A 144,179-nucleotide genomic window follows, 5' to 3' on the forward strand; every position below is an offset into this window, starting at 1 on the left:
GCAGGCAGAAATCTCCAAGTTTTTGATGCAACTTGCTCCAGAGGGTAACACAAAGTCGCACTCTCTCCAGCAACACGAGTATATCCGGGAGGACAGCAACCCTGCAGCATGGGGCCAGGCAAGTCCCCCGTGCTCCGTCTCTCCCAACAAGATACCACGCTCTTTTCTTCCTGTGTATTCTTAGTTTCACTTTCTCCCCAGCTCCTGCCTCCAAGTTCCTCCTCCTCCAATCCAAGCTGTGTCATTTGACTCAAACAAGGATCCCTGGGAATTGTAGTCCAGGGGTCCTTGGGAATTGTAGTCCACTGCAGCTCAGAGGAAAATCTGCTAATGTCTGTAGGTCCTGGTATAACAGCAGCTGCAAAGCTCTTCTTAGTGTCTGTAAATCCCAGTATACCAGTAGCTGCCCTAACAGTTCCCAGTGCAGGTGTTACATAGAAAACCCGGAATCGACGAAAAAAAAAAACGGATCCTGTTTTTCCTCATTTAATTGTATTAGCGCCAGATTGCACCGCATTGCCCACTGTTCCTTCCTTTTATTTCCGGATCCGGTGAAAATTTCCATTCCGGCATCTGTAAAAAACATCTAAAATGCGCCGGATCCGGAAAAAATCTGATCCGGTGACCTGATCCATTTTTTAAATCTGAGCATGCTTAGAACCAATTGGCTAGCCCCTAGGACACATATATAAGCAATGCCAGTGAGGCCCTCACTTATACCAGCCATCAAGAGAGCCTGCCTACCAGCAAGAGAGTCTGCCTACCATCAAGAGAGCCTACCTGCCTGACAGCAAGAGAGCCTGCCTGACAGCAAGAGAACCTGCCTGCCTGACAGTAAGAACCTCAGCCATGTCTTCTTCTGGGAGCCCTCCCCCACGTCGGCAGCGCATTGAGGTAAATAAATATTTTGTTTTATTGAATTTTTTTGCCCTGTCTATCTATCTATCAGTCCCATATCTATGTATCTGTCCCATATCTATCAGTCCCATATCTATCTATCTATCTGTCCCATATCTATCTATCTATCTATCTATCTATCTATCTATCCCATATCTATCTATTTATATACATATTTTCTTAATTAATGTATTTATCAATCTATCATTTTTGTATAACAGGAAGCTGCAGTAGAAGAGGTGCTTCCAGAAGAAGACCAAAGGGGTGGAGAGAGACCTGGAGTGGGATCGCAATTGGTAAGTTTCTGGCATGCATCGCAGAACGACAACCTCACACTACACCCAACACATAAAAACAAAAGATCATTAGCGAAAGAACACTGCACACAACACATACAAACTGATCATTACAGACATCACACAACATACAACACATACATAATGATCATTATAGACATCACACTGCAACACATAAAAAGCCAATACACAAGCACATAATTTATTATTTTTTTTTCTTACAGTCTTCTGATTCTTTTGCTCGATCCAGAGGTCCTCAGAGCGGCTCCCAGGGTTGTCGGAGTGAGAGTGCAGGCGGCCCTCATCATGTAAGCATCTCCTTATTTTTTTTTTATTTGAACTTAATGTTTTGAATGTAATGGTTTTTTTTCTTCTTTTTTATCAGGCTTCACAGCATTCTCCTGAGTCGGACAATGAGGAGGCCGGGCTAAATATCGACCTCCTCATCGATCTGATCCGAGAGAGGGAGTCGCTGTGGAACATGGGTGACCGCCGCCACGCTGATGTAATTGTGACCCGTTGGCTCGGGGAGCAAGTCTCCCAACAGCTTGTACACAACAGGGAGGGCCTCGATGTTCGGGCCCAGAATCAAGCACGTAAGTATACACAGTTCAGCTATGTTGCTGGATTTCAAGTGTTGTATACTAATCAATTTGTGCTTTCACTTTTATTCAGGTGAGAGGATTGTCAAGCTGTGGCGGTTGATCAGGGATCGCTTCAACAAGGAGTTCAACAAAGAGATGCGGGCCCCGAGGGGATCTGGAGGACGCAGGAGCAGATATAAATATGCCCAAGCCCTGTCTTTTTTGCTGTTTCAGCCAGGGCCATGCAATATCAATATATTAATTATATATTTTCTTCTCTTTTTTCCACAGCACTGTCGGCAGTACTCAGGAGCCTGCAGCAGAGTTGAACCCTTCTGGGGCGATCCCTCAGGAGTCCGCCACCGTGGGACTCTTCGACAGTCCCGTCCCCTCTGCACCTTCCCAGCCTTTCCTCACATCTGATCCCTCGGTCCCATCCACCAGCGCTGGTGCATCCTGGCCGCCTGCGTTGCATAAATCTGCTGGTGAGGTTATAGCTTTTCCTTTACCTCACACCTCTAATGCTGCCTCCTCTAGTACACCTGTGGCTTTGGGGCAGCAGCGCCGGAGGGGTCAGGTACCGAGCTCTGCGCCCGAGTTCTTGCACCTGAATGCATCCTTCCAGAATTGTCTGAAATTTTTTCGGAGCAAATGGCCCCAGGTTTCAATTTGATAAATAAAAGCATTCTTGAGTTGCATACACTTCTGCAACGGATGCATTCAGATGCAAGTCAATCACCGAACCACACTTTTTACTGGTGGGTACTCGTGCGCATGGATAAGCTATCTACTGATCAGCAGATGCAAGTAATGCAATCATGCCAGTCTGCTCTAGTGCTTGTTACCTCCCAAGCCACCACATCTTCCCCCCCTCCTGCACCTGCCCCCCCTCCAGCCACTGTCCCTTCCTCCAGCCACTACCAGCATCCTGCCTGTGCCCCGTCCCAGCATCCTGCCCCTGACCCGTAACAGCTTCCTGCCCCTGACCCGTATCAGCATCCTGCTCATGCCCTGTCCCAGCATCCTGACCCATACCAACATCCTGCCCCATACCAGTTCCCACTAACATCAGCCTCCTCTACCTGCCCGCTACAACCAGTTTCCTTCACCCATCATGTCACTATCCCAACCCTCTCCTGCCTACCAATCCATCCACTACACCCCTCCAATCTTCCAAATTCCAAATACAACTTCCAGTTTCATGTCCACCCGCCCTCTTTCTTTCTCCACCTCTTCACCGCTACCTATTGACCCTTCACCACCACCACCACATTCCTCTCTCCCCACTCCCACTGTCAGTGTCCCAATCTGACTGCCCCTCCAGCAATATCTCCTCCCCAAACTATGCCAACTTATAAAAGCTATTTATTTTTAAAAATATTGTGTTCAATAAAACTGTTTTGTTTTTTTTAATTTGTATTTTATTTATAAGGTTAAATACGTTGGGTAAAACAAGGTTTAATAATGTGGTTATAGGTGAAATACTTTGGGTACAACCCAAACAGGTACACAACTTGGGTAAAAGAAGGTAAAATACTTTGGGTACAACCCAAACAGGTACATAACTTGGGTAAAATAAGGTTAAAGGTTAAATACTTTGGGGGCAATACAAACAGGTACACAACTTGGGTAAAATAAGGCAAAATACTAAGGATTACAAGGTCCAAGACGAATTGTTCAAACTCTTTCATCCTGCCAGTCTACTCTTCCTCCAAATGAAATAAAGTATTCTGCGAATTTGTCCCTCATTTGGGAAGCTGACAGAACTTCTATACGCAATGTTATGATAATCAGCCAAGGTGGTTTCTTCTGAGTGGTCTTGAATGGAAATATGTTCTTTGCATATCACATAATTTTGCAGGACATCACACGCTTTCACCACCTCATCAACAGTGTCAGTCTTCAAGTTTATAGCTGTCAATAGAACTCGCCATTTGGCGGTCAAAATCCCAAAAGCGCACTCCACCATTCTGCATGCTCGTGTGAGGCGGTAATTAAAAATTATTTTAGTTTGCGTTAATCCACTACTGGAGTAGGGTTTCAGTAGGTGTTCCGATAGTTGGAACGCTTCATCCCCAACACAAACAAAAGGCATTGGTGGCCCAGAAGTTTGAGGCAGTGGTCTTGGGGGGGAATTGGAAGGTGTTTCCATACAGATGACGCCCCATTGCAGACAATTTGAAAACTTGGGAGTCATTGGAGCGGCCATACGCCCCAATATCCACCGCTATAAATTTATATTCCGCATCGGCGATGGCCATCAGCACAATGTAGAAGTATTTTTTATAGTTGAAATATTCTATGCCAGAACCAGCTGGTTTCATGATGCAGATATGTTTCCTGTCCAATGCACCCAAGCAATTGGGAAACTGACACACTTGCTGGAATTTCTTGGCTATTTCCAACCTACTCTCCATTGTGGGATGTGGTATAAATTCGCCGTGCAAAGAGTCTCACAATGCACGGCAGGTGTGCTTCACAATTCCAGAGATGGTGGAAATCCCAAGTCTGAACTGGAAATGGAGTGATGAAATAGATTCTCCAGTTGCAAGAAATCTGTGAATAAAAGCAAGGCAAACATTATTACAAAATACCAGCAATAACATTACAGTTATAAGTCAGTTTTAACAGTAGGAGACACAATAACAATTATTCCCAAAAAAGATCACTAAAAACTATTCTAAAAGAAATACCAGCAACAACATTAAAGTCTACTTTACAGGATGAGATACAATAAAAATTGCTTACCAAAGAGTGGCCATCAGACGCTCCGCTGGTGAAATGGAGAATCGGCAATATGTATCACTCCTTCGGATGAGATGTCCAATTCGGTGCACCAATAGATCAAAGTTCTCCACTTTCATCTGCACATAGCTGAAAAACTTCTCTGGGTCTCCTCGTAGCTCCATGTATAAAGTAGAAAAGACTCCCTGCGGCATTCTCTGTGCAGTGATAGGGTCGATCCACAAACATCGCAGAATGCACTGTCTCTCGCGCTCCATCTCCAGAAAAATTGTTTTCAAGCGATTCGCCTCCACAGTGAAATACACATTGATCTTCAGAATATTCGCAATAACGATATCCATCTTGCTCAAAACACTTGCTCCTCTACAACCTGTCACAGATGGGCTGTAGTAACACTGTATACATAGTTTTCAAAGATCCAATCACTTTTTGGAGCCTCCCAGGGGCATTTTTAAAAACCGGATCCGTCAAAAACCGGATAAAAAAATGGAAGAAACGGATGCGAACCTGATGGAACGGATCCGGTTTACCGCCGGATCAGATACCCGGATCCAGCGGTAAACCGGATCCATTCCATCAGGTTTTCACAATTTGCGCCGGATCCGGGTCTGCGGCGCAACGCCAGAATCGGCATGGCGCGAAAAGCCTGATATGTGAAAGTAGCCGTACTGGAACTTTACTTACACATCTTGAACAGCACTATCAATGCAGAGCATTATATAGTAGTTATAGAGCAACACATGTTCCTATTCGGACAACATTTATTTTAGGGAAGGCCTTGCATTTTTCAGAAAGACAGTGCTAAACCACAAACTGCTTCCAAAACAGTATGGCTTCACCAAGAAGGATTCAGGAGATGAACCGGCCACCTGTAGACCTTTGACCAATAGAAAATATTTGTTGCATTATGTGAAAATTTCATATAATTTGGCAAAAAAACTAAGAGTGCTGAGCAGCTAGAATCCTACATCAAACATAATTTAGACAACATTGCTTGCCCAAAACTACAACAATTGGTTACCTCACTTCCCCAGACTTCACAAACTCTTGTAAAAAGAAGAGGGGATGCTCCACAATGGTAGACAAGGCGTTGTTCCTCCTTTTTTGAGATGTGTTGCTGCCATCAATTTCCAAATGAGGTTTTTTGTTTTTTTCAAATGCAATGTAAATATTGTGAGGCAGTGACCGGTGTCATATGCGAGGGTCGCTATGTGTCCCCCAGGATGTGCTTAGAAGCATATTAGATCCGCTGGAGTACCCTGTGCTCACAGCAGGTTGCCTGTGAGACACAGGAAAGAATAAAAGTGAGTGTGAACTGGGTCAAGTTATTTGTCCCAGAAATTATTCAGGAAAACCCGGTATGGGCTTTTATTTTGAAACGGACTGCAGGATGGTAGTGGGGCCGGTCCGTTTCCTCCAGCCCAGATCTTATAGTGGCCCATGGCCATAGAATCTGGAGGATAGAAAAAAAAACCCTGCAAGAGAGTTTGGGTGTGTCAGTCTGGTCTGGGAGTCAGACCTAGCAGGAGGCTTGTGTAGAGCTCTTTCCGTGTGGAGAAACACGGGCCAGGCAGAGCCTGAAAAGCCTGACACCCCAGCGTACACGGGGGTGTAATACGCTCACGGCAGCGGATTGTGGACTGTTGTTATTTTTCCCGGCTGCATACCGAAGGACTTGTTTGCTTTCTTTTCCGGTTTGTGAGTATGCTGTGAAATAAACAAGACTTTGTTTGAACTTTATATGGGTCACTGCCTATTCACTGCACAGCAAGGACATCGCTACATCACAATATGTCTATGTCTGATCTGTGTTCTATGTTCTATTATGAATAAAGTATGTCTATAAAAGATTTCCAATTCATTGTATTCTTGCTTTCTTTAAATTTTACACAGCATCCCAACTTTTCTGGGAACTGGGGTTTAAAGTAAAGTCCTTGATAAAGGATTTGTCACATGCTTAAACAATGTAGTTAATGCCTTGTAAAAATCACTAAATCCTATTCTGCTGCTCTTTGCCATATTTGCAATCCAACTAGCAGGGCCGGCTCCTGGTTTTTGAGGGCCCCGGGCGAAAGAGTCTCAGTGGGCCCCCCCTTTAACACATACCATGATTCATGATCGCATATAACGCAGCCATGTAGTATATAACACAGCCACGCAGCATATAACACAGCCATGTAGTATATAAAAGCCCACTTAGCATATAACACAGTCATGTAGCATATAGCACAGCCCACGTAGCATATAACAACCCATATAGTATATAGCACAGCCACATATAATATAACACAGCCAACGTAGTATATAACACGGCCCATGTAGTATATAGAACAGCCATGTAGTATATAGCACAGCCCACGTAGCATATAACAGCCCAAGTAGTATATAACACGGCCCACGTAGTATATAACACAGCCCATGTAGTATATAACATGACCCATGTAGTATATAGAACAGCCATGTAGTATATAGCACAGCCCACGTAGCATATAACAGCCCATATAGTATATAGCACAGCCACATAGTATATAACAGGGCCCACGTAGTATATAGAACAGCCATGTAGTGTAGAGCACAGCCCACGTAGCATATAACAGCCCATATAGTATATAGCACAGCTCACGTAGTATATAACACAGCTATATAGTATATAGCACAGCTATATAGTATATAGCACAGCCATGTAGTATATAGCACAGACATGTAGTATACAGCACAGCCCCCCTCCCCCCAAGAATGTCCCCATAGTCCAGTACTCAATGTTATAGTTACAAAAAAAAACACTCCTCACCTCTCAAAGTGCCCGCGCTGCTCCCTGCTCCAGTCTCAGCGGCTGCCGCTGCACTGCCTTACACACAGCGAGTGCGCAATAACGTCATCATGCACTCGCAGTGGCAGTGTCAGAGGCTGAGTGGGGAATGATGGGAAAGGAAGCTTCAGGTGACGCTCTCTCCTCCATCATTTGCTTTGAACTTTACCGGCAGACGCTGGTATAGTTCAATGCGGCAGCGGGGGAGTTGGCGCTGGCGACAGGCAGGCCCCCCTGCCTCACAGAGGCCTCATAGCAGCTGCGTGATGTGCCGCTAGCTGAGGGCCCCTGGGGGAGCGGGGGCCCTAAGCAGCTGCCTGCCCCTAACTCCGACCCTGAATGGGCCCCCCTGTCTCACCAGGGCCCCGGCATTTGCCCAGGTATGCCGAGTGCTGACGCCGGCCCTGCCAACTAGTCATCTCTTCACCTCTTCATGGTCTTCTCCTTAGTGTGAGCTTTCATCCCTCCCTCGCAGTACACTGCGTATGAGTATGACACAACCTCAGTCTTTAGGTTACCGGTATCTGCACTCTGTCAGGGAGGAAGCCCAGTCGCAGCTATTCTCCCTTGTTGTCACTATCTTGTGCTTCACTCTCTGGCACGTTTGCTAAAAGCTGTTCTTCCTTCTGTATCTCGCCATCTAGGAGCTACCGAACTTCAGGCTGTACAGCCCCTCACTCGTCCTTCTGCCTCAGACTGCTCCAGTCTGCTGTCTGGCACCAACTGTCTAACTCTCACCAACTACCTACCAACTGCCTAGCAACTAACTCCTCCCAACCAGAGAGAGCAGCTCCCCTTAAGTCGGCTGTAGAGCTTCTCGCCTGGAGTCGGAAAAATTTTGAATGTGCTGATTACCTGTCAAAAGGAATCCTCCATCGTTTCCAAGCGTGATATCACTCTCTCCCCTTGGGGAAAGCAATGGCACTATGACAACCAGCACCCTGGGGCATTACCTCCCCACCTTTAAATCCAGTACTCCTGGACTAAGAAAAGAAAACAACAGTTACAGGTTATTAAAAGACATGCAAAATTTTGTAAATGCTGATAAACAGGTTAAACATATGTAAACTTGAGCTTCCCTTTATGGGAGGTAATTTCTTAAATGTTGCAGGAACATGTAGCAGAGAGGTTTCTTTCTTGAACGTTACAAAAAACAGGTGCAAACATTTTTCAGGTGCACAGCATTACATTAATAATATTTTTACTTCTTGTTCTAGGGCAGGTCCTCAGGCCTACAGCCTCCTGGACTGGAGGCCAGCTGGATCTTCTCCTTTGGGGGCACTTGCATGGACTGCACAATTTTGGTTAAGAGCATAGTCCAGTATACTGTCCTGCCCCCTCTGTTCACATCCAAATAATCTCATTTTTACTATTGCTGCAGTGCAAGTGTCAAAAGTGTCCTTAAGTTTGACAAATATCTGCTTAACAGTTCCTTTTTCAATATCCGGCCAGGACTTTTCTTCTCTTTGTTGGCCAGTTAGGATGCTAACTGGCCAACAAACTGGCCAGTTAGGATGCTAACTTTTTGCTGTTCCAACAGGGGGTACACCTGAAATAACCTGCAGAGTCTTTCTTTAAAGTCATTAAGGGTGTGGGACTCCCTTGAATATTGTGGCCGCTAGGCCGCTCCTGGTATATAAGACATGGATAGCGGCATTATAGGAGCTGTTATTGTGGCTTTGTTTGGCCTATTTGCAGGAGCTGCGGGCACTGCGGGGACTGGTGGCATTACGGGGGCCTGCGGCTGCGACCACCACTGGTCCTGGAACATAATGGGACCTGCGGTTGCGACCACTGCTGGGCCTGGGGGCATCATGGGACTTGCGGCTACGACCGCCGCTAATTCTGCTCCCAGGTCTGACATTTCCATTCCCCCATGCTAACTTTCAGTTTGGCTGACGTCTCTCCTCCGGAGTCTGCAGCGGTTCCTCCTGTGCCCGGTAAGTCGCTCCTTTCGATCATCCATCCAGGGCTTTGCAGCGTCATCACTTGTGGTTCTCCTGCACCGCGTCCTCACTTGCGGCTCTCACTTCAGGCTCTGCCCACAAAAGCACACCCCTCTTTTCCTGCGCTCCTCGCGGCGCTCTTTCTGGCAGCTATTTTTGGCGGTTATTTTGAAAACAAAGTGTGCGCAATTTTGGCTATGTTTTGATGGCGATGTTTTAAAAGCTAATTAAAGTCTCCGGCACACAATTTAATAAAGTCTCTCTTTTAAATACAGTCTCTTAGGTGCACAAGACTCACTTCAAAGGGTCAGTCCATCCTGTTCGTGATGCCAAAATGAGTCACTTGTCAGAGCAGTGGGGTACTCGGTACCGTGTCCGTTACTTAAAGGGATGTGTCACGGCGGCGGCAACCCGGTCCGTGGCCCTGGGCGCCCATCTTGAAGGGATAGTCTTTAATGAGATTTGTAAAATAATAAATGTGTGTGATGCCACCTGTGGTATTCGGTCAGGGATGACCAACACTGCCCAAAGGGATGCTCTGGGGTAATTTTATGGCAGCCAGATTGTATAACTTCCCACAGGTGAAGTAGATCCCCAGGGCTCTCTGTTAATAAATGGAAGATGGTGAGTGGTGCAGTAAAGAATGAAGGACGCAGTTGTGCAGTCTTTTTACCTTGTTTACTGATGGTAGCAGGCACCCACAGTCCAAGGCACCAGGTCACAGGTACAGGGAGGGACTGGCTGGCTTGGAAGCGAGTTCAAAGTCCAGCTTTACCAGGTGGAGTTGAAAGCCTTTCTCTTAGCGCGGTGGTATTACAGTCCCTTACTGCCTTTGGCTTCTTAGCCAGGTCCTCTCAGTTATCGCTGTCATTTATTGAAGTTGTACACAAACCCGTATGACAGGTGGTTCAAGCCTTTTTTACAGGATCTCTATCATGACCCAGGCTCTATGTGTTACTTTGTCTCCTGGGTGCTAGGGAGGACAGGTTAGTCTAGCTGTCCGACCGGTTTCTGCTATGCCTCCTAGAGTATGACACAACCTCATTCTTCCGGTAACCAGTATCTGCACTCTATCAGGGAGGAAGCCCAGTCGCAGCTATTCTCCCTTGTTGTCCCTTCTCCTTTGCTTCACTCCCCAGCACGTTCGCTAAAAAGCTGTTCTTCCTTCTGTATCTGGCCATCTAGGAGCTACCGAACTTTAGACTGTACGGCCCCTCACTTGTCCTTCTGCCTCAGACTGCTCCAGTCTGCTGTTCTGGCACCATCTGTCTAACTCTCACCAACTGCCTAGCAACTGCCTAGCAACTAACTCCTCCCAACCAGAGAGAGCAGCTCCCCTTAAGTCGGGTGTAGAGCTCCCCCTTATGGCCTGGAGTCAAAATAGTGTTGTATGTGCTGATTACCTGTCAAAAGGAATTCTCCATCGCTTCCAAGCATGACATCACTCTCTCCGTGAGGAAAGCAATGCCACTGTGATATCCAGGACCCTGGGGCGTCACATTAGATTCTGCCAAGCTTGGTAGCATTTGTATGGGATGTGTGAAACTGCACTCCCCAGAGAAGACTCCAAAGAAGATGGTCTGCAAAGCAGAGATTTCACATAGTTCGCTCCAGAAGAACCTAATATCAATATCTCTGCAATTAAGAAAAACAGAATTAAAACAAAAAAGAGCAGCAGAATCAAGGGAGCTCAGGGATTCTTTAAAGGAATTTAACTTATTTTATTTTAGCAAGAAACAGGTCTCCCTTATTGTCAATAGTAAAGATCAGTAGATCTTTTGAAATTTGCATTTTATCCAAGAAGTATAACGGTCTGATGCCTCTCACACAGCCAAACCAGATCTCCGCTTTGCACTGACGAGGGGCAGTACCCCGAAACACAGTGTCTGCAAATTGAGATTTTGGTTTGGCTATTATCTTAAGTCATGTGACAAGGCTCGTTACAGGGTCAACATTGATTTGTAGGATTGCTACCTTCCAATACGTGGCACTAGAGTTCTAGCTCTCTTCCTCTCTGAAGAGACAATTTGTGAAATTTGAATTTGACAGCATTGCAAATTTTCTCAAAAAATTTGATTGCGGTAAGCAAATCTCAACTCTAGAAAGCGAGTAATTGCTCATAAAATACACATGGGGAGAGGAGAGAGAAAACCCTGCTGACCAGTCTACAGCAGCAGAGGGTCACTGATGACCATAGGAGCTTAGAAAGGAGAGAGTTTTATCCAGTATCTCTAGTGATGGAAAAAGACTATTTTAAACAAACTGTGCTCAATTGGGAACTGGCAACTGATCTATGATGGCTCAGGTACTGACCACCGCTATACAAGGTATGATAATCTGCTAGATGTCATAGCTGCAGGAAATGATGGGAAAGCCTGCCTGACCATGCAAAGAGACATTAGCCTGCTTCAGCTATGTGGGAAATGATACTAAGCAGGTTTTTTTTTGTTTGTTTATGAACTGCAAATTTAATCTCAGAGTGTTTGAATTCACATGAAACTGTGAATATCATAACATTTGACTCAAACTTGATCTGCTCATCTGTAGTCAATATGTCATTACAAAAACGAATTTGTCACAATAGTATGGCTTCTGTTTGATGTTAATCTTATGTAGCATAATACATTGCAACAAAAACTTTGAACATATTAAAATTATAGACTTAAGCAAAACATAATTTTATTATTAAAAAATGACATAAGTGCAGCTTGAGTTGATTGTATAGAATTATTTTTATTGTATAGAAGAATCATATCAGACAGATTTATTCCATGTTACTTAAAACTGTGTTTGACAAAAGCACTATAATTTTATAATTTGGTGACAGATTTATGGAGTTATTTTTTGTAAGACTATATACATTCATTTTACCACTTGGCCTATATGCAAAACACTATTGACTGCTTGAACTGCTATTCCCAGAGAATCAGAATTACCTTGGAAGACCTTATTATGTTTTAGTATATTGCAGATTGATGTTCAGATTTAAATGATTACATATATATTTAACATTTTTATATTTACAAACCCCAGTTAATCTAGAGATAGACAAAAGCCACAATTTAAATGGCGGAGACCCAATTCACTATAAAGTGAAGAAACATCTTTTCTGACACATGGATCAACAAGTATTCGGACACGCCCTTCCCCTATGTTTCTCCGAGTAAAATAAAAAAAAATAAGGGCTCATACTCACTTGCGAGAAACTCGGATGAGTCTTGCATGTTAATACCCGGCGCTGCTGTCGGCACTCAGATCAGAGCGTGCGGCCGCGTAGCAATACATGCAGCCGCACGCTCTGTTCCTGAGTGCGGGGTGCAATGCCGGGTATTGCCGTGCGAGACTCATCCAAGTTTCTAGCAAGTGAGTATGAGCCCTTACACTTACCTCCAGCGCTGTTCCAGCAGTGTCAGGGTCTGGGACAGCATTTACAGCTTTCAAGTGAATATCACAGTAAGAAGAGGTGGGTGAGGGATCGGTGTAGGCCTCCTTCGCTGGAAGCCCTGATACCACATGTAACACCTCTACCTGCTTTCATGCTGAGCCACACTCAGTTGGCACAAATACAGTTGTGCTCCAAAGTTTACATACCCCGGCAGAATTTTTGCTTTCTTGACCTTTTTTCAGAGAATATGAATGATAACACCAAAACTTTTTCACCACTCATGATTAGTGGTTGGGTGAAGCCGTTTATTGCCAAACTACTGTGTTTTATCTTTTTAAATCATAATGACAACCCAAAACATCCAAATGACCCTGATCAAAAGTTCACACACCCCATTTATAAATACATTGTATTGCCCCTATAACATCAATGACAACTTGAAGTCTTTTGTCGTAGGTGTGGATGAGGTTCTTTATTTTCTCAGATGGTAAAGCTGCCTACTATTCTGGCAAAAAATCTCCAGTTCCTGTAAATTCCTGGGCAGTCTAGCATGAACTGCTCGCTTGAGATCTCCCCAGAGTGGCTCAATATAATATATATATTATAGTGGCTGATATTGAGATCATGAGACTGAGATGGACACTCCAGAAACTTCATTTTGTTCTGCTGTAGCCAATGACAGGTCGACTTGGCATTGTGTTTTGGATCGCTGTCATTTTGGAGCATCCAAGTACATCTCATGCACAGCTTCAGGGCTGGTGAGTCCAAATTTTCTAGTATTTGCTGATAACATGTTGCATTCATCTTTCCTTCAACTTTGACCAAGCTTCCTGTGCCTTTGTAGCTCACACATCCCCAAAACATCAGCAATCCACCTCCATGCTTTACAGTACGAATGGTGTTCCTTTCATCATAGGCCTTGTTGACCCCTCTCCAAATGTAACATTTATGGTTGTGGCCAAAAAGTTCAACTTTGTTCTCATCACTCCAAATTACCTTGTTCCAAAAGTTTTGAGGCTTGTCTCTGTGTGGTTTTGCGTATTGTAGGCAAGATACTTTGTGACATTTGTGCAATAATGGCTTTCTTCTGGTGATTTTACCATGCAGCCCATTTTTCTTCAAGTGCCTCCATATTGTGCGTCTTGAAACAGCCACACCACTAGTTTTCAGAGAGTCCTGTGTTTGAGCTGATGCTATTTGTGGGTTTTTCTCTGCATCCCAAACAATTTTCCTGGCAGTTGTGGATGACATTTGTGTTGGTCTACCTGACCGTGGTTTTGTTTTTACAGAGCCCCTGATTTTCCATTTGTTAATCACAGTTTGAATGCAGCTGACTGGCATTATCAATTCCTGGAATATCTTTTTGGATCCCTTTTCTGTTTTATACAGTTAGACTACCTTTTCCCATAGATCCATTGACAATTATTTTGCTTTCTCTATGACTTACAATCCAGAAACGTCAGTGGCTGGATGACAGATGCAAGAGTCTGTCTGGATCCCAGAAACGCACTCCGCTTTTATGCACACAAAGTTGACACGCCCAACAGGGCCATGGGGTACTCTGAACCCGGTCGGACAGTTCTTTGAGGAAGTCACGGGGCCGTGACCCGTCTCTGTGGTCCTAGCAGTGCTGTAAAATGGGGAATATGTACCGTATTTTTTGGACTATAAGACACACCGGACCATAAGACGCACCCCAAATTTGGGGTGAAAATTGCAAAAAAAAATATTTTTTATAAGATGGGGGTCCGCCTTATTGTCCGAATTTAAGGTATCTTACCGGAGGGCTGGTGGTGGCAGAGCAGGGTCGCTCCAGGCATGGTGTCGGCAGAGGTGCGGTGATGCTGAGGCGCGGTGGGCGGTATGGTGTGCACCTGAGTAGGGTCCCTTCCTGCATAGGTGGGCAACACCATGGCCTGGTGTCCATAGGGGGTTGTGGCAGTGCTGTGGCGGTGGCAGACCTCCTCAGGTGAAGTGACACCGCGGCCCGATATCCAAGGCAAGCAGCAGAGCTATGTTAATCACCGATTTCTCAGTGACAGTGGCCATCTTCCTGAGGCCATGCAAGTGCAGATTGAGTGCTTTGCTTCCCGGGGCTTCAGGAAAATGGCCGCGGGAGATCGCACGTGTGCAGATGGAGATCACGGCATCCATTTTCCTGAAGCCGAGATCTCAATCTGCGAATTCAGCATCAGGAAAATTGCTTCCGCAATCTCCATCTGCACACGCGCGGTCTTCTGCGGCCATTTTCCTGAAGCCCGGAAGCAGAGAACTGAATCTGCGCACATGTGGCCTCAGGAAGATGGCCACCGCCGAGAAAGCCGTGATTCACCCAGCTCTGCTGCTCTCCTTGGATACCGGGCCGCGGTGTCACCTCACCTGTGGAAGGGACCCTGCTTACACCATACTGCTCACCGCGCCTCATCATCCCCGGACCTCTGCCGCCACCACACCACTGCCGGTAAGCCTGCATTCGAACTATAAGACGCACCCCCCATTTTCTTCACAATTTTTTTGGGGAAAAAGTGCATCTTATTGTCCGAAAAATATGGTATAAGGGATTTAACATGACGCCACCTGTGGTGTTCGGCAATGGATGGCTGATGCTGCTAAAGGAGACCACTGGGGCTGATGGTTATGCAGCTGGGATGTTCTGCTCCCCACAGGTGCAGTTGGGCCTCAGGTCTACCAGTTCCGTTTATGTCAGGCTTTGTCTACTTTGTGTGCAGGACTCAGGGCGAAAGAGATCACTGAATCACACAAGCACTGTAGTTTTCTTTTCCTTTACTTGATGGTTGATAGTTATGACTGGAATACTGGTAACAGATCGTAATGGAGAGTCGGGCAGCCTGGAAGCAATTTTTGGATACACCTGGCCAGGTAGGTACGGAGGCCTTCCTTCTGTGCTGTCCTCCATTTTTCCTTGCTGCCTAACAGCTCACCCTCCTGCTGCTATATGTCTCTTATTAAAAACTAACCATTGCCCACATGGCAGGCAGCTCGAACCTATCACAGGTGTCGCTCCTTTGTGTTGGCTCCAGGCTCTGGTATGCAGCTGTGCTGCCAGGCATTAGATCGGGCCAGGAGACGTGCAGCCACCTGCCCTCTGGATTTAGCTGCCGGGACATCAGTACCCACGCAACCAGGGACTCTGGTATCTGGTTCCTAGCTCTCAGCTCTGGGGCGAATTTAATCACAGCTCCACAGGTTCTGCTCTTTATCTCTCATACTGAAGCTTGGTAAAGGGACCACTCCTTGCTTCCTTATTGTGAGGGAGGCAATGCCACTATGGCAACCGGACTCCTGGGGTGCCACACACTGATTACAAGCAAACAGGTCACAGGGGAGGATGTTATCTTTAGTATCCATTCAAACCATTTGTGTCAACTTATGTGCATGTTATCAGGCCAAAATCACCAGGTTATGTGAACTTTTGATCAGGATCATTTGGATGTTTTGGGTTGTCATTATGATTTAAAAGTGAAAACACAGTAGCTTCACAATAAATGGTTTCACGCAACCAATAACCATGAGTGGAGAAAAAGTTTTGGTGCTATCATTCATATTCTCTGAAAAAAGGAAAACAAAGTAAAAATTCTGCTGAGGTATGTAAACTTTTGAGCACAACTGTATCAGTTTTGTAGACTATCATTGCCAGAGAAATGCATTGATATTAACACGGGTAGTTGAGTCCAACGAAGTGGAGGCCTGACGTCTCAGGGCATATTGCTACAGGCAACACAAATGAAGGAGACCCAACCAGGAGTCTACACATTTACAAAAATTAGTGGCAGACACTACCAAATTGGCATTCATTTCACCACAGTAGAAATAGTATAATAGGGACCAAAAAGGTCTTCCACTACACCCAATCCAGTAGATAGACACCCAACTAGGAGTGTTCACATTTAAACATATGAGGGCCTTACAGCCACAGAAGTGTTATCAATTTCACCACAGTAGAAATAGTATAATAGGGACCAACAGGTCTTCCACTACACCCAATCAAGCAGATGAACACCCAACCAGGAGTGTTCACATTTCCAAAAATTATTGGCAGACACCACCATAGTGGCATCAATTTCACCACAGTAGAAATAGTATTATAGGGACCAACAGGTCTTCCACTACTCCCAATCCAGCGGATGGACACCCAACCAGGAGTGTTCACATTTCCAAAAATTATTAGCAGACAATATCAAAGTGGCAACAATTTCACCACAGTTGAAATACTATAATAGGGTCCGACAGGTCTTCCATTACACCCAATCCAGCAGATGGATACCCAACTAGGAGTGTTCACATTTCCATAAATTACTGGCAGACACCACAAAATTGGCACAAATACACAACAGTAGAAATTGTATAATAGGGACCAACAGGTCTTCCACTGCAGCTAACCCAGCAGATGTCATCCAACCATGACTGTTCACATTTCCACAAACTTGTGTTAACATCAGCAGCAACAGCCACAGCAGGCACAGAAGCCACACTAAAGAGTGCTGTTACGTGACATTATGCATCACACTAAAAAATGCAATATATTTTAGTTTGTACAGTCTGCGATTGGGGTGAAAAAATCCTTAGAGATCCATGACTTTTTCATCTTGATGAAAGTTAGGTGGGCTAGAGTCTCAAGGGACATCCAGCTGCGCGTATCCATCAGGACACCACCAGCAGTGCTGAAGAAACGGTCTGAGAGAATGCTGGCTGCTGGGCACAATAAAACCTCCAAGGCATGTGAGGCGAGCTCAGGCCTCTCATCCATTTTGGAAGACCAAAATATGAAAGCGTCCAAACTCTTGCCTGATGGTAGAAACATGATTCCAGCTCACCCATTTCCTCTATGCTCATCCACCTGGGGCTCAGACACCAGCCTCGCCCTGGCCTCACATCTAGGAAAATAGAAAAAATTGGAGTCCGGCTCAACAGGACTGGATGTTCCTTTTCTTTTTCTTTTTCAAAAGAAAATAGAATGCATACAAAAGAAAAATTTACATGGTCGACATGACCCAGTCAACGCGTTTCAACTGCACTAGGCAGTCTTCCTCATGACTACCCCTAGTACAGTCGAAACGCGTCGACTGGGTCATATCGACCATGTAAGTTTTTCTTATGTATGCACTATATTTTCTTTTGAAAAAAGAAAAGAAAAATCCAGTTCTGTTGAGCCAGATTCCCATTTTTTCTAATTTTCCTCCCTGATGGTATTCATCACTCTTACACCATCCTCTCCATTCATTCACCAAGTATAAAACTTGGACTAGTGCACAAGCTGGTCTAATAAAGTGTCAAAGAACTCACAGAAATTGATTGTTCCACTTACACAGCTGCTGCTAATGTTTTGGCATTTACAAATTGACGTGCCAGAGGTTGGAAGTCTAGAGCTGTGATGCAAACTGTGTACTTCACTGCTGTCTTGGGGTAAAGCTCTCTTAAGGTTTTGTAAAAGCATGTTTCAATACTCCAGCATTTGCATGCCCCTTTCCAGTGCAGGAGGCATCTGGCAAAATTTGGCTTTATAACGTGGACCTAATAGAGTGGCAACCCAATGGTCAGCAGTATTCCTAATCATAAGTATACTGGGATCATGTTGCAGAGAGTGCAGCAAGAAGGCACTCAAATGTTGGGCTCTACCATGAGATCCAAGCCCGAAGTGTGATAGTGGCTGGGTAACAATGAGACTTGTTTCCTCCGTCCCCTCCCGCCAACCACGACAACAGGGATGGGAGGATTATCCTCTTCATCTGACAGTTGCTCGCCCATCACCTCTTCCTCCTCCATTTGTACCTTGGATCTTGCCCCTTCAATAGCAGTTTGTCTGTTATCACCAGCCCCCCTCGATCGTAGTAATTCACCCTCCCTTGGCATCCGCCTGTGTGACGACAGTCATCATCTTAGAGACAATGTTATCCCTTCTGCATCCTCCTCTGCTTCCTCCTCTTCTTCTGGGACCACCATCTCGCCCCACAGGCTAATCAAAATCTGCTCCAGCATATAGATGAACATTATAGGGATGCTGAGGATGGCGTTGTCAGTGCTAACCATCTTAGTAGCCATTTTGAAACAATGCAGAAGATCTGTGCCCACTCTGTAAACGTTATATGCATTTTGTCCATACTACGTTGGCCCAGGCTATACGACATTACATATTGCATCAGGGCTAGTTGCTGCTGTCACAGTCACTATAACATGTGCAGAGTGGAATTCCACCATGTTGGCACATCGCATATCAACCTGTTAACTGGCATGGACAAAGACCTCTGTATCGATGCAAGTCGATGACCTGAAAGGTGCAAACGGCGGAAATGAGCACACAGGTTACGTGCTTTCTGTAGCAGCTCACCCAGGCCAGAGGTCTGGATACACATGATGAGAGCATTATACTGCCTCTGTACAAATCCCTAGTTAGACCGCACATGGAGTACTGTGTCCAGTTTTGGGCACCGGTGCTCAGGAAGGATATAATGGAACTAGAGAGAGTACAAAGGAGGGCAACAAAATTAATAAAGGGGATGGGAGATCTACAATACCCAGATAGATTAGCGAAATTAGGATTATTTAGTCTAGAAAAAAGACGACTGAGGGGCGATGTAATAACCATGTATAAGTATATAAGGGGACAATACAAATATCTCGCTGAGGATCTGTTTATACCAAGGAAGGTGACGGGCACAAGGGGGCATTCTTTGCGTCTGGAGGAGAGAAGGTTTTTCCACCAACATAGAAGAGGATTCTTTACTGTTAGGGCAGTGAGAATCTGGAATTGCTTGCCTGAGGAGGTGGTGATGGCGAACTCAGTCGAGGGGTTCAAGAGAGGCCTGGATGTCTTCCTGGAGCAGAACAATATTGTATCATACAATTATTAGGTTCTGTAGAAGGACGTAGATCTGGGGATTTATTATGATGGAATATAGGCTAAACTGGATGGACAAATGTCTTTTTTCGGCCTTACTAACTATGTTACTATGTTACTATGTTACTATGTTACTGTGGCAGAGAATACGCTGTACCACCAGGTTGAGGACATGAGCCATGCAAGGCACGTGTGTGAGCTTGCCTTGCTGTATGGCCGCCAACAGGTTTGCACCGTTATCGGACACGGCCTTCCCTGGATGCAGGTTCAGTGGAGACAGCCATTGATCAAACTCAGCTGTCCATAGAGCTGTCCATAACTCTTAAGCTGTATGTGTCATGGTTAGGACAATGTTAATGTCCTGTTCTCTCAGGGTTAATGTTGTTAGTCTCTCTTTCAAGATGGGAGGGCTATTTATACTCCCTCCTAACCTGGTATCCTTGTCAGCTATAGGTTTTTCTGCATTCTGTGTTCTTGACCTCTGAAGTGTGTGCTGGCTTACATAGTGTCTTGCTGTCACGTGCTTTATTCATTTTCCTGGATTACTGAATTCTGGCTTGACTTCTGACTATTCCCTGACTCTCCCTGTTGGTATCTTGTAATCTTCTGGCTACGACCCCTGCTTGTTTCACTATTCTTTTATGCTTGTTCCTTCTTTGTTTCCCGGCATCTGGCTTCGCTGTTATGATGCGGTGGTTTAGGAGCAACATGGAACGAGCTCTGAAGGAAGTGGTAACTGTACTGACCGCAGTCCCTAAGCTCAACACAACAATAAAAGTAGCCGTGGGATGCTCCTAACTCTCCCTAGGCACCTCGTCACCGCCTAAGAGCTAACTACCCCTAAAGATAGAAGCAGGAAAACTATCTTGCCTCAGAGAAAATCCCCAAAGGATAGATTAGCCCCCCACAAATAATGACTGTGAGTGGAGAGGAAAAAGACATACACAGAATGAAACCAGGATGAGCACAGGAGGCCAGTCTAACTTGATAAATAGGACAGGATGGAATACTGTGCGGTCAGTATAAAACACTACAAAAATCCACGCAGAGTTTACAAAAATCTCCACACTTGACTAAAGGTGTGGAGGGTAAATCTGCTTCCCAGAGCTTCCAGCAAGACAGAATTAATTCATACTGATAACGCTGGACAAACATAGAAGCACAGAACGGATAAGTCCACAATCTGTGAACAGAAAAGAGCAAGCAAAAACTTAGCTTTGCTGAACTGGTCAGGATAACAGGGAACTTCAAAGAGATGTGAATCCAACCAGGAACCATTTACAAGTGGCACTGACTGAAGGTCAGAGCCAGGCATTAATAGCCGAGCAGAAAAGACGATCAGTGGAAGCAGCTGAAGACAGCTAACTCCAAGGAGCAGCCATACCACTTGAAACCACAAGAGGGAGCCCAAGAGCAGAACTCACAAAAGTGCCACTTACAACCACCGGAGGGAGCCCAAGAGCGGAATTCACAACACTTCGCCCCCTGACCGCCTCCCACTCTGTCACATGATCTAAGGTCCTGTTGCTTTACCTGATCACTCTGTCTCATGTGGAAGGTCTCATTTGTGATCAGGTTAGTTACCCGGTGTCTAGTCCAGCTCTGTTGCTGCTGGGTGCAATTTCCCAGCAGCATTAATACTGGGTATCGTGACAGTATGACTGCGATCTTCAATTCATATCAATTTTAATCCTGCCTCATTGCAGTGAGCCCTGGCTGCGCAGTACGGAGGTGTTGGGGATTCGCTCTGCACCGTTGGAACGCGTGTCTCATTAAGGCAGAGGTTGAGGGCGCAGATGGAGGCCCTAGAGGAGATAGAAAAGGAGGCAGAAACAGTAGAAGACATGTTACATGTAGAGGTTTGCCCTGCATACCTTGGGGATTCCAAGATTTGTGGAGCAGTGCCTGTCCCCACAGCCATCAGAGTCATCCAGTGCCCTGTCAGTGAGATGTAACATCATGCTTACTCATCCAAGTGTCTGTGGTGAAATTCACCCTGGTAGACAGAGATTCAGTCAAGGAAAGGGTGATGTTGTTTGCGACATGCTAGTGCAGCACAGACACAGCTTTCTTAGCAAAGTAATGGCTTCTGGGCAATTGGTACTGGGGGGACTGCAACAGCCATCAGCTTTCGGAAAATGTCTGTATCTACCAGGCAGAAAGGCAGCATTTCCATGGCCAACAGATTGGAGATTGTGGAGTTCAACCTCTTTGCTTTGTCATGTATTGGAGGAAACAATCTTTTACGTGACCACAACTGCGGAACCGTGGCCTGGCTGCAGTGCTGAGAGAGGTATATGGAGAAGAGTGAACCGTTCAAACTGCTGGACCAAGGTGCAGGCGACGATGTTACGGTGGATTGAGAAAGTTGTTGTGTGTTCTTTCTCTGAAATTGGTCAAAAACAGCAGGCATGTCCACTTTCATTACAGCTGAAAGCGAGCTCTCAGTCAGTGGGACTGGAGCGGATAAAAACCCCTAGGTTCTGCGATCAAGACATGTATCTCAATAGTTGGCATGGTAATAGAGGAGGAGGAAGAAGCAGCAGATGCGATTCATGGTTTGGCTAATGGTTATTGAGGTCAGTGTTTACATGCGCAATCAGCATACGTTACTGAGGGAATCCCACTGTGCAAAAATGCACAGTGGGATTCCCTCAGTAACGTATGTTGATTGTGCATGTAAAAGTTCATACATGTAATAGTCAAATTATTGCACTTTTTACCTCGACTTAGGTTTTTTTGCAAAGTTGGCAGATTATGTGAGTTGGCTCAACCTTTGCAAATTCTAAAAAGGCCCAGGCTAGGCAATCATTGCCTCTCCTGCAAGCTGCAGACCCGCGGACGCTGCTGGCCACAGTCACAGTTGTGGCTGAGAATGAATTGCTTGTCATGGCTGCATCACTATGTGTCTGCAATGTATGCCACAGCGCAACCTTCTCATTTTCCTCCTCAAATTACCTACTCAGCTGTGTCTATATTCACGCCAACTGGGATATAACACCTCATCATCATCATCCTCTGTGTTTTCACATTCCTCACCATTGGAGTCACCCTCCTCCTCTTCCTGCTCTGACAGCACAGAACAGTCCGCTTGAGTATCAGATATCTGAGTCTCATCAGGATCATCTCCCCCAGGGGTTAACATCTGATGATGAGGGTCAAGATGCTGTCCGGACCCTACTTCTTTCTGCCCTGGGTGCAAGCTAAAAAAAATTTGGGCATCGGCGAAGATTTCCTCCTCTAACTCTGTGAAGCTTGTGAGTACACTTCTGATGACCATGGCATAGAATGTGTGAACAGCTTTTCAGACTCACCCATCTGTGGTTCTGTACAGTCATTTGTACTGTTGGAGAGTTGGGTGCCACCTCTGTGGACTGTACTGGGTGTTATGTTAAGATGGGTGTGCTTAAGGGCCAGCGTTAGGGGCAGGCAGACTAGGCAGCCAGAGGTGGACATTCCGCTGGTGCCACTGCTCTGGGGCCAAGAGGTGGAGGGTGGTCTCTGCAGGTAGGCCCCGTATCATGTAGCATCGGGCCCCTCTCACTCCCTCCTGTAATCATGCTAACACCCAATGCCAGGGAGAGAGCGGCGCGCGGAGTGCAGGAGTTCAAAAGGTGGGCGTGTCATGCAGGGAGAGACACTGGCCAATGAACGCTTTCCTCACCAGACTGGGGAGAGCGCTCATTGGCTGCTGTCTCTCTGTTCTCCTGCATGGTGCATCCCAATGTAGACTGGTGAGTACTCACCTACAGTCAGGGGCCCGCCGCACAGCACACAGGGAGTCAAGGACAGCAGTGGAGGAAGAGCAGGACTTAAGTTGTATATCTGCTTCCTCCACTGTTCTGTTCCCAGCAGGCTGCAGCATCTCCTTACTGTGAAGAGATAGGGGAGGCGGCTCACTGCACGAGACAACACGGCAGCACCAGAGGGCTGATATCAGTCCTGTCTGCTCTGTGCCCCATCCCCCACAGTGAGTTCTGCAGCCCTCTCCAACTGAACTGACCTCCACCAGGGCTCATCTGATCACCTGATATACAAGATTAGTATGTGTGGATGTATATGCTTGTAGATGTATGCATGTGCATCTGTGTATGTACAGTGTGTGTATGTATCTATGTGTATGCATGTACAGCATATGTGTATGTCTGTGTGTATAATAATGTGTGTATCTGTGTATATGCATTATATTTGTATGCATATATATATGTTTATGTGCATGTATGTACAGTATATGTGTATGTATATGTGTGTACGGTCTGTGTATACTATATGTGTATGTAGAACAAAAAATGGTCCACAGGGACCAAAGAAAACGACCACAAAGTCCATATATGAGAAAATATATATAAAGAAATCTTTATTAATTTAAGAACAATATAACTGGACAATACAGAACAAAACAAATGGGACAGAGTACCACATGGTGCGCACATATGCCTCACCAGTGTGTAAAACACCACAGGCACACGGAGTCAGGGAAGGGAAGCACCTGCACATAAATATGTGACCGTTCACAGAGGATCCGAGGCAGACCGCAATGTAAATCACCATCCGGCATAATATAAGTGGCGGTGCAAATCACTAACTAAAATGAGTAGTCATAGTGACAGAGGATCCCTGCCTCACCAAATAGATACAGCCTGAATCTAGTTAGATCAAAGGCAACCAAGCCACAACGATAACAAACCAGCAGATATGCAGAGTGGATCTTACCTCAATGTAGGGAGCAGTGTTCCGACCTTCCCGGAGTCCGTGTGCCCACCCCGACGCGCGTTTTGGCCGCACACCTTCTTCAGGGGGCTTGGTGAAAGGATGTCTAGCGTGCGGTTAAATACCATCCCATCCAAGAAGTGTTTTACCGCAAACCGGAAGTAGAACTCCGTTGCCGTGGAAACTAAAATACAGCGTCCCCACCGCAATAGTGCAGCATGTCACACATAGGAGCAGCGGTGATCAGAGCCATGCCGGGGAACCGCCCCGCAATGCGCCACCCGCCGGATCATCACAGGGCCCTGTGTGACCGGACGGTGGACACGTCGCTGCACGGACACCAGTCGGATAGAAAAAAGAGGTGCAGACCCTACTAGTTAAACGCACCAAACTTTGGTGGAATCGGGCTTTCCTAGAGAAATATGTGACTCGTTCCATGATTCCGAGAGGCTTGAGGGTGAGAGTGGTCCCTGCTTATCCGGTGGAAGACAGGGCATTTATTAGTGAATGGGAGGAGGCATGTAGTGGCTGTTCAAAAATTCTGATGCAGTTACTCATTAGATTGAATACCAAGTCTATTGAAGATCTTGATAGACAAATTGATACGGCACAGGCAGACCTCCGGACAAACAGCACGGAGGAGAAAATCCAATCGTTTGAAATTAATCTGGAGAAAGTACTAGATCAGACTTTGAAAAGAATACAGGATAATCAAACCCAAAAATTTAATAGAGACTCTAAGGATTATCAGCTGAAGACCGTTTATCGTTGGGCCAAAAACTTACCTCAGCCACACCTTAGAAATCGGGCCGGCTCCTTCTCATCTATGTCATCGACTGGTGAAATCTCAGACGCTTCAGGATCTTCTATGGTGACGCGATCAGGAGTAATATACAAAAAATCCCGTAAACGCAATTATCACCCATATAGACGTCAAGGCCTCAGCTCACCAGATGAGGGGCAAGGTGGCAACAAGGTAATCAACCTTAGCGAACACCAGCTAACATCTGCTGATTTATCCTTACTCAATAGAGTTCTTTCTTTCTCTCCATCAGCAGGCCTTGACACTTTCTCTACTGTCAAGGACCTCCATCTGTTTGCTCGATCTTTACTTTTTAAAAGGTATTTCTTTTACGATAATTTGCATGTTTTGTTCCCGACAGAAGAGGAGCGGGCAGCCCTGAGGATTTTGGAGGAGTTGTCGGACGAGCACAAGTCTACAGAAGGAGGTAGGATACCCCCATCTATCAGACCACGCTCCAGGAAGTTTCCCCCTCTTTCCAATTGTAGTGCAATTGATCTATTTGTGCAGGTGGTTACGAAAGATCTTATGAAAATTCCACAGCACATCCGGGGGGACAATCTAACTAGGGAGGAGCGACAACGACTCCACCATCTACAGCGGCTCCCAGATGTGGTGCTTAAACCGGCGGACAAGGGGGGTAACATTGTTATCTGGCCCATAGCTATGTACGAGCATGAGGCATTCCACCAGTTGAAAAACTCGGTGTGCTATAGGAAACTTACGTTTAACCCCTTGTCTGCCTACAGCACACAGCTGTCTACTATATTATCTGCCGCTGTGGATGGTGGAGTCATTACAAAGGAATTGGCCACCGCTTTGGTGGTCAATGAACCCACCATCCCTACATTTTACCTCCTCCCTAAGATACATAAAAACATCAAAGTCCCCCCAGGACGCCCAATTGTGTCAGGTCGGGGAAACTTCCTGGAGAATGTCAACAAATGGATTGACTCCATCTTACAACCTCTGGTGATGGGACTACCTTCCTTCCTTAAGGACACGACTCAGCTGCTCCGGATGGTTGATGGGCTTTCCTTGGACCCTGATACCCTCCTGGTAGCGGCTGATGTCGAGTCCTTATACACCAGCATCCGTCATGGTGATGGACTCAGGGCGGTTAAGTTCTTCCTGGACTCGTCTGACTACTCCCCTGACTTCAGGGAGCTTATTCTTGTGATGTTGGAGTTTACTCTAACACATAACTTTTTTACGTTTAAGGGGTCCCTCTACCTGTAGCTCCAGGGCACTGCTATGGGGGCGGCTTTTGCCCCCTCGTATGCAAATTTGTTCCTGGGGCTGTGGGAGAGGGACCTCTTCCTGTCGGATGGGCGGCCGTCGTCGGTGGACTGCGTCCTTTCATGGACACGGTACATCGACGACGTCTTCCTTATCTGGCAGGGTACCTCCTTAGCTCTTGAGGAATTCTTTGAGGGTGTTAATCATAATGATATGAACAATCGGCTGACGGTTAAACATCATCCGGATGAAATGGAATTTCTAGATGTTGTCCTCCGGAGAGATATTGGAGACAATATCAGTACCAATATCTACCGTAAGCCTACCTCGTCCAATATGCTACTACATGCCTCCTCCTCACACCCGTCCCACATGATTTGGTCTGTGCCCGTGGGACAGTTTTTACGTTTACGGCGCATCTGTTCTTCACTGGCCCTCTTTGAGGTAGAAGCTGACAAACTCAAGCAAAGATTCATTGAGAGGGGCTATAGCCATCGAGCTATAAAAAGGGCCTATCATAGGGCGAAATGGTCCGATAGAAATACATTGCTATATCGGAAGACTACCAACACCAAAGAATCAGGAGTGGTGAGATTTATTACCAATTTTAATACATGCTCAGCATCTATACGGACCACACTTGAGAAGGCATGGCCAATTCTTATGACCGATCCAACAATAGCCAAAATCCTCCCCTCAAGCCCTGCCATCACATTTAGGCTGTTATGATTAGATAATTCAGTACCACAATGGACATAGAAGTCAGAGCACATACAGTGACCTGACAATAACCCAAAAACATAGAACGAGCTCTGAGACGTGGGAACTCTGTTGACCGCAATCCATAATCCTCTCCAACCACACTAAAGGCAGCCGTGGATTGCGCCTAACGCTCCCTATGCAACTCGGCACAGCCTGAGAAACTAACTAGCCTGAAGATAGAAAATAAGCCTACCTTGCCTCAGAGAAATACCCCAAAGGAAAAGGCAGCCCCCACATATAATGACTGTGAGTTAAGATGAAAAGACAAACATAGAGATGAAATAGATTTAGCAAAGTGAGGCCCGACTTTCAGAACAGAGCGAGGATAGGAAAGGTAACTTTGTGGTCAACACAAAACCCTAGAAACAACCACGCAAAGGGGGCAAAAAGACCCTCCGTACCGACTAACGGCACGGAGGTACACCCTCTGCATCCCAGAGCTTCCAGCAAGCAAGGAAAACCAAATAAGCAAGCTGGACAGAAAAAAACAGCAAACAAAAATAACAAAAGCGGAACTTAGCTATGCAGAGCAGCAGGCCACAGGAACGATCCAGGAGGAAGCAAGTCCAATACTAGAACATTGACTGGAGGCCAGGATCAAAGCACTAGGTGGAGTTAAATAGAGCAGCACCTAACGACTACACCACATCACCTGAGGAAGGAAACTCAGAAGCCGCAGTACCACTTTCCTCCACCAACGGAAGCTCATAGAGAAAATGAAGTACCACTTGTGACCACAGGAGGGAGCTCTGCCACAGAATTCACAACAGTACCCCCCCTTGAGGAGGGGTCACCGAACCCTCACCAGAGCCCCCAGGACGACCAGGATGAGCCATATGAAAGACACGAACAAGATCGGGAGCATGGACATCAGAGGCAAAGACCCAGGAATTATCTTCCTGAGCATAACCCTTCCACTTAACCAGATACTGGAGTTTCCGTCTTGAAACACGAGAATCCAAAATCTTCTCCACAATATACTCCAACTCCCCCTCCACCAAAACCGGAGCAGGAGGATCAACAGATGGAACCATAGGTGCCACGTATCTCCGCAACAATGACCTATGGAATACGTTATGGATGGAAAAAGAATCTGGAAGGGTCAAACGAAAAGATACAGGATTAAGAACCTCAGAAATCCTATACGGACCAATGAAACAAGGTTTAAACTTAGGAGAGGAAACCTTCATAGGAATATGACGAGAAGACAACCAAACCAAATCCCCAACACGAAGTCGGGGACCCACACAGCGTCTGCGATTAGCGAAACGTTGAGCCTTCTCCTGGGACAAGGTCAAATTGTCCACTACATGAGTCCAAATCTGCTGCAACCTGTCCACCACAGTATCCACACCAGGACAGTCCGAAGACTCAACCTGCCCTGAAGAGAAACGAGGATGGAACCCAGAGTTGCAGAAAAACGGCGAAACCAAGGTAGCCGAGCTGGCCCGATTATTAAGGGCGAACTCAGCCAAAGGCAAAAAGGACACCCAGTCATCCTGATCAGCAGAAATAAAGCATCTCAGATATGTTTCCAAGGTCTGATTGGTTCGTTCGGTCTGGCCATTTGTCTGAGGATGGAAAGCCAAGGAAAAAGACAAGTCAATGCCCATCCTTGCACAAAAAGCTCGCCAAAACCTCGAAACAAACTGGGAACCTCTGTCAGAAACGATATTCTCTGGAATGCCATGTAAACGAACCACATGCTGGAAGAACAATGGCACCAAATCAGAGGAGGAAGGTAATTTAGACAAGGGTACCAAATGGACTATCTTAGAGAAGCGATCACAAACCACCCAAATGACTGACATTTTTTGAGAGACGGGAAGATCTGAAATAAAATCCATAGAGATATGTGTCCAAGGCCTCTTCGGGACCGGCAATGGCAAAAGCAACCCACTGGCACGAGAACAGCAGGGCTTAGCCCGAGCACAAATCCCACAGGACTGCACAAAAGAACGCACATCCCGCGACAGAGATGGCCACCAAAAGGATCTAGCCACTAACTCTCTGGTACTAAAGATTCCAGGATGACCAGCCAACACCGAACAATGAACCTCAGAGATAACTTTATTCGTCCACCTATCAGGGACAAACAGTTTCTCCGCTGGGCAACGATCAGGTTTATTAGCCTGAAATTTTTGCAGCACCCGCCGCAAATCAGGGGAGATGGCAGACACAATTACTCCTTCCTTGAGGATACCCGCCGGCTCAGACAAACCCGGAGAATCGGGCACAAAACTCCTAGACAGAGCATCCGCCTTCACATTTTTAGAGCCCGGAAGGTACGAAATCACAAAGTCAAAACGGGCAAAAAACAGCGACCAACGAGCCTGTCTAGGATTCAACCGCTTAGCAGACTCAAGATAAGTCAAGTTCTTATGATCAGTCAATACCACCACGCGATGCTTAGCTCCTTCAAGCCAATGACGCCACTCCTCGAATGCCCACTTCATGGCCAGCAACTCTCGGTTGCCCACATCATAATTTCGCTCAGCAGGCGAAAACTTCCTGGAAAAAAAAGCGCATGGTTTCATCACTGAGCAATCAGAACCTCTCTGCGACAAAACAGCCCCTGCTCCAATCTCAGAAGCATCAACCTCGACCTGGAACGGAAGAGAAACATCTGGTTGACACAACACAGGGGCAGAAGAAAAACGACGCTTCAACTCCTGAAAAGCTTCCACAGCAGCAGAAGACCAATTGACCAAATCAGCACCCTTCTTGGTCAAATCGGTCAATGGTTTGGCAATACTAGAAAAATTGCAGATGAAGCGACGATAAAAATTAGCAAAGCCCAGGAACTTTTGCAGACTTTTCAGAGATGTCGGCTGAGTCCAATCATGGATGGCTTGGACCTTAACAGGATCCATCTCGATAGTAGAAGGGGAAAAGATGAACCCCAAAAATGAAACCTTCTGCACACCAAAGAGACACTTTGATCCCTTCACAAACAAAGAATTAGCACGCAGTACCTGGAAAACTGTTCTGACCTGCTTCACATGAGACTCCCAATCATCCGAGAAGATCAAAATGTCATCCAAGTACACAATCAGGAATTTATCCAGGTACTCTCGGAAGATGTCATGCATAAAGGACTGAAACACTGATGGAGCATTGGCAAGTCCGAATGGCATCACTAGATACTCAAAATGACCCTCGGGCGTATTAAATGCAGTTTTCCATTCATCTCCTCACCTGATTCGCACCAGATTATACGCACCACGAAGATCTATCTTGGAGAACCAACTAGCCCCCTTAATCCGAGCAAACAAATCAGATAACAATGGCAAGGGGTACTGAAATTTAACCGTGATCTTATTTAGAAGGCGGTAATCTATACAAGGTCTCAGCGAACCATCCTTCTTGGCTACAAAAAAGAACCCTGCTCCTAATGGTGACGATGACGGGCGAATATGCCCCTTCTCCAGGGATTCCTTCACATAACTGCGCATAGCGGCGTGCTCAGGCACGGATAAATTAAACAGTCGACCTTTTGGGAATTTACTACCAGGAATCAAATTAATAGCACAATCACAATCCCTATGCGGAGGTAGGGCATCGGACTTGGGCTCATCAAATACATCCTGGTAATCAGACAAGAACTCTGGAACCTCAGAAGGGGTGGATGACGAAATTGACAGAAATGGAACATCACCATGTACCCCCTGACAACCCCAGCTGGACACCGACATGGATTTCCAATCTAATACTGGATTATGGGCTTGTAGCCATGGCAACCCCAACACGACCACATCATGCAGATTATGCAACACCAGAAAGCGAATAACCTCCTGATCTGCAGGAGCCATGCACATGGTCAGCTGGGTCCAGTACTGAGGCTTATTCTTGGCCAAAGGCGTGGCATCAATTCCTCTCAATGGAATAGGACACTCCAAGGGCTCTAAGAGAAACCCACAACGCTTAGCATACTCCAAGTCCATCAAATTCAGGGCAGCGCCTGAATCCACAAATGCCATGACAGAATACGATAACAAAGAACAGATCAAGGTAACGGACAGAAGAAATTTTGACTGTACCGTACCAATGGTGGCAGACCTAGCGAACCGCTTAGTGCGCTTAGGACAATCAGAGATAGCATGAGTGGAATCACCACAGTAGAAACACAGCCCATTCAGACGTCTGTGTTCTTGCCGTTCAACTCTGGTCAAAGTCCTATCGCACTGCATAGGCTCAGGTTTAAGCTCAGGTAATACCGCCAAATGGTGCACAGATTTACACTCACGCAAGCGTCGACCGATCTGAATGGCCAAAGACATAGACTCATTCAAACCAGCAGGCATAGGAAATCCCACCATGACATACTTAAGGGCTTCAGAGAGACCCTTTCTGAACATAGCTGCCAGCGCAGATTCATTCCATTGAGTGAGCACGGACCACTTTCTAAATTTCTGACAATATACCTCTATCTCATCCTGACCCTGACAAAGAGCCAGCAAATTTTTCTCTGCCTGATCCACTAAATTAGGTTCATCGTACAGCAATCCGAGCGCCAGGAAAAACGCATCGATATTACTCAATGCAGAATCTCCTGGCGCAAGAGAAAATGCCCAGTCCTGAGGGTCGCCGCGCAAAAAAGAAATAACAATCAAAACCTGTTGAACTGGATCACCAGAGGAGCGAGGTTTCAAGGCCAGAAATAATTTACAATTATTTTTGAAACTCAGAAACTTAGTTCTATCTCCAAAAAACAAATCAGGAATAGGAATTCTTGGTTCTAACATAGATTTCTGATCAATAGTGTCTTGAATCTTTTGTACTCTTGCCGAGAGCTGATCCACAAATGAAGACAGACTTCTAATGTCCATCGCTACACCTGTGTACTGAACCACCCAAATGTCTAGGGGAAAAAAAAGGCAAAACACAGTGCAAAGAGAAAAAAAATGGTCTCAGAACTTCTTTTTTCCCTCTATTGAGAATCATTAGTACTTTTGGCTTCCTGTACTGTTATGAAAGGCAATTCAGTACCACAATGGACATAGCGGTCAGAGCACATACAGTGATCTGACAATAACCCAAAATCATAGAACGAGCTCTGAGACGTGGGAACTCTGCAGACCGCAATCCCTAATCCTCTCCAAACAACACTAGAGGCAGCCGTGGATTGCGCCTAACTCTGCCTATGCAACTCGGCACAGCCTGAGAAACTAACTAGCCTGAAGATAGAAAATAAGCCTACCTTGCCTCAGAGAAATACCCCAAAGGAAAAGGCAGCCCCCCACGTATAATGACTGTGAGTTAAGATGAAAAGACAAACGTAGAGATGAAATAGATTCAGCAAAGTGAGGCCCGACTTTCTTGACAGAGCGAGGATAGAAAAGATAACTTTGCGGTCTACACAAAACCCTAAAGGAAACCACGCAAAGGGGGCAAAAAGACCCTCCGCACCGAACTAACGGCACGGAGGTACACCCTTTGCGTCCCAGAGCTTCCAGCAACAAATTAGACAAGCTGGACAGAAAAAATAGCAAACAAATAGCAAAGAAGAACTTAGCTATTCAGAGCAGCAGGCCACAGGAATGAGCCAGGGAAAAGCAAGTCCAACACTGGAACATTGACAGGAAGCCAGGATCAAAGCATTAGGTGGAGTTAAGTAGAGAAGCACCTAACGACCTCACCAGATCACCTGAGGGAGGAAACTCAGAAGCCGCAGTACCACTTCCCTCCACCAACAGAAGCTCACAGAGAGAATCAGCCGAAGTACCACTTGTAACCTCAGGAGGGAGCTCTGCCACAGAATTCACAACATGTAATACAGCCCGCTGTATCCCACATTGTCAGTTTGTAGCGGTGATATGAACCTGTTGTTAGGCGTCAAGTTCATTCCACCGCACAGGGGAAATCTCGAGCTATGTGTGCTGTGGTCTCCCATTCTTCTCCAGCCACAGTGGAGCCTGCTCAGCGGAGACATCGGTCCCATCACCAGGCCAGGACAGATACTGCATGATTGGTTACTGCTGCCCTTCCAGGTTCAGCCATTATAACTAGTGCTGTTCGGCGGCGAGCAGGTGCTCCTGGGACTAAGTCCAGCTTTTCCCCTCCTGAGCATGTCCAGGGGAAGACCTCTCATTGGATGTCGGGAGTCACATGCACAGGTCCTGTAGCAGGTCCTATTGGTCCACTAGGAAGGTCCTGAACTGCTACAGCGATAAAAAGGTTTGCATGGCCGCATGGCCATGCGCTAGTATCATTTGTGTTTGGCAGTTGCCAGTGGATACTCTGCCACACTGTATATATGTGGTGTGAGTCTGTTTAGCCTTGGGGCTGTGCACTCAGGCAGGCAGCCAACCTCAGTGAGGGCAGTTAGCCTTGGCTTAGCATCTGGTTCCTTCATGTGTGCGGTTAGCACAGAAGAGTTCCAGAGCAAGCACAGCTTTTAGTTAGGGTTTTAGTCCCTGTGTACAGCGCAACTCTGTGAGGCAACAGAGCTCACATTCATTTCATACGGGGTGAAGTTTAACACACGTGTGAGCTCAGTGTCCATCCGCCATTTCTTGCAGCAGGTATCTCTGCACGGTGGACCCCGGGCTGCGAATGCACCTCGTATCAGCCTCTCTATTACTTGTTCCGTTCCACTAGCCCTAACACCGGTCTGCAGAACTAATGCTCATTAAAAAAATGATGATGATAAACTGAATTCAGCGATGTGTCATTTATCTGGCTGTGTGATGTTCTTTACCTTCAATGAAACTTCAACTTTAATGAAAGTTTTATCACCTTGGAATTATGGTTGCTCTTACCACATTGCACAGGATCCCTGTTCTGAACATGCCCCCCCCACATAAGCACTGTCAATAGATAATGTACATAGAGAACCTTCTGTGGCGGAGATTAACTTTCTAAACTTTGCTATGTGCTACATATATAAGAACTCTGATTGTGTCATAACTGCTGCACCCAGTAAACTAAGTGATACATCACTGGAATCAGTATCTCTTTCCCTACATTATGCTGCTCTCTGATGAGATAGCAAAAACCTGGCGATAGATTCCCTTAAAAAAAAAGTGCTAATTTTTCATTTTTTAATATGCTGTGTAATCTACAAGTTTTTTAATCATATTGAATGCATGCAAACCTATTTGCTCTTTCTTCATCCTATACGTGTGTAATTTACAATACTTGGTCATTATGTTCAGGAAATATGCAAGTATTGGAATCATGATTTAACTGTACACTCATGTGATTTCTTCAAAATACAGATGGTTCTGGGTGGGACTATTAAACTTGATAGAGAATTTTGGATAATCTTTGGTTTAATACATACCAGATGTTGCAAGGTAATTATTAGGAGGCTGTGAAAAAAACGAAATAAGATAATATTCTATCATAACAGAAATGGAACACTTTACGTCTTACTCAGTTCATTATGTCTGATGCAAGTATGTGCTTATGTGTCTTTAATAAAGTAATGAGATATAGAGATCTCTTAATGAGTCCTGGGTTCCTTTAACAACTTTCCGAGAAAGCATTATAGATTTTAATGTAAAACAGATGCATCTCCCAAGACCACATTTCTTTGATGAATTATTATTTACACAGTCTGACATAAAGCACAGGCATTTTTAGGCAAATCTGATGTGCTTCCTGTAAGCAATGTATCACAGGCCGGTAGGTGTTGAGCTATATGTTTACTTTGTCTAAATCCTAAACAGTAATACTATTAACACCAGAAATCAGCCTATGAGTCTGTATCATGCAAACAGTGTACGGTTAATCTTCCGGCTGCTTCTCTAATTAAATGCAGATACTGTGTGCATTCTTCTTGCTTTACCGCTGCTGACATTTCATTTTTTTTATTATAATTATTTGCAAAATATTAGAAAACTTTTTCAAAGGATCAGAAAGTTGAGTTCATGACCAACACATTTGATGATGCTGAGATACCTAAGTCAGCATATTAGTTAAACACATTTTTTGAAGAACAGATTTTCAGTCCCCTCAGATAATACGTACGTTGACCCTATTCTTGAAGGACTCATGCACACTACGGTCACACTACATCTAGACAGGCATTATTTACTTAAAGATGAGATGTGCCGGAGTCAGATGATTATGATTCATGAAGAGGTATCGGACGAGTGGCGGATGCCTCTGTGTGTGCCTAACCACAAATCCTAAAATAAATAAATTGGACTTTTGAATATTTTTCTTTTAGATGTTGAATATTCCCCTTTCTTTCCCAATTTAAGGATGTCATCATCGTCGTGTTTGTCCGGGACTCATAGACTTGTATTGGCACTTTCCATTCTTGATACTGACAAAAAAAGGATATGTCTCCATGAGTTTTGCATGGACACACGGTCCATGTAAAAACAGACATGTGAACAGCGCCATAGGCTATATTGGGTATATGCCCTATCTGTGAAAAAAAACATATACAACAGATTTTTGTAAAACAAGCATGTGAATGAGGCCTCAATGTTTAAATTGTAACTCAAAATTGGAAAAATTGTGGAATTTTGCCAATAACAGTATGGATAGACATGTTAACAATATTTAGTTGATTAAAGAATTTGAAATAAACCTTTCAAAACATCTTGGTTTATTCAGTATTGAGTACGAGCACCACACTCGTGAATATATGCACTTGTACACCTTGGCATGCCATAAATGTGGTTATTAACTGTTGACCACCATCTACTCACTTTCCCATACCCATTCTCCTCAACTGCCCCCCATGTTAAGCATCTAGAACATTCCTGCAGAAACCTTGCGCACCTAGAATTTCATGTACTCTCTGCCTATCTTCTACTGCTGTCCTCCATATCTTCACTCCACAACATAGACAGTACCACCCTTTTCTAAAACGCTATATTCACATCAGTTATTGACTCAGTCACCCCTCTCAAGTATGGCAGAGTACAGCAAATCAATAGACAACCCTTGCATAACAACTTCACCAAAAAGCTTCAGCAAGTCTCCGGGGCTGCTGAGTGGCTCTATAAGAAAACACACTCACAGGAAGACGTCGTTGCATTCAAACAAGCAACTTTCACATTTAATTTTACCCCACCTCTGTTAAACAGGACTACTTCATAAACCTCATATGTTCTTTATTCCTCAACCAGACAAAAAGTGGGTTCTTGAGTTATAAAACTTAACTTTTATTACTAAAATGCTAAAAAAGGGAAAACATATAGTGCTGACAAAAGTGCTTAGTGCAAACAATGACAAACAACAGAAAACATATAAAATATAGCACCGCCAAGGAGTAAAATCCAGTTTATCAACGATAACAGTATTTTCTATGAACTAATACAGTGCTCATGGATAGTTCACCACAATCTCCAAAGGGCAAATAATCCTGGTATTAACAAAATTATAAGTATACTGTATTTTAATAAATGCCCTTGGTGGTCAAGGAATTTCAACACCAAGTTGATTATACTGTCACACATATGACTTTCTCAAAGCATGTAGAGTGGGAGATACTCCTTAGAACCCACTTTTAACAAATAGTCATAGCCATCCTTTTGACCTCCACAGGAGTGGCAGTGTCTCTCATTAACAGCGTGCTCAAAAAGGGAGAAATGTTTCTCCTTTAGATACAACAACCGCACAACAGAACGTAAACCAATGTACCATTTCTATTGTCAGAACTCTCTAAGGCACATGTTTTTAAAAATACGCTGTAAAGTGCAGTTCAAATAAATATTATAGCATTTTTATACTCATCTGACATGTATTGCTTATCAGTAATGCATTGTGCACACGCCTGAATAAACCGGAAACTCGGCTCCCGGCATCCAGAAGCATGTCGCTACAAGCGCCGGTGAGTAGTGTATAAAAAGACGGCATGAGGGATGCCACGATAGCGAAATGCTCATTTCTATTCATGAAGGTTACATAATCCCCTGATGATTCTAAGTTGTATGAAACGCGTTGGGAGACACTATTCATTGAAGATGACCTTAAAGGAATGCAATGCATGCTGAGAACCGCAAAACTCAGACTGCACTAGATCGGGATGATAAGCGATTTATGTCAGATAAGTATAAAAATGATATAATATTTATAGCATATTCAGGTTTATTCAGGCGTGTGCCCTTCCCCATAAACTTCCTCCCTTCCATAACTGAAGCATAGCTTATTCGTCATCTCTCCTCACCATGTCTGCACTTGACCCTATCCCACCTCCTCACCAGCCTCACCACCATTGTTATCCCGGCCCTAACCCATATCTTCAACCTACTGTTAACTTCTGGTACCTTCCTTCTGCTTTCAAACATGCCACAACCACATCTAAGAAATCATCCCTTGACCTGAACTGTTGGTCCAGTTATTGTTTCATATCTCTGCTACCGTTCGCCTCCTAACTCCTTCAGCAGCATGTCTAAGATGAATTCTCATCTTACTTCTCTTAAAACTCACTCTTTTGACAACGTACAATGTAGCTTCTGACTCCACCACACCAACTGCCCTAACCAAAATTATAAACGACTTACTGCCAGAGCTAATAGACAATTTTCCAAACTCGTCTTTCTAGATCTGTCCTCTGCCTTTGACACAGTCGACTACTCCCTTCTACTACAAATCCTCTCTTACCTTGGTGTCAAATACCTTGTCCTCTCCTGGATTTCCTCATACCTACCATACGAGGGCCAACAGCCCGAAACACCGTGTCTGTGAATTGAGATATTGATTTGGCTTTTATCCTAAGTCATATTGCACGACTCGTTAAAGGGTTGATTGTGACTTGTAGGATCGCTACTTCCAACAGGTGGCACTATAGAGTTTAAGTCCTCTTTTTCTCAGAAGAGGCAATTTGCATCTCATACCTACCACACATTTAGCATCTCCCACTCCCATACTACCTCCTCATTCTGCCCTATCTCTGTTTGCGTCCCTCAAGGCTCTGTCCCTGGACCCCTACTCTTCTCCATTTATACCTTTGGCTTGGGACAACTCATAAAGTCCCATGGCTTCCAGTACCAACTATATGCTGATGATACTCAGACGTACCTCTTTGTCTCAGACATCAACTCTCTGCTGTTCAGAATCCCAGAGTATCTATCAGCCATATTCTCCTACTTCTCATAATGTTACCTAAAACTCAATGTGAATAACCAAGAAACATGAAGTATATCGACTCACAAAATACATATTAAAATTCAATATTTATTAATGCAAATCTAGCAACATTAAAATTTGTTAGAGACAAAGAGTCCAGCTATATGATCACAACAATAACATAATACAGAAATATTTGAATATTGAAAATGGGTGCAATAAAAAGCCATGTTGCACCATGGATGTAGCAAAAGGAGAGGTATATAAAGGCTCGGTGGCACAAGAGCAGTAACTGCCAATGGGGTAAAATAAAGTGCGCAGTGCTAAATGGTACCCCTAGCAGCTATATGGGGTGCAAGCATCCTTATCAAATAAAGGGTAAGTACCCTATAGTTCAGCCACCCCACATTAATAAGAATATAGGAGGACTAGTCCCATATCCACACCTTACCCTTTTCCTTCTCCATAGTCCACAACACGCACGTTGTGGACTATGGAGAAGGAAAAGGGTAAGGTGTGGATATGGGACTAGTCCTCCTATATTCTTATTAATGTGGGGTGGCTGAACTATAGGGTACTTACCCTTTATTTGATAAGGATGCTTGCACCCCATATAGCTGCTAGGGGTACCATTTAGCACTGGGCACTTTATTTTACCCCATTGGCAGTTACTGCTCTTGTGCCACCGAGCCTTTATATACCTCCCCTTTTGCTACATCCATGGTGCAACATGGCTTTTTATTGCACCCATTTTCAATATTCAAATATTTCTGTATTATGTTATTGTTGTGATCATATAGCTGGACTCTTTGTCTCTAACAAATTTTAATGTTGCTAGATTTGCATTAATAAATATTGAATTTTAATATGTATTTTGTGAGTCGATATACTTCATGTTTCTTGGTTATTGATATTTGAGGAAGTATCTCAGGGTATTGACCCCACTGGTCCCGTGTAATCCAGACGGAACTGGTTTTTGGCAATGGTATCTGTTTCCGAGATTTTGTTTCTAAAACTCAATGTGGACAAAACTGTGTAGCGCTCTATGATCAAAAAACGCTAACTAAGTACCATTACATTTTTATTGTTTGCAGCAATATTAGAGTTCATAGAGTTCATGTATCCATTTGTCACAGTGTGCTAATACACCATGTATATATATATATATATATATATATATAATAATAATAATAATTTTTATTTATATAGCGCCAACATATTCCGCAGCGCTTTACAAATTATAGACGGGAATTGTACAGACAATAGACATTACAGCATAACAGAAATATAGTTCAATACAGATACCAGGAGGAGTGAGGGCCCTGCTCGCAAGCTTACAAACTATGAGGAAAAGGGGAGACACGAGAGGTGGATGATAACAATTGCTTTAGTTATTCGGACCAACAATAGTGTAAGGCTCAGGTGTTCATGTAAAGCTGCATGAACCAGTTATCTGCCTAAGTATGTAGCAGTACAGACACAGAGGGCTAATACTGCATAAAGTGTATGTATATATATAAAGTATATATAAAGTGTATATATATATATATATATATATATAATGTTCATATACTGACCACATAGACTATTTGTGCACCTTTGCATTCATTCAATTTTTCAGTTTTTGGGTAGTTCATATCTGGGGATGTGGCCCATCCACAAGACTCAGCACCCTTATCCACCAATCTTTCCCACACAAGGTTTTTATTGCAAGCTATGCCTGGTTTCCTTTTCACTCCCCATCTACATGAGGCTCATAGAAAGGTAAGACATTTAGTGATTATGGTCTATCCATATTAAAAGACCACCTTGACAAGGTTGAATCGCTTTTGCGTTCTATGATCAAAAACCCTAAGTACCTTCACGTTTTTAACGTTTCAATCAATATTGGAGGTTATGAAGACACAAAAGAGAATAGTAAAACCAAAAACACTCAGTTTGAAAAAATGTTTGCAGTAATCCGCAAGTGCTAGTAAAAGATGTAAATAACAGGGTATTTAGTTGATACGTTTTTTGCAAAAAATGTATACTAAGCTGCTCTACCAATCTTCACGGTATACCCATATCAGAGCAGTCCTAACTAATGTATGCAATCCCTATCTGATGTATTTAAAAACCTGATCATCTGTATATTACCTGTGTGAACAGGGTTCAGAGAGGAAAAATCCATGTGTGCATACAGGGTAGAACAGCTTTTGTGCAGATAGCCCAAGAGGAGTGGTGGAACTCCCCAGTCTTGTAGACACAAGAGAGCACAAAAGCTGTTCTACCCTGTATGCACACATGGATTTTTCCTCTCTGAACCCTGTTCACACAGGTAATATACAGATGATCAGGTTTTTAAATACATCAGATAGGGATTGCATACATTAGTTAGGACTGCTCTGATATGGGTATACCGTGAAGATTGGTAGAGCAGCTTAGTATACATTTTTTGCAAAAAACGTATCATCCAAATACCCTGTTATTTACATCTTTTACTAGCACTTGCGGATTACTGCAAACATTTTTTTAAACTGAGTGTTTTTGGTTTTACTATTCTCTTCTGTGTCTTCAGGTTTCTTGGTGGTGTGTGAACATGTTCTTACAGACTTGTTCACTGTGCAAGTAGCCCATGTGTTCCTGTTTCCATAATTGCTCTCTTGTGTCTACAAGACTGGGGAGTTCCACCACTCCTCTTGGGCTATCTGCACAAAAGCTGTTCTACCCTGTATGCACACATGTATTTTTCCTCTCTGAACCCTGTTCACACAGGTAATATACAGATGATCAGGTTTTTAAATACATCAGATAGGGATTGCATACATTAGTTAGGACTGCTCTGATATGGGTATACCGTGAAGATTGGTAGAGCAGCTTAGTATACATTTTTTGCAAAAAACGTATCAACCAAATACCCTGTTATTTACATCTTTTACTAGCACTTGCGGATTACTGCAAACATTTTTTCAAACTGAGTGTTTTTGGTTTTACTATTCTCTTTTGTGTCTTCAGGTTTCTTGGTGGTGTGTGAACATGTTCTTACAGACTTGTTCACTGTGCAAGTAGCCCATGTGTTCCTGTTTCCATAATTGCTCTCTTGTGTCTACAAGACTGGGGAGTTCCACCACTCCTCTTGGGCTATCTGCACAAAAGCTGTTCTACCCTGTATGCACACATGGATTTTTCCTCTCTGAACCCTGTTCACACAGGTAATATACAGATGATCAGGTTTTTAAATATATCAGATACGGATTGCATACATTAGTTAGGACTGCTCTGATATGGGTATACCGTGAAGATTGGTAGAGCAGCTTAGTATACATTTTTTGCAAAAAACGTATCAACCAAATACCCTGTTATTTACATCTTTTACTAGCACTTGCGGATTACTGCAAACATTTTTTCAAACTGAGTGTTTTTGGTTTTACTATTCTCTTTTGTGTCTTCAGGTTTCTTGGTGGTGTGTGAACATGTTCTTACAGACTTGTTCACTGTGCAAGTAGCCCATGTGTTCCTGTTTCCAATATTGGAGGTTATGTATTCATTAGCTTCAGTGTGCTGACGTGCCATATATGTATAAATTTGTACAATGGCCATATAGCGTATTTGTGCACCTGTGCATTAATTCAAAACTAAAGGTGCGCAGGCCTTATTTTTTCTTTTTTGTGTAAAACGTGACTCATCATCTTTCCTCTATCTCACCTATCTACCCTACCTGATCTATCTTTCACAATAACTTATATCACGCTCTCTCCTGTGCCAGATATCTAGGACTAACCATCAACTCCGCCCTGTTCATCTAAACTGACTATCAAAGCTCTTACCACCTCCTGACGCCCTAAACCCAAAGTATTTCCACTTTTCGTCCTTTCCACAAACCTGAATCTACTAAAATGTTAGTGAATGCCCCACATCATCTTCCACCTCGACTACTGCAAAATCATCCTCTGTAGCCTGCTAACACTCTCGCACCCACCTCTCTCATCACTACTCCTCCTCTATACAAATCCATTCATTGGTCCCCAACCTATCCAGTTCAAACTATTAACATTGACCTATAGAGCCATCCATAATCTATATTTTCTGTTTATCTCCGAACTAATCTCCCAATGTCTTCCAACACATAATTTTCTGTCCTCCCAAGACCTCCTTCTTTCCTCCACACTTGTACGTTCTTCACCAAATAATCTCCAAAGCTTCTCTTGAGTATCCTCCATCCTTTGGAATTCTGTGACCAAACACATCTTAATATGCACATCACTTGGAACTTTCAAAAGGGACCTTGAAAATGCATCTTTTTAAGAAAGCTTACTGCAATCCCCCAACTTACTGCCTTCTTCCCCACTACCTTCTAGACTGAAAGCCAGCAAGGGTAAGGCTCTCTTCCCTCTGTACCAGTCTGCCATTGCTAGTTTATTCCCTGTAATCTATATTTATATCTTTTATGTAACCTTTTCGAATGTACAGCACTATGGAATCAATTGTGCTCTAAAAATAAATAATAATAATTAGATTAATGGTTGTTTGAGGAATGTTCTGCCACCCTAAATGCACTTTGACATGCAAATCAAGATCCTTAACTATGCGTGAATGTTTTTGCACATTTATTTTACTAGTCCAAGTTAACAACTTTACAGGCTGCACCAATACTGTGGTCTGCTGTCAAATTTGGTTTCTGTCCATGTATCTATTGTACCTTTCTAAAAGTTATTTTTGCCTCTTGTTTGTATAAAAAACGGATTCAGTCGCCGGATACGTTCATTCACACATCCGTTCCATGCGTTTATTGCCGGATCCGTCCCTTCAGGATTTTTTGCCGGACACAAAAAACGTTGCAGGAGACGTTTTTTGTGTCTGGCAAAAAAGCCTGAAGGGACGGATCCGGCACAAAATGGATGAAACGCATGTCCTTCAGGCACAATCCGGCGCTAATACAACTGTATGGGGAAAAAACGGATCCGGCGTAAGAAAAAAACTGATCCGGATTGTGCCTGAAACTGCCGGATTGTGCCTGAAAGAAAAAACCTGATGTGTGAAAGCAGCCTAATTAAAAGTCTGTCAATGCACTGTGGTACTAAATTGGCAGTAGGTTACTACTGAGGAACCATCCATTTCTATGGTGTAAATTTTACCAAGGCTGTTTGGAATAAAAGAGCTTGAAAGGGAATGATTACAATTCTAGAGACATAACAGTGTTGCACACATCTTTTTAGGGCAAATGAGTTTTTGCAGTAATTGAATTTTTGAAGTATTCATACCCCTTGAAGATTTTCACTCTTTGTTTCATTGCAGGCATTTGGTAAATTCAAAAACGTTCATTTATTTCTCTTTAATGTACACGCCGTTCCCCATCTTGACAGAAAAATGTAGAAATGTTTGCATATTTATTAAAAAAGAAAAACTGAAATATCAAATGTTCATAAGTATTAAGACCCTTTGCTCAGCATTGAGTAGAAGCACAGTTTTGAGATAGTACAGCCATGAGTCTTCTTGGGAATGATGCAACAAGTTTTTCACACCTTGCTTTGGGCATCCTCTGCCATTCTTCCTTGCAGATTCTCTCCAGTTCTGTTAGGTTGGATGGAGAACGTTGGTGGACAGCCATTTTCAGGTCTCTCGAGAGATGCTCAATTGGGTTTAGGTCAGGGCTCTGGCTGTGCCAGTCAAGAATGGTCATTTGAGCTGAAGCCACTCCTTTGTTATTTTAGCTGTGTGCTTTGGGTCATTGTTTTGTTGGAAGATGATCCTTCGGCCAAGTCTGAGGTCCAGAGTACTCTGGAAGACATTTTCATCCAGCATATCTCTGTACTTGGCTGCATTCATTTTTCCTTCAATGAAAACCAGTCACCCTGTGACAAGCAGTGGCTGGTTTTCTCCACACATACCGCTTAGAATTATCACCAGGTGATAATTCATCTCATCGGACCAGAGAATCTTATTTCTCATAGTCTGGGAGTCCTTCATGTGTTGTTTAGCAAACTCTATGCGGGCTTTCAAAAGTCTTGCACTGAGGAGAGGCTTCTGTCGGGCCACTCTGCCATAAAGGCCCGACTGGTGGAGGGCTGCAGTGATAGTTGACTTTGTGGAACTTTCTCTCATCTCCCTACTGCATCTATGGAGCTCAGCCACAGTGATCTTGGGTTTCTTCTTTACCTCTATCAACAAGGTTTTTCTCCCATGATTGCTCAGTTTGGATGGACAGCCAGGTCTATGAAGACTTCTGGCTTTCCCAAACTTCTTCTATTTAAGGATTATGGAGGCCACTGTGCTCTTAGGAACCTTGAGTACTGCAGAAATTCTGTTGTAACCTTGACCAGATCTGTACCGTGCCACAATTCTGTCTCTGAGCTCTTTGGCCAGTTCCTTTGACCTCATGATTCTCATTTGGTCTGACATGAACAGTGAGCTGTGAGATCTAATATAGATAGGTGTGTGCCTTTCCAAATCAAGTCCTATCAGTATAATTAAACACAGCTGGACTCTAATGAAGGAGTAGAACCATCTCAAGGAGGATCATATGGAAATGGACAGCATGTGACTTAAATATGAGTGTCTGAGCAAAGGGTTTGAATAATTATGACCTTGTGATATTTCAGTTTTTCTTTTTAATTCAGTTGCAAAAGTTTCTACATTTCTGATTTTGTTTCAGTCAAGATGGGGTGCAGAGTGTACATTCATTTGAAAAAAAATGAACTTTTTTGAATTTACCAAATGGCTGCAATGAAACAAAGAGTGAAAAATTTAAAGGGGTCTGAATACTTTCCGTGCCCACTGTAAGCTAGAAGTATGCAGTCACTCTATGTGACTGCAGACTTGTGAATCTTCACTTTGTGTGAACTGCGCTCTCTAAGTATTCTCCGGAGCTGGCGGCGAGAGCGAAAAGTCATGTGACTGCAAGTATGCGATTTGAATTCTGACTAGACTTGTTCGGCTTCACACAATAGATTTGTGTTGAGCGAGGCCGCATCCAGTTAGATGGCACGTTACCGCATGTGTGCAAATTTCATACTTGCAGTCACGCGGCTTCTGCTTCCAGGCTAGAAAACTAATAGAACGGTTTTTCTTGGCTAGTGCATTAATCATATCTAGCACATGCCACTTTAAAACATTTGAAAGAAAATTTCTACCTCACCTGGACATTTAATGATTTAAAGTTGGCTTTTTAAAATCTCTCTGGATGGTCCCAAAATGCCTTTATGATTTTTGTTGTTGTCCAAGTATAGGTGGCTCAGTGCAACCTTGCAGCGCTGGGGTCCTGGGTTCAAATCCCACCAAGGACCACATCTACAAGGAGTTTGTATGTTTTCCCCATGTTTGCGTGGATTTCCTCTGTATTCTCCGTTTTCCTTCCACATTCCAAAAACATACTGATAGGGAAATTAGATTGTGAGCCCCATCGGGGACAGTGTCAATAATGAAAGCACTGTGGAATTAATGGTGCTATATAAATGAGTAAAATAAATAAATAAGGAAGGGGAGTCCTCACTCAGGACATTTTCTGGTGAGCCAGAGAGCAAAACATGTAAGAGTCATCAGATAAAGCAATCTGTATACTACAATGAAGCTCATTAGTTTATGGGCCAACAACTAATAATATGTTTCCTGAAATAAGAAGCCAATTATGAGTTTCAAACTTCAAGAACAGCTGTTTGCAATGACATCTACTAAACCTAGGAATAAATAAATTAAATTACTCAAGAAATATGGTTGTCCTGACTGTTTTGGCCTGGAGCATTTCGGCATGATCCTGAAATAGTCAGTCTTGTAGAAATCCAGCAGAGAACAGAAAGAATAATCTCCTCCTAATCAATTCCATCTTTGTCTAAATGACAACTGAAGCCCACCTCCTTGACCAAAGGATGGGGCTTTGAAATCTTGTCCTACTGCAAATCTTGGACAACAGTTAGACTGTGTTGCAACCAGTTGCCCTACAGGGACACATGGAATAGTGAGGAGGAGGTCATGGCATAGCTCCTGTGGCACAGAAACGATATCTTTATATATTTCTTTATTTTACTTGTAAAATATAAAAAAAAGAATGAAATAAAAGAAGATTAAGAGAAGTACTGGTATTTTGTCAGCTTTTCGTTTAAGCATATAACTATAGAGTGTAGATAGACATTCATATTGATATAAGATGTATTATATTTGTCGATGGCATGGTTTATATTAAAAGGACAGTTGTACTGATATCAGTGAATATATGGATAACCTAGTTGATGGAGGTTATGTTTCACCTTTTTTGACTGGTTACCAGTATTACATCACCTGATAACAGAAAATAAAGTGGCATGCATTGCAGCCTTGGGAAAGAGTATCTCTTGATTACTTCCCTTCGAAAAAATAACTACATTTTACATTGGGAGAACAAAAATCTGAGCCACAGCTGAAGTTTATACTGTGATGTTAGGAAAAAATGTTCTAATTTCCTGTCTGCCACAGACCCTCTCAATCAATGCAGATGCAGCAATAGGATCAAGACAAAAATTCCTGATTTATCTTCAACCATAACTAAACCTTTGGCCCCGAGATACGGTTCATTGCTAATGTGTGTTATACAAATGCTGAGGTATCTGCTTTTGAAGAGATCCATTATTTGTTCAGTAAATAAATAGATCTATGGTGTTTTACAGACTGTTTTTTTTCTCCCACTGTTCACATTGTCATTGATTTTATGATTGCCTTATGATAAATTCCATCCTTCTTTAATATGGCAATTGGGTTACTGCTTTTCAATGCTGATGTTTGCTTAACAATAAGAAAGAAAGGGAGCTAAACACTATTAAATTTTATTAAAAATAAAAGTTATAAAAACAGCAGGAATGTCCTTATGGTAACATTAGAGTTAGATTAGAGAAGGGAGCTTTTTTGCAGAAGCAACTTAACTCTGGTTTATAAGCTGCCTTGTACTGAACCTTAAACACAAATCTGCTTGAATAAGGATGAGCTGTAGTGATGGGAGAATACATTCACATGACTCCAGTCCATCGGACATGTCAGTAATCTGTGACCACTATACTGGAGGCCTGAGAGTCTACTCTTGCTTACCAAAATTACCGGATCTTCATTTGATTAGACAGAATTGTGCAACATTGAGTGTGCATCATGTGAGGGAGGGCCAGGGCCATAATTGTGGCTGAGAGTATGTGATTTAACGTGCCCTGGTCTCCAGAATTGGCTGGAATTAAGATCGGACGCCATGTCGCGGTTGGAGAGCCCCTGATGTGCCTAAACAGTGGAAACCCCCCACAAGTGACCCCATTTTGGAAACTAGACCCATTAAGGAACTTATCTAGATGAGTGGTGAGCATTTTGAACCACCAAGTGCTTCACAGAAATTTATAACGCAGAGCCGTGAAAATAAACAATCCTTTTTTTTTCCTCAGGGTAACATGAGAAATTGGACCTCAAAATTTATTGGGCAATTTATCCTGAGTACGCTGATAGCCCATATGTGGGGGGGACCACTGTTTGGGCGCATGGCAGAGCTTGGAAGGGAAGGAGCGCTGTTTTGGAATGCAGACTTTGATAGAATGGACTGCGGGCGTTATGTTGCATTTGCAGAGCCCCTGATGTACGTAAACAGTAGAAATTTCCAACAAATGACCCCATTTTGGAAACTAGACCCCCCCAAAGAACTTATCTAGATGTGTGGTGAGCACTTTGAACCCCCAAGTGCTTCATAGAAGTTTATAATGCAGAGTCGCGAAAATAAAGAAAAATAATAAAAAATATTTTTTTTCCCAAAAATGATTTTTTTTAGCCCCAAACATTTTTTATTTTCCCAAGGGTAACAGGAGAAATTGGATGGTAAAATATGTTGTCCCATTTGTCCTGAGTATGCTGATACCCCATGTGTGGGGGGACCAATGTTTGGGCACACATCGGGGCTCGGAAGGGAAGTACTGATATTTTAAAATGCAGACTTTGATGGAGTGGTCTGCGGTCATCATGTTGCATTTGCAGAGCCCCTGATGTACCTAAACAGTAGAAACCCCCCCACAAGTGACCCCAGTTTGGAAACTAGACCGCGCAAAGAGTTTATCTAGATGTATGGTGAGCACTATGAACCCCCAACTGCTTCATAGAAGTTTATAATGTAGAGCCATGAAAATAAAATTTTCCTCAAAAATTATCTTTTCACCCCCAAATTTTTACTTTCACAAAGGTAACAGGAGAAATTGGACCCCAAAATTTATTGGACAATTTATCCTGACTATGCTGGTACCCCATGTGTGGGGGGACCACTGTTTGGGCGCACGGCAGAGCTCGGAAGGGAAGGAGCGCCGTTTTGGAATGCAGACTTTGATGGACTGGTCTGCGTGCGTTATGTTGCATTTGCAGAGACACTGATGTACTTAAAAAGTAGAAATCTTATACAAATGACCCCATTTTGGAAACTAGACCCCCCAAGGAACTTATCTAGATGTGTGGTGAGTATTTTGAACGCCCAAGTGCTTCACAGAAGTTTGACGCAGGGCCATGAAAATAAAAAATAATTTTTCCCACAAAAATGATTTTTTAGCCCCAAACTTTTTTTTATTTTGGCAAGGGTAACAGTAGAAACTGGATTCCAAAAGTTGTTGTCCAACTAGTACTTAGTACGCTGATACCCTTTATGTGGGGGTAAACCACTGTTTGGGTGCACAGCAGAGCTCAGAAGGGAGAGAGCACCATTTGACTTTTTGAGTGCAAAATTGGCTGTCTCATTTGGAGACCCCCCGATGTACCTAAACAGTTGAAACCCCAAATTCTAACTCCAACCCTAACCCCAGCACACCCCTAACCCTAATTCCAACCCAATCCATAATCCTAATCACAACCTTAACCCCAACACAACCCTAACCCTAATCCCAACCCTAACCATAACCCTAATGAAAACCCAAAACCCAACACACCACTAATCCTAATCTCAACCCTAACCTCCAACCTAATCCTCATTCCAATACACCCCATATCCCAACCCTAACCTTAACGCTAATCCCAAACCTAACCTTAATCCCAAACATAACCCCAATGCCAACCCTAACCCTAATGCGAACCCGAACCCTTATCCAAACCCTAATCCCAACTCTAACCCTAACTTTAGCCCCAACCCTAGCCCTAACCCTAACTTTAGCCCCAACCGTAACCCTAGCCCCAACCCTAACCCTAACTTTAGCCTTAAACCTAACCCTAGCCCTAACACTAGCCCCAACCCTAACCCTAACTTTAGCCCCAACCCTAACCCTAGCCCTAACCCTAACCCTAGCTCCAACCCTAACCCTAACTTTAGCCCCAACCCTAGAACCCTAGCCCTAACCCTAGCCCCAGACCTAACCCTAGCCCTAACCCAAGCCCTAACCCTTATTGGAAAATGGAAATACATACTTTTTTTATTTTATTATTTTTTCCTAACTAAGGGGGTGATAAGGGGGGAGTTATTTACTATATTTTTTATTTTGATCGCTGTGATAGGATATCACAGTGACCAAAATAAAACAAGAGGAACAATCTTCCTCTGCCGGCCATCAGATCATGGCGAGCGCACTGCGCATGCGCCTGCCATTTTCTTCCCAGAGGAAAATGCCGGAGGCTAGGAGAAGAAGCAGGAGGACCCAGGGACACTAGTAAGTATAACAGGGTCCCCGATCCCCCTATTTCTCTGTCCTCTGTTGTGCAATCACATCAGAGGACAGAGAATAACACAACCCTTTTTTTGCGGTCACCGGTAAACGGTTATTTACCGGCAATCACAAAACAGGGGTCGGTAAAAATCGACGGCCGATCATGTTCTTTGGGGTCTTGGCTACCCCAGGCAGCCGAGACCCCAAAGATCTTCCAGGTGCCGGCCGGCGGGTGCACTGTGCTTGCGCCCGCCATTTTTTTTGCCAGAAGAAGCTGGCGACGCCCATGGGGAACCACGAGGAGCACCAGTGAGACGGGTGAGTATCAGGGGGCGATTGGGGACCCCATTTCTCTGTCCTCTAATGTGAGATCTCATCGGAGGACAGAGAAATTAAATGGCAAATCGCTTTTTTTGTGACCGCTGGTAAACGGTTAATTACCGTCGATCGCAACTCGGGGGTCGGTAAAAACCGACCCGAATCATGTTCTCTGGGGTCTCAGCTACCCTCGGCAACTGGGACCTCAGAGAAAATTCAACTCTGGGGGGCGCTATACACTTTTTCTACAGCGCCGTTACGGTGCTGTGGTTTAGGTACCCTTAACTGCCACCGTTAAAAGGCGTAATGCGGGCGTTAAGGGGTTAAAAGGAACCTGTCATGTAAAATAACTATCAAATGTTATATATTGGGTTAATCTGCAGGTCAATAGCGTTTTGACATTGTTTGGCCACCACACCAAGAGTCCAGGAGGAAATGAACATCATTCTCACTGGAAGTTTAGGGGCTTTCAGTCTTTGAGGTGATGCTGACTAGAGTTGAGCGAAACGGATCGTTCATTTTATAATAATAATCTTTATTTAATAATAATAATAATAATCTTTATTTATATAGCGCCAACATATTCCGCAGCGCTTTACAGTTTAACAGTTTCGAACACAAAAGTCATAAGTAACAACGTTAACAATACAATAATTAAAGCAAAATAAGATGACCCTGCTCGTGAGAGCTTACAATCTACAATGAGGAGGGGGAGATGCAAAGTACAGGTGTGTATTTACAATGATGTATTTACAATCATGGTCCAGCCATCTTCAGGGGTTGGGGAATAGATGGGGATAGTGAATGGGCTACACACACACAAACATTTTCAAAAGTTGCCGACTTTTGGCACAGTAGGGTTTCATGAAACCCGACCCGATCCCTGTGTGGGGTCGGCCATGCGGTACGCGACTTTCGCGCCAAAGTCGCGTTTCAATGACGCGAAAAGCGCCATTTCTCAGCCAATGAAGGTGGACGCACAGTGTGGGCAGCATGATAACATAGGTCCTGGTCCCCACCATCTTACAGAAGGGCATTGCAGTGATTGGCTTGCTGTCTGCGGCGTCACAGGGGCTATAAAGGGGCATTCCCGCTGACCGCCATCTTACTGCTGCTGATCTGAGCATAGAGAGAGGTTGCTGCCGCTTTGTCAGAAGCAGGGATAGCGTTAGGCAGGGTCCATTAACCCCCAAACCGCTTGTGCTGTAGCGATTTCCACTGTCCAACACCACCTTTTGTTTGCAGGGACAGTGGAAGCTACATTTTTTTCCTCAGCGCTGCAGCTCATTGGGCTGCCCTAGAAGGCTCCCTGATAGCGGCATTGCTGTGTGTACGCCGCTGTGCAAACCAACTGCTTTTTTCAAAGCACAAAGCCTGTTGTTACTTCCTTTCTGCACAGCTATCTTGTTTGTTCACACTTTTGATTTAATTTGTGCAGCAGTCCACTCCTTGTTATTGCTGCCTGCCATACCTTGCTAAGATTACTGCAGGGAGATAGTAATTGTAGGACAGTCCCTGTTTTTTTTTTTTTTTTTTTTTTTTAATTCTCCCTGAAAAAAAATAAATAGTGGGAGATTAATCTTGACATTTGTGCTTGAGTGCCAGTCGTGTGTGCCATCTCTCTCCAATTGTGGGGCACAGAAAGCCTAGTGACTAGTGTTGAGCATTCCGATACCGCAAGTATCGGGTATCGGCCGATATTTGCGGTATCGGAATTCCGATACCGAGATCCGATATTTTTGTGATATCGGGTATCGGTATCGAATCAATAGGGATGTGGAAAATAAAGAATTAAAATAAAAAATATTGATATGCTCACCTCTCCGGCGGCCCCTGGACTTCACGCTGCTATCCAGGAGGCTTCTTTGTTTAAAAAGCGAGCCTTTCGGACCGGTGAATGACGTCCCGGCTTCTGATTGGTCGCGTGCCGCCCATGTGACCGGCACGCGACCAATCAGAGGCCGCGACGTCATTCGCAGGTCCTCAATTCCTAGAATTAGCAGTTTTGTGAATGAGAATGACGTCGCGGCTTCTGATTGGCCGCGTGCCGCCCATGTGACCGGCACGCGGCCAATCAGAAGCCGCGACGTCATTCTCATTCACAAAACTGCTAATTCTAGGAATTGAGGACCTGCGAATGACGTCGCGGCCTCTGATTGGTCGCGTGCCGGTCACATGGGCGGCACGCGACCAATCAGAAGCCGGGACGTCATTCACAGGTCCGAAAGGCGCGCTTTTTAAACAAAGAAGCCTCCCGGTTAGCAGTGTGAAGTCCAGGGGCCGCCGGAGAGGTGAGCATATCAATATTTTTTATTTTAATTCTTTATTTTACACATCCCTATGGATCCCAGGGCCTGAAGGAGAGTTTCCACTCCTTCAGACCCTGGGAACCATGAGAATACCTTCCGATACTTGATGTCCCATTGACTTGAATTGGTATCGGATATCGGTATCGGCGATATCCGATATTTTTCGGGTATCGGCCGATACTATCCGATACCGATACTTTCAAGTATCGGACGGTATCGCTCAACACTACTAGTGACTATAATCCTTTTTTTTTTTTTTAATTCTCCCTAAAAAAAAAATAGTGGGGGATTAAGATTGGCATTTCTGCTAGAGTGCCAGTGCTGTGTGTGCCATCTCTCTCCAATTTTGGGGCACAGAAAGCCTAGTGTGTAATACTGGCCCTGATTTCTTGGCAATTCTCCCTAACAAAAAAAAGTAGTGGGAGATTAAGATTGGCATTTCTGCTAGAGTGCCAGTCCTGTGTGTGCCATCTCTCTCCAATTTTGGTGCACAGAAAGCCTAGTGTGTAATACTGGCCGTGATTTCTTGGCAATTCTCCCTAACAAAAAAAAGTAGTGGGAGATTAAGATTGGCATTTCTGCTAGAGTGCCAGTCCTGTGTGTGCCATCTCTCTCCAATTTTGGGGCACAGAAAGCCTAGTGTGTAATACTGGCCCTGATTTCTTGGCAATTCTCCCTAACAAAAAAAAGTAGTGGGAGATTAAGATTGGCATTTTTGCTAGAGTGCCAGTCCTGTGTGTGCCATCTCTCTCCAATTTTGGTGCACAGAAAGCCTAGTGTGTAATACTGGCCCTGATTTCTTGACAATTCTCCCAGAAACAAAAAAAAAGTGGGAGATTAAGATTGGCATTTGTGCTTGAGTGACAGTCCTGCGTGTGTGGCATCTCTCTCAAATTGTGGGCCACAGACAGCCTAGTGTCTGCAATACTGTTTTTTTTTTGGTTTTTAATTCTCCCTTCAAAAAAAAAATGGGAGATTAATATTGGCATTTGTGCTTGAGTGCCAGTCGTGTGTGCCATCTCTCTCAAATTGTGGGCCACAGAAAGCCTAGTGTCTGTTTTTTTTTTATTTTGGTTTTTAAATTCTCCCTGAAAAAAAAAATAGTGGGAGATTAATATTGGCATTTGTGCTTCAGTGCCAGTCGTGTGTGCCATCTCTCTCAAATTGTTGGCCACAGAAAGCCTAGTGTCTGCTTTTTTTATTTTGGTTTTTAAATTCTCCCTGAAAAAAAATAAATAGTGAGAGATTAATATTGGCACTTGTGCTTCAGTGCAAGTCGTGTGTGCCATCTCTCTCAAATTGTGGGCCACAGAAAGCCTAGTGTTTTTTTTTTTTTTTGGGGGGGGGTTTAAAATTCTCCCTGAAAAAAAATAAATAGTGGGAGATTAACCCTTTCATGACCCAGCCTATTTTGACCTTAAAGACCTTGCCATTTTTTGCAATTCTGACCAGTGTCACTTTATGAGATAATAACTCGGGAACGCTTCAACGGATCCTAGCGATTCTGAGATTGTTTTCTCGTGACATATTGGGCTTCATGTTAGTGGTAAATTTAGGTCGATAAATTTTGCGTTTATGTGTGAAAAAATTGGAAATTTGGCGAAAATTTTGAAAATTTCGCAATTTTCAAATTTTTAATTTTTATTCTGATAAACCAGAGAGATATGTGACACAAAATAGTTAATAAATAACATTTCCCACATGTCTACTTTACATCAGCACAATTTTGGAAAAAAAAAATTTTTTTTCTAGGAAGTTATAAGGGTTAAAAGTTGATCAGCGATTTCTCATTTTTACAACAAAATTTACAAAACCATTTTTTTTAGGGACCACCTCAGGTGTTTTGGGCAAAAAATTGCAGGGCATATAAGTTTGGTTGCTCCACCATGAGACTGACGATTGACTCCGAGAAATAGACTTTGAAAAAGTCTATTTCCCTGAGGTTGGCAGTCTCAAATTGGATTCCTGATTGGGGAATGAAATCAGGAATCCGTGGAGCAAAATTTTCAGGGACGGGGGTCCAGGTGGGGGTACTAGTGCTAGGTTGGGCATGACTAGCACTAGGTTGGGGGTTACTCACACTTGGTTGTGGGTCTTCTCCCCCGGCCTCCGACTCTTCTTCCCTGGGCTCCGGCTCTTCTTCCCTGGGCTGCGGACGATTTCTCGTCCTGCGACTTCGTGGTGGTGGCGAGTCCGTGTCACTGGAGGAGGAAGAGTGGGAGGAATAGAGAAAGGTAGGGTCCTCTCCCTCACTATCAGCTTTGGAGGCAATAAAAGAATATGCCTCCTCTGCCGAGTACAGCCTTTGTGACTGGGACGAGCGGGACATTGTGTGTGCGTGCGTGTAAAAAAACTACGCTTTATTAGTGTGCGTGTGTGTATGTGTGAGTGTTTAGTGAAACTTTACTGCAGGAGGGGGCTTTCAGGCGTGGGGGGCTGAGGAGATGCAGGAGCCGGCAGCAGCAGTAAGGGGAGCGATCAGCAGGGCACGGGAGCGATCACGTGGGAGCGATCAGCAGGGTGCGGGAGCGATCACGCGGGAGCGATCAGCAGGGCGCGGGAGCGATCAGCAGGTCGCGGGAGCGATCACGTGGGAGCGATCAGCAGGGCGCGGGAGCGATCACGCGGGAGCGATCAGCAGGGCGCGGGAGCGATCACGCGGGAGCGATCAGCAGGGCGCAGGAGCGATCACGCGGGAGCGATCAGCAGGGCGCGGGAGCGATCAGCAGGGCGCGGGAGCGATCACGCGGGAGCGATAAGTGGGGCGCGGGGGAGCTGTCAGGCGAAGGGGCCTGAGGAGACACAGGAGCCGGCAACAGCAGCGCGGGGGGGAGGGGGGGATGGGTGATCAGGGTGATCACTGGGGCGGGTGATCACCGGGGGGGGGCAGGAGGTGGCTGTCAGGTGAGGAAATGTGGGGGCAGGGGAGATGTAGGAGCCTGCAGCAGGGAAGGGTGATCACTGGGAAGGGGGGTGATTTCCGGGGCGTGGGAGGAAGTGGCGGTCGGGAGGGGGGATCGGATGGCGGGGGGAGCGGGAGGCAGAGAGGGGGAGTACTGGAAGGCGGACAGGCGGCGATCAGCAGACCGGAAGGAGGACAGGCAACGATCAGCCGGGCATGGGATAGCTGTCAGACGAAGGGGCCTGAGGAGATGCAGGAGGCGGCAGCAGCAGTGGGGGGGTGATCAGGGGGGCAGGGGGTGATCAGAGTGATCACTGGGGTGGGTGATCATGGGGGGGTCAGAAGGTGGCTGTCAGGAGCGGGAGGGGGGGAAGGAGGGGGCAGGGGAGATGTAGGAGCCTGGGTGATCACTGGGCAGGGGGCTGATTTCTGGGGCGTGGGAGGGAGTGCAGGGGTTAACGGATGGTGGGGGGAGAGGGAGGCAGAGGGGGGAGTACCGGAAGGCGGCAGCTGCGGCGATCAGGCAGCAGGGGGCGATCAGGCAGCGGCGGCGGCGGCGATCTGGCAGCGGGCGGCGGCGATCTGGCAGCAGGCGGCGGCGATCTGGCAGTGGCGGCGGCGGGTGCGGCACGCAGGGACCTCACTCTCCAGCTTCCACGGAAGGGATGAAGCTGGAGAGTGATGTCAGACATGTTTCACTCCGCCCCTCCACCGCTGATTGGAGTGAAAGTGTCACATGGACGCTTTCTCCAATCAGAGCTGGAGGGGGGTGAAACAGAGGGCACAGGAGCGATCGTGGCCACAGGGGGGCAAAGCCACCCCCCCTGGGGTCAACTAGAGGTCCTCACGTACCTGCGGGTTGGGTGACATTTCATTGACCCCGGTCACCCGACCCGCAGGAACGCGATCAAACCATGACGCATACGCTGCGTCATGGGTCGGAATGGCACCGACTTTCATGACGCAGCGTATGCGTCAAAGGTCGGGAAGGGATTAATACTGTGCCAGTCGTGTGTGCCATCTCTCTCAAATTGTGGGCCACAGAAAGCCTAGTGTCTGTTTTTTTTTTGTTTGTTTTTTTAATTCTCTCTGAAAAAAAAAAATAGTGGGAGATTAATAATGGCATTTGTGCTTCTGTGCCAGTCGTGTGTGCCATCTCTCTCAAATTGTGGGCCACAGAAAGCCTAGTGTCTGTTTTTTTTTGGGGGGGGTTTAAATTCTCCCTGAAAACAAATAAATAGTGGGATATTAATATTGGCATTTGTGCTTCTTTGCCAGTCGTGTGTGCCATCTCTCTCAAATTGTGGGCCACAGAAAGCCTAGTGTCTGGTTTTTTTGGGGGGGTTTTTAAATTCTCCCTGAAAAAAAAAAAAATTGTGGGAGATTAATATTGGCATTTGTGCTTCTGTGCTAGTCGTGTGTGCCATCTCTCTCAAATTGTGGGCCACAGAAAGCCTAGTGTCTGTTTTTTTTTTTTGGTTTTTAAATTCTCCCTGAAAAAAAAAAAATAGTGGGAGATTAATATTGGCATTTGTGCTTCAGTGCCAGTCTTGCGTGTGTGGCATCTGTCTCATTTTGTGCCACAGAAAACCGAGTGTGTAACATTGTGCCTGATTTTCCTTACAGTCTCACCCACCTATAAAGGGATATCTAAATCCTACAGAAGTTTGAGTTCACCTTGTAAGTTGTTTTACAGTAACAAATACCGTTACTTTGGTTAATGAAGAAGTCTGGTGGAAGAGGTCGTGGCCGTGGGCGTTCATTGCCAGCTGGTAATGATGGTAGTGGTGGCGGAGCATCAGGTGGTCGTGGGAAAAACAATATAGCACCTAAGTCTCGAGCTGTGGAGCCAGGTTCGTCGTCTGGCTACACAAGGCCTCGAACGCTCCCTTTTCTGGGAGTAGGAAAACCGCTTTTAAAGCCGGAGCAGCAAAAGCAAGTTTTGGCTTTCCTTGCCTCCTCTTCTGAAACTGGTAAATGTCAAAGCAGCGCGTCGTTAGTGGATGTTCACGCTCAGGGACAAGTCGCTCCATTGTCCTGTTCAGCAAAAACAACAACAGAGAAGGATGCGTCAGGCGACACAACGGGTTACTCCATGGAGCTGTTTACACATATCGTTCCTGGTTTAGAAAGTGAAACAGTTAACATGCTATGCCCATTACAAGTTGAATCGGACATGGAGTGCACAGATGCACAGATGCACAGCCACAGCCAGATTACTATGCTGTTCCTTTGACTCAGACCACCACATTGCCCTCGCAGGGTACTGATCCAGAATCAGACCCTGATGAGACTATGGTGCCCCGTCACAAACGCTATACCACCGGCTTACACGGTAACACAGACGAAGTTGCACATGAGATAGAAGAGGAGGTCATAGATGACCCAGTTGTTGACCCCGATTGGCAGCCATTGGGGGAACAGGGTGCAGGCGGCAGTAGTTCTGAAGCGGAGTAGGAGGGGCCACAGCAGGCATCAACATCGTAACAGGTTCTATCTGCCGGGCCCGTATCTGGCCCAAAACGCGTGGCAAAGCCAAAACCAGTTGGAGGACAGCGTGGCCATCCGGTTAAAGAAGCTCAGTCTACAATGCCTGAAAAGGTATCCGATGCTTGAAAGAGTGCAGTCTGGCATTTTTTTAAAACAACATCCAATTGATCAGCGCAAAGTCATCTGTCAAAAATGTTCAACTACCTTAAGCATAGGTCAGAATCTGAAAAGTCTAAATACAAGTTGCATGCATAGACATTTAACCACCATGCATTTGCAAGCCTGGACTAACTACCAAACGTCCCTTAAGGTTGTAGCACCCTCGGTCAATGAAGCTAGTCAGCAACGCTACATCCCTTCTGTCACTGTAAGGCCACCATTTTCCGCACCACCTGCAGTATCTGTGCAGGTTTCTTTGCCAGCCCAAAGCAGTCAGGGTCAGGGAATCACCAGTTTCGTAGTAGGAAACACTGCATCTAGGGCACCTGCAAGAATACCGTCTCCAACCGTCTCTCAGTCTGCCATGTCCACCGGCACCCCCGCTAGTTCCACGATCACCAGCTCTCCAGTCCAGCTCACCCAACATGAGACTCTCGTTAGAAAAAGGAAGTACTCATCCTCGCATCCGCGTACACAGGGTTTTAACACCCACATAGCTAGACTAATCTCGTTAGAGATGATGCCCTACCGGTTAGTTGAAAGCAAAGCTTTCAAAGCCCTGAAGGACTACGCCGAACCACGCTACAAGCTACCCAGTCGACACTTCTTTTCGAGAAAAGCCATACCAGCCCTCCACCAGCATGTTAAAGAGCGCATCGTCCATGCACTCAGGCAATCTGTGAGTACAAAGGAGCACCTGACAACAGATGTATGGACCAGTAGGCATGGCCAGGGACGTTACATGTCCATCACGGCACACTGGGTGAATGTGGTGGATGCAGGGTCCACAGGGGACAGCAATATTGGGACAGTTCTGCCTAGCCCACGGTCTAGGAAACAGTTGGCTGTAGCCATTCGCCCCCCTCCTCCTCGTCCTCCTGCAGAAGCGAGAGCGAGAGCTCGTCCACAGACCGCAGTGGCACAACCACTCCATCCGCAGCTGCCACTGTTGCACACCAGGTGTCCCATTATGGGGCAGTTACTGGCAAGCGTCAGCAGGCTGTATTGGCTATGAAGTGTTTGGGCGACAACAGACACACCGCGGAAGTTCTGTCCGAGTTCTTGCAGAAAGAAACGCAGTCGTGGCTGGGCACTGTAGATCTTGAGCCAGGCAACGTAGTGAGTGATAACGGAAGGAATTTCATAGCTGCCATTGCCCTTTCCAACTGAAACACATTCCTTGCCTGGCTCACATCTTAAACCTGGTGGTGCAGTGCTTCCTGAAAAGTTATCCAGGGTTATCCGACCTGCTACTCAAAGTGCGCGGACTTTGCTCGCATTTCCGCCGTTCACCCGTACACTCCAGCCGTATGCAGACCTATCAGCGGTCTTTGAACCTTCCCCAGCATCGCCTAATCATCGACGTTGCAACAAGGTGGAACTCAACACTGCACATGCTTCAGAGACTGTGCGAACAGAGGCGGGCTGTTATGTATTTGTGGGAGGATACACATACACGGGCAGGCAGTAGGATGGCAGACATGGAGTTGTCAGGTGTGCAGTGGTCGAAGGTACAAGACATGTATCAAGTCCTTCAGTGTTTTGAGGAATGCACACGGCTGGTAAGTGCAGACAACGCCATAATAAGCATGAGCATCCCCCTAATGCGTCTGCTGATGCAAAGTTTGACGCACATAAAGGAGCAGGCGTCTGCAGCAGAGGAAGAGGAAAGCCTTGATGACAGTCAGCCATTGTCTGGTCAGGGCAGTGTACAGGATGAGGTAGCGGGCGAACGGAGGAGGAGTACGAGGAGGATGATGGGGATGAGTATTTTTTTAATGAGGAAGCTTCTCCGGGGCCACTGGAAATTGGTGGCGTGGCAAGGCCGGGTTCTGGTTTTTTGAGGGACACAAGTGACGTAGATTTGCCTGAAACTGCCCCTCAACCCAGCACAACCGCAGATTTGACAACTGGAACTTTGGCCCACATGGCGGATTATGCCTTACGTATCCTCAAAAGGGACACACGCATTACTAAAATGATGACCGATGACGATTACTGGTTGGCCTGGCTCCTTGATCCTCGCTATAAAGGCAAATTGCAAAATATTATGCCACATGAGAACTTGGAACAAATATTAGCAACCAAACAATCAACTCTTGTTGACCGTTTGAATCAGGCATTCCCAGCACACAGCGCCGGTGATCGTTCTCACACGAGATCCAGGGGGCAGCAGACCAGAGGTGTTAGAGGTGCACAAATCAGAAGTAGCGTTGGACAGAGGGGTTTTCTGACCAGGTTGTGGAGTGATTTTGCTATGACCGCAGACAGGACAGGTGCTGCAGCATCAATTCAAAGTGACAGGAGACAACATTTGTCCAGTATGGTTACTAACTACTTTTCATCCCTTATCGATGTTCTCCCTCAACCGTTATTCCCATTTTATTACTGGGCATCCAAATTAGACACCTGGCCAGAATTGGCAGAATATGCATTGCAGGAGCTTGCTTGCCCAGCAGCTAGTGTGCTATCAGAAAGAGTATTCAGTGCTGCTGGTTCAATATTAACCGAAAAAAAAGGACTCGTCTGGCTACCCAAAATGTTGATGATCTAACCTTCATTAAAATGAACCACTACTGGATTTCAAATTATTTTGCCCCACCTTTCCCGGCTGACACCTAGCTTTCCAATGAAAAGGTCTTGCTTGTAGACTGCTCTGACTGAGTTTTCCAATCTCATAATTTGCAGCAGCTGTTTGTCCAGCATACGACATGTTTACACCTCCCTAAATGGCCAAACTCCTCCCACGGGGCCGTGGTCTCGCCACTTGGCGCAAGCACCGGTGAGAGTGCCATTTGTCTGAAGAGGTGGGTGTGCACGCTTTTAGTCGACGGCACTGCCACTGGGTCCCTCATAGTACAATAAAGTGTCTCTGGCGGTGGTGGCGCGCAACCAACGTCAGACACACCGTTGTAACATGAGGGGCCCTGGGCCTGTACAGCCGGCCACAAGACAGTTCCCCCCCCCAGCTCAAACAGTGCTCTACGATTTGCAAAATTATCTCTCACAGCTCCACCAATGTTTAGTCTATGCGCTGACATCCTTCAATGCCTGGCACTGACAAAACCAATGTGTTGACATGTATGATGCTACTTAAAATAGTCTGGGGCAGTGTCCTATATTTACACCAGTAAATACTTTGCGCCAAATTACTAGGTCAGAAACACAGCAGAGGAGACCACCCCTGTACCTAAGTATGCCACCCGTTTTTTTTTTTTGTTTTATTGTATTGTGAGACATTAACATCTATTTATTTTTTGAAAGTACTAACTGTCAGACACTCATTACAATCGGCCTCCGCTGACAACACCAATGCTGCCTGTGTACCCCTGCAAGATAATTCAAGTGCATAGAGCCTACTTTTGTTATGTTAGGCCTACTAAGCCTGTCTGCGGTCCCTCCTTCCAATAGTCCTCCACTGACCACACCACTGCTGCCCGTGTACCCCTGGAACCTATTTTAAAGTGCCTACAGCCAACTTTTGTTATGTTAGGCCTACTAAGCCTGTCTGCGGTCCCTCCTTCCAATAGTCCTCCACTGACCACACCACTGCTGCCCGTGTACCCCTGGAAGCTATTTTAAAGTGCCTACAGCCTACTTTTCTTATGTTAGGCCTACTAAGCCTGTCTGCCGTCCCTCCTTCCAATAGTCCTCCACTGACCAGACAAATGCTGCCCGTGTACCCCTGGAACCTATTTTAAAGTGCCTACAGCCTGCTTTTGTTATGTTAGGCATACTAAGCCTGTCTGCGGTCCCTCCTTCCAATAGTCCTCCACTGACCACACCACTGCTGCCCGTGTACCCCTGGAAGCTATTTTAAAGTGCTTACAGCCTACTTTTGTTATGTTAGGCCTACTAAGCCTGTCTGCGGTCCATCCTTCCAATAGTCCTCCACTGACCACACCACTGCTGCCCGTGTACCCCTGGAAGCTTTTTTAAAGTTCCTACAGCCCAACTTTTGTTATGTTAGGCATACTAAGCCTGTCTGCGGTCCCTCCTTCCAATAGTCCTCCACTGACCACACCACTGCTGCCCGTGTACCCCTGGAAGCTATTTTAAAGTGCCTACAGCCTACTTTTGTTATGTTAGGCCTACTAAGCCTGTCTGCGGTCCATCCTTCCAATAGTCCTCCACTGACCACACCACTGCTGCCCGTGTACCCCTGAAAGCTTTTTTAAAGTTCCTACAGCCCAACTTTTGTTATGTTAGGCCTACTAAGCCTGTCTGCGGTCCCTCCTTCCAATACTCCTCCACTGACCACACCACTGCTGCCCGTGTACCCCTGGAAGCTTTTTTAAAGTGCCTACAACCAACTTTTGTTATGTTAGGCCTACTAAGCCTGTCTGCAGTCCCTCCTTCCAATACTCCTCCACTGACCACACCACTGCTGCCCGTGTACCCCTGGAAGCTATTTTAAAGTGCCTACAGCCTACTTTTGTTATGTTAGGCCTACTAAGCCTGTCTGCGGTCCCTCCTTCCAATACTCCTCCACTGACCACACCACTGCTGCCCGTGTACCCCTGGAACCTATTTTACAGTGCCTACAGCCAACTTTTGTTATGTTAGGCCTACCAAGCCTGTCTGCGGTCCCTCCTTCCAATAGTCCTCCACTGACCACACCACTGCTGCCCGTGTACCCCTGGAAGCTATTTTAAAGTGCCTACAGCCTACTTTTGTTATGTTAGGCTTACTAAGCCTGTCTGCGGTCCCTCCTTCCAATAGTCCTACACTGACCAGACCAATGCTGCCCGTATACCCCTGGAAGCTATTTTAAAGTGCCTACAGCCTACTTTTGTTATGTTAGGCCTACTAAGTCTGTCTGCGGTCCCTCCTTCCAATAGTCCTCCACTGACCACACCACTGCTGCCCGTGTACACCTGGAACCTATTTTACAGTGCCTACAGCCAGCTTTTGTTATGTTAGTAACCCAATACTAGGCATAAATGGAGAACGGCACTTCCAAAATACATAATATATCAGAAAAAAGCAACCAGGAAGCTTCAAATGCCAATAAAAGTATCAATTTTTATTTATTACAAAACATGATAAAAACCTTGACAATTCTAATAGTAACCAGTGGTGAGACATGTGACAGAATAATACTGTCTGCATACGGGAATATACCACAAAAAATAAAATAATACACATAAAAAATGACTAAGATAATAACTACAAAAATGTACAAAAAAATATAGCAAAAAAGCACCTACATAGTAGTAAATATATAGTCATGCAAAGCCCACATATGATAAAGTATTACTACATTAGATATATATCAGTAAATACTAGACAAGTAACGAGCCTAAATGGCTACAGACAGCATATAATATATGTACATAGTCCTCCACTGACCAGTAGGGTTGAGCGAAACGGGTCGTTCATTTTCAAAAGTCGCCGACTTTTGGCAAAGTCGGGTTTCATGAAACCCGACCCGACCCCTGTGTGGGGTCGGCCATGCGGTACGCGACTTTCGCGCCAAAGTCGCGTTTCAATGACGCGAAAAGCGCCATTTCTCAGCCAATAAAGGTGAACGCAGAGTGTGGGCAGCGTGATGACATAGGTCCTGGTCCCCACCATCTTAGAGAAGGGCATTGCAGTGATTGGCTTGCTGTCTGCGGCGTCACAGGGGCTATAAAGAGGCGTTCCCGCCAACCGCCATCTTACTGCTGCTGATCTGAGCTTAGGGAGAGGTTGCTGCCGCTTTGTCAGAAGCAGGGATAGCGATAGGCAGGGTCCATTAACCCCCAAACCGCTTGTGCTGTAGCGATTTCCACTGTCCAACACCACCTTCGGTGTGCAGGGATAGTGGAAGCTACATTTTTTTTTTCTCAGCACTGTAGCTCATTGGGCTGCCCTAGAAGGCTCCCTGATAGCTGCATTGCTGTGTGTACGCCGCTGTGCAAACCAACTGCTTTTTTCAAAGCACAAATCCTCTTGTTCCTTCCTTTCTGCACAGCTATCTTTTTTGTTTGTCCACACTTTTTATTTAATTTGTGCATCAGTCCACTCCTTATTGCTGCCTGCCATACCTGGCTGAGATTACTGCAGGGAGATAGTAATTGTAGGACAGTCCCTTTTATTTATTTTTTTTTTTTAATTCTCCCTACAAAAAATAAGTTGTGGGAGATTAAGATTGGCATTTCTGCTAGAGTGCCATCCCTGTGTGTGCCATCTCTCTCACATAGTGGGCCATAGAAAGCCTATTTATTTTTTTGGTTGATTTGGTTTCTAAATTCTACCTGAAAAAATCAATAAATCAATCAGTGGGAGATAAATATTGGTCTCTGGGCTTGTGTGCCACTCCTGACTCCTGTGTGTGCCATCTCTCACTCAGTGGGCCATAGAAAGCCTATTTATTTTTTTGGTTGATTTGGTTTCTAAATTCTACCTGAAAAAATCAATAAATCAATCAGTGGGAGATAAATATTGGCCTCTGGGCTTGTGTGCCACTCCTGACTCCTGTGTGTGCCATCTCTCACTCAGTGGGCCATAGAAAGCCTATTTATTTTTTTGGTTGATTTGGTTTCTAAATTCTACCTGAAAAATTCAATAAATCAATCAGTGGGAGATAAATATTGGCCTCTGGGCTTGTGTGCCACTCCTGACTCCTGTGTGTGCCATCTCTCACTCAGTGGGCCATAGAAAGCCTATTTATTTTTTTGGTTGATTTGGTTTCTAAATTCTACCTGAAAAAAATCAATAAATCAATCAGTGGGAGATAAATATTGGCCTCTGGGCTTGTGTGCCACTCCTGACTCCTGTGTGTGCCATCTCTCACTCAGTGGGCCATAGAAAGCCTATTTATTTTTTTGGTTGATTTGGTTTCTAAATTCTACCTGAAAAAAATCAATAAATCAATCAGTGGGAGATAAATATTGGCCTCTGGGCTTGTGTGCCACTCCTGACTCCTGTGTGTGCCATCTCTCACTCAGTGGGCCATAGAAAGCCTAGATTTTTTTTTTTTGGTTTCTAAATTCTCCCGGTAAAAATCCTTTTATTTTATTTGGTTTCTAAATTCTTCCTGAAAAAATCATTTTATTTTATTTTGTTTCTAAAGTCTCCCTGAAAAAAAAAAAATCAGTGGGAGATTAATATTGCCCTTTCTGCTTGTGTGCCAGTCTTGACTCCTGGGTGTGCCATCTCTCTCTCTCAAATAGTGGGCACTGGGCCATAGAAAGGCAATTTTTTTTTTTGCTTTCTAAATTCTCCCTGAAATAAAAAAAAAAATACAGTGGGAGATTAATATTGACATTTGTGCTTGAGTGACAGTCCTGCGTGTGTGGCATCTCTCTGATTTGGTGCCACAGAAAACAGAGTGTGTAACATTGTGCCTGATTTTCCTTGCGGTCTCACCAACCTGTAAAGGGATATCGAAATCATACTGAAGTTATAGCTCACCGTGTAAGTTGTTTGACAGCAACAAATACCGTTACTTTGGTTACGTTTTTAAAACAATGAGGAAGTCTGGTGGAAGAGGTCGTGGCCGTGGGCGTTCATTGTAAGCTGGTAATGATGGTAGTAGTAGTGGAGCATCAGGTGGTCGTGGGAAAATAAATATTGCACCTAAGTCTGGAGCTGTGGAGCCAGGTTCGTCGTCTGGCTACAGAAGGCCTCGAACGCTCCCTTTTCTGGGAGTAGGAAAACCGCTTTTAAAGCCGGAGCAGCAAGAGCAAGTTTTGGCTTACCTTGCAGACTCAGCCTCTAGCTCTTTTGCCTCCTCTTTTGAAACTGGTAAATGTAAAAGCAGCGCGTCGTTAGTGGATGTTCAAGGTCAGGGACAAGTCGCTTCCTTGTCCTCTTCAGCAAAAACAACAACAGAGAAGGATGCAGCAGGCGACACAACGGGTTACTCCATGGAGCTTTTTACACATACCGTCCCTGGCTTAGAAAGTGAAGCAGTTAACAGGCCATGCCCATTACAAGTTGAATCTGACATGGAGTGCACTGATGCACAGCCACAGGCAGACTACTATGCTGGTCCTTTGACTCAGACCACAACATTGCCCTCGCAGGGTACTGATCCAGAATCAGACCCTGATGAGACTATGTTGCCCCATCACGAACGCTCTACCACCGACTTACACGGTGACACAGACGAAGTTGCGCACGAGCTAGAAGAGGAGGTTATAGATGACCCAGTTGTTGACCCCGATTGGCAGCCATTGGGGGAACAGGGTGCCGGCGGCAGTAGTTCTGAAGCGGTGAAGGAGGGGCCGCAGCAGGCATCAACATCGCAACAGGTTCCATCTGCCGGGCCCGTATCTGGCCCAAAACGCGTAGCAAAGCCAAAAACTGTTGGAGGACAGCGTGTCCATCCGGTTAAAGCTCAGTTTGCAATGGCTGAAAAGGGATCCGAGGCTCGAAAGAGTGCAGTCTGGCATTTTTTTAAACAACATCCAATTGATCCGCACAAAGTCATCTGTCGAAAATGTTCAACTAGCTTAAGCAGAGGTCAGAATCTGAAAAGTCTCAATACAAGTTGCATGCATAGACATTTAACCACCATGCATTTGCAAGCCTGGACTAACTACCAAACGTCCCTTAAGGTTGTAGCACCCTCGGCCAATGAAGCTAGTCAGCAACGCTACATCCCTTCCGTCACTGTAAGGCCACCATTTTCCGCACCACCAGCAGTATCTGTGCAGGTTTCTTTGCCAGCCCAAAGCAGTCAGGGTCAGGGAATCACCAGTTTCGTAGGAGGAAATACTGCATCTAGGGCACCGGCGGAAACAATACCGTCTCCAACCGTCTCTCAGTCTGCCATGTCCACCGGCACATCCGCTAGTTCCACGATCTCCAGCTCTCCAGTCCAGCTCACCCTACATGAGACTCTGGTTAGAAAAAGGAAGTACTTATCCTCGCATCCGCGTACACAGGGTTTTAACGCCCACATAGCTAGACTAATCTCGTTAGAGATGATGCCCTACCGGTTAGTTGAAAGCAAAGCTTTCAAAGCCCTGATGGAGTACGCTGAACCACGCTACGAGCTACCCAGTCGACACTTCTTTTCGAGAAAAGCCATCCCAGCCCTGCACCAGCATGTTAAACAGCGCATCGTCCATGCACTCAGGCAATCTGTGAGTACAAAGGTGCACCTGACTACAGATGCATGGACCAGTAGGCATGGCCAGGGACGTTACGTGTCCATCACGGCACACTGGGTGAATGTGGTGGATGCAGGGTCCACAGGGGACATCAATTTTGGGACAGTTGTGCCTAGCCCACGGTCTAGGAAACAGTTGGCTGTAGGCGTTTGCACCCCCTCCTCCTCCTCATCCTCCTGCAGAAGGGAGAGCTCTTCCACAGACCGCAGTCGCCCAACCACTCCATCGGCAGCTGTCACTGTTGCACACCAGTTGTCCCATTATGGCCCAGCTACTGGCAAGCGTCAGCAGGCTGTATTGGCTATGAAGTGTTTGGGTGACAACAGACACAACGCGGAAGTTCTGTCCGAGTTCTTGCAGCAAGAAACGCAGTCGTGGCTGTGCACAGTAGATCTTGAGGCAGGCAAGGTAGTGAGTGATAATGGAAGGAATTTCATGGCTGCCATCTCCCTTTCCCAACTGAAACACATTGCTTGCCTGGCTCACACCTTAAACCTGGTGGTGCAGTGCTTATTGAAAACTTATCCTGGGTTCTCCGACCTGCTCCTCAAAGTGCGTGGACTTTGCTCACATATCCGCCGTTCGCCTGTACACTCCAGGCGTATGCAGACCTATCAGCGGTCTTTGAACCTTCCCCAGCATCGCCTAATCATAGACGTTGCAACAAGGTGGAACTCAACACTGCACATGCTTCAGAGACTGTGCGAACAGAGGCGGGCTGTTATGTTTTTGTGGGAGGATACACATACACGGGCAGGCAGTAGGATGGCAGACATGGAGTTGTCAGGTGTGCAGTGGTCGAAGATACAAGACATGTGTCAAGTCCTTCAGTGTTTTGAGGAATGCACACGGCTTACGTATCCTCAAAAGGAACACACGCATTACTAAAATGATGAACAATGACGATTACTGGTTGGCCTGCCTCCTTGATCCTCGCTATAAAGGCAAATTGCAAAATATTATGCCACATGAGAACTTGGAACTAATATTAGCAACCAAACAATCAACTCTTGTTGACCGTTTGCTTCAGGCATTCCCAGCACACAGCGCCCGTGATCGTTCTCACACGAGCAGCAGGGGGCAGCAGAACAGAAGTGTTAGAGGTGCAGAAATCCAAACTGGCGTTGGACAGAGGGGTTTTCTGACCAGGTTGTGGAGTGATTTTGCTATGACCGCAGACAGGACAGGTACTGCTGCATCAATTCAAAGTGACAGGAGACAACATTTGTCCAGTATGGTCACTAACTATTTTTCATCCCTTATCGATGTTCTACCTCAACCGTCATTCCCATTTCATTACTGGGCATCCAAATTAGACACCTGGCCAGAATTGGCAGAATATGCATTGCAGGAGCTTGCTTGCCCATCAGCTAGTGTCCTATCAGAAAGAGTATTCAGTGCTGCAGGTTCAATATTAACTGAAAAAAGGACTCGTCTGGCTACCCAAAATGTTGATGATCTAACCTTCATTAAAATGAACCACAACTGGATTTCGAATTCTTTTGCCCCACCTTGCCCGGCCGACACCTAGCTTTCCTATGAAAAGGTATTGTCTGTGGACTACTCTGAATGACTTTACCAATCTCGTAATTTGCAGCAGCTGATTGTCCAGCATACGACATGTTTACACCTCCCTAAATGGCCAAACTCCCCACAGGGGGCCGTGGTATCGCCACTTGGTGCAAGCACCCGTGAGAGTGCTGTTTGTCTGAAGAGGTGGGTGTGCACGCTTTTGGTCGACGGCACTGCCACTGGGTCCCTCATAGTACAATAAAGTGTCTCTGGCGTCAGACACACTGTTGTAACATGAAGGGCCCTGGGCATGTACCGCTGGCCACAAGAGAGTTCCCCAACCCCCAGCTCAAACATTGCTCTACCACTTGCACAATTATCTCTCACAGTTACACCTATGTTTAGTCTATGCGCTGACATCCGTAAATTCCTGCCACTGACAATACCATTGTGTTGACATGTTTGATGGTACTTAACATAGTCAGGGGCAGTGTCCTATATTTTCCCAAGTAAATACTTTGTGCCAAATTACTAGGTCTGAAACTACGCAGAGGAGCCCACCCCTGTACCTAATGATTGCACCCTTTTGGTTTTTCTTTTTCTTGTAATGCGAGACATTAACATGTATTTATTTTTTGGGACTACTAACTGGCAGACACTCATTACAATCGGCCGCCGCTGACAACACCAATGGTGCCCACTGCCTGTGTACCCCTGCAAGAGAATTCAAAGTGCCTACAGCCCAAATTTATTACGTTAGGCCTTCGAAGCCTGTCTGCGGTCCCTCCTTCCACTAGGCCTCCACTGACCTGTCTACTGCTGCCCGTGTTCCCCTGGAACCAATTTTAAATTGCCTACAGCCTAATTTTATTATGTTAGGCCTTCGAAGCCTGTCTGCGGTCCCTCCTTCCACTAGGCCTCCACTGACCTGTCTACTGCTGCCCGTGTTCCCCTGGAACCAATGTTAAATTGCCAACAGCCAAATTTTATTATATTAGGCCTTCGAAGCCTGTCTGCGGTCCCTCCTTCCACTAGGCCTCCACTGACCTGTCTACTGCTGCCCGTGTTCCCCTGGAACCAATTTTAAATTGCCTACAGCCAAATTTTATTATGTTAGGCCTTCGAAGCCTGTCTGCGGTCCCTCCTTCCACTAGGCCTCCACTGACCTGTCTACTGCTGCCCGTGTTCCCCTGGAACCAATGTTAAATTGCCAACAGACAAATTTTATTATGTTAGGCCTTCGAAGCCTGTCTGCGGTCCCTCCTTCCACTAGGCCTCCACTGACCTGTCTACTGCTGCCCGTGTTCCCCTGGAACCAATGTTAAATTGCCAACAGACAAATTTTATTATGTTAGGCCTTCGAAGCCTGTCTGCGGTCCCTCCTTCCACTAGGCCTCCACTGACCTGTCTACTGCTGCCCATGTTCCCCTGGAACCAATTTTAAATTGCCTACAGCCTAATTTTATTATGTTAGGCCTTCGAAGCCTGTCTGCGGTCCCTCCTTCCACTAGGCCTCCACTGACCTGTCTACTGCTGCCCGTGTTCCCCTGGAATCAATGTTAAATTGACAACAGCCAAATTTTATTATGTTAGGCCTTCGAAGACTGTCTGCCGTCCCTCCTTCCACTAGGCCTCCACTGACCTGTCTACTGCTGCCCGTGTACCCCTGGAACCTATTTAAAAGTGCCTACAGCCCAATTTTATTATGTTAGGACTTCGAAGCCTGTCTGCGGCCCATTCTTTCTACTACTCCTCCACTGACCAGATCACTGCTGCCCGTGTACCCCTGGAACCTATTTAAAAGTGCCTACAGCCCAATATTTTATTATGTTAGGCCTTCGAAACCTGTCTGCGGCCCGTTCTTTCTACTACTCCTCCACTGACCAGACCACTGCTGCCCGTGTACCCCTGGAACCAATTTAAAAGTGCCTACAGCCCAATATTTTATTATGTTAGGCCTTCGAAGCCTGTCTGCGGCCCGTTCTTTCTACTACTCCTACACTGACCAGACCACTGCTGCCCGTGTACCCCTGGAACCTATTTAAAAGTGCCTACAGCCCAATATTTTATTATGTTAGGCCTTCGAAGCCTGTCTGCGGCCCGTTCTTTCTACTACTCCTCCACTGATCAGACCACTGCTGCCCGTGTACCCCTGGAACCTATTTAAAAGTGCCTACAGCCCAATATTTTATTATGTTAGGCCTTCGAAGCCTGTCTGCGGCCCGTTCTTTCTACTACTCCTCCACTGACCAGACCACTGCTGCCCGTGTACCCCTGGAACCTATTTAAAAGTGCCTACAGCCCAATATTTTATTATGTTAGGCCTTCGAAGCCTGTCTGCGGCCCGTTCTTTCTACTACTCCTCCACTGACCAGACCACTGCTGCCCGTGTACCCCTGGAACCTATTTAAAAGTGCCTACAGCCCAATATTTTATTATGTTAGGCCTTCGAAGCCTGTCTGCGGCCCGTTCTTTCTACTACTCCTCCACTGACCAGACCACTGCTGCCCGTGTACCCCTGGAACCTATTTAAAAGTGCCTACAGCCCAATATTTTATTATGTTAGGCCTTCGAAGCCTGTCTGCGGCCCGTTCTTTCTACTACTCCTCCACTGACCAGACCACTGCTGCCCGTGTACCCCTGGAACCTATTTAAAAGTGCCTACAGCCCAATATTTTATTATGTTAGGCCTTCGAAGCCTGTCTGCGGCCCGTTCTTTCTACTACTCCTCCACTGACCAGACCACTGCTGCCCGTGTACCCCTGGAACCTATTTAAAAGTGCCTACAGCCCAATATTTTATTATGTTAGGCCTTCGAAGCCTGTCTGCGGCCCGTTCTTTCTACTACTCCTCCACTGACCAGACCACTGCTGCCCGTGTACCCCTGGAACCTATTTAAAAGTGCCTACAGCCCAATATTTTATTATGTTAGGCCTTCGAAGCCTGTCTGCGGCCCGTTCTTTCTACTACTCCTACACTGACCAGACCACTGCTGCCCGTGTACCCCTGGAACCTATTTAAAAGTGCCTACAGCCCAATATTTTATTATGTTAGGCCTTCGAAGCCTGTCTGCGGCCCGTTCTTTCTACTACTCCTCCACTGACCAGACCACTGCTGCCCGTGTACCCCTGGAACCTATTTAAAAGTGCCTACAGCCCAATATTTTATTATGTTAGGCCTTCGAAGCCTGTCTGCGGCCTGTTCTTTCTACTACTCCTCCACTGACCAGACCACTGCTGCCCGTGTACCCCTGGAACCTATTTAAAAGTGCCTATAGCCCAATATTTTTTTATGTTAGGCCTTCGAAGCCTGTCTGCGGCCCGTTCTTTCTACTACTCCTACACTGACCAGACCACTGCTGCCCGTGTACCCCTGGAACCTATTTAAAAGTGCCTACAGCCCAATATTTTTTTATGTTAGGCCTTCGAAGCCTGTCTGCGGCCCGTTCTTTCTACTACTCCTACACTGACCAGACCACTGCTGCCCGTGTACCCCTGGAACCTATTTAAAAGTGCCTACAGCCCAATATTTTTTTATGTTAGGCCTTCGAAGCCTGTCTGCGGCCCGTTCTTTCTACTACTCCTACACTGACCAGACCACTGCTGCCCGTGTACCCCTGGAACCTATTTAAAAGTGCCTACAGCCCAATATTTTTTTATGTTAGGCCTTCGAAGCCTGTCTGCGGCCCGTTCTTTCTACTACTCCTACACTGACCAGACCACTGCTGCCCGTGTACCCCTGGAACCTATTTAAAAGTGCCTACAGCCCAATATTTTTTTATGTTAGGCCTTCGAAGCCTGTCTGCGGCCCGTTCTTTCTACTACTCCTCCACTGACCAGACCACTGATGCCCGTGTAAACCTGGAACCTATTTTTAATTGCATAGAGCATCCTTTTTTTAATAGTAGGCGTACAAAGTCTGTCTGCGGTCCACTATTGAAATTGTCCTCCACTGCCCAGAGCAATGCTGCCTGTGTACCCCTGTAACCTTTTTTAAACTGCAGTGAGCCACATTTTTGGTTTAAGGCCTACTACCTGTGTCTGTCTGTGCCACTCAATACAGCTGTGTTCCTTTGAAAAAAGCTGAGCGTCAATAGTCTTGTTTTCAGCCTCTAGGAATTTTAAAACTGCATTGGGTCTACAACTTTGGTAGGGCCTACTAACGGTGTCTGCCGCCCCAAGGTGTGCCCCAGGTTGCGTCCACATTGCTTCGATCTTCCTACTCTCGTTTAGTAGTTGTTGCAAACTACACTGCATTAGGCCTACAAATTTGGTATGGGGTGTAGAGAGACGGTGTGTTACACTCCAAGGTGTTCCCCAGGTTTCGTCCACATTGCTTCGATCTTCCTACTCTCGTTTAGTAGTTGGTGAAAACTACACTGCATTAGGCCTACAAATTGGGTATGGGGTGTAGAGACGGTGTGTTCCACTCCAAGGTGTTCCCCAGATTTCCTCGCCATTGCTGCGGTCTTCCGACTCTCGTTTAGTAGTTGTTGGAAACTACACTGCATTAGGCCTACAAATTGGGTATGGGGTGTAGAGACGGTGTCTTCCGCTCCAAGGTGTTCTCCAGGTTGCCTTTCCTGAGCTTCTATCTTCAGGCTCTTGTTAAATAGTGGTTAAATGGAACAACTGCATTTGGCGTACTAGTTGGTTTGGGGCCTACTAACAGTGTCTGCCGCTCCTTGCTGTTCTCCTGGTTTCCCATCCTGAAATTCAATTTTCAGGCTCTCGTTAAGTAGTTGATAATGTTAGACTACATTTGGCCTACTAGTTGGGTTGGGGCCTACTATCGGTGTCTGCCACTCCTTGCTGTTCTCCTCCACTGAACAAAGCTGTGCCGCCTGTTTACTACTGTTGCCAATTTTGAACTGCATTTCGACTACTTACTGATTTGGGCCTACTCTCTGTGTCAGCCTCTCATTCCAGTTGTCCTCCACTGCAATGCCCCCTGGTTACTCCTGTGTTACCAATTTTGAACTGCATTTAGCCCACTTTATTCTTTGGGCCTATATCTGTGTTTCCTCCTCATCCTGCCCATTGCCCAGCCAGTGATAGATGAGTCTGCTGGTACATTGACCCATAACGCAACATTTCCCGTGCACGCTACACTGCAAGATTGTGACCCTGCTGAAAGTCAGGTCCCCCTTCCCGCATATCATACCACCTTACACGGGGACAAAGAGGAAGGTGCACATGAAAGTCCAGGTTCCTTCATCAGGTGGGGGGAGGAATACTAGTTGGCGACGTCACTGGCACAGGGCCTCTCATAGTACGCAAAAGTGTTGCTGCCGGTGGGAGGCGCCCCCGCCGTGCAAACACACCGCTGTACTTTGAGGGGCCCTGTGCCAGTGCCAATGCAAACGAGTGGGCCCCCCCTGCTTGCTCAGGATCACAGCACTTGCAAAGTTGACATACTTACCTCTCCCTGCTCCACTGCCGTGACGTGGTCCAGATTTACTGGGCCCACTAATTACTTGAACCAGCCCTACCCCCCACAACTTTAGCCAAATGACCCCCAATTTCAAATGCCTTCCAATTATTATAAGCTAAATTACGATTGACAAGCTTCTGTAACAAGAATGGATGTTTTTGCCATTAAAATGGGCAGTGTAGGTGTTTTCCTGGCCTCCACTCACTGCCGACTATGCTCCCCCATTGACTTGCATTGGGTTTCGTGTTTCGGTCGATACCCGACTTTTCGCGATAATCGGCCGATTCCACTCGACTCGACTTCTAAGATAGTCGGGTTTCGCGAAACACGGCTCGACTCTAAAAAGGTCAAGGTCGCTCAACCCTACTGACCAGACCAATGCTGCCCGTGTACCCCTGGAACCTATTTTAAAGTGCCTACAGCCTGCTTTTGTTATGTTAGGCCTACTAAGGCTGTCTGCGGTCCCTCCTTCCAATAGTCCTCCACTGACCACACCACTGCTGCCCGTGTACCCTTGGAAGCTATTTTAAAGTGCCTACAGCCTACTTTTGTTATGTTAGGCCTACTAAGCCTGTCTGCGGTCCCTCCTTCCAATAGTCCTCCACTGACCAGACCAATGCTGTCCATGTACCCCTGGAACCTATTTTAAATTGCATAGAGCATCCTTTTTTTAATTGTAGGCATACTAAGTCTGTCTGCGGTCCATAATTGAAATTTTCCTCCACTGACCAGAACAATGCTGCCTGTGTAACTCTGTAACCTTTTTTAACTGCATTGAGCCAAATTTTTTGTTTACGGCCTACTACCTGTGTCTGTCTGCGCCACTCAATACAGCTGTCCTCCTCTGAAAAAAGCTGAGCGTCAATAGTCTGGTTTTCAGCCTATAGGAATTAGAAAACTGCATTGGGGCTACTACTTCGGTAGGGCCTACTAACGGTGTCTGCCGCTCCAAGGTGTTCTCCAGGTTGCCTCTCCATAGCTTCGATCTTCTAGCTCTCGTTCAGTACTTGTTGAAACAACACTGCATTAGGCCTACAAGTTGGGTCTGGGTTGTAGAGACGGTGTCTTCCGCTCCAAGGTGTTCCCCAGGTTGCCTCTCCATAGCTTCGATCTTCTAGCTCTCGTTCAGTAGTTGTTGAAACAACACTGCATTAGGCCTACAAGTTGGGTCTGGGTTGTAGAGATGGTGTCTTCCGCTCCAAGGTGTTCTCCAGGTTGCCTTTCCTGAGCTTCTGTTTTCAGGCTCTTGTTAAATAGTTGTTAAATGGAACAACTGCATTTGGCCTACTAGTTGGGTTGGGGCCTACTAACAGTGTCTGCCTCTCCTTGCTGTTCTCCTGGTTTCCTGTCCTGAAATTCCATTTTCAGGCTCTCGTTAAGTAGTTGTTAATGTTAGACTGCATTTGGCCTACTGGTTGGGTTGGGGCCTACTATCGGTGTCTGCCGCTCCTTGCTGTTCTCCTCCACTGAACAAAGCTGTGCCGCCTGTTTACTACTGTTGCCAATTTTGAACTGCATTTAGACTACTTACTGATTTGGGCCTACTCTCTGTGTCAGCCTCTCATTCCAGTTGTCCTCCACTGCAATGCCCCCTGGTTATTCCTGTGTTACCAATTTTGAACTGCATTTAGCCAACTTTATTCTTTGGGCCTATATCTGTGTTTCCTCCTCATCCTGCCCATCGCCCAGCCAGTGATAGATGAGTCTGCTGGTACATTGACCCATAACGCAACATTCCCCGTGCACGCTACACAACAACATTGTGACCCTGCTGAAAGTCAGGTTGCTCTTCCCGCATACCATACCACCTTACACGGGGACAAAGAGGAAGGTACTTTGAGGGGCCCTGTGCCAGTGCCAATGGCAACGAGTGGGCCCCCCCTGCTTGCTCAGGATCACAGCACTTGCAAAGTTGAAATACTTACCTCTCCCTGCTCCACTGCCGTGACGTGGTCCAGATTTCCTGGGCCCACTAAATACTTGAACCAGCCCTACCCCCCACAACTTTAGCCAAATGACCCCCAATTTCCAATGCCTTACTATTATTATAAAGTAAATTAAGATTTACAAGCTTCAGTAACAAGAATGGATGTTTTTGCCATTAAAATGGCCACTGTAGATGTTTTCCTGGCCTCCACCCACTGCCGACTATGCTCCCCCATTGACTTGCATTGGGTTTCGTGTTTCGGTCGATCCCCGACTTTTCACGATAATCGGCCGATTCCACTCGACTCGACTGTTGAGATAGTCGGGTTTCGCGAAACCCGACTCGACCCTAAAAAACTAAAAGTCGCTCAACTCTAATGCTGACATGGTTTCAGTTACAACTCAGCATAGAGCATGGTGGTTGTTACCACGCCTCTGCACTGAATGATATCCGGCCTTAATACTGAGTCGTTTGTCAGTCAATACTGGGGGCATGATTACAACCACCTCTTTTTATGCACTGAGTGGTGATCGAAATCAAGTCATCACCAACCCTGTGACTGAAAGCCTTAGGCTGCTGGAGGGAATAAAGTTAATTTCCTCCTGGCAGCAGGGCTCTCAGTCTAATGTCTACATGGTGTCAGAATGTTATTAGCCTGCAGATTAACCAAATATTTGCAGCTTGATAGCATTTTTTTGCATGGCAGTACATTCCCCATGAAGCCACCTGTATATTGGTGCCACAGTAAACATGCCAAGCCACATGCATGTCCTGAGCTGAAGTGCATCATTTTGTAGGTCTTTCTCCTCCCAAAACCTAGTTGGACCAAACAGTACATGTGTGTGTGGTGTGTCACATGGTCTCCCTAGTACTCCAGCTCCTGTAAGTAAAGATACATAGCTAACACTGTAACATACCTCTTCCCAGCACTCATTTCCCAGTCTTAAATAATTGTCTTGAAGAAGCATTTCAATGTAATAATCTCCATTGTTGATATATCCTGGAAGTCCTGGGCTCCTGTTGAAAATATGTAACAGTGCTCCACTTAAAGTGTACCGTTTGTCTTCTTAGGTTGGGTTCACATTGCGCTTTGGTGGTACGTTAAACGGACTACGTTACACCGCGGCATAATGCGGTGTAATGTAGTCCGTTAATGCCGCCATTGAAAGCAATGTCGGACACATCGCTAGCGCACGCTCACAATGGGCGTGCGCTAGGAATGTGCCGTCATTGAGTGACGGACCCGGAGACGCGGGCTGCAGCGTTTCCGGGTCTGTCACTGCTAGCGCAGATAGAGCTAACAGATGCTCTATTTGCGCTAGCGCGATGTTAACGTCAGCACTTGCGTTACAGCAGCCCGTTAGCGTATGTGCTGAACGGGCTGCTTCTAACGCAGTGTGAACCCGGCCTTATGTTGCAGAGGGACCTTTGGGTATGACTTCTACCTCTGCATTGCCTTTCCTCTGGTTCCTGATAGGAATGTTACCAAAAGCTGAAAAACTTGATATTTATTGAGAAACTACAAATGCTTTCTCTTGTGTTTTGAAATGTTTATACTGAAAGTTTCGATTTGTTATTGGATCATAATAAAATTTCATTACTTATGTCTTGCACTATGTGACTTAATATTCAAAATTTTTTTTCTCAGACTTTACACCATCATTGCTTCTGTTAATAACAGAATGGATCGTGACTAATCTTGGTGGACCCCGCAAATGTTTAATGAGGTCTGTCAGGTTTCCGTCAGGACAGTAATTTTGCAGCAGACAAAAAAACAAGGAATCTGAACAGACTAGATAATGCCTCTCCCAAGTCTGCAAAGGTTTTCTTCAAATTAATAGATTTTAATTATACGGAAGTATCCTTCATTACTGATTAAGACCAAGCAAGATAAGAATGATTCACTGACCTGTGCTCTGAATCATCTTATAACCAAACTCATTAAAATGAACTTAGAAAGGATGAAGACTAGTGCAAGTTTTATTTCAACCTTTAGAACTCTAGAAAAAACACATCCAAATAGGATAATATTTTAATATTATTCTGAGCCCCAAAGTATTATTATATTTCATAACTAAGCTTGGACATAAGTGCTTCACATTCTTTCCAAGCCGTTTTAATGAATGCCTGTTGATAAATGACCACATGAAATGCAGGGCCAAAAATGACACCACTGCGCTGTAAGAGCTCGTGAAGATTTAGCATGAACGACTGTAAAGCAGTCACACACATGTTTAAGCAATTTCTCCATAAAATCTCTCCCATGTCTATAATGCCCTGCAAATTCTCTATGCAGAAGCATGGAGGCTAGGAATACATAAATCTCTCAAGGTTCAACTCTACTTTGTCCCTCTGAAACCGAAAATGAAGCATGATTTTCCACTCTGCTGTAATCCCTCAGTTATAATGACTATTGGAAAAACATTCGGAAATTCCACACTAAACTGTGGATTGATACCAAACTGTACTCGCAACGAAAACAAAAATACAAGTTCAACACGAAATTAACTATTGAGTTTTATCAACTGTCTATTCCCAGATCACTTCCTTCTTTCTCTTTCCTGGCAGCAGCTAAAGAGACGTGGATATATAATTAAGTACATGATTCTTCTGCTTTTTCTTTCCATTACATCCAACATAGTTTATTGATCTGTTTATTTATTATTCAATACTCTGGGGCTCCTCCAACAATTCCTCTCCCACCCAGTTTACAGTGTTTTATGCATAAACGTCCCTCTAAATGTAGTAGTAGAACATTGTTCAAAATGCAAGATAAAAGAGACTGGACAACTAAGCAGTTTATTAAGAAAAAACTTTGTGAAAGTTTTAACATTCAAGTGAGACAATTTAGCATTTTTTCTTATTTTTGACACTTGTCAATCTTCCAAAAGTGACAAAAGGAATAAGTGTTCTTCTACTATAGGAGGAAAAGAAAAAATTACTTAAGTTATAGTTATTTAGTCAAAGTAGTAGAAAAAGGTGAGCATTGCTCTTCATAAAAGACTTGTGGCAGATTCTTAAAACTGTCGGCAAGAAATACTGGTTTTGCCTTGAGTAACCAGTCACAGCACAGTTTTCATTTCCTAGAACAATTTAACAAATAAATCTTAAGCTCTGATTGGTTGTTGTGGGTAACAAACACTGATTTTCTTTTAGATGGTCTTGACACTGTAAATGAGGCCCAAGGATTTTATTTTTCCTGGTGAATTTTTTCCAAATATATAAAAAAAGCACTTTCATCAAAGTTTTTATACCCTTGCAGTTCTCACTGTGTGCTTAGAATTACTCATTTTGCCTTTCTACACAGCTAATTCTTCTTTTTTCTCTGCTCTACGTAGAAATAGCAAATGTCTTGTCTGTGCATTTATCATTTCCCTTTGCAACACCTGACCTAGCTACTCAGCTCTACTCCCAGCCAAGGACTTTTGCAGTGATTTATTACTCATGCAGGGAAAATTGACCTCCCAGATCATCACTGGTCCTCCACTAAATTTCTCAGTGGGTGCAAGACACTATGGCTTGTACACCTCTCCAGGTCTCCGTCTAACCATTAGACAACCAGGTGTTGATCTGGGGATGCTTCACCAAGGCTGGAATTGGGCAGGTTAATCTTTGTGAAGGAGGTATGAATCAAGCCACATACAAGGTTATCCTGGAAAAACAGTTGATTCCTTCTGCTCAGGCAATGTTCCCCAACTCTGAGGGCTGGTTTTTCCAGCAGGGCAATGCACCATGCCACACAACTAGGTCAATCAATGTGTGGATGAAGGACCACCACATCAAATCCCTGTCGTGGCCAGCCCACTCTCCCGACCTGAACCCCATTGAAAACCTCTGGAATGTAGTCATGAGGAAGATGGATAGTCACAAGCCATAAAACAAAGAAGAACTGCTTTTTGTACCATTAGTGGCATAAGATCACCCAAAAGCAGTATGAAAGACTGGTGGAAAGCATGCCAAGATGCATGAAAGCTGTGATTAAAAATCATGGTTATTGCACAAAATGTTGACTTCTGAATTCTTCCTGAGTTAATGTTAGGACTGGCGGAACGCACCAAGAGAGATGTAATGGATGCGTTCGCAGTCCGGGGTCTACCGTGCAGGTGAAACCTGCTGCTAGGACATGACAGATGATATGGCAGTACTCATAAGTATACACGCGTGGGTTAAACCTCACCCAGCGTGAAGAAAGCGATCCTGTTGCGTCACAGGATCGCGGTACCGCACATAGAGCGCGAGCAAGTGGTCAGCGAACTAGACCCCAACAGGGATAGTAGTCCGATTAGACCCTTGCTGGCACTACACCACAACTGGGTGTGAAAAGTATATACAATAGAGGCACCGAAGTGCAAACTGTGCCGTGCTGGCAGGCACCACTAAGTACCCAGACATGGGTCAGGAAGCGCACACAGGCGCGTGGCGCCGCACTGGCGGTCACAGCAGAGGACGCTGACACGTGTGTGACACGTTGAGTGTTAAGTCGGGCGCTAGATAGCAGCCATACACCATACGCGAACAATCATACAGTAGGGTAGGGGTATTTAAAGGACGACTTGCACTCACAACAAACACACGTATAAAGTTGTACACTAGCGCATGGCCGTGCGGTCATGCGCAGTTTATATAGCTGCAGGACAGGAAGCGGCCACAGAAACTTTGCCCTTCCAAGACCTGCCAAGAGGACCAATAGAATGCGCTGCAGAGTCTGAGCACATGACCCTCGATCTCCAACGGGAGATCTTGCCCTGGGCATGCTCAGTGTGCGCAGACAAGGACTTAGTCCCAGAGAAGTCCACTCGCTGCTGACCAGTATTGGCTTTAAAGGCAGAAGCTGGAGAAGCAGCAGTAACTCTTCTCACAGAGTCAGACTGAGCGAGACGCTGGGATCGACGTCCCTGCTGAGCAGGCTCCACTGCGGCTGGAGGAGAATGGGAGACCGCAGCGGAGACTAATCGAGATTCCCCCTGTGCAGCAGAGGAAACTCGACTCCTAACATTACCCCCCCTCCTTGGGCCTCGCTACGTTCGAAGGCAGCAATGAGCTGTGGGGCCCGAATGTTTTCAGCAGGCTCCCATGACCTGTTCTCTGGACCATAACCCTTCCAATCCACCAGATAGAACTTTTTGCCGCGTACCACCTTACACCCCAAAATAGCGTTCACCTCGTAATCGTCCGTAGACGAACCCGATGTCCCGGCAGATGACTCGGAAAACCGGGACATGTATACGGGTTTCAAGAGGGACACATGAAAGGTGTCGGTGATACCCAAGCGTGGAGGAAGAGCCAGGCGGTAGACCACAGGATTAACCTGTTCGAGAACCTTGAAGGGACCCAAGTAGCGAGGAGCAAACTTAGTGGACTCAACTCGCAGCCTGATGTTACGGGCGGAGAGCCACACCAAGTCGCCAGGGACAAAAGTCGGAGCAGGGCACCGATGAACATCGGCGGAGGACCTCATTCTCTCCTTGGAGGCCCGAATGGCATCCTGCGTGCGATCCCAAATGTCCCGTGCCTCCACAACCCAGTCTGCCACCCTGGGATCAGCGGAAGACACAGGCATGGGCACTGGAACACGCGGATGCTGGCCGTAATTTAAGAGGAATGGAGTCTGACCGGTGGAGTCGGCTACGGCATTGTTAAGTGCAAACTCTGCCCACGGTAGCAAGGATGCCCAGTCATCCTGTCTGGCAGAAACAAAATGTCGCAGATATGTGACCAAGGTCTGATTGGCCCTTTCTACCAACCCATTCGTCTCGGGATGATATGCCGAAGAGAGATTTAACTCAATACTGAGTAAACGACATAGCTCCCTCCAGAATCGAGACGCAAACTGGGGACCCCGGTCACTAACAATTTTGTCTGGCATACCGTGTAAGCGAAAGATATGCTTGATAAACAAGACAGCCAACGCCCATGCAGATGGTAGCCGTGGAAGAGGCACCAAATGCACCATTTTGGAGAAATGGTCGGTGATCACCCAGATAATGGTGCAATTACGAGACTTGGGTAAGCCCACCACAAAGTCCATCCCGACCATCTCCCAGGGCCTGTCAGCCACGGGCAGAGGGTAAAGCAAACCAGCTGGCCGTTGCCGAGGAGTCTTGTTCCTGGCGCAAGAGACACACGCCCGAACGTACTCCGCGACATCACGAGCCATATGCGGCCACCAGTATGTCCTCGCCAGTAACTCAGATGTCCTTTTAGTACCAAAATGTCCACCCACCCTGGACGAGTGCGCCCAAGAGAGAACCTCCGGCCGCAAACTGGATGGAACAAAAGTCTTGCCCGGGGGCACAGACTCCAGCGAAACCGGGGCCACGGTTCTCAAACTCTCGGTGGGGACAATAAGCCGAGGCTCCTCCTCCTCCTCCGCAGATGACACAACGGAGCGAGAGAGAGCATCGGCCCGAATGTTCTTCTCCCCAGAAAGGAAATGGAGGGTGAAATGAAACCGGGAGAAGAACAAGGCCCATCTGGCCTGGCGAGCATTCAACCGCTGAGCTGTCTGCAGATACACCAAATTTTTGTGATCTGTGAAGACTTGGAAGGGAAAACGTGCTCCCTCCAAGAGATGTCTCCACTCTGAGAAAGCCAACTTCATGGCTAGCAACTCCCTGTCCCCGATGGAATAATTCCTCTCTGCTGGTGCGAAGGTCTTGGAGAAAAAGAAGCAAGGATGCTTCCGACCTTGAGCATCCTTTTGGAAGAGGACTGCTCCAGCACCAACAGAAGAGGCATCCACCTCCATGATAAATGGCTTATCAACATCGGGTCGATGAAGTATGGGAGCGCTAGCGAAGTGTGACTTTATAGAGATAAAGGCCTTGGAGACCTCCTCAGACCACAATTTAGGATTTGCCCCCTTCTTGGTGAGGGCAACCAAGGGAGCTACCAAAGTTGAGAAATGCGGGATGAACTGGCGATAATAATTGATGAACCCCATAAAGCGCTGCACCGCGTTAAGAGAATGAGGTTCCTGCCAGTCCATCACAGCCTGTAGTTTGGCAGGATCCATAGCCAATCCCTGGGCTGAGATGATGTAGCCTAGGAAAGGTAAGGACTCCTGCTCAAACATGCACTTCTCCAACTTGGCATAGAGGGAGTTTGCCCGTAGGAGGTCGAAGACTTTGCAAACATCTCTCCGGTGGGAGTCAATATCTGGAGAGTAGATGAGAATATCATCCAGATAGACTACGACCTTGGAAGTCTTGGAAAACGGCTGGGGCATTACAGAGCCCAAAGGGCATCACCAGATATTCATAGTGCCCATTAGAGTTGAGCGACCTTGACCTTTTTAGAGTCGAGCCGGGTTTCGCGAAACCCGACTATCTCAAAAGTCGGGTCGAGTGAAATCGGCCGATTATGACGTAAAGTCGGGATCGACCGAAACACGAAACCCAATGCAAGTCAATGGGGCAGCATAGTCGGCAGTGAGAGGGGGCCAGGAAAACACCTAGAGTGCCCATTTTAATGTCAAAACCATCCATTCTTCTTAATGAAGCTTGTCAAGCGTAATTTACCTTATAATAATTGGAAGGCATTTGAAATTGGGGGTCATTTGGCTAAAGTTGTGGTGGGTAGGGCTGGTTCAAGTAATTAGTGGGCCCAGGAAATCTGGACCACGTCACGGCAGTGGAGCAGGGAGAGGTAAGTATTTCAACTTCGCAAGTGCTGTGAACCTGAGCAAGCAGGGGGGGCCCACTCGTTGGTATTGGCACTGGCACAGGGCCCCTCAAAGTACAGCGGTGTGTTTGCACGGCGGGGGCGCCTCCCACCGGCAGCAACACTTTTGCGTACCATGAGAGGCCCTGTGCCAGTGACGTCGCCAACTAGTATTCCTCCCCCCACCTGATGAAGGAACCTGCACTTTCATCTGCACCTTCCTGTTTGTCCCCGTGTAAGGTGGTATGGTATGCGGGAAGGGGGACCTGACTTTCAGCAGGGTCACAATCTTGCAGTGTAGCGTGCACGGGAAATGTTGCGTTATGGGTCAATGTACCAGCAGACTCATCTATCACTGGCTGGGCAATGGGCAGGATGAGGAGGAAACACAGATATAGGCCCAAAGAATAAAGTGGGCTAAATGCAGTTCAAAATTGGTAACACAGGACTAATCAGGGGGCATTGCAGTGGAGGACAACTGGAATGAGAGGCTGACACAGAGAGTAGGCCCAAATCAGTAAGTAGTCGAAATGCAGTTCAAAATTGGCAACAGTAGTAAACAGGCGGCACAGTTTTGTTCAGTGGAGGAGAACAGCAAGGAGTGGCAGACACCGATAGTAGGCCACAACCCAACTAGTAGGCCAAATGCAGTCTAACATTAACAACTACTTAACGAGCGCCTGAAAACGGAATTTCAGGACAGGAAACCAGGAGAACAGCAAGGAGCGGCAGACACCGATAGTAGGCCCCAAACCAACTACTACGCCAAATGCAGTTGTTCCGTTTAACCACAATTTAATGAGAGCCTGAAGATAGAAGTTCAGGAAAGGCAACCTGGAGAACACCTTGGAGTGGAACACACCATCTCTCTACACCCCATACCCAATTTGTAGGTCTAATGCAGCGTAGTTTCCAACAACAACTAAACAAGAGCATGATGATCAAAGCATTGGCGAGGAAACCTGGGGAACACCTTGGAGTGGAACACACCATCTCTCTACAGTGGAACACACCATCTCTCTACACCCCATACCCAATTTGTAGGCCTAATGCAGCGTAGTTTCCAACAACTACTAAACGAGAGCCGGAAGATCGAAGCAATGGAGAGGAAACCTGGGGAACACCTTGGAGTGTAACACACCATCTCTCTACACCCCATACCCAATTTGTAGGCCTAATGCAGCGTAGTTTCCAACAACTACTAAACGAGAGCCGGAAGATCGAAGCAATGGAGAGGAAACCTGGGGAACACCTTGGAGTGTAACACACCATCTCTCTACACCCCATACCCAATTTGTAGGCCTAATGCAGCGTAGTTTCCAACAACTACTAAACGAGAGCCGGAAGATCGAAGCAATGGAGAGGAAACCTGGGGAACACCTTGGAGTGTAACACACCATCTCTCTACACCCCATACCCAATTTGTAGGCCTAATGCAGCGTAGTTTCCAACAACTACTAAACGAGAGCCGGAAGATCGAAGCAATGGAGAGGAAACCTGGGGAACACCTTGGAGTGTAACACACCATCTCTCTACACCCCATACCCAATTTGTTGGCCTAATGCAGCGTAGTTTCCAACAACTACTAAACGAGAGCATGATGATCGAAGCATTGGCGAGGAAACCTGGGGAACACCTTGGAGTGGAACACACCATCTCTCTACAGTGGAACACACCATCTCTCTACACCCCATACCCAATTTGTAGGCCTAATGCAGCGTAGTTTCCAACAACTACTAAACGAGAGCCGGAAGATCGAAGCTCAGGAAAGGCAACCTGGAGAACACCTTGGAGTGGAACACACCATCTCTCTACACCCCATACCCAATTTGTAGGCCCAATGCAGCGTAGTTTCCAACAACTACTAAACGAGAGCCAGAAGATCGAAGCAATGGAGAGGAAACCTGGGGAACACCTTGGAGTGTAACACACCATCTCTCTACACCCCATACCCAATTTGTAGGCCTAATGCAGCGTAGTTTCCAACAACTACTAAACGAGAGCCGGAAGATCGAAGCAATGGAGAGGAAACCTGGGGAACACCTTGGAGTGTAACACACCATCTCTCTACATCCCATACCCAATTTGTAGGCCTAATGCAGCGTAGTTTCCAACAACTACTAAACGAGAGCCGGAAGATCGAAGCTCAGGAAAGGCAACCTGGGGAACACCTTGGAGTGTAACAAACCCTCTCTCTACACCACGGAAGGGCTGATTCTTAGGAAGGAAGGCTGTCGGAGGGTGATTATATTCTTATTAGGTATATACTCACCCTCGGACGCGCCCTGCTTCTTTATTTGTAATGAATGTTTATTTGCAATGTGGTTTTGACTTACTCTATTTTTTTGGTAAATAATGATTTTATTATTTTCATTGTTTTGCATCTTCTTGGCAATAATATAAAGAAGACGCGACAGGACAAGACTCGGTGGATGCCATATCTGTGTTTAAAATTGAAAAACTTTCAGTTAACTACTTGCAGGAGAAAGTTATTGTAGCTGGTGGCCATTTTTAGTACTGTACCAGATTTTTGTTGTATGTGTTTGTTTTTAATGTTAAAATGTCTGCATTTGATATCTCTCCAGTATTTTCTTTTTTATAAGCAAAATACTTATTTTTATATTTTCTGATGTTGGTTCCAGGGGTACACGGGCAGCAGTGGTGTGGTCAGTGGAGGCCTAGTGGAAGGAGTGACCGCAGACAGGCATCGAAGGCCTAAAATAATAACACATGGCTGTAGGCAATTTTAAATTGGTTCCAGGGGTACACGGGCAGCAGTGGTGTGGTCAGTGGAGGCCTAGTGGAAGGAGTCACCGCAGACAGGCATCGAAGGCCTAAAATAATAACACATGGCTGTAGGCAATTTTAAATTGGTTCCAGGGGTACACGGGCAGCAGTGGTGTGGTCAGTGGAGGCCTAGTGGAAGGAGTGACCGCAGACAGGCATCGAAGGCCTAAAATAATAACACATGGCTGTAGGCAATTTTAAATTGGTTCCAGGGGTACACGGGCAGCAGTGGTGTGGTCAGTGGAGGCCTAGTGGAAGGAGTCACCGCAGACAGGCATCGAAGGCCTAAAATAATAACACATGGCTGTAGGCAATTTTAAATTGGTTACAGGGGTACACAGGCAGCAGTGGTGTGGTCAGTGGAGGCCTAGTGGAAGGAGTGACCGCAGACAGGCATCGAAGGCCTAAAATAATAACACATGGCTGTAGGCAATTTTAAATTGGTTCCAGGGGTACACGGGCAGCAGTGGTGTGGTCAGTGGAGGCCTAGTGGAAGGAGTGACCGCAGACAGGCATCGAAGGCCTAAAATAATAACACATGGCTGTAGGCAATTTTAAATTGGTTCCAGGGGTACACGGGCAGCAGTGGTGTGGTCAGTGGAGGCCTAGTGGAAGGAGTGACCACAGACAGGCATCGAAGGCCTAACATAACAAAAATGTCAATACAATGGTATTGTCAGTGGCAGGCATTGAAGGATGTCAGCGCATAGACTAAACATTGGTGGAGCTGTGAGATAATTTTGCAAGTGGTAGAGCACTGTTTGAGCTGGGGTGGGGGGAAACTGTCTTGTGGCCGGCGGTACAGGCCCAGGGCCCCTCATATTACAACGGTGTGTCTGACGTTGGGTGCGCACCACCACCGCCAGAGACACTTTATTGTACTAGGAGGGACCCAGTGGCAGTGCCGTCGACCAAAAGCGGGCTCACCCACCTCTTCAGACAAACTGCACTCTCACGGGTGCTGTCGCCAAGTGTCGATACCACGGCCCCGTGTGGGGAGTTTGGCCATTTAGTGAGGTGTAAACATGTCGTATGCTGGACAATCAGGTGCAGAAAATTACGAGATTGGAAAAGGCATTCAGAATAGTCCACAGGCAAGACCTTTTCATAGGAAAGCTAGGTGTCAGCCGGGCAAGGTGGGGCAAAAGATTTCGAAATCCAGTTGTGGTTCATTTTAATGAAGGTTAGATCATCTACATTTTGGGTAGCCAGACGAGTCCTTTTTTCTGTTAGTATTGAACCTGCAGCACTGAATACTCTTTCTGATAGGACACTAGCTGCCGGGCAAGCAAGCTCCTGCAATGCATATTCTGCCAATTCTGGCCAGGTGTCTAATTTTGATGCCCAGTAATCAAATGGGAATGACGGTTGAGGGAGAACATCGATAAGGGATGAAAAATAGTTTGTAACCATACTGGACAAATGTTGTCTCCTGTCACTTTGAATTGATGCTGCAGTACCTGTCCTGTCTGCGGTCATAGCAAAATCACTCCACAACCTGGTCAGAAAACCCCTCTGGCCAACGCCACTTCTGATTTCTGCCCCTCTAACTCCTCTGGTCTGCTGGCCCCTGCAGCTCGTGTGAGAACGATCACGGGCGCTGTGTGCAGGGAATGCCAGAAGCAAACGGTCAACAAGAGTTGATTGTTTGGTTGCTAATATTAGTTCCAAGTTCTCATGTGGCATTATATTTTGCAATTTGCCTTTATAGCGAGGATCAAGGAGGCAGGCCAACCAGTAATTGTCATCATTCATCATTTTAGTTATGCGTGTGTCCCTTTTGAGGATACGTAAGGCATAATCCGCCATGTGGGCCAAAGTTCCAGTTCTCAAATCTGCGGTTGTGCTTGGTTGAGGGGCAGTCTCAGGCAAATCCACGTCACTTGGGTCCCTCCAAAAACCAGAACCCGGCCTTGCCGCGCCACCAATTTCCAGTGGCCCCGGAAAAGCTTCCTCATTAAAAATATAATCATCCCCATCATCCTCCTCGTCCTCCTCCTCCTCTTCGCCCGCTACCTCGTCCTGTACACTGCCCTGGCCAGACAATGGCTGACTGTCATCAAGGCTTTCCTCTTCCTCAGCTGCAGACGCATGATCCTTTATGTGCGTCAAACTTTGCATCAGCAGACGCATTAGGGGGATGCTCATGCTTATTATGGCGTTGTCTGCACTAACCAGCCGTGTGCATTCCTCAAAACACTGAAGGACTTGGCACATGTCTTGAATCTTCGACCACTGCACACCTGACAACTCCATGTCTGCCATCCTACTGCCTGCCCGTGTATGTGTATCCTCCCACAAAAACATAACAGCCCGCCTCTGTTCACACAGTCTCTGAAGCATGTGCAGTGTTGAGTTCCACCTTGTTGCAACGTCTATGATTAGGCGATGCTGGGGAAGGTTCAAAGAACGCTGATAGGTCTGCATACGGCTGGAGTGTACGGGCGAACGGCGGATATGTGAGCAAAGTCCACGCACTTTGAGGAGCAGGTCGGATAACCCCGGATAACTTTTCAGGAAGCACTGCACCACCAGGTTTAAGGTGTGAGCCAGGCAAGGAATGTGTTTCAGTTGGGAAAGGGAGATGGCAGCCATGAAATTCCTTCCGTTATCACTCACTACCTTGCCTGCCTCAAGATCTACAGTGCCCAGCCACGACTGCGTTTCTTTCTGCAAGAACTCGGACAGAACTTCCGCGGTGTGTCTGTTGTCGCCCAAACACTTCATAGCCAATACAGCCTGCTGACGTTTGCCAGTAGCTGCCCCATAATGGGAGACCTGGTGTGCAACAGTGGCAGCTGCGGATGGAGTGGTTGTGCGACTGCGGTCTGTGGACGAGCTCTCGCTTCTGCAGGAGGACGAAGAGGAGGAGGAGGGGGTGCGAACGGCTACAGCCAATTGTTTCCTAGACCGTGGGCTAGGCAGAACTGTCCCAAACTTGCTGTCCCCTGTGGACCCTGCATCCACCACATTTACCCAGTGTGCCGTGATGGACACGTAACGTCCCTGGCCATGCCTACTGGTCCATGCATCTGTTGTCAGGTGCACCTTTGTGCTCACAGATTGCCTGAGTGCATGGACGATGCGCTCTTTAACATGCTGGTGGAGGGCTGGGATGGCTTTTCTGGAAAAAAAGTGTCGACTGGGTAGCTCGTAGCGTGGTACAGCGTAGTCCATCAGGGCTTTGAAAGCTTTGCTTTCAACTAACCGGTAGGGCATCATCTCTAACGAGATTAGTCTAGCTATGTGTGCGTTCAAACCCTGTGTACGCGGATGCGAGGCTAAGTACTTCCTTTTTCTAACCATAGTCTCATGTAGGGTGAGCTGGACTGGAGAGCTGGAGATCGTGGAACTAGCGGGGGTGCCGGTGGACATGGCAGACTGAGAGACGGTGGGAGATGGTATTGTTGCCACCGGTGCCCTAGATGCAGTGTTTCCTACTACGAAACTGGTGATTCCCTGACCCTGACTGCTTTGGCCTGGCAAAGAAACCTGCACAGATACTGCAGGTGGTGCGGAAAATGGTGGCCCTACACTGCCGGAAGGGATGTTGCGTTGCTGACTAGCTTCATTGGCCGAGGGTGCTACAACCTTAAGGGACGTTTGGTAGTTAGTCCAGGCTTGCACATGCATGGTGGTTAAATGTCTATGCATGCAACTTGTATTGAGACTTTTCAGATTCTGTCCTCTGCTTAAGGTAGTTGAACATTTTTGACAGATGACTTTGCGCTGATCAATTGGATGTTGTTTAAAAAAATGCCAGACTGCACTCTTTCTAGCATCGGATACCTTTTCAGGCATTGCAAACTGAGCTTTAACCGGATGGCCACGCTGTCCTCCAACAGGTTTTGGCTTTGCCACGCGTTTTGGGCAAGATACGGGCCCGGCAGATGGAACCTGTTGCGATGTTGATGCCTGCTGCGGCCCCTCCTCCTCCGCTTCAGAACTGCTGCCGCCTGCACCCTGTTCCCCCAATGGCTGCCAATCGGGGTCAAGAACTGGGTCATCTATTACCTCTTCTTGTAGCTCGTGTGCAACTTCGTCTGTGTCACCGTGTCGGTCGGTGGTATAGCGTTCGTGATGGGGCAACATAGTCTCATCAGGGTCTGATTCTTGATCATTACCCTGCGAGGGCAATGTTGTGGTCTGAGTCAAAGGACCAGCATAGTAGTCTGGCTGTGGCTGTGCATCAGTGCACTCCATGTCAGATTCAACTTGTAATGGGCATGGACTGTTAACTGCTTCACTTTCTAAGCCAGGGACGGTATGTGTAAAGAGCTCCATGGAGTAACCCGTTGTGTCGCCTGCTGCATTCTTCTCTGTTGTTGTTTTTGCTGAAGAGGACAAGGAAGCGACTTGTCCCTGACCGTGAACATCCACTAACGACGCGCTGCTTTGACATTTACCAGTTTCACGAGAGGAGGCAAAAGAGCTAGAGGCTGAGTCAGCAAAATAAGCCAAAACTTGCTCTTGCTGCTCCGGCTTTAAAAGCGGTTTTCCTACTCCCAGAAAAGGGAGCGTTCGAGGCCTTGTGTAGCCAGACGACGAACCTGGCTCCACAGCTCCAGACTTAGGTGCAATATTTTTTTTCCCACGACCAGCTGATGCTCCACCACTACCACTACCCTCATTACCAGCTGACAATGAACGCCCCCGGGCACGACCTCTTCCACCATACTTCCTCATTGTTTTAAAAACGTAAACAAACTAACGGTATTTGTTGCTGTCACACAAATTACACGGTGAGCTATAACTTCAGTATGATTTAGCTACCCCTTTACAGGTGAGTGAGGCCACAACGAAAATCAGGCACAATGTTACACACTCTGTTGTTGGTGGCAACAAATGAGAGAGATGCCACACACGCAGGACTGTCACTGAAGCACAAATGTAAATATTAATCTCCCACTGATTTGATTTTTTTTTTTTTTTTAAGGGAGACTTTAGGAAAAAAAAATAATAGAATAAAATGATTTTTTCAGGAAGAATTTAGAAACCAAATAAAATAAAATGATTTTTTCAGGGAGAATTTTGGACACAAATAAAACAAAAAAAGGCTTTCTATGGCCCACTGAGTGAGAGATGACGCACACAGGAGTCAGGAGTGGCACACAAGCCCAGAGGCCAATATTTATCTCCCACTGATTGATGTAGTGATTTTTTCAGGTAGATTTTGGAACCCAAATCAAGCTAAAAAAAATAATAGGCTTTCTATGGCCCACAATTGGAGAGAGAGAGAGAGATGGCACACCCAGGAGTCAAGACTGGCACACAAGCAGAAAGGGCAATATTAATCTCCCACTGATTTGTTTTTTTTTTTTTTTTTTTCAGGGAGACTTTAGGAAAAAAAAAATAGAATAAAATGATTTTTTGAGGAAGAATTTAGAAACCAAATAAAATAAAATGATTTTTTCAGGGAGAATTTAGAAAACAAATAAAACAAAAAAAGGCTTTCTATGGCCCACTGAGTGAGAGATGACGCACACAGGAGTCAGGAGTGGCACACAAGCCCAGAGGCCAATATTTATCTCCCACTGATTGATGTAGTGATTTTTTCAGGTAGATTTTGGAACCCAAATCAAGCTAAAAAAAATAATAGGCTTTCTATGGCCCACAATTGGAGAGAGAGAGAGATGGCACACCCAGGAGTCAAGACTGGCACACAAGCAGAAAGGGCAATATTAATCTCCCACTGATTTGTTTTTTTTTTCTTTTTTTTTCAGGGAGACTTTAGGAAAAAAAAAATAGAATAAAATGATTTTTTGAGGAAGAATTTAGAAACCAAAGAAAATAAAATGATTTTTTCAGGGAGAATTTAGAAAAGAAATAAAACAAAAAAAGGCTTTCTATGGCCCACTGAGTGAGAGATGACGCACACAGGAGTCAGGAGTGGCACACAAGCCCAGAGGCCAATATTTATCTCCCACTTTTTTTTTTTTGTTCCAGGGAAAATTTATAAACCCAATAAAAAAAATAATAAATAGGCTTTCTATGGCCCACTATCTGAGAGACAGAGAGAGATGGCACGCTTAGGACTGGCACACAAGCCCAAAGGCCAATATTAATCTCCCACTGATTGATTTATTGATTTTTTCAGGTAGAATTTAGAACCCAAATAAAGCAAAAAAAAAAAATGGGCTTTCTATGGCCCACTGAGTGAGTGATGATGCACACAGGAGTCAGGAGTGGCACACAAGCCCAGAGGCCAATATTTATCTCCCACTGATTGATGTAGTGATTTTTTCAGGTAGATTTTGGAACCCAAATCAAGCTAAAAAAATAATAGGCTTTCTATGGCCCACAATTGGAGAGAGAGAGAGAGAGATGGCACACCCAGGAGTCAAGACTGGCACACAAGCAGAAAGGGCAATATTAATCTCCCACTGATTTGTTTTTTTTTTTTTTTTTTTCAGGGAGACTTTAGGAAAAAAAAAAATAGAATAAAATGATTTTTTCAGGAAGAATTTAGAAACCAAAGAAAATAAAATGATTTTTTCAGGGAGAATTTAGAAAACAAATAAAACAAAAAAAGGCTTTCTATGGCCCACTGAGTGAGAGATGACGCACACAGGAGTCAGGAGTGGCACACAAGCCCAGAGGCCAATATTTATCTCCCACTTTTTTTTTTTTGTTCCAGGGAAAATTTATAAACCCAATAAAAAAAATAATAAATAGGCTTTCTATGGCCCACTATCTGAGAGACAGAGAGAGATGGCACGCTTAGGACTGGCACACAAGCCCAAAGGCCAATATTAATCTCCCTTTTTTTTTAAGGGAGAATTTATAAAACCAAAAAAAAATAAATAAATAGGCTTTCTATGGCCCACTATTTGTGAGAGAGATGGCACGCTCAGGACTGGCACACAAGCCCAGAGGCCAATATTAATCTCCCACTTTTTTTTTTTTTTTCCAGGGAAAATTTATAAACCCATTAAAAAAAAAATAATAAATAGGCTTTCTATGGCCCACTATCTGAGAGAGAGAGATGGCACGCTTAGGACTGGCACACAAGCCCAAAGGCCAATATTAATCTCCCTTTTTTTTTAAGGGAGAATTTATAAAACCAAAAAAAAATAAATAAATAGGCTTTCTATGGCCCACTATTTGTGAGAGAGATGGCACGCTAAGGACTGGCACACAAGCCCAGAGGCCAATATTAATCTCCCACTTTTTTTTTTTTTCCAGGGAAAATTTATAAACCCATTAAAAAAAAAAAAAATAAATAGGCTTTCTATGGCCCACTATATGAGAGAGAGAGATGGCACGCTTAGGACTGGCACACAAGCCCAAAGGCCAATATTAATCTCCCTTTTTTTTTAAGGGAGAATTTATAAAACCAAAAAAAAATAAATAAATAGGCTTTCTATGGCCCACTATTTGTGAGAGAGATGGCACGCTCAGGACTGGCACACAAGCCCAGAGGCCAATATTAATCTCCCACTTTTTTTTTTTTTTCCAGGGAAAATTTATAAACCCATTAAAAAAAAAAAAAAATAAATAGGCTTTCTATGGCCCACTATCTGAGAGAGAGAGATGGCACGATTAGGACTGGCACACAAGCCCAAAGGCCAATATTAATCTCCCACTGATTGATTTATTGATTTTTTCAGGTAGAATTTAGAACCCAAATAAAGCAAAAAAAAAAAAAAAATGGGCTTTCTATGGCCCACTGAGTGTGTGATGATGCACACAGGAGTCAGGAGTGGCACACAAGCCCTGAGGCCAATATTTTTCTCCCACTGATTGATGTAGTGATTTTTTCAGGTAGATTTTAGAACCAAAATCAAGCAAAAAAATAAATAGGCTTTCTATGGCCCACTGAGTGAGTGATGATGCACACAGGAGTCAAGAGTGGCACACAAGCCCTGAGGCCAATATTTTTCTCCCACTGATTGATGTAGTGATTTTTTCAGGTAGATTTTATAACCCAAATCAAGCAAAAAAATAAATAGGCTTTCTATGGCCCACTGAGTGAGAGATGACACAGACAGGGATGGCACTCTAGCAGAAATGTCAATCTTAATCTCCCACAAAAAAAAAAAAAAAAAACAGGGAGTGTCCTTCAATTACTATCTCCCTGCAGTAATCTCAGCCAGGTATGGCAGGCAGCAATAAGGAGTGGACTGATGCACAAATTAAATAAAAAGTGTTTACAAACCAAAAAGATAGCTGTGCAGAAAGGAAGGAACAAGAGGATTTGTGCTTTGAAAAAAGCAGTTGGTTTGCACAGCGGCGTACACACAGCAATGCAGCTATCAGGGAGCCTTCTAGGGCAGCCCAATGAGCTACAGCGCTGAGGGGGAAAAAAAAAATGTAGCTTCCACTGTCCCTGCACACCGAAGGTGGTGTTGGGCAGTGGAAATCGCTACAGCACAAGCGGTTTGGTGGTTAATGGACCCTGCCTAACGCTATCCCTGCTTCTGACGAAGCGGCAGCAACCTCTCCCTAAGCTCAGATCAGCAGCAGTAACATGGCGGTCGGCGGGAACGCCCCTTTATAGCCCCTGTGACGCCGCAGACAGCAAGCCAATCACTGCAATGCCCTTCTCTAAGATGGTGGGGACCAGGACCTATGTCATCACGCTGCCCACACTCTGCGTTTACCTTCATTGGCTGAGAAATGGCGCTTTTCGCGTCATTGAAACGCGACTTTGGCGCGAAAGTCGCGTACCGCATGGCCGACCCTGCACAGGGGTCGGATCGGGTTTCATGAAACCCGACTTTGCCAAAAGTCGGCGACTTTTGAAAATGAACGACCCGTTTCGCTCAACCCTAGTGCCCATCCCTGGTGTTAAAAGCCGTCTTCCACACGTCCCCCTCACGGATGCGAATCAGGTTGTAAGCACCCCGCAGATCTAATTTAGTAAATACCCTTGCTCCCCGAAGCCTATCGAACAGTTCAGATATCAAAGGCAAAGGGTATTTATTCTTAACGGTGATGGCGTTAAGACCCCTGTAGTCTATGCATGGACGCAATTCCCCACTCCTCTTATGCACGAAGAAGAATCCTGCCCCAGCAGGTGACACTGACTTCCTGATGAACCCTCTTGCCAGATTTTCCTGTATGTACTGTGACATTGCCTCCGTCTCCGGGAGAGATAGCGGATAGACTCGACCCCGGGGAGGCTCAGCACCAGGCAAGAGGTCAATAGGACAGTCATAGGGGCGATGGGGCGGAAGGGTCTCCGCCGCCTTTTTGGAGAATACGTCTGCATATGACCAATACTGCATGGGAAGAGAGGATAGATCTGCGGATACCTCAGTAGTAGCAACCTGAACGCACTCCCTCTGACACCTACCCCCACAAGATTCACCCCAACCCAGAATTCTGCCTGAGGACCACTCGATATGAGGAGAGTGGTACCGTAGCCAAGGTATTCCCAACAGGATCTCATCAATTCCTTCCGGAATGACGAGCAGAGAAATTATCTCCTGATGAGATGGCGACATGGACAGAGTAAAAGGGATGGTCTGGTGTGTTATCTGTGAGGGCAATGTCGACCCATTCACCACTCGCACCGTTACTGGTTGAGCAAGCATAACCAAGGGTATTGCGTGACGTTGGGCGAAGGCAGAAGACATAAAGTTGCCCTCCGCCCCAGAATCCACGCAGAGCTCTACCGAGTGGGAAAATGAGCCAATAGTAATTGTCCCCTTAAAGGACAACTTAGAGGCAAACGTCGCCGTGTCTAGTGTACCTCCACCAACTACCACTGGACGCTGACGTTTCCTCGACCGCTGAGGACATCTGGTGGCTAGATGTCCTGACTGCTGGCAAACATGACAGACCCTGAGTGCACAAGCGGTCCGGGACTTAGATCCTGCTTGTGACACCTCCCTGGCCTCATGTGACTCAGGAACCAGGACTGGAAATTCAAGAGGTTTGGCAAAAGTAGGAGCCAGCCGAAACCTCTGCCTACACTGGGCTCGCTCTAACCTCCGCTCGTTAAAACGGAGGTCAATTCGAGTGGAGACAGTTATTAACTCCTCCAGTGTGGCAGGAATCTCCCTAGTGGCCAGAGCGTCCTTTACGTGGTCAGCCAAGCCCCTCCAAAATATGGGGATAAGAGCTTTATCCGACCAATCCAGCTCAGATGCTAAGGTGCGGAATTGGACGGCAAAATGACTGACCAAGGACTCACCCTGAGTTAATGCCAGCAATTGGAGCGCAGTATCATGGGTGACTTGAGGTCCTAAAAAGACCTGTTTCAGAGCGCTCAGAAACAGCGGAGCACTCTGCACCACATGATCGCCACGCTCCCACAGCGGCGTAGCCCATTCCAACGCCCTGTCCGACAATAGAGACAAAATAAATCCCACCTTAGCCCGCTCTGTGGGAAAACGTGTAGCCAGGAGCTCGAGATGAATAGAGCACTGACTCACAAATCCCCTACAAAACTTGCTATCACCAGAAAATTTTTCTGGCAGCGGGAGGTGAGATAATGTCGGAACAGGGGTGGCAATGGACATAGTAGCTGCAGCCACGCTGGCAGCCTGTACAGCTACTGCAGTAACATCCACAGCTGAGGTCGCGCTCTTGAGAGCCGCCAACCTACCCTCCAGCTGCTGGATATGCCGCAGAGATTGCTGTATGTCTGTCATCACTAGCCAGACCCTGGCGCTAGTGTAATGTTAGGACTGGCGGAACGCACCAAGAGAGATGTAATGGATGCGTTCGCAGTCCGGGGTCCACCGTGCAGGTGAAACCTGCTGCTAGGACATGACAGACGATATGGCGGTACTCATAAGTATACACGCGTGGGTTAAACCTCACCCAGCGTGAAGAAAGCGATCCTGTTGCGTCACAGGATCGCGGTACCGCACATAGAGCGCGAGCAAGTGGTCAGCGAACTAGACCCCAACAGGGATAGTAGTCCGATTAGACCCTTGCTGGCACTACACCACAACTGGGTGTGAAAAGTATATACAATAGAGGCACCGAAGTGCAAACTGTGCCGTGCTGGCAGGCACCACTAAGTACCCAGACATGGGTCAGGAAGCGCACACAGGCGCGTGGCGCCGCACTGGCGGTCACAGCAGAGGACGCTGACACGTGTGTGACACGTTGAGTGTTAAGTCGGGCGCTAGATAGCAGCCATACACCATACGCGAACAATCATACAGTAGGGTAGGGGTATTTAAAGGACGACTTGCACTCACAACAAACACACGTATAAAGTTGTACACTAGCGCATGGCCGTGCGGTCATGCGCAGTTTATATAGCTGCAGGACAGGAAGCGGCCACAGAAACTTTGCCCTTCCAAGACCTGCCAAGAGGACCAATAGAATGCGCTGCAGAGTCTGAGCACATGACCCTCGATCTCCAACGGGAGATCTTGCCCTGGGCATGCTCAGTGTGCGCAGACAAGGACTTAGTCCCAGAGAAGTCCACTCGCTGCTGACCAGTATTGGCTTTAAAGGCAGAAGCTGGAGAAGCAGCAGTAACTCTTCTCACAGAGTCAGACTGAGCGAGACGCTGGGATTGATGTCCCTGCTGAGCAGGCTCCACTGCGGCTGGAGGAGAATGGGAGACCGCAGCGGAGACGAATCGAGATTCCCCCTGTGCAGCAGAGGAAACTCGACTCCTAACAGTTAAAATATTAGTATTGTTGTTTCTAAATTATCATGAACTTGTTTTTTTTTTTTTTTTTTTGCATTATTTGAGGTCTGCAAGCATTCATTTTTTTGTTATTTTGACCATTTCTCATTTTCAGAAAGTACCGTAAATACAAAATGTATTGCTTGGAACTTTGGAGACATGTTTATAGTAGTTTATAGAATAAAAGAATAATTTACATTTTACTCAAAAACATACCTAAAAAGAGAAAAATAAGACAAATTGAAAATTTTGCAGTGCTCTCATAATTTTTGCCAGAGCTGTATATTACATAGATAGATAGAAGGAAAGCCAGCAATTCATCTGCCGTGTACTGTAAAATAACAACAGGAGCTGACAGAATAGAAGAGATGGATTACATACAGTAAATACAAATAGAATAGATAGATATATAGATGTCAGTGAAACACACATATACAGTTGTTCTCAAAAGTTTACATACTCCAGCAGAATTTTTGCTTTCTTGGCCTTTTTTCAAAGATTATGGAAGATAACACAAACTTTTTCTGCCCTCGTAGTTAGTGATTGGGTGAAGCCATTTATTGACAAACTGCTGTGTTTTTTCTTTTGAAATCATAATGACAACCCAAAATTTTCAAATGACCCTGATCAAAAGTTCACATACCCTGGTGGTTTTGGCCTGATAACATGCACAGAAGTTGACACAAATGGGTTTGAATGGCTACTAAAAGTAAAACCCTCACTTGTGACCACTTTTCTTGTAATCACTGTGTGCATAACAGTTGAATGAGTTTCTGGGATCCAGACAGACTCTTGCATCTTTCATCCAGCCACTGATGTTTCTGGATTGTGAGTCATGGAGAAAGCAAAAGAATTGTTAACAGATCTACAGGAAAAGGTAGTTGAACTGTATAAAACAGGAAAGGGATACAAAAAGATATCCAAGGAATTGATAATGCCAGTCAGCAGTGTTCAAACTGTGATTAACAAATGGAAAATCACGGGCACTGTAAAAACAAATCCACGGACAGGAAGACCAACAAAAATGTCATCCACAGCTGTCAGGAAAATTGTTCGGGATGTAAAGAAAATCCACAAATAACATCAGCTGAAATACAAGACTCTCTGAAAACTGGCAGTGTGGCTGTTTCAAGATGCACAATAAGGAGGCACTTGAAGAAGAATGGGCTGCATGGTCGAGTTGCCAGAAGAACGGCATTACTGTGCAAATGCCACAAATTATCTAACCTGCAATATTCAAAACAGCACAGAGACAAGCCTCAAAACTTCTGGAACAAGGTAATTGGGAGAGATGAAACCAAAATTGAACTTTTTGGCCACAACCATAAACGCTACATTTGACAAGAGGTCAACAAGGCCTACGATGAAAGGAACAAGCACGGAGGAGGATCTCTGATGTTTTGGGGATGTGTGAGCTACAAAGGCAGTGGAAACTTGATCAAAGTTGAAGGAAAGATGAATGCAGCAAGTTATCAGCAAATACTGGAGGCAAATTTGCACTCATCAGCCTGAAAGCTGTGCATGGGACGTACTTGGACTTTCCAACAGGACAATGATCCAAAACACAAGGCCAAGTCGACCTGTCATTGGCTACAGCAGAACAAAGTGAAGGTTCTGGAGTGGCCATCTCAGTCTCCTGACCTGAATATCATTGAGCCACTTTGGGTAGATCTCAAGGGCGCAATTCATGCTAGACAACCCAGGAATTTAAAGGAACTGGGGGCTTATTTGCCAAGAAGAGTGGACAGCTTTTCCATTTGAGAAAATAAAGAACCTCATCCATAACTACCACAAAATACTTCACTGATGTTAGATGTGGCAATACACGGTATTAAGAAATGGCGTATGTAAACTTTTGATCAGGGTCATTTGGATGTTTTGGGTTGTCATTATGATTTAAAAAGAGAAAACACAGCAGTCTAACAATAATTGGCTTCATCCAATCACTAACAATGAGTGAAGAAAAAGTTTTAGTTTTAGCATTCATATTGTCTGAAAAAAAGAGAAGGAAGCAAAAATTTTGCTGGGGTGTGTAAACTTTTGAGAGCAACTGTAAATTTGTATATATATATTACATAGATACACAGATAGGAGAAAAGCTGGCAACTCAGCAGCCGCATAGTGGCTCACAAGATCACAACAGGATAGAAGAGATTACATACAGTAAATACACATAGAATACCATATATACTCGTGTATAAGCCTATATTTTCAGCACATTTTTTGTGCTGAAAATGCCCCTCCCGGCTTATATATGAATCATTGCTGGCAAGGGAGGAGGGGTGGGGGAGCAGAAGACATCATACTCACCCTCCTGGTGTCATCGCTGCATATCAGTCCCTGAATGTCGGGCACCGGCGACTCCCTTCCTGTCTTCCTTCCTGTGCTGAGCGGTCACGTGGTACCACTCATTAAAGTAATGAATATGCATGTGTCTCCACTCCCATAGGTATCTTCATTACTTTAATTAGTAGTGTCACTGACCGCCCAGCATAGTAAGGAAGCGAAATTCCAGCGCCCAAGATCCAGGGACTGATATGCAGCACCTAGAGGGTGAATAGGACTGGGGAGGGTGAGGCATGCGATATTCACCTGTCTCCTTTACACGGCCGAGCTGTGTCTTCCGGGTCCTCTGGCTATGACGTTCAGGTCAGAGGGCGCAATGATGTGGTTTTGGCGCAACCTCTGCCTGAACAGTCACTGCAGAGAGCCAGCGACGCTGAGGAGCAACGGTCAGCGACGAGAGGTGATAATGTTATTTTTTTTTCTTTAATCGCAGCAGCAGCCTTAAATGGGGCATATATAAACATGGAGCATCTTATGGGGCCATCATTAACCTTTATGCAGCATTATATGGGGCATATTTTTGTATGGAGCATCTTATGGGGCCATTATTAACCTTTGTGCAGCATTTTATGGGGCCTATCTTTGCATGGAGCATCTTATGGATCATCATTATCCTTTGTGCAGCATTATATGGGGCATATTTTTCTATAGAGCATCTTATGGGGTCATCATTAACCTTTATGGAGCATGTTATGGGGCCATTATTATCCTTTGTGCAGCATTATATGGGGCATATTTTTCTATAGAGCATCTTATGGGGTCATCATTAACCTTTATGGAGCATCTTATGGGGCCATTATTATCCTTTGTGCAGCATTATATGGGGCATATATTAATATGGAGCATCTTATGGGGCCATCATTAACCTTTATGGAGCATTATATGGGGCATATTTTAATATGGAGCATCTTATGGGGCCATCATTAGCCTTTGTGCAGCATTATATGGGGCATATTTTTCTATAGAGCATCTTATGGGGTCATCATTAACCTTTATGGAGCATCTTATGGGGCCCATCATGAACTTTATGGAGCATATTATGGGGCTCATCATGAACTTTATGGAGCATTATATGGAGCGCATTTTGTATGGAGCATCTTATAGGGCTCCTGATTCAATATGGATATTCAAAAACATTTATCCTACTGATTGATATCTATTCTAATTTTTGAAATTTATCAGTAGCTGCTGCATTTCCCACCCTAAGCTTATACTCGAGTCAATACGTTTTCCCAGTATTTTTTGTGGCAAAATTAGGTGACTCGACTTATAGTTGGGTCAGCTTATACTCGAGTATATACGATAGATAGTTATACAGATGTCAGGGACATATACAATTAGTACAGTGTGTGTGCAGCTTACTGTACATATATTTAATTAATAAGACCAAAGAAAAGACAAAAAAGAATGGACTAAAAGCAGGCTCGCACAATCCCAAATATAGAAAAATGATTAACACGTTTATTAAACACCATAACATGAATATAAAAACACTTAAAAATCACAACAAGTGTGTACAACACGCCCCCATAACTCGATGAAATATCTATAGAAATACACGTATATATAAATGGAGTAACATACATAGCCAGACATATAAATGAATGCAAAACAGTGGGTTAAATGGTCATATGGGTCATATCAATAAACCAAGGCAAGAAACCTAGATACATATAGACACTGTATACCCAATTGAGAAATAAATGATCTAAGTGGACCAAAAAATGGTCTAAAGATGCAAAAATATCCACTGTATGTGGCGCATGTAGGAAAAGCAACCTAAGTAAAGAAATAAGGCTCCCACAGAGAGAATAAAGGAGCAAACAGCATCATGCTGGAAGATACTCAGCTGCGTATAAGGTAGTATAGCTGAAAACAGAAGGCTGCTGAGCAGTGAGTGGCTTCAAAAATCCACATGTGCCACAAAGCCGGTAAACGAGGAGGGGGTGTGAGGACAAGACCCCACGCGTATCGCCGCCGCAGCGGCTTCGTCAGGGGAAGTGGTCATATGGTGCAATACTTACGTATATATAGGGTACATAATTAGCAGGAATAAACACCGGTGTGTTACCTGGACGCAGGAGGAGTAGACCGGAAATGAGCCGCCGGCCACGGGAGGAAGGAGGCAGGACAGAATAAGGGAATCTCCATGGAGAGGAGCGTGTGCGCAGACGCGGCTCAACGATTGAGCCGCACTGCGCAAGCGCCAAGCAGAGAGTGAAACCCATAGATGGAAGAGGGGAAGCGGTGAATGATCGGCACACATAAGAGGCAGAAGCCGAACAGACCGGCGCAGATCTAAATAAAGCCCACCATAGCACAACCCAAGAGGACCTGTGTAGGAGAAAATATATAATTAATGCATATATATAATGCCAAACAAATGTGAAGGAAGTACATATAATATAATAATAATAATAAACATACAATGATAATTTAAAGGCAAAAATAGCAGAATATCAAAAGACATACCATATTACAACAAGGCATAGAAGACCAAAGGGCACTGCTCATAGTTCTACTGGAAAGTAGTTGAATAATAAAGATCCATATATATGGATCTCAAAAGAAGCTGTAACAGCAAGTCCCATTCTGAATAGAGCAAATTTGAACTATAGATCCCGCTCCTAATAGATGTAAAAGGTCCAAAGGAGCACTGATGCTATATGTTGAAACGAGGGTCTCCGATATCCAATATGATATTAAATTATATCACACCAAGCACTAGCCGTCATATATTAGTCCCCTCCATACTAGTCCGAAGTTGTAAGTCATCGAAGTGCACACCGAAGAAAAGGAAGATGGCTGGTTAATCCGTTTATTCGATACAGACATCAATGATCAACAGATCATATTTGGAATAGGTTGTCCATCTAATGTAAGAGGATTCAGGCATCCAAGAAAGTCCGCCGACGTGAGCAAGACATATCGCGATGTCGATCCTTAACATCCACAGGTCATGTACAGGATGAGCCCTCCATCCTGCTGAAAAGTCCACCACCATCCAAAAACGGGGAGATCACATAATGGCAGGCAACTAAAAAGTGGAGGAGAGATGTAAATATCAATAAATCAACATATTAACCTAAAAAAACGGTAAACAGTAGCTCCTCATTCAAACCGAAGGGAGTCACTGAGTGCAATAAAAAGATCCAACGGGATTCTAGTTGTAGAAGAAATTTGCGTTTATCTCCCCCTCTCTCGTTATGGGTCAGTTTTTGTAGACCCACTACTTTTAAATGGGTGGAAGAACCACCATGTTTGGCCAAAAAATGTTCGGCCACCGGCACAAGGACCTTTCCTTTCCTCAAATCTGAGGCCGCAAGATGCACGGTGGAGATGTGCTTCTGAGCTCGCTTCCTCAGCTCTTGGGTAGTTTGGCCGACATACACCATCTTACAGGGACAAATGAGTGCATAAACTACATCCCTGGATTTACAGTTGATATATGATTTTAGAGGAAAACTTTTGGAGAGGGTCGGGTGGGTAAAGGCATCGCGAGTCGGAACCATGTGAGGACACACAGTGCAGTCTTCACATGGAAATGATCCCCGAAGTGTGATGCCTCTATTCAATCTCATTGTAGGTCTTTGGTAATGGCTCCTAGTTAGAAAATCCCTCAAGTTGGGTGCCCGTCTCGCTGTCATGAGAGGTCTACTACTCGTGACTTCCATCTTTTGGGTATCTGCGCGGAGAATTGGCCAGTGTCTTGATAAAATATCACTGACCTGTTTCCAGCTGTTGTTAAAATCCGTAATAAACCTGGTCTGTGTTTCTCGGTTATGCTTCTTGGAGGATAAGAGTGCACTCTGATCTTGTGCCCTCGCTCTCTGGTAGGCTGTAGAAACAACACGTTTAGGGTAACCCCTCTTTGAAAAACGATCAGAGAGTTCACGAGCCTGAACTGAGAAATCGCGATCAAGGGTACAATTGCGTCTCACGCGTAGAAATTGTCCCGTAGATACACCCACCTTAGTATGCCACGGGTGAAAGCTTGAAAACTCCAGAAGTGCATTTGTCGCTGTGGGTTTACGGAACAGATTTGTCGCCAGATGTTGCTCGTGTGGAAAAATCCTAAGATCCAGGAAGGTGGTGTCGCTGGTAGAAATGGAATAGGTAAGAAAAATATTATGGGGATTAGTATTCAGATGGTCAAAGAATAAGACACATTCCTCCCTGGTGCCCTTCCACAAGATGAAAATATCGTCTATATAGCGATACCAGGCGTGTACGTGGGCAGCGAAAGATGTTAAAGGATAAACAAATATTTCTTCCCACCAGCCTAGAAAGATGTTAGCATAGGCCGGTGCGCACTTCGCGCCCATCGCCACGCCTGATCGCTGTAAATAATAGACCCTATCAAACAGAAAAAAATTGTGGTGAAGAACAAATGTTAACAAATCCAGGAGGAATGTGTCATGTCCCCTGTCAGTAGACTGTTTTTTATTCAAAAAATATGCAACTGCCTCCGTCCCGTCCTTATGATCAATGTTCGAATAAAGTGTTTCCACATCACAAGTTACAAGCAAAAAATTAGAGGGAAGATCAATCTGGCCACATATTTCGATGAAGTGCGAGGAGTCTTGAATAAATGAGGGAAGAGACGAAGCAATTGGCTGAAGAAAAAAATCCAAATATCCACCCGCCCTCTCACACATGCTGCCGACACTTGAGACGATGGGTCTGCCTGGGGGTCTGGTACTGTCTTTATGAATTTTAGGCAACATATAAAATGTTGCCGTAACTGGATTGTCCACCCACAGATATTGCTTTTCCTGTGCAGAGATGATACCGTGCTGTAAAGCCCTACATAATAAACGTTGAAATTTGGAAAGAAAGACAGAAGTCGGATCAGAGGGGAGCTGTTGGTAATATTGGGTATTGTTGAGTTGACGTTTAGCCTCAGCTTCATATAATGAAGTGGACCATAGTACCACGTTACCCCCCTTATCAGCTTCCTTGATAGTAAAATCCCTATTCTTCTGCAGGGCAAACAAAGCACGTGTCTCATCTCTACTCAAATTGGAAGGGCCACTCACCTGGGCAGTGATAGCCATAATGTCCCGTTTAACAACTTCAAAAAATATTTTAATGGCCGGCACCAGAGAGAACGAGGGTGTCTTGAGAGATTTATTCTTGTATGGAAATTTTCTTCTGTTAGAACATGATTCGTTTTCCTCCAGAAGCTCCAGTAAATCCTGAAAAGTTTGGCGCTCATCCGTCGGAATAGTTTGTAAGATGTCGGGTCTCCTGTACATGACCTGGAATGTCAATTTTCTGCAAAACAGGTAAAGGTCTTTAATAAGGGTGAATTTATCCACTGGATGTGTGGGAACAAAAGATAGACCCTTCTGAAGCACAGATAACTCAACAGACGTGAGATTATGTTCAGAGAGATTTATTACCTGTAGTGTTGTCACATCATGCTCCGGTTCCGAAATATTCTGAGGACAGGTGCCAAGTAAGTCTACTTCCGTCTGGTGGAGTAGTTGTAATGGAAGGGTAGTGTTTGGCACCTGTGTCTTGTTGGTCGTTTTTTAACGTTTCTTATGTTTGCCCCCCCGTCTGGTCCGGGGTCTGTCTCGCTTCCGGCCGAGGACAAAAAATCACTATGAAGCTGAGGCTAAACGACAACTCAACAATACCCAATATTACCAACAGCTCCCCTCTGATCCGACTTCTGTCTGTCTTTCTTTCCAAATTTCAACGTTTATTATGTAGGGCTTTACAGCACGGTATCATCTCTGCACAGGAAAAGCAATATCTGTGGGTGGACAATCCAGTTACGGCAACATTTTATATGTTGCCGAAAATTCATAAAGACAGTACCAGACCCCCAGGCAGACCCATCGTCTCAAGTGTCGGCAGCATGTGTGAGAGGGCGGGTGGATATTTGGATTTTTTTCTTCAGCCAATTGCTTCGTCTCTTCCCTCATTTATTCAAGACTCCTCGCACTTCATCAAAATATGTGGCCAGATTGATCTTCCCTCTAATTTTTTGCTTGTAACTTGTGATGTGGAAACACTTTATTCGAACATTGATCATAAGGACGGGACGGAGGCAGTTGCATATTTTTTGAATAAAAAACAGTCTACTGACAGGGGACATGACACATTCCTCCTGGATTTGTTAACATTTGTTCTTCACCACAATTTTTTTCTGTTTGATAGGGTCTATTATTTACAGCGATCAGGCGTGGCGATGGGCGCGAAGTGCGCACCGGCCTATGCTAACATCTTTCTAGGCTGGTGGGAAGAAATATTTGTTTATCCTTTAACATCTTTCGCTGCCCACGTACACGCCTGGTATCGCTATATAGACGATATTTTCATCTTGTGGAAGGGCACCAGGGAGGAATGTGTCTTATTCTTTGACCATCTGAATACTAATCCCCATAATATTTTTCTTACCTATTCCATTTCTACCAGCGACACCACCTTCCTGGATCTTAGGATTTTTCCACACGAGCAACATCTGGCGACAAATCTGTTCCGTAAACCCACAGCGACAAATGCACTTCTGGAGTTTTCAAGCATTCACCCGTGGCATACTAAGGTGGGTGTATCTACGGGACAATTTCTACGCGTGAGACGCAATTGTACCCTTGATCGCGATTTCTCAGTTCAGGCTCGTGAACTCTCTGATCGTTTTTCAAAGAGGGGTTACCCTAAACGTGTTGTTTCTACAGCCTACCAGAGAGCGAGGGCACAAGATCAGAGTGCACTCTTATCCTCCAAGAAGCATAACCGAGAAACACAGACCAGGTTTATTACGGATTTTAACAACAGCTGGAAACAGGTCAGTGATATTTTATCAAGACACTGGCCAATTCTCCGCGCAGATACCCAAACAATGGAAGTCACGAGTAGTAGACCTCTCATGACAGCGAGACGGGCACCCAACTAGGGTTGAGCGAAACGGGTCGTTCATTTTCAAAAGTCGCCGACTTTTGGCAAAGTCGGGTTTCATGAAACCCGATCCGACCCCTGGGCGGGGTCGGCCATGCGGTACGCGACTTTCGCGCCAAAGTCGCGTTTCTATGACGCGAAAAGCGCCATTTCTCAGCCAATGAAGGTAAATGCAGAGTGTGGGCAGCGTGATGACATAGGTCCTGGTCCCCACCATCTTAGAGAAGGGCATTGCAGTGATTGGCTTGCTGTCTGCGGCGTCACAGGGGCTATAAAGGGGCGTTCCCGCCGACCGCCATGTTACTGCTGCTGATCTGAGCTTAGGGAGAGGTTGCTGCCGCTTCGTCAGAAGCAGGGATAGCGTTAGGCAGGGTCCATTAACCACCAAACCGCTTGTGCTGTAGCGATTTCCACTGCCCAACACCACCTTCGGTGTGCAGGGACAGTGGAAGCTACATTTTTTTTTTTTTCCCCTCAGCGCTGTAGCTCATTGGGCTGCCCTAGAAGGCTCCCTGATAGCTGCATTGCTGTGTGTACGCCGCTGTGCAAACCAACTGCTTTTTTCAAAGCACAAATCCTCTTGTTCCTTCCTTTCTGCACAGCTATCTTTTTTGTTTGTACACACTTTTTATTTAATTTGTGCATCAGTCCACTCCTTATTGCTGCCTGCCATACCTGGCTGAGATTACTGCAGGGAGATAGTAATTGAAGGACACTCCCTGTTTTTTTTTTTTTTTTTTTTTTTTTTGTGGGAGATTAAGATTGACATTTCTGCTAGAGTGCCATCCCTGTGTGTGCCATCTCTCACTCAGTGGGCCATAGAAAGCCTATTTATTTTTTTGCTTGATTTGGGTTATAAAATCTACCTGAAAAAATCACTACATCAATCAGTGGGAGAAAAATATTGGCCTCAGGGCTTGTGTGCCACTCTTGACTCCTGTGTGTGCCATCTCTCAGTCAGTGGGCCATAGAAAGCCTATTTATTTTTTTGCTTGATTTTGGTTCTAAAATCTACCTGAAAAAATCACTACATCAATCAGTGGGAGAAAAATATTGGCCTCAGGGCTTGTGTGCCACTCCTGACTCCTGTGTGCATCATCACTCACTCAGTGGGCCATAGAAAGCCCTTTTTTTTTTTTGCTTTATTTGGGTTCTAAATTCAACCTGAAAAAATCAATAAATCAATCAGTGGGAGATTAATATTGGCCTTTGGGCTTGTGTGCCAGTCCTAAGCGTGCCATCTCTCTCTCTCAGATAGTGGGCCATAGAAAGCCTATTTATTTTTTTTTTTATTGGGTTTATAAATTTTCCCTGGAACAAAAAAAAAAAAAGTGGGAGATTAATATTGGCCTCTGGGCTTGTGTGCCAGTCCTGAGCGTGCCATCTCTCTCACAAATAGTGGGCCATAGAAAGCCTATTTATTTTTTTGCTTGATTTGGGTTCTAAAATCTACCTGAAAAAATCACTACATCAATCAGTGGGAGAAAAATATTGGCCTCAGGGCTTGTGTGCCACTCCTGACTCCTGTGTGCATCATCACTCACTCAGTGGGCCATAGAAAGCCCATTTTTTTTTTTTTTGCTTTATTTGGGTTCTAAATTCTACCTGAAAAAATCAATAAATCAATCAGTGGGAGATTAATATTGGCCTTTGGGCTTGTGTGCCAGTCCTAAGCGTGCCATCTCTCTCTCTAAGATAGTGGGCCATAGAAAGCCTATTTATTATTTTTTTTATTGGGTATATAAATTTTCCCTGGAACAAAAAAAAAAAAAGTGGGAGATTAATATTGGCCTCTGGGCTTGTGTGCCAGTCCTGAGCGTGCCATCTCTCTCACAAATAGTGGGCCATAGAAAGCCTATTTATTTTTTTGCTTGATTTGGGTTCTAAAATCTACCTGAAAAAATCACTACATCAATCAGTGGGAGAAAAATATTGGCCTCAGGGCTTGTGTGCCACTCCTGACTCCTGTGTGCATCATCACTCACTCAGTGGGCCATAGAAAGCCCTTTTTTTTTTTTTTGCTTTATTTGGGTTCTAAATTCTACCTGAAAAAATCAATAAATCAATCAGTGGGAGATTAATATTGGCCTTTGGGCTTGTGTGCCAGTCCTAAGCGTGCCATCTCTCTCTCTCAGATAGTGGGCCATAGAAAGCCTATTTATTATTTTTTTTATTGGGTTTATAAATTTTCCCTGGAACAAAAAAAAAAAAGTGGGAGATTAATATTGGCCTCTGGGCTTGTGTGCCAGTCCTGAGCGTGCCATCTCTCTCACAAATAGTGGGCCATAGAAAGCCTATTTATTTATTTTTTTTGGTTTTATAAATTCTCCCTGAAAAAAAAAGGGAGATTAATATTGGCCTTTGGGCTTGTGTGCCAGTCCTAAGCGTGCCATCTCTCTCTCTCTCTCAGATAGTGGGCCATAGAAAGCCTATTTATTATTTTTTTATTGGGTTTATAAATTTTCCCTGGAACAAAAAGAAAAAAAGTGGGAGATAAATATTGGCCCCTGGGCTTGTGTGCCACTCCTGACTCCTGTGTGCGTCATCTCTCACTCAGTGGGCCATAGAAAGCCTTTTTTTGTTTTATGTGTTTTCTAAGTTCTCCCTGAAAAAATCATTTTATTTTATTTGGTTTCTAAATTCTTCCTGAAAAAATCATTTTATTCTATTATTTTTTTTTCCTAAAGTCTCCCTGAAAAAAAAAAAAAAAAAATCAGTGGGAGATTAATATTGCCCTTCCTGCTTGTGTGCCAGTCTTGACTCCTGGGTGTGCCATCTCTCTCTCTCTCTCCAATTGTGGGCCATAGAAAGCCTATTATTTTTTTAGCTTGATTTGGGTTCCAAAATCTACCTGAAAAAATCACTACATCAATCAGTGGGAGATAAATATTGGCCTCTGGGCTTGTGTGCCACTCCTGACTCCTGTGTGCGTCATCTCTCACTCAGTGGGCCATAGAAAGCCTTTTTTTGTTTTATTTGTTTTCTAAATTCTCCCTGAAAAAATCATTTTATTTTATTTGGTTTCTAAATTCTTCCTGAAAAAATCATTTTATTCTATTTTTTTTTTCCTAAAGTCTCCCTGAAAAAAAAAAACAAAAACAAATCAGTGGGAGATTAATATTGCCCTTTCTGCTTGTGTGCCAGTCTTGACTCCTGGGTGTGCCATCTCTCTCTCTCTCTCCAATTGTGGGCCATAGAAAGCCTATTATTTTTTTAGCTTGATTTGGGTTCCAAAATCTACCTGAAAAAATCACTACATCAATCAGTGGGAGATAAATATTGGCCTCTGGGCTTGTGTGCCACTCCTGACTCCTGTGTGCATCATCACTCACTCAGTGGGCCATAGAAAACCCATTTTTTTTTTTTGCTTTATTTGGGTTCTAAATTCTACCTGAAAAAATCAATAAATCAATCAGTGGGAGATTAATATTGGCCTTTGGGCTTGTGTGCCAGTCCTAAGCGTGCCATCTCTCTCTCTCAGATAGTGGGCCATAGAAAGCCTTTTTTTGTTTTATTTGTGTCCAAAATTCTCCCTGAAAAAATCATTTTATTGTATTTGGTTTCTAAATTCTTCCTGAATAAATCATTTTATTCTATTATTTTTTTTTCCTAAAGTCTCCCTGAAAAAAAAAAAAATCAATTCAGTGGGAGATTAATATTTACATTTGTGCTTCAGTGACAGTCCTGCGTGTGTGGCATCTCTCTCATTTGTTGCCACCAACAACAGAGTGTGTAACATTGTGCCTGATTTTCGTTGTGGTCTCACTCACCTGTAAAGGGGTAGCTAAATCATACTGAAGTTATAGCTCACCGTGTAATTTGTGTGACAGCAACAAATACCGTTAGTTTGTTTACGTTTTTAAAACAATGAGGAAGTCTGGTGGAAGAGGTCGTGGCCGGGGGCGTTCATTGTCAGCTGGTAATGAGGGTAGTGGTAGTGGTGGAGCATCAGCTGGTCGTGGGAAAAAAAATATTGCACCTAAGTCTGGAGCTGTGGAGCCAGGTTCATCGTCTGGCTACACAAGACCTCGAACGCTCCCTTTTCTGGGAGTAGGAAAACCGCTTTTAAAGCCGGAGCAGCAAGAGCAAGTTTTGGCTTATCTTGCTGACTCAGCCTCTAGCTCTTTTGCCTCCTCTCGTGAAACTGGTAAATGTCAAAGCAGCGTGTCGTTAGTGGATGTTCACAGTCAGGGACAAGTCGCTTCCTTGTCCTCTTCAGCAAAAACAACAACAGAGAAGAATGCAGAAGGCGACACAACGGGTTACTCCATGGAGCTCTTTACACATACCGTCCCTGGCTTAGAAAGTGAAGCAGTTAACAGTCCATGCCCATTACAAGTTGAATCTGACATGGAGTGCACTGATGCACAGCCACAGCCAGACTACTATGCTGGTCCTTTGACTCAGACCACAACATTGCCCTCGCAGGGTAATGATCAAGAATCAGACCCTGATGAGACTATGTTGCCCCATCACGAACGCTATACCACCGACCGACACGGTGACACAGACGAAGTTGCACACGAGCTACAAGAAGAGGTAGTAGATGACCCAGTTCTTGACCCCGATTGGCAGCCATTGGGGGAACAGGGTGCAGGCGGCAGCAGTTCTGAAGCGGTGGAGGAGGGGCCGCAGCAGGCATCAACATCGCAACAGGTTCCATCTGCCGGGCCCGTATCTTGCCCAAAACGCGTGGCAAAGCCAAAACCTGTTGGAGGACAGCGTGGCCATCCGGTTAAAGCTCAGTCTGCAATGCCTGAAAAGGTATCCGATGCTAGAAAGAGTGCAGTCTGGCATTTTTTTAAACAACATCCAATTGATCAGCGCAAAGTCATCTGTCAAAAATGTTCAACTACCTTAAGCAGAGGACAGAATCTGAAAAGTCTCAATACAAGTTGCATGCATAGACATTTAACCACCATGCATTTGCAAGCCTGGACTAACTACCAAACATCCCTTAAGGTTGTAGCACCCTCGGCCAATGAAGCTAGTCAGCAACGCAACATCCCTTCCGGCAGTGTAGGGCCACCATTTTCCGCACCACCTGCAGTATCTGTGCAGGTTTCTTTGCCAGGCCAAAGCAGTCAGGGTCAGGGAATCACCAGTTTCGTAGTAGGAAACACTGCATCTAGGGCACCGGCGGCAACAATACCATCTCCCACCGTCTCTCAGTCTGCCATGTCCACCGGCACCCCCGCTAGTTCCACGATCTCCAGCTCTCCAGTCCAGCTCACCCTACATGAGACTATGGTTAGAAAAAGGAAGTACTTAGCCTCACATCCGCGTACACAGGGTTTGAACGCACACATAGCTAGATTAATCTCGTTAGAGATGATGCCCTACCGGTTAGTTGAAAGCGAAGCTTTCAAAGCCCGGATGGACTACGCTGTACCACGCTATGAGCTACCCAGTCGACACTTTTTTTCCAGAAAAGCCATCCCAGCCCTCCACCAGCATGTTAAAGAGCGCATCGTCCATGCACTCAGGCAATCTGTGAGCACAAAGGTGCACCTGACAACAGATTCATGGACCAGTAGGCATGGCCAGGGACGTTACGTGTCCATCACGGCACACTGGGTAAATGTGGTGGATGCAGGGTCCACAGGGGACAACAAGTTTGGGACAGTTCTGCCTAGCCCACGGTCTAGGAAACAGTTGGCTGTAGCCGTTCGCACCCCCTCCTCCTCCTCTTCGTCCTCCTGCAGAAGCGAGAGCTCGTCCACAGACCGCAGTCGCACAACCACTCCATCCGCAGCTGCCACTGTTGCACACCAGGTCTCCCATTATGGGGCAGCTACTGGCAAACGTCAGCAGGCTGTATTGGCTATGAAGTGTTTGGGCGACAACAGAAACACCGCGGAAGTTCTGTCCGAGTTCTTGCAGAAAGAAACGCAGTCGTGGCTGGGCACTGTAGATCTTGAGGCAGGCAAGGTAGTGAGTGATAACGGAAGGAATTTCATGGCTGCCATCTCCCTTTCCCAACTGAAACACATTCCTTGCCTGGCTCACACCTTAAACCTGGTGGTGCAGTGCTTCCTGAAAAGTTATCCGGGGTTATCCGACCTGCTCCTCAAAGTGCGTGGACTTTGCTCACATATCCGCCGTTCGCCCGTACACTCCAGCCGTATGCAGACCTATCAGCGTTCTTTGAACCTTCCCCAGCATCACCTAATCATAGACGTTGCAACAAGGTGGAACTCAACACTGCACATGCTTCAGAGACTGTGCGAACAGAGGCAGGCTGTTATGTTTTTGTGGGAGGATACACATACACGGGCAGGCAGTAGGATGGCAGACATGGAGTTGTCAGGTGTGCAGTGGTCGAAGATTCAAGACATGTGTCAAGTCCTTCAGTGTTTTGAGGAATGCACACGGCTGGTTAGTGCAGACAACGTCATAATAAGCATGAGCATCCCCCTAATGCGTCTGCTGATGCAAAGTTTGACGCACATAAAGGATCAGGCGTCTGCAGCTGAGGAAGAGGAAAGCCTTGATGACAGTCAGCCATTGTCTGTCCAGGGCAGTGTACAGGACGAGTTAGCGGGCGAAGAGGAGGAGGAGGACGAGGAGGATGATGGGGATGATTATATTTTTAATGAGGAAGCTTTTCCGGGGCCACTGGAAATTGGTGGCGCGGCAAGGCCGGGTTCTGGTTTTTGGAGGGACACAAGTGACGTGGATTTGCCTGAAACTGCCCCTCAACCAAGCACAACCGCAGATTTGAGAACTGGAACTTTGGCCCACATGGCGGATTATGCCTTACGTATCCTCAAAAGGGACACACGCATAACTAAAATGATGAACGATGACGATTACTGGTTGGCCTGCCTCCTTGATCCTCGCTATAAAGGCAAATTGCAAAATATAATGCCACATGAGATCTTGGAACTAATATTAGCAACCAAACAATCAACTCTTGTTGACCGTTTGCTTCTGGCATTCCCTGCACACAGCGCCCGTGATCGTTCTCACACGAGCTGCAGGGGCCAGCAGACCAGAGGAGTTAGAGGGGCAGAAATCAGAAGTGGCGTTGACCAGAGGGGTTTTCTGACCAGGTTGTGGAGTGATTTTGCTATGACCGCAGACAGGACAGGTACTGCAGCATCAATTCAAAGTGACAGGAGACAACATTTGTCCAGTATGGTTACAAACTATTTTTCATCCCTTATCGATGTTCTCCCTCAACCGTCATTCCCATTTGATTACTGGGCATCCAAATTAGACACCTGGCCAGAATTGGCAGAATATGCATTGCAGGAGCTTGCTTGCCCGGAAGCTAGTATCCTATCAGAAAGAGTATTCAGTGCTGCAGGTTCAATACTAACAGAAAAAAGGACTCGTCTGGCTACCCAAAATGTAGATGATCTAACCTTCATTAAAATGAACCACAACTGGATTTCGAAATCTTTTGCCCCACCTTGCCTGGCTGACACCTAGCTTTCCTATGAAAAGGTCTTGCCTGTGGACTATTCTGAATGCCTTTTCCAGTCTCGTAATTTTCTGCACCTGATTGTCCAGCATACGACATGTTTACACCTCACTAAATGGCCAAACTCCCCACACGGGGCCGTGGTATCGACACTTGGCGACAGCACCCGTGAGAGTGCTGTTTGTCTGAAGAGGTGGGTGTGCCCGCTTTTGGTCGACGGCACTGCCACTGGGTCCCTCCTAGTACAATAAAGTGTCTCTGGCGGTGGTGGTGCGCACCCAACGTCAGACACACCGTTGTAATATGAGGGGCCCTGGGCCTGTACCGCCGGCCACAAGACAGTTCCCCCCCCCCCAGCTCAAACAGTGCTCTACCACTTGCAAAATTATCTCACAGCTCCACCAATGTTTAGTCGATGCGCTGACATCCTTCAATGCCTGCCACTAACAATACCATTGTATTGACATTTTTGTTATGTTAGGCCTTCGAAGCCTGTCTGCGGTCACTCCTTCCACTATGCCTCCACTGACCACACCACTGCTGCCCGTGTACCCCTGGAACCAATTTAAAATTGCCTACAGCCAGCCCAATTTTTTTATTTTAGGCCTTCGATGCCTGTCTGCGGTCACTCCTTCCACTAGGCCTCCACTGAATACACCACTGCTGCCCGTGTACCCCTGGAACCAATTTAAAATTGCCTACAGCCATGTGTTATTATTTTAGGCCTTCGATGCCTGTCTGCGGTCACTCCTTACAATATGCCTCCACTGACCACACCACTGCTGCCCGTGTACCCCTGGAACCAATTTAAAATTGCCTACAGCCATGTGTTATTATTTTAGGCCTTCGATGCCTGTCTGCGGTCACTCCTTCCACTAGGCCTCCACTGACCACACCACTGCTGCCCGTGTACCCCTGGAAACAATTTAAAATTGCCTACAGCCAGCCCAATTTTTTTACTTTAGGCCTTCGATGCCTGTCTGCGGTCACTCCTTCCACTAGGCCTCCACTGACCACACCACTGCTGCCCGTGTATCCCTGGAACCAATTTAAAATTGCCTACAGCCATGTGTTATTATTTTAGGCCTTCGATGCCTGTCTGCGGTCACTCCTTACAATATGCCTCCACTGACCACACCACTGCTGCCCGTGTACCCCTGGAACCAATTTAAAATTGCCTACAGCCATGTGTTATTATTTTAGGCCTTCGATGCCTGTCTGCGGTCACTCCTTACAATATGCCTCCACTGACCACACCACTGCTGCCCGTGTACCCCTGGAACCAATTTAAAATTGCCTACAGCCATGTGTTATTATTTTAGGCCTTCGATGCCTGTCTGTGGTCACTCCTTCCACTAGGCCTCCACTGACCACACCACTGCTGCCCGTGTACCCCTGGAACCAATTTAAAATTGCCTACAGCCATGTGTTATTATTTTAGGCCTTCGATGCCTGTCTGCGGTCACTCCTTACAATATGCCTGCACTGACCACACCACTGCTGCCCGTGTACCCCTGGAACCAATTTAAAATTGCATACAGCCATGTGTTATTATTTTAGGCCTTCGATGCCTGTCTGTGGTCACTCCTTCCACTAGGCCTCCACTGACCACACCACTGCTGCCCGTGTACCCCTGGAACCAATTTAAAATTGCCTACAGCCATGTGTTATTATTTTAGGCCTTCGATGCCTGTCTGCGGTCACTCCTTACAATATGCCTCCACTGACCACACCACTGCTGCCCGTGTACCCCTGGAACCAATTTAAAATTGCCTACAGCCATGTGTTATTATTTTAGGCCTTCGATGCCTGTCTGCGGTCACTCCTTCCACTAGGCCTCCACTGACCACACCACTGCTGCCCGTGTACCCCTGGAACCAATTTAAAATTGCCTACAGCCAGCCCAATTTTTTTACTTTAGGCCTTCGATGCCTGTCTGCGGTCACTCCTTCCACTAGGCCTCCACTGACCACACCACTGCTGCCCGTGTACCCCTGGAACCAATTTAAAATTGCCTACAGCCATGTGTTATTATTTTAGGCCTTCGATGCCTGTCTGTGGTCACTCCTTCCACTAGGCCTCCACTGACCACACCACTGCTGCCCGTGTACCCCTGGAACCAATTTAAAATTGCCTACAGCCATGTGTTAGTATTTTAGGCCTTCGATGCCTGTCTGCGGTCACTCCTTCCACTAGGCCTCCACTGACCACACCACTGCTGCCCGTGTACCCCTGGAACCAATTTAAAATTGCCTACAGCCATGTGTTATTATTTTAGGCCTTCGATGCCTGTCTGTGGTCACTCCTTCCACTAGGCCTCCACTGACCACACCACTGCTGCCCGTGTACCCCTGGAACCAATTTAAAATTGCCTACAGCCATGTGTTATTATTTTAGGCCTTCGATGCCTGTCTGCGGTCACTCCTTACAATATGCCTCCACTGACCACACCACTGCTGCCCGTGTACCCCTGGAACCAATTTAAAATTGCATACAGCCATGTGTTATTATTTTAGGCCTTCGATGCCTGTCTGTGGTCACTCCTTCCACTAGGCCTCCACTGACCACACCACTGCTGCCCGTGTACCCCTGGAACCAATTTAAAATTGCCTACAGCCATGTGTTATTATTTTAGGCCTTCGATGCCTGTCTGCGGTCACTCCTTACAATATGCCTCCACTGACCACACCACTGCTGCCCGTGTACCCCTGGAACCAATTTAAAATTGCCTACAGCCATGTGTTATTATTTTAGGCCTTCGATGCCTGTCTGCGGTCACTCCTTCCACTAGGCCTCCACTGACCACACCACTGCTGCCCGTGTACCCCTGGAACCAATTTAAAATTGCCTACAGCCAGCCCAATTTTTTTACTTTAGGCCTTCGATGCCTGTCTGCGGTCACTCCTTCCACTAGGCCTCCACTGACCACACCACTGCTGCCCGTGTACCCCTGGAACCAATTTAAAATTGCCTACAGCCATGTGTTATTATTTTAGGCCTTCGATGCCTGTCTGTGGTCACTCCTTCCACTAGGCCTCCACTGACCACACCACTGCTGCCCGTGTACCCCTGGAACCAATTTAAAATTGCCTACAGCCATGTGTTAGTATTTTAGGCCTTCGATGCCTGTCTGCGGTCACTCCTTACAATATGCCTCCACTGACCACACCACTGCTGCCCGTGTACCCCTGGAACCAATTTAAAATTGCCTACAGCCAGCCCAATTTTTTTATTTTAGGCCTTCGATGCCTGTCTGCGGTCCGTTCTTTCTACTGCTACTACACTGACCAGGCCACTGCTGCCCGTGTACCCCTGGAACCAATTTAAAATTGCCTACAGCCATGTGTTATTATTTTAGGCCTTCGATGCCTGTCTGCGGTCACTCCTTCCACTAGGCCTCCACTGACCACACCACTGCTGCCCGTGTACCCCTGGAACCAATTTAAAATTGCCTACAGCCAGCCCAATTTTTTTACTTTAGGCCTTCGATGCCTGTCTGCGGTCACTCCTTCCACTAGGCCTACACTGACCACACCACTGCTGCCCGTGTACCCCTGGAACCAATTTAAAATTGCCTACAGCCATGTGTTATTATTTTAGGCCTTCGATGCCTGTCTGCGGTCACTCATTCCACTAGGCCTCCACTGACCACACCACTGCTGCCCGTGTACCCCTGGAACCAACATCAGAAAATATAAAAATAAGTATTTTGCTTATAAAAAAGAAAATACTGGAGATATATCAAATGCAGACATTTTAACATTAAAAACAAACACATACAACAAAAATCTGGTACAGTACTAAAAATGGCCACCAGCTACAATAACTTTCTCCTGCAAGTAGTTAACTGAAAGTTTTTTTCAATTTAAAACACAGATATGGCATCCACCGAGTGTTGTCCTGTCGCGTCTTCTTTATATTATTGCCAAGAAGATGCAAAACAATGAAAATAATAAAATCATTATTTACCAAAAAAATAGAGTAAGTCAAAACCACATTGCAAATAAACATTCATTACAAATAAAGAAGCAGGGCGCGTCCGAGGGTGAGTATATACCTAATAAGAATATAATCACCCTCGGACGCGCCCTGCTTCTTTCTGACAGCCTTCCTTCCTAAGAATCAGCCCTTCCGTGGTGTAGAGAGAGGGTTTGTTACACTCCAAGGTATTCCCCAGGTTGCCTTTCCTGAGCTTCGATCTTCATGCTCTCGTTTAGTAGTTGTCGGAAAGTAGGCTGCATTAGGCCTACAAATTGGGTATGGGGTGGAGAGAGATGGTGTGTTACACTCCAAGGTGTTCCCCAGGTTTCCTTGCCATTGCTTCGGTCTTCCGACTCTCGTTTAGTAGTTGTAGAAAACTACACTGCATTAGGCCTACAAAATGGGTATCGGGTGGAGAGAGATGGTGTGTTACACTCCAAGGTGTTCCCCAGGTTGCCTTTCCTGAGCTTCGATCTTCCGGCTCTCGTTTAGTAGTTGTTGGAAACTACGCTGCATTAGGCCTACAAATTGGGTATGGGGTGTAGAGAGATGGTGTGTTCCACTCCAAGGTGTTCTCCAGGTTGCCTTTCCTGAGCTTCGATCTTCCGGCTCTCGTTTAGTAGTTCTTGGAAACTACACTGCATTAGGCCTACAAATTGGGTATGGGGTGTAGAGAGATGGTGTGTTCCACTCCAAGGTGTTCTCCAGGTTGCCTTTCCTGAGCTTTGATCTTCCGGCTCTCGTTTAGTAGTTGTTGGAAACTACGCTGCATTAGGCCTACAAATTGGGTATGGGGTGTAGAGAGATGGTGTGTTCCACTCCAAGTTGTTCCCCAGGTTTCCTCGCCAATGCTTCGATCATCATGCTCTCGTTTAGTAGTTGTTGGAAACTACGCTGCATTAGGCCTACAAATTGGGTATGGGGTGTAGAGAGATGGTGTGTTCCACTCCAAGGTGTTCTCCAGGTTGCCTTTCCTTAGCTTCGATCTTCCGGCTCTCGTTTAGTAGTTCTTGGAAACTACACTGCATTAGGCCTACAAATTGGGTATGAGGTGTAGAGAGATGGTGTGTTCCACTCCAAGGTGTTCTCCAGGTTGCCTTTCCTGAGCTTCGATCTTGCGGCTCTCGTTTAGTAGTTCTTGGAAACTACACTGCATTAGGCCTACAAATTGGGTATGGGGTGTAGAGAGATGGTGTGTTCCACTCCAAGGTGTTCTCCAGGTTGCCTTTCCTGAGCTTCGATCTTCCGGCTCTCGTTTAGTAGTTCTTGGAAACTACACTGCATTAGGCCTACAAATTGGGTATGGGGTGTAGAGAGATGGTGTGTTCCACTCCAAGGTGTTCCCCAGGTTGCCTTTCCTGAGCTTCGATCTTCCGGCTCTCGTTTAGTAGTTGTTGGAAACTACGCTGCATTAGGCCTACAAATTGGGTATGGGGTGTAGAGAGATGGTGTGTTCCACTCCAAGGTGTTCCCCAGGTTTCCTCGCCAATGCTTCGATCATCATGCTCTCGTTTAGTAGTTGTTGGAAACTATGCTGCATTAGGCCTACAAATTGGGTATGGGGTGTAGAGAGATGGTGTGTTCCACTCCAAGGTGTTCTCCAGGTTTCCTTTCCTGAGCTTCGATCTTCCGGCTCTCGTTTAGTAGTTGTTGGAAACTACGCTGCATTAGGCCTACAAATTGGGTATGGGGTGTAGAGAGATGGTGTGTTCCACTCCAAGGTGTTCTCCAGGTTGCCTTTCCTGAGCTTCGATCTTCCGGCTCTCGTTTAGTAGTTCTTGGAAACTACACTGCATTAGGCCTACAAATTGGGTATGGGGTGTAGAGAGATGGTGTGTTCCACTCCAAGGTGTTCCCCAGGTTGCCTTTCCTGAGCTTCGATCTTCCGGCTCTCGTTTAGTAGTTGTTGGAAACTACGCTGCATTAGGCCTACAAATTGGGTATGGGGTGTAGAGAGATGGTGTGTTCCACTCCAAAGTGTTCCCCAGGTTTCCTCGCCAATGCTTCGATCATCATGCTCTCGTTTAGTAGTTGTTGGAAACTACGCTGCATTAGGCCTACAAATTGGGTATGGGGTGTAGAGAGATGGTGTGTTCCACTCCAAGGTGTTCTCCAGGTTGCCTTTCCTGAGCTTCGATCTTCCGGCTCTCGTTTAGTAGTTGTTGGAAACTACGCTGCATTAGGCCTACAAATTGGGTATGGGGTGTAGAGAGATGGTGTGTTCCACTCCAAGGTGTTCTCCAGGTTGCCTTTCCTGAACTTCTATCTTCAGGCTCTCATTATATTGTGGTTAAACGGAACAACTGCATTTGGCGTACTAGTTGGTTTGGGGCCTACTATCGGTGTCTGCCACTCCTTGCTGATCTCCTGGTTTCCTGTCCTGAAATTCCGTTTTCAGGCGCTTGTTAAGTAGTTGTTAATGTTAGACTCCATTTGGCCTACTAGTTGGGTTGGGGCCTACTATCGGTGTCTGCCACTCCTTGCTGTTCTCCTCCACTGAACAAAGCTGTGCCGCCTGTTTACTACGGTTGCCAATTTTGAACTGCATTTCGACTACTTACTGATTTGGGCCTACTCTCTGTGTCAGCCTCTCATTCCAGTTGTCCTCCACTGCAATGCCCCCTGGTTATTCCTGTGTTACCAATTTTGAACTGCATTTAGCCAACTTTATTCTTTGGGCCTATATCTGTGTTTCCTCCTCATCCTGCCCATTGCCCAGCCAGTGATAGATGAGTCTGCTGGTACATTGACCCATAACGCAACATTCCCCGTGCACGCTACACAACAACATTGTGACCCTGCTGAAAGTCAGGTTGCTCTTCCCGCATACCATACCACCTTACACGGGGACAAAGAGGAAGGTGCAGATGAAAGTGCAGGTTCCTTCATCAGGTGGGGGGAGGAATACTAGTTGGCGACGTCACTGGCACAGGGCCTCTCATAGTACGCAAAAGTGTTGCTGCCGGTGGGAGGCGCCCCCGCCGTGCAAACACACCGCTGTACTTTGAGGGGCCCTGTGCCAGTGCCAATACCAACGAGTGGGCCCCCCCTGCTTGCTCAGGTTCACAGCACTTGCAAAGTTGAAATACTTACCTCTCCCTGCTCCACTGCCGTGACGTGGTCCAGATTTCCTGGGCCCACTAATTACTTGAACCAGCCCTACCCACCACAACTTTAGCCAAATGAACCCCAATTTCAAATGCCTTCCAATTATTATAAGGTAAATTACGCTTGACAAGCTTCATTAAGAAGAATGGATGGTTTTGACATTAAAATGGGCACTCTAGGTGTTTTCCTGGCCCCCACTCACTGCCGACTATGCTGCCCCATTGACTTGCATTGGGTTTAGTGTTTCAGTCGATCCCGACTTTACGTCATAATCGGCCGATTTCACTCGACCCGACTTTTGAGATAGTCGGGTTTCGCGAAACCCGGCTCGACTCTAAAAAGGTCAAGGTCGCTCAACTCTACACCCAACTTGAGGGATTTTCTAACTAGGAGCCATTACCAAAGACCTACAATGAGATTGAATAGAGGTATCACACTTCGGGGATCATTTCCATGTGGAGACTGCACTGTGTGTCCTCACATGGTTCCGACTCGCGATGCCTTTACCCACCCGACCCTCTCCAAAAGTTTTCCTCTAAAATCATATATCAACTGTAAATCCAGGGATGTAGTTTATGCACTCATTTGTCCCTGTAAGATGGTGTATGTCGGCCAAACTACCCAAGAGCTGAGGAAGCGAGCTCAGAAGCACATCTCCACCGTGCATCTTGCGGCCTCAGATTTGAGGAAAGGAAAGGTCCTTGTGCCGGTGGCCGAACATTTTTTGGCCAAACATGGTGGTTCTTCCACCCATTTAAAAGTAGTGGGTCTACAAAAACTGACCCATAACGAGAGAGGGGGAGATAAACGCAAATTTCTTCTACAACTAGAATCCCGTTGGATCTTTTTATTGCACTCAGTGACTCCCTTCGGTTTGAATGAGGAGCTACTGTTTACCGGTTTTTTAGGTTAATATGTTGATTTATTGATATTTACATCTCTCCTCCACTTTTTAGTGGCCTGCCATTATGTGATCTCCCCGTTTTTGGATGGTGGTGGACTTTTCAGCAGGATGGAGGGCTCTTCCTGTACATGACCTGTGGATGTTAAGGACCGACATCGCGATATGTCTTGCTCACGTCGGCGGACTTTCTTGGATGCCTGAATCCTCTTACATTAGATGGACAACCTATTCCAAATATGATCTGTTGATCATTGATGTCTGTATCGAATAAACGGATTAACCAGCCATCTTCCTTTTCTTCGGTGTGCACTTCGATGACTTACAACTTCGGACTAGTATGGAGGGGACTAATATATGACGGCTAGTGCTTGGTGTGATATAATTTAATATCATATTGGACATCGGAGACCCTCGTTTCAACATATAGTATCAGTGCTCCTTTGGATCTTTTACATCTATTAGGAGCGGGATCTATAGTTCAAATTTGCTCTATTCGGAATGGGACTTGCTGTTACAGCTTCTTTTGAGATCCATATATATGGATCTTTATTATTCAACTACTTTCCAGTAGAACTATGAGCAGTGCCCTTTGGTCTTCTATGCCTTGTTGTAATATGGTATGTCTTTTGATATTCTGCTATTTTTGCCTTTAAATTATCATTGTATGTTTATTATTATTATATTATATGTACTTCCTTCACATTTGTTTGGCATTATATATATGCATTAATTATATATTTCCTCCTACACAGGTCCTCTTGGGTTGTGCTATGGTGGGCTTTATTTAGATCTGCGCCGGTCTGTTCGGCTTCTGCCTCTTATGTGTGCCGATCATTCACCGCTTCCCCTCTTCCATCTATGGGTTTCACTCTCTGCTTGGCGCTTGCGCAGTGCGGCTCAATCGTTGAGCCGCGTCTGCGCACGTGCTCCTCTCCATGGAGATTCCCTTATTCTGTCCTGCCTCCTTCCTCCCGTGGCCGGCGGCTCATTTCCGGTCTACTCCTCCTGCGTCCAGGTAACACACCGGTGTTTATTCCTGCTAATTATGTACCCTATATATACGTAAGTATTGCACCATATGACCCACTTCCCCTGACGAAGCCGCTGCGGCGGCGATACGCGTGGGGTCTTGTCCTCACACCCCCTCCTCGTTTACCGGCTTTGTGGCACATGTGGATTTTTGAAGCCACTCACTGCTCAGCAGCCTTCTGTTTTCAGCTATACTACCTTATACGCAGCTGAGTATCTTCCAGCATGATGCTGTTTGCTCCTTTATTCTCTCTGTGGGAGCCTTATTTCTTTACTTAGTTTGCTTTTCCTACATGCGCCACATACAGTGGATATTTTTGGATCTTTAGACCATTTTTTGGTCCACTTAGATCATTTATTTCTCAATTGGGTATACAGTGTCTATATGTATCTAGGTTTCTTGCCTTGGTTTATTGATATGACCCATATGACCATTTAACCCACTGTTTTGCATTCATTTATATGTCTGGCTATGTATGTTACTCCATTTATATATACGTGTATTTCTATAGATATTTCATCGAGTTATGGGGGCGTGTTGTACACACTTGTTGTGATTTTTAAGTGTTTTTATATTCATGTTATGGTGTTTAATAAACGTGTTAATCATTTTTCTATATTTGGGATTGTGCGAGCCTGCTTTTAGTCCATTCTTTTTTGTCCTTTCTTTGGTCTCAGTAGTTATTGGACTTGGCTCTGCACCCCTATTTCATATAGATATATAGCTGGAGTGCACCCTCTATCCTGTATTTTGTATTTAATTAATAAGATAATTTTTCTGAAAAAAAATGGCTTGGGCTTCCGCATAATTTTCTCAACCAGCATAGGGAAAACCGATAACTGGAGGGCGATGTTTGTAGCCTGGGAAGGGGGTAATACACATGGAGCTTTCCATGCTATTAATATCAGCTCACAGCTGTATAATTAGTCTTTACTGGCTATTAAATTGGGTCCCCCTATAATTAATAACCAGCAAAGGCTATGCAGACAGCTGTGGGCTGATATTAATAGCCTAGAAAGGGGCCATGGATACTGCCCCCAGGCTAAAAACATCAATTCTCAGCCACCCCAGAAAAGGCACATCTCAAAGATGCGCCAATTCTGGCACTTAGCCTCGCTCTTCCCACTTGCCCTGTAAATGTGGCAAGTGAGATGTTAGTTGGGGGGATGATGTCATCTTTGTATTGTCAGATGACATCAAGCTGCAAAGTAAATAATGGAGTTGCATCAATAAAACTTCCCCATTACTAACCCAATAGTCACATTGTATGAAAACACAGACACCCAGAATAAAGTCCTTTAATTGAAAAAATGACACAGACTCCTTTAATAAATCTTTATTAAACCATACTTATGACCTGGCCCATTCCACCGATGCCCTTGTCATCTGCAAAAGCGTTAAAAATAAAAAAACAACAATATTCCTCACCTTTCCGCAGAGATGCTGCTAATCCATTTGTCCCACAATGGGTCTAGCTCTGCTACATCTAGATGACAGGCTGCATGGTTGCTTGAAGCAACCATACAGCCTGCCATCCAGCAAAGACACTGAGCGCCATGTGCTCAGGGTCTCCCTGTGAAATCCTATTCCCTGTCTGACAAAAAAAAATTGGACCGATTTTAAAATTGCTACTGTGACTCCAGTCTTAGCCAAGAACACGTAGACTAACATTACAGATATCTTGTCCATTAGAGGACTGACTTAGTGACAAAATACTGAACACCAACATAATTCTACTATCATTTATATGCATAGTTTTGTTTAAGATTTTAGCCAAAGATGTAAACTACTTTATTCCCCTGTGGCATGAAATAGAACCTAAATTAAGAGCTTCAATCCTTGAAAAACCTGAATCAGCGGTACTTACAGGTACTCATAATTAAAGGTCATAAAATCAGAAAACGTCGTCATTTATTTTCATACATTTTCACATGTTCACATGTTACATGGATGGAGATTATGTTACAAAGTGCAAAGATTCAAAATGGATGGAGTGAATTATAGGCTTGGTATTCATAACCGAGAGAACATAGCACAAATTTATATACAGGAAAAGACACTTTCTATCCAAGTTTTATCTTTACACAGCAAATGTTCAAAGTCATTTTCAATGGTAACAAAGCAGATGTCTATGTCACTGTCCAGTTCTTTCTGGACATGTGGCAGAATATCCTCAAATATGGACTTAACTGTTTCAGTAATGCATTATTAAGGTTAATTCATTTATAATGTAATGGCCGCCACGATTTTCAGATCTAGTATCCTCCAATTTCTTTCTGTGGAGCTACATCAAAACCTCCTTTATCTGCCCACCCAAGCCACTGGATCTCAATGACCTGAGACAATGCATCACTGAAAGATTGGAGTCCATATCCAAGGATGTGCTGGCACACGTTTGTAAAGAGCTGGACAACGACCTAGACATCTGCCAAGTCACCAATTGAAATCACTTTGAACATTTGTAGTGAGTGTATAAAACTTGGATAGATAATGTGTATTTAATGACAATGATCTCATGATAATGAATACCGAGGTTATAATTTTGATGAATGAAGAAAATTATTTCATTTTGGGATATGCAGTGAACCACTGAACGGAAAGATCTTTGTCAGCAAAGTGCTACGAGCTACCTCTTAATCAACTACCATTTTTCATTTCCATTACCATTGTGTAATCATTTCATTAACACTTTCTAATTATTTAGCTTGATAAAGGGAACCTCTCCCCAAAATGTGTTGGTTGCACAGAGATTGTATAACTTTTTTTTATATTGGTATTTTGCTGCTATAATTAATTACAAAATAAAAATAATTTTACAAGCTGAACAACTTGTTGAGCTTGCAAGCTGTGTCTGAAAAGTGTTTCATTAGTTTCACATGATGATCCTCTGTTGGTCCAATGCCTATATTTAAATTTACTAAAAGATATAGGTAATCTTCCTCCACACTTAAACGTTACCATTCAAGAAACCATTCGCAAGGGGGCATCCATATTAATTGTTCTATTGTAGGATGAGTGCATTCTGTTTGTAACTATTATTTTACAGTCTGAATTCTTATCCAACTATTGGGCTACGTATATAATAAATAAATAAACTTTATTTTTATATAGCGCTAACATATTCCGCAGTGCTTTACAGACATTATCATCACTGTCCCCGATGGGGTCACAATCTAGAATCCCTATCAGTATGTCTTTGGAATGTGGGAGGAAACCGGAGTGCCCGAAGGAAACCCACGCAAGCACGGAGAGAACATACAAACTCTATGTATATCTCGTATAGTTTAACTTAGGGATGGTTTTTGATTGCTTAAACTCATGTATTCCTGTGTGAGAAATCTATTGTTCATATTCTTCTGAGATTGCATTGCCTGTAAGCTACCCAACCAGCTGGATTTCACAAGAATTACTGACCTCAAGAACTAGGCACAAATGTCTATCTTTTGTCAATTTTTACATGTTATAAAGAAAAATAGACCAACATGTAACCACTAGAAAGACTGAACACTAGTGTTGAGCATTCCGATACCGCAAGTATCGGGTATCGGCCGATATTTGCGGTATCGGAATTCCGATACCGAATTCCGATACTTCCCGCGTATCGGATACCGGAATCGGAAGTTCCCAGAATTCAAATTGAACGCAGCAGCCAATGAGGAATGAATGAAAGTGTGGGCACATCCTGTTTAGCATGGTGGGCATGTAAGTACTGGCAAGGCTTGGATTGGCTGCTGAAATGATGTCACTCTGCACTATAAAAAAGCGCTGCCGCCATTTTGCGCTCACTCTGCTGTGATTTCAGTTAGGGACAGGACGCTGTGTTCTAACTGAGGGCCAGTTGAGCTAGCTAATTGCTTTATTTTCCTTTCCAAAGGCTAATTTAGCAAAACGCTGTGTGTTCTTCACTGTTCACCTTGCTCTTGCCTTGCAGCGCTGTTTTAACAGCGTTCTGCAAGGTCTCTGTGTGTGTGTGTGTGTGCAGCTCACTCTGTAGTCTGTGTGCAGCCATATACCCGGTTGTATTCAGCTCAGGGGGGGTTCACACTGCCTCACACAGTTGTTCTTTTTTGCTCTTAGTGCAGCCTGCTGCACATTTTTTCTCAAATTTCCTATTAGTGTTTTTCCACCAGTCTCCAGCTCTATTGTGGAAAAACACTACATAGGATAACCTAGAGGGGGGTTTTTGGGCCTTGCAGCGCCGTTTACGGCTGTCTGCACGGTCTCCGTGTGAGCCCAGCTCGCCCTGTAGTCTGTGTGCAGCCATAGCCGGTTGGATTCAGCTCAGGGTTCGTTACTGGCTCATACCTTGAGAAAAATTTTCCTTTTTTTCAAATAGTGCAGCCTGTTTAAAATTTGAAAAAAAAAATTCCTATTAGTGTCTTTCCACTCGTATCCAGCTAAATAGTGGAAAAACACTATATAGGATAACCTAGAGGAGGGTTTTTTGGCCTTGCAGCGCCGTTTACGGCTGTCTGCACGGTCTCCGTGTGAGCCCAGCTCGCCCTGTAGTCTGTGTGCAGCCATAGCCGGTTGGATTCAGCTCAGGGTTCGTTACTGGCTCATACCTTGAGAAAAATTTTCCTTTTTTTCAAATAGTGCAGCCTGTTTAAAATTTGAAAAAAAAAATTCCTATTAGTGTCTTTCCACTCGTATCCAGCTAAATAGTGGAAAAACACTATATAGGATAACCTAGAGGAGGGTTTTTTGGCCTTGCAGCGCCGTTTACGGCTGTCTGCACGGTCTCCGTGTGAGCCCAGCTCGCCCTGTAGTCTGTGTGCAGCCATAGCCGGTTGGATTCAGCTCAGGGTTCGTTACTGGCTCATACCTTGAGAAAAATTTTCCTTTTTTTCAAATAGTGCAGCCTGTTTAAAATTTGAAAAAAAAAATTCCTATTAGTGTCTTTCCACTCGTATCCAGCTAAATAGTGGAAAAACACTATATAGGATAACCTAGAGGAGGGTTTTTTGGCCTTGCAGCGCCGTTTACGGCTGTCTGCACGGTCTCCGTGTGAGCCCAGCTCGCCCTGTAGTCTGTGTGCAGCCATAGCCGGTTGGATTCAGCTCAGGGTGCGTTACTGCCTCATACCTTGAAAAAAAATTTCCTTTTTTTCAAATAGTGCAGCCAGTTTAAAATTTGAAAAAAAAAATTCCTATTAGTGTCTTTCCACTTGTATCCAGCTAAATAGTGGAAAAACACTATATAGGATAACCTAGAGGAGGGTTTCTTGGCCTTGCAGCGCCGTTTACGGCTGTCTGCACGGTCTCCGTGTGATTTAAACTAGCTCTGTAGCCCGATCTGCACCAAAAAAAAGGTTAAGTTCACCAAACACAACTTACACTTGTGTAGGCCACATTTGAAAAATAATAAAGTTTAGTCCACAATTTACAACATTAGTGTTTCTTACACCTGTTAGGAGGAGCATTACAGGAATAAGCACACTAAGGCCTTAGTACTTTTCTGCTTATCTTTATCTGTCAACCAAGATGAAGAGGGCAGGGAGTAAGGCACGTGGGCGTGGGCGCGGAGCAGGGAGAGGAGCAGGGAGAGGACGTGGTGATTCTGTGCCTGCTGCGGGCGCCGGTGACTCGTCGTCACTCAGTTTCAGCAGGGAACAGTCCTTCATGCGCAGCTTTGTCGGAGAGCGCCGTGCACCGCTGCTGCGTGAAGACCAAATTGAAGCCGTTGTCGGGTGGATGGCAGCTAACGCCTCGGCATCGACTTCAGTTAGTGCCACATCCTCTCAGGCACAGAGCACTGGAGAGCAGCCATCTGTCTCTTCACCACCTGCCAAATTGGCCAGGCAGTCAGAGAGCCCAGGACAGGAGCCGTCTCTACTTCTGTTCTCTGAATCTCTTGGCTTGGAAACAGGGGGCCAGCCAAGCAGCATTGGAGAAATGGAAGAAGAGGCAGTGTGCAGTGATGCCCAAAAGCTTTATCTCTCTGACTCTGAAGAGGCAGGTGGGCCAGTGCCTCCGGTGACCACAGCGCAGTACGCATCTGATGATGAAACTCAGGTGCCGCTTTCTCGTGCGTACTGTGCTGCTGAGACTACCCAGGAGGAGCAGTTGGTGGCAGAGGGTAGTGGAGATGATGAGGTCCTTGACCCATCGTGGCGTGAGGAACAGGAAGGTGGTGGGAGCAGCTCAGAGGAAGAGCTTCCTCTTACGGGCCAAAGAGGGAGAGGGAGGGGGAAGACTGCGGAGCCTGTAGCCTCCACTTTGGCACCCGTTAGGAGCCTGTCTCTTTCCAAAGCCAAAAAGGGCGCTCCCAAGACTTGCAGTGCCTGGTCCTTTTTTGACACAGTTGCAGATGACATTTGTTTTGTCAAATGCAAGCTGTGTCATCATAAAGTAAAAAGAGGGAAAAATGTCAGCAACCTCAATACCACAAATATGTGGAAACATGTGCGGACCAGGCACGCGGTGGAGTTACAGAAACACACTGAAGATGTAGGCCAACCAACAGCGGCAGCTACCACCTCTTCAGCTCGTGTTGCCTCTTCCTCCAGCTCACGCACAGCTGGTTTGGCTTCCTCCCAGAGACCTTGTGTAATTCCACCCACAGCACCACCTTCCCAGTCATCCTCACACTCCCAGTCTACTCTACAGCCATCGGTAGTACAGGCATGGGAGAAAAGGCGGGCATTCTCGGCCAACCACCCCCGAGCACAGGCTCTGAATGCAGGCATTGCCAAACTGTTGTCCCTGGAAATGCTCTCGTTCAGGCTGGTGGAGACTGACAGCTTCCGTGACTTGATGGCATTGGCAGTCCCACAGTACAAGGTGCCCAGCCGCTTTTACTTCAGCAGGCAGGCTGTCCCTGCCCTGCACAGGCATGTTGAGGCAAACATAAAACATGCGCTACTGAACGCCGTCAGTAGCAAGGTCCACCTCACCACCGATGCGTGGACCAGTCAGCATGGACAGGGGCGATATGTTTCCCTCACTGCCCATTGGGTTAATGTTGTTGAGCCAGGTACAGATCGTGCGAGTGGCGCAGGACGTGTCCTGCCCACTCCAAGGATTGCAGGAATCCAGTCTGTACGCATCGACTCCTCCTCTTACACCAGTTCCTCTGATTCCTCTCTGCAGGATCCGTCACAGTCCACCCCCACATGGACCCGTGAACGTTTACCTATGACCGACATGAGCACAGCCGTGGCCAAACGTCAGCAGGCTGTCTTGAAACTAGTTTCATTGGGGCATCGAAGCCACACAGCGCAGGAGCTCTGGAATGCCATAAAGCAGGAGAGCGATGTGTGGTTACTGCCAGCGAATCTCCAGCCAGGCATGGTAGTGTGTGACAATGGCCGAAATCTGGTGGCAGCTTTGGCCCTTGGCAACCTCACTCACATCCCATGTCTGGCACATGTGCTCAATTTGGTTGTGCAGAGTTTTCTGAGGGACTATCCGGATCTTGATGCCCTGCTGCACAAGGTCCGCCTAGAGTGTGCTCACTTGCGGCGTTCCAGCTTGGCCAGATCCCGCATTGCTGCTCTGCAGCGCCGATTCCGCCTTCCGGAACACCGCATCATATGTGACCTACCTACCCGGTGGAATTCCACGTTACATATGTTGGAGCGGTTGTGTGAGCAGCAGCAAGCAGTTATGGAGTACCAGCTGCATCAGGCGCAAAGAAGTCGCAGTCAGCGCCGATCAGACTTCACAACCACAGAGTGGGCCACTATGAAGGACGTCTGCCAGGTTTTGCGTCCTTTTGATTATTCCACGCGGATGGCAAGTGCAGATGATGCACTAGTCAGCATGACTGTCCCCCTTATCTGCCTGCTTCAGCAAACTTTGCAAGGGTTAAGGGATGATGTGGTGGAAGAGGTGGAGGATGAGGAGTCACCTTTTCCATCAGCTTCTGGAGAGTCAGCGCCACGTGGTTCCTCACAAAGGGGTACGCAGGGGCCAATTTGTGAGGAGGATGAGGAGGAGTCAATGGAGGAGGAAGAGCTCCGTCCAGAGGAGGGAGCGACACAATTGTCCAGTGGTCAGTGTGTACAGCGAGGGTGGGGTGATGACGAGCGGGCAGAGATCATGTCTCAAGCAGGGGACAGCGTTTCTGGGCCGGTTGGCACTCTGCAGCACATGGTGGATTTCATGCTGCAGTGCCTGAGAAACGACCGCCGCATCGACCACATTCTCAACATGCCTGATTATTGGGTGTTCACCCTCCTCGATCCTCGCTACCGGGACAACGTCCAAAACCTCATCCCTGCGTTGACCCGGGAGCGTAAATTGCGGGAGTACCACGACACACTGGTGAATTCCATCATCTTCTCCTGTCCAACTGAGAGGAGTGCTGCTAGTGCTTTACAAAGCAGCTCAGTGCGTCGAGGCAGTGGGGGAGGCTCTGCCCAAAGAGGGAGCAGAAGCAGTGCCTCTGCCCAAGGCAAGCCCAGTATGGCACAACTCTGGCACACTTTTGTGTGCCCGCCCCAAATGTCTACACCATCACCGGCGGCTCCAGTCAGCAGGAGGCAACGGTTCCGTCAGATGGTGACAGACTACATGGCTTGCCCTCTTACTGTACTCCCAGACGGCTCTTCCCCGTTCAAGTTTTGGGTCTCTAAGCTGGATACATGGCCAGAGCTAAGCCAGTATGCATTGGAGGTGCTGGCTTGCCCTGCGGCTAGTGTCTTATCGGAACGTGTCTTTAGTGCCGCAGGTGGTGTACTAACAGACCGTCGCATGCGACTATCCTCCGATAACGTTGACCGGCTTACTTTCCTGAAAATGAACCAGGCCTGGATCTCGCAGGAATTTGCCACTCCTCTGCCTGATTAAGTAATTGGGTGTCATCCAGGTCTCCTGCTGTGTTCATCTTTCTACCACCTGAACTGCTATTCCTGGGCTCCAACACCGCCAGTTGCGGCTCAGAAGTGCAGGCTGCACAGTAAAAACATACGACCCAGTGTTATTGGGTTTCAGTAACGTCAGCTGATCCCCAGCTGTGTAGCCGGCAATGTGTCCTGCGACCGCCACGCTGGCACAACAACCTAAATGTAAGGGAACCTGTCCCCCCCCCCCCCCCCGTCGTTTGTTACTGAAAGAGCCATCTTGTGCAGCAGTAATGCTGCACAAGGAAAAGGTAGCTCTTTTTTTTTAGCTCTTTGCACACGCAGAACTTAACACTTATAAAATGTGTTCACTGATACCGTTATACCGTCCCGGAGCTGGGACTTTCCTTCGTAATGTGACGCAGCACAGCCGTCATTCCTACCCCCTTGGTGCCATGCGCTGCCTCCTCAGCGTTGTTTTAAGCTGTCACGGAGCCTGCGCTGTTCTGTTATCCCTTGGGCATGCCCTATTTGCGCTGCCTGTCTTCTGACATAATTTGGTGTCAGGCTGGCTGCGCCTGTGCGGCCGCGCTGCCCGAGATCCCGCCTCGCAGTGTCTTCTGATTGAGTCACACTGCGGGCCTGGGATCCATGGGCATGCGCAGTGCATATCTTCCCCTCGGGCTCTCGCTCATTTCCCTCCGCCTTCTTTAGACTGTGCGCCGTCAGCTGATCCCTAGCATGCCACGGCCGTGACACCGCACAGTCTGAAGAAGAGGGAAGGAGGGGAGTGAGAGTCGAGGTTATGCACTGTGCATGCCCATGGTTCCAAGGCCCGCAGTGGGATTACGTTAGATGAGACTGCGAGGTGGGATCTGGAGCAGCGTGGACGCACAGGCACTGACAGCCTGACACCAAATTATGTCAGAAGACAGGCAGCGCTAATTGGGCATGGCCAAGGGCTAACAGAACAGCGCAGGCTCCGTGGCAGCTTAAAACAACGCTGAGGAGGCAGCGCACGGCATCAAGGGGATAGGAATGACAGCTGTGCTGTGTCCCATTACGAAGGAAATTCGCACCTCCGGAACGGTTTAACGGTATAAAGGGACACATTTTTAGTGTTTACTTCGGTGTTTGCAAGGAGCATAATTAAAAGAGCAACCTTTTCCTTTTGCATCCTTAGTGCTGCACAACATGGCTCTTTCAGCTACAAACGTCTTGGGGGGGGGGGTTAAAGGTTTCCTTTCAACTTGCTCCAATCAGGCTTCGGCCTACACTCTGTTCCTCTGCTCCTCCTGCTGTCCCTGGGCTCTAACACCGCCAGTTGGTGCCTGGAAGTGCTGTGTGCACAGTCAACAGTCGCTCCTCTGTTATTGGGGTTCAGTAACGTCAGCTGATCCCCAGCTGTGTGTGCGGCAATACCTCCAATCTGCTCCTCCTGCTGTCCCTGGGCTCTAACACCGCCAGTTGGTGCCTGGAAGTGCTGTGTGCACAGTCAACAGTCGCTCCTCTGTTATTGGGGTTCAGTAACGTCAGCTGATCCCCAGCTGTGTATCCGGCAACGTGTCATGCGACCGCCACGCTGGCACAACTAAAATGTAAGGGGACCTGTCCCCCCCCCCCCCTAGGCGTTTGTTACTGAAAGAGCCACCATGTGCAGCACTAATACTGCACAAGGGAAAGGTCGCTCTTGAAATTATGCTCCTTGCAAACGCTGAACTACACACTCATGTAATGTGTCCCCTCACACCGTCCAACCGTCCCGGAGGTGGGACTTTCCTTTGTAATGTGACACAGCACAGCCGTCATTGCTACCCCCTTGGCACCGTGCGCTGCCTCCTTAGCGTTGTTTGATTCCGTCATGGACCCTGCGCTGTTATGTTATCCCTTGGCCATGCACAGTTTGCGCTGCCCGTCCTCTGACATCATTTGTTGTCGTCCTGGCTGCGCCTGTGCGTCCACGCTGCCCGAAATCACACCTCGCAGTGTCGTCTAATGTGATCCCACAGTGGGCCTGGTATCCATGGCCATGCGCAGTGCATATACTAGCCTCTCACTCCCCTTCTTCACGCTTCTTCAGACTAGGCGGCGTCAGCTGATCCCTAATAGCATGCCACGGCCGTGACGCCGCACAGTCTGAAGAAGCAGGAAGGAGGTGAGTGAGAGGCGATGATATGCACTGCGCATGCCCATGGATCCCTGGCCCGCAGTGGGACTACATTAGATGACACTGCAAGGTTGGATCTCGGGCAGCTTGGACGCACAGGCACTGCCAGCCTGACACCTACATGATGTCAGAAGACGGGCACCGCTAACTGTGCATGGCCAAGGGATAACATTACAGTGCGGGCTCCGTGACAGAACCAAACAACGTTGAGGAGGTGGTGCCCGGCACCAAGGGGGTTGGAATGACGGCTGTGCTGTGTCACATTACAAAGGAAAGTCCCACTTCCGGGATGGTTTGACGGTGTGAGGGGACACATTATATGAGTGTGTACTTCAGCGTTTGCAAGGAGCATAATTTTCGGAGCCACCATTTTCCATGTGCAGTATTACTGCTGTACAAGATGGCTCTTTCAGCAACAAATGCCTGGGGGGGGGGGTTAAAGGTTCCCTTTCAACTTGCTCCACTGCAGGCTTCGGCCTACACTCTGCTCCTCTTTGATTCCCTGGGTTTCAACACTGTCAGTTGCCACCTGGAAGTGTTGTCTACACAGAAAAAAACACTAGGTGATGTGTCAGTGGGGTTCAGCACCGCCAGCTGTTCCCCTGCTGTGTAGTCGGCAACGTGTCCAGCACAAGCCACGCTGGCACAACCGACCAAAAGCTGCCACCAGTGCAGGCTTCGGCCTACACTTTGCTCCTCTCCTCCTCCTGCTGACCCTGGGCTCAAACAACGCCAGTTTCTGCCCGGACATGCTAGCTGCACAGAGAAAAACACCAGCCAATGTGTTAGTGGGGTTCAGCAACGCCAGCTGTTCCCCTGCTGTGTAGCTTGCAACGTGACCTGCAAACGCCACGCAGGCACATGAACTGAAATTGAAGGGAGCCTGCCCCCCACCCACAGGTGTTTCTATGTATATCAGCCACCTTGTACAGCAGTACTGCTGCATTTGTACGAGGTGGCTGACTTTTTCTCCTTGCCCACGTGGAACTCAACACGTACAAAATGTGTCTCATTAGAGACCATTACAATGTCCCTGAGGTGTGACTTTCCTTTGTAATGACACGCAGCACCCCCATTGTTAGCGCTGCCCGTCTCCTGACATCATTGGTTGGCTGGCTGTGCCTGTGCGTCCCCCCTGCCCGACACAACGCCCCCCGTTGTCTCATATATTTTGACTGCGAGGGTGTGATTGATGGGCACGAGCAGTGCATATGTTCCCCTGTTTTCACTCCCCTCCTTCCGCCTTCTTCTGACTGTGCGGCCTCATGGCCGCGGCATGCGATAAGGGATCAGCTGAGGCCGCCCAGTCTGAAGCAGGTGTAAGGACATGTGTGAGCGGCGATCATATTTACTGCACAAGGCCACGAATCCCAGCACCGCAGTGTGACTTTAGGAAAAGCCACTGTGGGTCTGGGATTTATGGCCATCGTTAACCGCACCGGCCAACATGAAATGAGGTCATGAGACGGCCTGCACTAACAGGGTATTGCCAAGGGATAACACAAGAGCGCAGACTCCTGTACAGCAAATAACAACGCTCAGGAATCTGCGCCCAGTACCTAGGTGCAAATTTTGACACCTGTGCTGCGTCTCGTTAAAAAGACAAGTCACGCCTCCACAACTGTTTGACAGTATAATGGGCTAAATAGTGTACGTGTTTAATTCAGCGTGTGCAAGGAGCAAAATTAAATAGAGCAACCTTTGACTTGTGCATCATTAATGCTGTTCAAGGTGTGGCTCTTGTACCTTGCAACACCTGAGGGGGGGGTTAAAGGTAACCTTTGAAATTGGTTCAACTAGGCTTCGGCCTACACTCTGCTCCTCTACTCCTCCTGCTGACCCTGGGCTCAAACAACGCCAGTTTCTGCCCGGAAATGCTAGCTGCACAGAGAAAAACACCAGCCAATGTGTTAGTGGGGTTCAGCACCGCCAGCTGTTCCCCTGCTGTGTAGTCGGCAACGTGTCCAGCACAAGCCACGCTGGCACAACAGAACAAAAGCTGCCACCAGTGCAGGCTGCGGCCTACACTTTGCTCCTCTCCTCCTCCTCCTGCTGACCCTGGGCTCTAACACCGCTAGTTTTTGCCCGGACATGCAATCTGCACAGAGAAAAACACCAGTCAATGTGTCAGTGGGGTTCAGCAACGCCAGCTGTTCCCCTGCTGTGTAGCTTGCAACGTGACCTGCAAACGCCACGCAGGCACATGAACTGAAATTGAAGGGAGCCTGCCCCCCACCCACAGGTGTTTCTATGTATAACAGCCACCTTGTACAGCAGTACTGCTGCATTTGTACAAGGTGGCTGACTTTTTCTCCTTGCACACGTGGAACTCAACAAGTACAAAATGTGTCTCATTACAGACCATTACAATGTCCCTGAGGTGTGACTTTCCTTTTTAATGACACGCAGCACCCCCATTGTTAGCGCTGCCCGTCTCCTGACATCATTGGTTGGCTGGCTGTGCCTGTGCGTCCCCCCTGCCCGACACAACGCCCCCCGTTGTCTCATATATTTTGACTGCGAGGGTGTGATTGATGGGCACGAGCAGTGCATATGTTCCCCTGTTTTCACTCCCCTCCTTCCGCCTTCTTCTGACTGTGCGGCCTCATGGCCGCGGCATGCGATAAGGGATCAGCTGAGGCCGCCCAGTCTGAAGCAGGTGTAAGGACATGTGTGAGCGGCGATCATATTTACTGCACAAGGCCACGAATCCCAGCACCGCAGTGTGACTTTAGGAAAAGCCACTGTGGGTCTGGGATTTATGGCCATCGTTAACCGCACCGGCCAACATGAAATGAGGTCATGAGACGGCCTGCACTAACAGGGTATTGCCAAGGGATAACACAAGAGCGCAGACTCCTGTACAGCAAATAACAACGCTCAGGAATCTGCGCCCAGTACCTAGGTGCAAATTTTGACACCTGTGCTGCGTCTCGTTAAAAAGACAAGTCACGCCTCCACAACTGTTTGACAGTATAATGGGCTAAATAGTGTACGTGTTTAATTCAGCGTGTGCAAGGAGCAAAATTAAATAGAGCAACCTTTGACTTGTGCATCATTAATGCTGTTCAAGGTGTGGCTCTTGTACCTTGCAACACCTGAGGGGGGGGTTAAAGGTAACCTTTGAAATTGGTTCAACTAGGCTTCGGCCTACACTCTGCTCCTCTACTCCTCCTGCTGACCCTGGGCTCAAACAACGCCAGTTTCTGCCCGGACATGCTAGCTGCACAGAGAAAAACACCAGCCAATGTGTTAGTGGGGTTCAGCACCGCCAGCTGTTCCCCCGCTGTGTAGCCGGCATCGTGTCCAGCACAAGCCACGCTGGCACAACCGACCAAAAGCTGCCACCAGTGCAGGCTTCGGCCTACACTTTGCTCCTCTCCTCCTCCTCCTGCTGACCCTGGGCTCTAACACCGCTAGTTTTTGCCCGGACATGCAATCTGCACAGAGAAAAACACCAGTCAATGTGTCAGTGGGGTTCAGCAACGCCAGCTGTTCCCCTGCTGTGTAGCTTGCAACGTGACCTGCAAACGCCACGCAGGCACATGAACTGAAATTGAAGGGAGCCTGCCCCCCACCCACAGGTGTTTCTATGTATAACAGCCACCTTGTACAGCAGTACTGCTGCATTTGTACGAGGTGGCTGACTTTTTCTCCTTGCCCACGTGGAACTCAACACGTACAAAATGTGTCTCATTACAGACCATTACAATGTCCCTGAGGTGTGACTTTCCTTTGTAATGACACGCAGCACCACCCTTGTTAGCGCTGCCCGTCTTTTGACATCATTGGTTAGCTGGCTGCGCCTGTGCATCTCCCCTGCTCGAAACAACGGCCCTCGGTGTCTTATTTTTTTGGACAGCGAGGGTGTGATTGATGGGCATGTGCAGTGCATATGTTTGCCTGTGTTCACTCATCTCCTTCCGCCTTCTTCAGACTGGGTGTCCTCATGGCCTCGGCAGGCGATAAGGGATCAGATGAGGCCGTCCAGTCTGAAGCAGGTGTAAGGACATGTGTGAGCGGCAAACATATTTACTGCACCAGGGCACGAATCCCAGCACCGCAGTGTGATTTTTTAAAAACACACTGTGGGTCTGGGATTCATGTCCATCGCTAACCGCAACGGCCAACATGAAATGAGGTCATAAGACAGGAAGCGCTCACAGCGCATGGCCAAAGGATCACAAGAGCGCAGACTCCTGTACAGCAACTAACAACGCTCAGGAAGCTGCGCCCATGCAAAAAGGTGTTGTTTTCGACACCTGTGCTGCTTTTCTTTAAAAAGACAAGTCACGCCTCCACTACTGTTAAACAGTATAATGGGCTAAATAGTCTACGTGTTGCATTCAGCTTGTGCAAGTAGACAAATTAATAGAGCAACCTTTTACTTGTGCAGCATTAATGCTGCAGAAGGAGTGGCTCTTGTTCTTTGTAACACCTGAGGGGGGGTTAAAGGTAACCTTTGAAATTGGTTCAACTAGGCTTCGGCCTACACTCTGCTCCTCTCCTCCTCCTGCTGACCCTGGGCTCTAACAACGCTAGTTTTTGCCCGGAAATGCTAGCTGCACAGAGAAAAACACCAGCCAATGTGTTAGTGGGGTTCAGCAACGCCAGCTGTTCCCCCGCTGTGTAGCCGGCATCGTGTCCAGCACAAGCCACGCTGGCACAACCGACCAAAAGCTGCCACCAGTGCAGGCTTCGGCCTACACTTTGCTCCTCTCCTCCTCCTCCTGCTGACCCTGGGCTCAAACACCGCTAGTTTTTGCCCGGAAATGCTAGCTGCACAGAGAAAAACACCAGCCAATGTGTTAGTGGGGTTCAGCACCGCCAGCTGTTCCCCTGCTGTGCAGCTTGCAACGTGACCTGCAAACGCCACGCAGGCACATGAACTGAAATTGAAGGGAGCCTGGCCCCCACCCCCAGGTGTTTCTATGTATAACAGCCACCTTGTACAGCAGTACTGCTGCATTTGTACAAGGTGGCTGATGTTTTCTCCTTGCCCACGTGGAACTCAACACGTACAAAATGTGTCTCTTTGAGACCATTCCACTGTCCCTGAGGTGTGACTTTCCTTTCTAATGATACGCAGCACCCCCCTTGGTAGCGCTTCCCGTCTTCTGACATCATTGGTTGGCTACTTGCGCCTGTTCGTCCGCCCTGCCTGAATAAAATGCTCCTCGTTGTCTTAATTATTTTGACTGCGAGGGTGTGATTGATGGGCACGAGCAGTGCATATCTTCGCCTGTCTTAACTCATCTCCTTCAGCCTTCTTCAGACTGTGCAGCCTCATGGCCGCGGCATGCGAGAAGGGATCAGCAGAGGCCGCCCAGTCTGAAGCAGGTGTAAGGACGTGTGTGAGCGGCCAAAATATTTACTGCTCAAGGCCACGAATCCCAGCACCGCAGTGTGGCTTTATGAAAAGACACTGTGGGTCTGGGATTTATGGCCATCGTTAACCGCACCGGCCAACATGAAATGATGTCATAAGATGGGCAGCGCTAACAGGGCATTGCCAAGGGATAACACAAGAGCGCAGACTCCTGTACAGCAAATAACAACGCTCAGGAAGCTGCTCCAAGCACCAAGGCGTTATTTTGGACACCTGTGCTGCGTCTCATCAAAAAACCAAGTCACGCATCCACTACAGTTTGACTGTAGAATGGGGTAAATTGTGTATGTCTTTCATTCAGCGTGTGCAAGTAGACAAATTAATAGAGCAACCTTTCACTTGTGCAGCATTAATACTGCACAAGGTGTGTCTCTTGTACTTTGTAACACCTGAGGGGGGGGTTAAAGGTTTCCTTTGAAATTGGTTCAACTAAGCTTCGGCCTACACTCTGCTCCTCTCCTCCTCCTCCTGCTTCAACACGGGCTCTAACATCGCTAGTTTTTGCCCGCAAGTGCTAGCTGCACAGAGAAAAACACACGCCATTGTGTTAGTGGGGTTCAGCAACGCCAGCTGTTCCCCCAGTGTGTAGCCGGCAAAGTGTCCTGCAAACGCAACGCAGACACAAAGCTGCCTCCAGTGCAGGCTTCGGCCTACACTCATCTCCCCCTGCTTACCCTTTGCTCCAACACCGCTAGTTGGGGCTCTAGGAAGACAATCTTTAATAGGCAAGGCAACGCATCCGGGTTCCAGCACCGCCAGCTGGTTCTCGGCAGTGTTCTTGTCACAGGTACTCCCTCGTGCCAAGCCTGGTTTCAGCACCGTCAGCTGTTTCCGGGTTGTGTCAACTTCACTGAGACGCCTATGCTTGCCCCGTCGTGGTGCGGTCGAGTTAGCCAACTCCAGGGTGCCTCCAGTTTAGGAGCTTCCTATGTGGGCTGCGTGAACTGGTAGTCAAGGCTGGTTCTGTAGTGCCAGTAGGCCCAGCTCCCCCTGTAGGACTGTTGGGGTTCGGTAACTGCGGCTGCCTCGCGGCCTAGCTGTTCTCTCCTCTCCTGTGGACCTTGGGGTCCACCACCTGGTTCCAGCACCGTCAGCTGGTTCCGGGCCGAGCCTTTGGCTTAGGTGCCTCCTCCTGGGTATCCGAGTTCCGCCAACGCCAGGCGGTCCTTGGTAGTGCTTTTAAGCGCGGGCACCTACAGCTTAGTAACCGGGTTCCAGCACCGTCAGCTGGTCCTCGGTCGTGCCATTGGCTCTTGCACACTGGGGCAACGCATCCGGGTTCCAGCACCGCCAGCTGGTTCTCGGCAGTGTTTTTGTCACAGGTACTCCCTCGTGCCAAGCCTGGTTTCAGCACCGTCAGCTGTTTCCGGGTTGTGTCAAGCTCACTGAGACACCTATGCTTGCCTCGTCGTGGTGCGGTCGGGTTAGCCAACTCCAGGGTGCCTCCAGTTTAGGAGCTTCCTATGTGGGCTGCGTGAACTGGTAGTCAAGGCTGGTTCTGTAGTGCCAGTAGGCCCAGCTCCCCCTGTAGGACTGTTGGGGTTCGGTAACTGCGGCTGCCTCGCGGCCTAGCTGTTCTCTCCTCTCCTGTGGACCTTGGGGTCCACCACCTGGTTCCAGCACCGTCAGCTGGTTCCGGGCCGAGCCTTTGGCTTAGGTGCCTCCTCCTGGGTATCCGAGTTCCGCCAACGCCAGGCGGTCCTTGGTAGTGCTTTTAAGCGCGGGCACCTACAGCTTAGTAACCGGGTTCCAGCACCGTCAGCTGGTCCTCGGTCGTGCCATTGGCTCTTGCACACTGGGGCAACGCATCCGGGTTCCAGCACCGCCAGCTGGTTCTCGGCAGTGTTTTTGTCACAGGTACTCCCTCGTGCCAAGCCTGGTTTCAGCACCGTCAGCTGTTTCCGGGTTGTGTCAAGCTCACTGAGACACCTATGCTTGCCTCGTCGTGGTGCGGTCGGGTTAGCCAACTCCAGGGTGCCTCCAGTTTAGGAGCTTCCTATGTGGGCTGCGTGAACTGGTAGTCAAGGCTGGTTCTGTAGTGCCAGTAGGCCCAGCTCCCCCTGTAGGACTGTTGGGGTTCGGTAACTGCGGCTGCCTCGCGGCCTAGCTGTTCTCTCCTCTCCTGTGGACCTTGGGGTCCACCACCTGGTTCCAGCACCGTCAGCTGGTTCCGGGCCGAGCCTTTGGCTTAGGTGCCTCCTCCTGGGTATCCGAGTTCCGCCAACGCCAGGCGGTCCTTGGTAGTGCTTTTAAGCGCGGGCACCTACAGCTTAGTAACCGGGTTCCAGCACCGTCAGCTGGTCCTCGGTCGTGCCATTGGCTCTTGCACACTGGGGCAACGCATCCGGGTTCCAGCACCGCCAGCTGGTTCTCGGCAGTGTTTTTGTCACAGGTACTCCCTCGTGCCAAGCCTGGTTTCAGCACCGTCAGCTGTTTCCGGGTTGTGTCAAGCTCACTGAGACACCTATGCTTGCCTCGTCGTGGTGCGGTCGGGTTAGCCAACTCCAGGGTGCCTCCAGTTTAGGAGCTTCCTATGTGGGCTGCGTGAACTGGTAGTCAAGGCTGGTTCTGTAGTGCCAGTAGGCCCAGCTCCCCCTGTAGGACTGTTGGGGTTCGGTAACTGCGGCTGCCTCGCGGCCTAGCTGTTCTCTCCTCTCCTGTGGACCTTCGGGTCCACCACCTGGTTCCAGCACCGTCAGCTGGTTCCGGGCCGAGCCTTTGGCTTAGGTGCCTCCTCCTGGGTATCCGAGTTCCGCCAACGCCAGGCGGTCCTTGGTAGTGCTTTTAAGCGCGGGCACCTACAGCTTAGTAACCGGGTTCCAGCACCGTCAGCTGGTCCTCGGTCGTGCCATTGGCTCTTGCACACTGGGGCAACGCATCCGGGTTCCAGCACCGCCAGCTGGTTCTCGGCAGTGTTTTTGTCACAGGTACTCCCTCGTGCCAAGCCTGGTTTCAGCACCGTCAGCTGTTTCCGGGTTGTGTCAAGCTCACTGAGACACCTATGCTTGCCTCGTCGTGGTGCGGTCGGGTTAGCCAACTCCAGGGTGCCTCCAGTTTAGGAGCTTCCTATGTGGGCTGCGTGAACTGGTAGTCAAGGCTGGTTCTGTAGTGCCAGTAGGCCCAGCTCCCCCTGTAGGACTGTTGGGGTTCGGTAACTGCGGCTGCCTCGCGGCCTAGCTGTTCTCTCCTCTCCTGTGGACCTTGGGGTCCACCACCTGGTTCCAGCACCGTCAGCTGGTTCCGGGCCGAGCCTTTGGCTTAGGTGCCTCCTCCTGGGTATCCGAGTTCCGCCAACGCCAGGCGGTCCTTGGTAGTGCTTTTAAGCGCGGGCACCTACAGCTTAGTAACCGGGTTCCAGCACCGTCAGCTGGTCCTCGGTCGTGCCATTGGCTCTTGCACACTGGGGCAACGCATCCGGGTTCCAGCACCGCCAGCTGGTTCTCGGCAGTGTTTTTGTCACAGGTACTCCCTCGTGCCAAGCCTGGTTTCAGCACCGTCAGCTGTTTCCGGGTTGTGTCAAGCTCACTGAGACACCTATGCTTGCCTCGTCGTGGTGCGGTCGGGTTAGCCAACTCCAGGGTGCCTCCAGTTTAGGAGCTTCCTATGTGGGCTGCGTGAACTGGTAGTCAAGGCTGGTTCTGTAGTGCCAGTAGGCCCAGCTCCCCCTGTAGGACTGTTGGGGTTCGGTAACTGCGGCTGCCTCGCGGCCTAGCTGTTCTCTCCTCTCCTGTGGACCTTCGGGTCCACCACCTGGTTCCAGCACCGTCAGCTGGTTCCGGGCCGAGCCTTTGGCTTAGGTGCCTCCTCCTGGGTATCCGAGTTCCGCCAACGCCAGGCGGTCCTTGGTAGTGCTTTTTAAGCGCGGGCACCTACAGCTTAGTAACCGGGTTCCAGCACCGTCAGCTGGTCCTCGGTCGTGCCATTGGCTCTTGCACACTGGGGCAACGCATCCGGGTTCCAGCACCGCCAGCTGGTTCTCGGCAGTGTTTTTGTCACAGGTACTCCCTCGTGCCAAGCCTGGTTTCAGCACCGTCAGCTGTTTCCGGGTTGTGTCAAGCTCACTGAGACACCTATGCTTGCCTCGTCGTGGTGCGGTCGGGTTAGCCAACTCCAGGGTGCCTCCAGTTTAGGAGCTTCCTATGTGGGCTGCGTGAACTGGTAGTCAAGGCTGGTTCTGTAGTGCCAGTAGGCCCAGCTCCCCCTGTAGGACTGTTGGGGTTCGGTAACTGCGGCTGCCTCGCGGCCTAGCTGTTCTCTCCTCTCCTGTGGACCTTCGGGT

The sequence above is a fragment of the Ranitomeya imitator genome, chromosome 5, assembly GCF_032444005.1.
Source record: "Ranitomeya imitator isolate aRanImi1 chromosome 5, aRanImi1.pri, whole genome shotgun sequence".
In the NCBI taxonomy this organism is placed as follows: Eukaryota; Metazoa; Chordata; class Amphibia; order Anura; family Dendrobatidae; genus Ranitomeya; species Ranitomeya imitator.